General features: G+C 47.1%; 5 protein-coding genes across 12 annotated transcripts in view; 2 read left to right on the top strand and 3 right to left on the bottom strand.

The window, feature by feature from the left end:
* The window catches only part of LOC110015002 (SH3 domain-containing protein C23A1.17-like), a 15,177-nt gene extending 6,023 nt beyond the window's left edge, over positions 1-9,154 (bottom strand). The window contains exons 1-2 of the mRNA XM_020702787.2: positions 6,172-9,154; positions 1,714-2,764 (exon numbers count right to left, since the gene is read on the bottom strand). Of these exons, the coding sequence (XP_020558446.1) occupies positions 1,856-2,764; positions 6,172-7,404 (2,142 nt within the window). The 5' untranslated portion in view covers positions 7,405-9,154 and the 3' untranslated portion in view covers positions 1,714-1,855. The remainder of the gene's footprint in view (positions 1-1,713; positions 2,765-6,171) is intronic.
* Positions 9,155-25,573: 16,419 nt separating this feature from the next.
* Positions 25,574-43,677, bottom strand: LOC101164796 (tumor necrosis factor alpha-induced protein 8-like protein 1). Of its 4 annotated transcripts, none has more exons than XM_023954623.1 (5): positions 43,381-43,677; positions 43,251-43,312; positions 42,499-42,553; positions 32,852-33,133; positions 25,574-27,270 (listed from the first exon to the last, which is right to left on the bottom strand). In XM_023954623.1, the coding sequence occupies exons 4-5, from the start codon at positions 33,121-33,123 to the stop codon at positions 26,982-26,984; spliced, it is 561 nt and encodes a 186-aa protein (XP_023810391.1). In that variant the 5' UTR covers positions 33,124-33,133; positions 42,499-42,553; positions 43,251-43,312; positions 43,381-43,677; the 3' UTR covers positions 25,574-26,981. The 4 variants fall into 4 exon arrangements, with proteins under 4 accessions (XP_023810391.1, XP_023810390.1, XP_023810389.1 ...); XM_023954622.1 differs by having other exon boundaries at positions 42,499-42,643; XM_023954621.1 differs by lacking the exon at positions 42,499-42,553 and having other exon boundaries at positions 43,381-43,676.
* A 5,150-nt stretch (positions 43,678-48,827) lies between these two features.
* cope (coatomer protein complex subunit epsilon) lies at positions 48,828-61,947 on the top strand. 2 transcript variants are annotated; one of them, XM_023954625.1, is made up of 10 exons: positions 48,828-48,969; positions 49,157-49,219; positions 49,343-49,443; positions 54,919-55,071; positions 55,288-55,341; positions 55,448-55,529; positions 56,815-56,970; positions 58,080-58,148; positions 59,005-59,079; positions 61,682-61,947. In XM_023954625.1, the coding sequence occupies exons 1-10, from the start codon at positions 48,868-48,870 to the stop codon at positions 61,733-61,735; spliced, it is 909 nt and encodes a 302-aa protein (XP_023810393.1). In that variant the 5' UTR covers positions 48,828-48,867; the 3' UTR covers positions 61,736-61,947. The 2 variants fall into 2 exon arrangements, with proteins under 2 accessions (XP_023810393.1, XP_023810394.1); XM_023954626.1 differs by having other exon boundaries at positions 48,868-49,076.
* Positions 61,948-62,111: 164 nt separating this feature from the next.
* Positions 62,112-92,642, top strand: cers1 (ceramide synthase 1). Its single transcript, XM_004068382.3, has 7 exons — positions 62,112-63,086; positions 82,646-82,805; positions 84,479-84,659; positions 85,646-85,807; positions 85,960-86,107; positions 86,189-86,340; positions 88,819-92,642. Exons 1-7 carry the CDS (start codon positions 62,844-62,846, stop codon positions 88,859-88,861), a joined length of 1,089 nt encoding a protein of 362 aa, XP_004068430.2. The 5' UTR covers positions 62,112-62,843; the 3' UTR covers positions 88,862-92,642.
* Positions 92,278-102,678, bottom strand: ncln (nicalin). 4 transcript variants are annotated; one of them, XM_004068383.4, is made up of 15 exons: positions 102,401-102,677; positions 101,073-101,263; positions 100,634-100,778; positions 100,454-100,548; positions 98,517-98,597; positions 97,953-98,056; positions 97,542-97,630; positions 95,681-95,820; positions 95,187-95,365; positions 94,682-94,769; positions 94,562-94,600; positions 94,042-94,205; positions 93,820-93,873; positions 93,154-93,232; positions 92,278-93,006 (listed from the first exon to the last, which is right to left on the bottom strand). In XM_004068383.4, exons 1-15 carry the CDS (start codon positions 102,573-102,575, stop codon positions 92,944-92,946), a joined length of 1,686 nt encoding a protein of 561 aa, XP_004068431.1. In that variant the 5' UTR covers positions 102,576-102,677; the 3' UTR covers positions 92,278-92,943. The 4 variants fall into 4 exon arrangements, with proteins under 4 accessions (XP_004068431.1, XP_011472891.1, XP_020558450.1 ...); XM_011474589.3 differs by having other exon boundaries at positions 95,142-95,365; XM_020702791.2 differs by having other exon boundaries at positions 92,280-93,006; positions 94,562-94,603; positions 102,401-102,678.
* Positions 102,679-115,433: the final 12,755 nt, after the last annotated feature.

Raw genomic sequence — 115,433 nt, forward strand, 5'->3', positions numbered from 1 at the left:
TTGACTGTAAATGAGAACTGGACCGAGTGACTCCTCCCCCGTGGCGCTCCAAACAGGAAATACCTGAATTACCCAGACTTGTATAGAGAAATCAACAGGTATCAGTCATCTTACTCTGAAACCTTTAAGAGTTTTCTTTTCCCATTTGTGCGAAAATATTGGCTCAATTTGCACGTTTTCATTTTTTTCTTTAGTGGAAGTTATTTAAGTTATAAATAGACCAATAGGATGCCTCAATAAAACGTTCAAGTGGTAGGGGTGTGGCCTTCCAATGAGCTCACTCCTGATTGGCAGGAGTGGATGACTTAGACCGATTTGGACCAATCAGTCCAGTCCTGCTTCTCACCATTATGAACCCATTTCTAAGACAGAAAACATTTGCCCATTTCATAAAACAAATGTTTCTTCTCATTTTTTTGCAATAAAACTGTATCTGCAGATAATTACAAATGTTTTTCGGCACAGGACGACCCATCTCCCTTCAGCACCTGCTGAGCCCCTCTTGTATGGAGAGACATTCCAAACACTGTTTGGAGCCTAAAACTTTCAGCTCGTTGACGGGATCAGGTTTGTGCGTGATTGGCCGAAATTCTTACCAATCATCATCAAGCTCTGTGTTCATGGCTTTGTTTGGCTGGACATCTGTAACGCGGTACCCTGCTCTATTTCAGACACACAAGAGAGAATTTCTCTGTGGGACACTGTGGGGACAGTGGGGAGGACAGTGTGGAGAAGCCCCACATGCATGTTCTCCCCGAGGACATGCATGTGGGGCTTGAACCTGCGGAGGATCTACTTTTGCTCGTTCAGCCTCTGTGGTTGACTCTTCAATATTCTGTCTGTGCTGCCGATAGCATCAGAGTCATTATGGGATTGAAATCCAGCGTGACAAGAACATCACTTCCTGGTGTTTCAGTGACACATCTTCAGACTAAGAATTGAGCGTTTTCTTTCAAATAAGACTGAAATGAAGCCTTAGATGAACAGCTTAACGCAGGAACCCTTTTTCTTTCAGTCTTTTAACGGTCTGAGAAGGGAAAGCCAATGAGGGCAGCATCCATCACACAGACTAAAGCGGGAGTTCGCCTCACAACCCTGACAGTCCTGCAGCTTCCTTATTTATTCAAGCCCAGCTGGCGTCCCGGTCTCCCTGCAAACATACCAGCCCTCTAAATCTCTGCCTTTAGAGGTGAACAGATGGAGATTGTGGACGGGTCAGTCATGAAGGAAAGGAGGGGGTATTTTTAGAGACAAACAGGCTTCTTCACGGCCGACCCCTCCTCTGCGTGTAACTAAACGCTGAGCCTTTCAGGTCAAACTCAATCAGGATATTCAGTTCTTTGCTAACTTCCACATCTGTCACAGATCTCTCCCCTTCCCTTCAGAGGATTTTGAGTCTTCTGAATCACTGAGCTGTCATCCAGCCGTCGTCCTCTCAGCAGTTTCTGCATCGACAGCACCGCCATCGGTGCAGGTGAGTGCACACATCCGGATGCTGAGGTGCAGTCCCTCCTTTAACATGTTTACAGCCTCCTCCAGATTGGGGTCTTTCCGTTTGTGTCCCAGCTCTCTGATTACCCCGGGCCGCTCCACTAAAGAGCTCAGGGAGCATCTGCACACAGACTCTTGTTACCTCTGATACCCCAGACAGATGCCACTGTGCCCTGTAAGATGACAGAGAAACAGCAACAACAGAAAGTGGCTGTCACTCACCATGAGTTGCATTTGCATCCTGTCACCGTGGAAACGTGTTCTCAGCTCGACGTGGTGAGCCTTAAATCTCCTCCTGCAGACATGCGGCTGGTGCTGTCAACACGGCTCTTTCCGGTCAGCCTCCTCCCTCGGCTCCTTTGTCTCACACCGTGGTCGAGAGCAGCCTTCGTTTCTCAGGGTAAGGGGGGGCGCTGCGGGGCTCCTTCCCTTTCTTTGTGAGCCTGTTGTGGGGGTACGGCGGAGGCTTACGACCTCCACGACCTTGTGCCGTGGGTGGTTTCCCTGCGGCCGGGCACAGATGAGAAGGGCCCGCCGAGGACGCTCGTTGCTCATCGAGCGGCACAGGTTGGATGTCGGAGTCTGTGGGTGGGCAGCTGGCGGACTGAGGGTGGGTCGGTGATGGAGTGAGGGCAGCGGCAGATGGGAGGCCGCTTTGTGAGGTCTGATAAGGCCCCCCTTTGGTCTCTATGATGACAGAAGGACTGAGGGCAGGGGGCGGACAGGGCTGTGGAGACAGCCGAGAGGGAGGGGATGCGCGGCTGGTCCTGATGGAGGAGGACGCCCCAGGCGAATGAGGCTGGGAGGCAGGGCTGGGGGGACGATGGAGGCTGACTGTTATAGGAGAAAGACCGGGAGTCGGAGGCCGACCGGGAAGGCTCCTCTGGGGAGACAGAGTATGATCGCTGGAGTTCAGGTTTGGAAGCTGGTTTGAAGAACCTAATGTGGAGAAGTTCTTCAATCCAGCTTTTTTGGGAGAAAACAGCGGACCGGAGGCCAAGTGAAGAGTCCGGCTGCTCTCCGACAGAAACCCAGCGGCCGTCCGGCCCGTCTGCAGGTTCTTTGGAGACTGGCTCCTGCTGGGATGTTCTCTCCTGACGGCGCCACTCCAGCCTGCCGCTCCTCGCTGCTTTCCAGCATCAGCAGACCTCGGATGGGTGGAGCTGGAACCGGAGCTGCTGTCGCTGGGAGGCTTTTGGTCTCCTCCACAATCCTGCTGCTCCTCTTCATTCAGATCAATGGAGGAGGTCAGAGAGTCGATCTGTTGCACCACCTACAGAACACACGTGGATGAAAAAGTCAGGAAAAGGAGCTGCAAACATGCAGTTCCCATACATGCATGTTCCATATGTCCACAGCACGCTAACAACTCCTCCCCTTGATCAAAACAACTGTGATGATGTCTGTATGAAAAACAAAGTAAACCAAACGTTTTACAAATGCAAATATCAACACATCAAACTACTGAAGATGGACAAAAGAAAAACCCCAAAAATCATCAGAACCAAAGCAAATGTGCCCCACTGATCACTGCTAAAACAGAATCTGAAGAAGTTTTATAATCTTATAATATAGTCTTCTAATCCTATCAATAAAGTTTTCAATAGCAAAACAAGCTAGGTTTCAAAGGAGGGGTCTCAGTACTTCTTTCTTATAAGAATTCTTGGTAATCCATCCTTTCTAACCTCATTGGCAGAGATTTTTAACATTTTTAGAAGTTTTGATGTTGCATTTAAATGATTCTGAATTTCACATGTTTGGAATGATGATTGGATTTTAGGAATTTTACAAACTGAAAAGGATTTGTCTTTGCATCAAGTAATTTCTACTTATCAAGAAATCTTATAGTAAGTTATCAAAAGCATTCAACGAGGGAAAAATGTCCTTCAAAAATCAAGTTAAACAACACAGATTATGGATTATGCTTTGGTCTTTGTTAGGTGTCTTCTAATAATTAGTGACGCCTGCCCTTTCAAGCCTTAAATAAGTTTTAAAACACTTATATTTAGGTTTTCTGCTCTGATACTTGGAAATAAAATATCTGAAAATAAACGTGTATTGCTCGAAAACATAATATATCCTATTGTAGCTGCTACAACAGTCCAACTATCCTTATTTCTAGACTATAATATATCTACCACCAAATTGACACATTTTAAATAAATGTGTCTGAGAATTCTAGGTCCTTAGCAGACAAATTTCCCTAAATCAAACAAGTCTGCTTCATAAAACTGGAACACTCATTCAAAGATAAAATTTCTTAAAAATATGTCAAGTTTAAAAATACTTATTTTATTTTATGCATTGAAATGATTAATCCTGAAAAGTTTGGGAGGGGGTGTAGAGCAGAGCAAAGTTGGAACAACTTAAAACCTGGCCAAATGTTTGGAAAGTCCAAAAACCAGATTCAGTGCCAGCATCAAGTAGTTTGCAGTGAGGAAGAGGAGAGGTCAAATTAGGATCTGAATCTGGACTCATCGCACTTCCACGGTCAGCAGCTTGAAATCCCACCAGCAGTCTGCTTTCAATTTGAATTGTGGCCAACAAAAGGCTTGATTTAGTGCAGACCTGATGGAAGAACTGCAGCGGCTCCGTGTTTCAAGGAGGACTGAAAATGTCACTCCCAAAAGTGTGTCACACTAGTTTAAAAAAAGGGGGTTGGGCTTAAAAAAGGGGGTTGGGCTTAAAAAAAGGGGTTTGGCTTAAAAAATGGGGGGCTGGCCTTAAAAAGGGGGTTGGCCTTAAAAAAGTCCCTGCAGCTGATTTTCTCTATTAACCTTAACCCTCCTGTTATGTGGCGGGTCAAATTGCCCCATTTTAAAATTTGAACATCTAGGAAAAATATTTGAAAGTATTTTTTCAGTATGATTCTTCTTCTGCTTGCCTTAATTAATATAATCAACATATAATATGAAAATGGTTCATCTCACCTATTTGCAACCACCCCCTGTGGGTCAATTTGACCCAGCAGTCAAACTGGAGGTACAAAGGTGTCAGAAATGTCGGGGTCTTTCTTTCTTTTGCAGCTACACATATTTCACCCCACACACACACACACACACACACACACACACACACACACAGATTTCTGGTTCACAGTGCATGTATGTAAAACAACATTTATGTTGTGTAAAACTGTTGTTTTTTGTGTGTTGGTCTTTCAAAAGTAACAAAGTGGTGAAACGAGGAACACCATTGTACTAAATATTGATAAAATAATTAATAATGGAGTTAGTAATGAAATATTCACACTGCTTGTTAGGATTTTTTTGGGTTCAGAAATCTTTTGGATAATTAAATATGCACCGGGTCAAATTGACCCAGGAACACCATTTCTGTTCCTCACAAATGAACATAACAGGAGGGTTAATGTAAGAAAAGATGCTGCAACGCATTGATTTAAGGATTTCCTGTGTTTAGACTCAGTGCACAATTGGTTGGCACACGTGCCCGCTCCACGTGCACGCTCGTGCATGCGGCTGTGTAATGATGGAGGATGGAGAGATTGGGGAAAATGTTTGACCTAGCTCCCCACCTGCTCCGTGTGCTCAGATAAATCCTGTCCACGCCGGATGAGTTTGGCTCTCCGTGTTCAACAACATGCCAGCGGATCTGAAAGGATGACCTGATTCTCTGTTTTCATGATGTGGATAGATTTTTATTTTGAAAGAGACATTTGGTGGTACTTTGAAGCACCAGCGTGTTTCACGGAGATGCGTGTTATTGTCAAGACTCAGAGGGATAAAAGAGTGGAGGGCTTCGCTTTTAATAACTGGGGGGGTTAAGCCCTTTTCTGAGCTGCAGACCGGACCTTAATTGCTAAGTCGGGTCATTCACCTTGGTTTGGTTTAGCTGAGTGTTTGATTCCCTGCAGCTGTGTCAGAGCGTCTCAGCAGAAGCTTGTTGTGCTTGAGCTGCTGTTTTCTGTCCCTTTGCTGAAGGAACTGATCCTGTTAGACCTGAGCTCATGTCAAATCATCGTTTTATTGATCAGCATTTCTCCTCACTGGGAGGTCCAGCTGTCATCTCTATTTTTCCTCCACTCTCATTCGTTTTTTCATAACTGCAAACTAAAAGCTCTCATCCACAGGGATGAAGTTGTTGGGTTTAGCGGCGACCTCACAGATTTCCATCCAAAGCCACCGGTTGAGCTTTGCGTGTGACTTTGACTGGATGAGCAGAATCCGAGGAGGAGATGCTCGGACGTAAATGGATTACAAAAAGCTTTGGATGCTCTCCAGCCGCGCCTGGAGCAGCAGCTGTCCACGAGGGGGGGGTTAGAGGCGGGAAGACGGGGAGAGGGGGAACGCCGTCACACAGCAGCATCCCAGCAGCTCATGAATGCATCAGCCAAATGGGTCAGAAGTATTACTTTATTCACTTCATGTACAAGTACGCATGAGTCTGGCAGGAGCTTCCTGACTGCTGGTGGAGGACAGGAGGAAGTGGGTTTGATTCCTGCATCCATGCTTCTGACGTTGTGATCAATGATCAACATTTATCTGATCTCTGATCTTATGTGGACCTGAAAGTGCACAAACCCTAAAGGTTGACAAGCTTTTAGAAGAAAAATGAATAAAAAGGGATGCCAGAACCCCATCCTTTTTCCTGTTTTTGATAGAAAAGGTTCTGAGGGATACTTTGGTCTGGTTGTCCCTTCAGAATAAAAGACCCAGTTACCTCTTTCATCTCGTCCTGAACGTCCCTCAGAGCCGTCAGAACCTTCTCCAGGTTGTCCACCACTCGTTGGATCTGGTTTCTCACCACCTTCCCTCTGCAGCCGGCTTCCCTCCTCTCCGACACCGCCTCAGTGTTGGGTCTGTGCCGTGCCCACGTCCGGTTCTGATCCGTGCTTGCTACTGCTTGTGGGTCCGCTCTGGCTTTCCGTGGGCCTCTTAGAGTCGCTGTGCATCCAGAGGTTCTGCTGGGAAACTCAGCGGGGAAGACGAGGCCGTTGGGGGGTTCCCTGAAACCTTCCACAGGTGGCTCTTTGAGGTCCAGACGGTCCTGGTTCCGGCTGTGTTTGTGGATGGAGCTGCAGGTGGAGCTGAAGTCCTGCTGCCGCTCTGTGTGTCCCTGAGTGTCTGAGTTCAGCCAGATGGATGAGAGCGGGTCTCTGTGACGGAATGTGGCGCGCCTGCTGCGGTCCAGCAGCTGTCCTGTCCGCTCATCCATGCACAGAGCAACAGGCATGCTGCAGATGGACTCCTCCGCAACAGGAGTAGGAGGAGGTCCCGTTAGAGGAGGTCCCACTAGAGGAGGTCCCACTAGAGGAGGTCCCACTAGAGGAGGTCCCACTAGAGGAGGTCCCGTTAGAGGAGGCCCCACTAGAGGAGGTCCCACTAGAGGAGGTCCCACTAGAGGAGGTCCCACTAGAGGAGGTCCCACTAGAGGAGGTCCCACTAGAGGAGGTCCCGTTAGAGGAGGCCCCACTAGAGGAGGTCCCACTAGAGGCCCATACTTCCAGGCGGAAGCGCCTTCACGCTGTTGCGGGCTCAGCTGGCTGCTGTGCTTCCTCACAGCCCGCCGTCTGTCCCGAGCGGCGTCCTGCAGGCCTGGCGGCCCACCACCTGGGCTCGGTGCAGCTTTGGGGTCCCGCTCTTTGGTCTGGCTCTGCTTCCTGGGGTTGTCCTCCGTCTGCTTGCCTGGGTGAACGTGGTGCCCCCGCAGCACCCCCATGCCGTTACACCGGAGCTCGCCCTTCTGTGGCCGACCTTTTCCCGGGATGGAGAAGAAGCTGATGCCTTTGGCTTTCTCTAGCGGCGTCACGTGGTTCCTGGCTTCTGAACCTGACCGGAACGGGCCGTTGAGCCCCAGGTCGCCGCTGCTGTGATGACCCTTCAGACTATTGCGCAACCATGGGATGAAGTGGGGGGACTTGAAGCCTTTCTGCTCCCCGCCGTCGGAGAACATGGTGATGGATGATGTCTCGCAGCCTCAGAGGATGAAGAAGAGGAGCAGAACTTGAGGTTAAGGTACCTTCCTCCTCCATGAAGCTCCTCCCACCGCTGCCATCACCTCCACTTTGACGTTCAGCCTCTTTTCATCTTCTCCTTCTCCCAAACTTTTTTCCGTTTTTTCTCCTCCTCGGCTCAGATCTGCTTGTTTCCGATGCCTGTCTCTGGATGGGTCGCCTCCCTGCTCCTCCCTCTCGTCCCCCCGTCGTGGTGCTCCTGAGCCCCTCATCCCATCACCGGAGAGCGTCTGGAGATGCCAGGGGCCCCCTCTGCCGCCGTCTTCCCTCGGTGCCTGCCTGCGTTGTCTGGTGTGCTAGCGGTGGGGGCTTCCCGCCTCTACATCCCTCTCTCCCCCCTCCCCACTGCATTGCGCTGCGCCTCCTATCCTCGCTCTCTCTTCCTCACACTCCCTCTCTCCGCTCCCATCTCTGCCTCTTCTCGGCTCTCTTCGTCTTTGCAAATCTGTCTTTTTGTCTTTTGGATCATTGAACAACCCCCCACCCCCCAACCCCACCTCCAATTTGCAAAGGAGAGCAGCTGAAGTTCAATCAAGATGCCAGATTATTAATCCCCTTCAGCAAACGTGCCCCCCTCCCACGTGACTCCTCCTGCCTCTGTTCTCATCTGATTACTCTGTTACCCGGCTTAGCCCCTCGCTCAGGACCCCAGAGGGGGTTTAAGGGTGTGGAGGCAACAGCCATGGATGAAGGGAAGGGGGCATTTTCAGCTCCAGCTGACAGGAACTATCAGCTGCCCGGCTGCAAACAGCAGCAGCCTATCAACTGTCAACAAGTAGCGTCCCGTCGGGTCCCTGAGGTCTTCCTCTTCACTTCTGACAGACATCCAACTTCCATTTGTTCCAATTAAACAGAGGCCGCTCCTGTTTTGGGACTTCTCATTTAAATTCAAATTTATGGCTGTCTGGATCAGATTCCTCACGTCTGACGAACTCAGAGGTGCCTCCTAGGTGCTTTGTGTCTCAGCTGCTGCTTCACTGGTGGGTTCCTCCCTCTGTGGCTGCATGGGGAAGGAAAAAGCCCCAGCAGAGCGCCACAAAAACCCCAACAGTGTGATGTCACTCATCATGGAGACGGTCAGGATCTGTCAGCAGAGCAGGTTCAGTTACAGTAGGACTTCATCCGCTGTCGTCCTGCACAGCAGATTGGATTGATGTCATCTCCGGATGAGAAGGCTGTTGAAAGATGCTGTCAGCCTGCAGTGACCATTAGTCTGGATTAAGAGCAAAAAGCAGGGAGAGGGAGCAGTAAAGCAGTCACTCTTAATCTTTTAAAGCCTCTTGTTGCACATAACATGCTGGAGTCCGACTCAATGAAGCAGAGTTTTAAAAGAATCCTGACGTAGATTTGTGGAAAGCAAATATCCCTGAGAAATAACCTTTGATAGTTTCTTTGTCAGCCAGCATGTGTTCCTGTTCAACACCAAGCCGTTTTCTCTGAGAAGAAGAAGATCTCATGTTTCCTAAAAGATGGAGGCTGGGAGCCTTTGATAAGTGGCTTTTTAAGATTCAACACTAGAAATAAATTAAAAATTGCTACAATTTGACCACATTTCTTTAAAGAAATCTGCCAAGAGTTCTTGTTTTTAAAGAAACTTCTGGCTTCTAAGACATGTTTTCTTAAACTAAGTTATTTGCTGATGAAAAACTTTCCTAATAAGTTTATTTATCATGCAAGACAGAAAGTAAGAAATTTTTTCTGAAAACAAGGCTCTGTTTACTTTCTTAAATACAATCTGACAAAAACAAAAAAGTCTTTTTGTAATTTCTTTTTTTGAGGCGATAAATCTTTTCTGGTGAAAATCCTGTTTTTGGCGTTTTCAACACGTTCTGGTGATGGAGGACATTCATAAAGAAAATTAAGCTTAAATTGCATTTCTGACTATTTTTAATTCACTGGGAACAAAATGTCATTTGAAAAAGATTACATTTGTGATGTAAAAATTACATTGGGCGGGGCACCAGCTCCTTGCCCCGCCCCTTTCTGATGCAGACCAACAGATCCATGAACGTCTCTGTTTTCCTGGTCTGACCTGGAATCTGGATCAGAACCGGATGGTTCTACGATGTGGCTGCCATTTTTGTTGCACCCCTAATATTAGGTTGGGGGTGTGGGGGGCTGTGAGCTAGCAGGAGAGAGTGTAAAAAGAGAGCTCTCAGCAACAAGAAGGGCAACGTGGAGGGGGGCGGGGTTGCTCCTTCCGCAACTCAGAGGTGAATAACTCATTAGCCCCTGCCGCTCTACAGAAACTGTCCTAGAAAACAACAGATATTCTTTTTTTCATTTTGGCTAAAAACAACATATTCAAATTCACAGACCACTAAAAATAGATGATGAGGCAGTGGTACTTTTCTTCATATAACTGATACTTCACTGAAGTTTTCATGTGTTGCTTTATGCTCTTTAAATAGATTTAATGTTACCTTTTAGGATTTGAGGCGTCATCCAGATTTCATTGGATTCAGATCTTCAGGAATTAGACTGGTGCCTCACAGACTCCTGAAGTCTTCAGTGTAAATGAAGCCAAACTTTTGTAAGTTATGGAAATGTTCTTTAAAATAAGAAATGAAACTTTAAAATCCATCTCTAAAAGATGACTTTAAAGATGTCACTTTGAAGAACAGCTTTTTTTACTTTCAAAATGAAAGGAGAAGCTCGTAACTCCGTTTCCATCCTGAAACGGAGTTGAATGGATGCGAAAAGACCACAGAAACATTAGCTAAGAAGGGGACAGATGAGTTCTGACCCCCGGGGGTCCCAGCTTCAAGCTCTGACACTTTATTGTGCTTCAGGGTTTAAGAATTTCACCGTTTCTTTTAGCCACATACTATAAATTAAACCTCCTTCAAGCCAAAATGTGAGGGTTCAGCTGCGTCTTTGTGTGTTTATTGAAAAACACACAATCTGTGCTTATTGTAAAGACCACTCCCATGACATTTATGTGGTGTTTTTCACATCTTATAGTCATTTTTGTCATGATGGAGTGTCCTCCATATGAATTGCATTTCTGAGGATTTCTTCTTTTAAATCATTGTAAATCCCTTTTGGACTGGTGTTTATATCATTTTGTTTTGTTTTGTTTTATATAATATACTTGTCTTTTTCTTGTTTTGCAAGTTTAGTCTCGTTTTTGTCTTATTTTGTTATTTCACACTTGTTTCACTAGTCCAAAGTAAAAAGGAAAAATGAAAATGAAAAAAAAATCAGGAGCCGACAAAAAAATGCTGTTTGACAAAGCTTGTAGGCGTGATGTGGGACCTGCAACGGCGGGTCACAAGCTCCCTGCTCCACTCCATTCTGAAGAATCCACTGGTACACGACCAGATCCATCATCTGGGTCAGAACCGTACGGCTGGATCCTTCCAGTATGCTCACCTCGGGGTTGTGAGGGGATGGAAGCTAGCAAGAGAGTGTTAACAAAGGCATGATGGGAAATGGAAGCAGGCTTCCCTCCCACAACTCGAGGCCAATTTCTAATGAACTCCTGCTGCTCTGCAGTAACTATGTCCTACAAAACGACACAGGCGTTTGGATTTGGCTAAAAGCGCCACAAACAAGAACACTTTTCTGAAAGATCAAGAGATGATCAGAGTGGGAGTTGAAGGAGTTCCTAACACAGATGCTTGCTTTGGAGCATCTCCGTTTGTTATATTAATATTCCAAACATGTGTTTGAATAATTAGAGGGAAAGAACTGGAAGTGCCAGGTGACCTTTTTCCTGTCAGGTGTCCTACGAGTCCTGCTTTGGAGACAGGAGGCCTTCTGGTCGCCGCCGTGGAGCGGCGAGGAAACAGACGCAGCATATGGCCTCCTGGTAACCTCGTCCCCTGCCTCCTGCAGAGCTCCTTTGCTTGTTTTGAGTGCTGCAACAAGCCGGCTGTCCCCCACGGAGCAACCTGCTGAACTCCTGTGGCTGCAGGAGAGTTTCAGGATCTTTCAGGGGAACAAAGGGCATCGCTGGGGGAAAAGCTGGCAAGACTCAGTAGAGATGCAAAAACAGAGTTTGGAACCTTTCTGTGCCAAATGGCTTCTAGTCACAGTGAGGATGCTTCTGGGGAACTTTCTCCAGCTGCGTGGACGGGAGCCCGTGGAGGGATTCTGTGTGTGTTTGGATGCTTTAACCAAAATGGAAATGAGACGTTTCCTGAGAGCTCCCAGTTCTCTTTGTGACATTAAAAATGGAAGTGATGCAGACGCCGTCTTCCCTGAGGTGTCCAGCATCACGCTAACTGTAATGCTGAGAGCTTCAGGCGTGGAGCTGTGCGTTTGTGGAGCGTACAGTGCAGCCGTTCCCTCCCCGTCCTCTCATGTATGTGTCGGAGCGGTTTGGATTCCCCGCCGTCTGGCTCTTCATCCACCAACGACACGTCAGTCAGGTGCTCTCTGAGGAGAAAAGGAAGAGGGAGACGCTGGGACCCCGACAAAAACACAAAGTGAGGGAAGGAAGACAAAGTTGTGAAAGACTTCCAACTTCCAAGCTAACTATTGTAGCTGTGCTTGCCAGAGGGGAGAGTGCCTTTAAGAATGCTGGATGAGTAACGATGTGGAGGGACTACAAAGCAAAGTAATACATAATAAGCAGCACCGATGCTGCTGAGCTCTGCCAACTAACAGACATGAGGCTAGTCTGAAGAAAAAACATTATTTCTGGGTACTGAGGAGATTCAGCTGTTAGAGAAAGGCTTCAGAGAAAGTTATTGTCAGAGAAATGATTGACAAAAAGGGATTATGGCTTCACACAAAGCTGCAGGGAGAGCAGATAAATCCATAGGTCTGCTGTTTGTTCAGAAACACCACAGAACCAACATCACAGCAGCAGGCGGCTGAATCATTCAGCCCTTTCTTATTTAGTGCCACTCGTCCTTTTGACTGCACTCCCAGTTCTTTTACACGCTCATTAAGCCCAAAAGGATTTTTCTTTTTTTCTTTTTTCCTGGCTGTGATGTTAAAGAAAAATCTATGAGTGAGCCTGAGCGTCAGAGCGATGGCAAACCCAGCACTGCTGTGTGAACACAACGTCCTGCATGGTTTGTTTAGTCACACAGCCAGACGTTGGTGTCCGCCGCCGCCATGACCCACAGCCAGACGTTGGTGTCCGCCGCCGCCATGACCCACAGCCAGACGTTGGTGTCCGCCGCCGCCATGACCCACAGCCAGACGTTGGTGTCCGCCGCCGCCATGACCCACAGCCAGACGTTGGTGTCCGCCGCCGCCATGACCCACAGCCAGACGTTCGCCATCGCCATGACCCACAGCCAGACGTTGGTGTCCGCCGCCGCCATGACCCACAGCCAGACGTTCGCCATCGCCATGACCCACAGCCAGACGTTGGTGTCCGCCGCCGCCATGACCCACAGCCAGACGTTGGTGTCCGCCGCCGCCATGACCCACAGCCAGACGTTCGCCATCGCCATGACCCACAGCCAGACGTTCGCCATCGCCATGACCCACAGCCAGACGTTGGTGTCCGCCGCCGCCATGACCCACAGCCAGACGTTCGCCATCGCCATGACCCACAGCCAGACGTTGGTGTCCGCCGCCGCCATGACCCACAGCCAGACGTTCGCCATCGCCATGACCCACAGCCAGACGTTGGTGTCCGCCGCCGCCATGACCCACAGCCAGACGTTCGCCATCGCCATGACCCACAGCCAGACGTTGGTGTCCGCCGCCGCCATGACCCACAGCCAGACGTTGGTGTCCGCCGCCGCCATGACCCACAGCCAGACGTTGGTGTCCGCCGCCGCCATGACCCACAGCCAGACGTTCGCCATCGCCATGACCCACAGCCAGACGTTGGTGTCCGCCGCCGCCATGACCCACAGCCAGACGTTCGCCATCGCCATGACCCACAGCCAGACGTTGGTGTCCGCCGCCGCCATGACCCACAGCCAGACGTTGGTGTCCGCCGCCGCCATGACCCACAGCCAGACGTTCGCCATCGCCATGACCCACAGCCAGACGTTCGCCATCGCCATGACCCACAGCCAGACGTTGGTGTCCGCCGCCGCCATGACCCACAGCCAGACGTTCGCCATCGCCATGACCCACAGCCAGACGTTGGTGTCCGCCGCCGCCATGACCCACAGCCAGACGTTCGCCATCGCCATGACCCACAGCCAGACGTTGGTGTCCGCCGCCGCCATGACCCACAGCCAGACGTTCGCCATCGCCATGACCCACAGCCAGACGTTGGTGTCCGCCGCCGCCATGACCCACAGCCAGACGTTCGCCATCGCCATGACCCACAGCCAGACGTTGGTGTCCACCGCCGCCATGACCCACTGCCAGACGTTGGTGTCCACCGCCGCCATGACCCACAGCCAGACGTTGGTGTCCGCCGCCGCCATGACCCACAGCCAGACGTTGGTGTCCACCGCCGCCATGACCCACAGCCAGACGTTGGTGTCCGCCGCCGCCATGACCCACAGCCAGACGTTCGCCATCGCCATGACCCACAGCCAGACGTTAGTGTCCACCGCCGCCATGACCCACAGCCAGACGTTGGTGTCCACCGCCGCCATGACCCACAGCCAGATGTTGGTGTCCACCGCCGCCATGACCCACAGCCAGACGTTGGTGTCCGCCGCCGCCATGACCCACAGCCAGACGTTGGTGTCCACCGCCGCCATGACCCAGAGCCAGACGTTGGTGTCCGCCGCCGCCATGACCCACAGCCAGACGTTGGTGTCCGCCGCCGCCATGACCCACAGCCAGACGTTCGCCATCGCCATGACCCACAGCCAGACGTTGGTGTCCACCGCCGCCATGACCCACAGCCAGACGTTGGTGTCCACCGCCGCCATGACCCACAGCCAGATGTTGGTGTCCGCTGCCGCCATGACCCACAGCCAGACGTTGGTGTCCGCCGCCGCCATGACCCACAGCCAGACGTTCGCCATCGCCATGACCCACAGCCAGACGTTGGTGTCCACCACCGCCATGACCCACAGCCAGACGTTGGTGTCCGCCGCCGCCATGACCCACAGCCAGACGTTGGTGTCCACCGCCGCCATGACCCACAGCCAGATGTTGGTGTCCACCGCCGCCATGACCCACAGCCAGACGTTGGTGTCCGCCGCCGCCATGACCCACAGCCAGACGTTCGCCATCGCCATGACCCACAGCCAGACGTTGGTGTCCACCACCGCCATGAACCACAGCCAGACGTTGGTGTCCGCCGCCGCCATGACCCACAGCCAGACGTTCGCCATCGCCATGACCCACAGCCAGACGTTGGTGTCCACCGCCGCCATGACCCACAGCCAGACGTTGGTGTCCACCGCCGCCATGACCCACAGCCAGACGTTGGTGTCCGCCGCCGCCATGACCCACAGCCAGACGTTGGTGTCCGCCGCCGCCATGACCCACAGCCAGACGTTGGTGTCCACCGCCGCCATGACCCACAGCCAGATGTTGGTGTCCACCGCCGCCATGACCCACAGCCAGACGTTGGTGTCCGCCGCCGCCATGACCCACAGCCAGACGTTCGCCATCGCCATGACCCACAGCCAGACGTTGGTGTCCACCACCGCCATGAACCACAGCCAGACGTTGGTGTCCGCCGCCGCCATGACCCACAGCCAGACGTTCGCCATTGCCATGACCCACAGCCAGACGTTGGTGTCCACCGCCGCCATGACCCACAGCCAGACGTTGGTGTCCGCCGCCGCCATGACCCACAGCCAGATGTTGGTGTCCACCGCCGCCATGACCCACAGCCAGACGTTGGTGTCCGCCGCCGCCATGACCCACAGCCAGACGTTGGTGTCCACCGCCGCCATGACCCACAGCCAGACGTTGGTGTCCGCCGCCGCCATGACCCACAGCCAGACGTTCGCCATCGCCATGACCCACAGCCAGACGTTCGCCATCGCCATGACCCACAGCCAGACGTTGGTGTCCGCCGCCGCCATGACCCACAGCCAGACGTTCGCCATCGCCATGACCCACAGCCAGACGTTGGTGTCCGCCGCCGCCATGACCCACAGCCAGACGTTGATGTGCACCGCCGCCATGACCCACAGCCAGACGTTGGTATCCGCCGCCGCCATGACCCACAGCCAGACGTTCGCCATCGCCATGACCCACAGCCAGACGTTCGCCATCGCCATGACCCACAGCCAGACGTTGGTGTCCACCGCCGCCATGACCCACAGCCAGACGTTGGTGTCCACCGCCGCCATGACCCACAGCCAGACGTTGGTGTCCACCGCCGCCATGACCCACAGCCAGATGTTGGTGTCCGCTGCCGCCATGACCCACAGCCAGACGTTGGTGTCCGCCGCCGCCATGACCCACAGCCAGACGTTCGCCATCGCCATGACCCACAGCCAGACGTTGGTGTCCACCACCGCCATGACCCACAGCCAGACGTTGGTGTCCGCCGCCGCCATGACCCACAGCCAGACGTTGGTGTCCACCGCCGCCATGACCCACAGCCAGACGTTGGTGTCCACCGCCGCCATGACCCACAGCCAGACGTTGGTGTCCGCCGCCGCCATGACCCACAGCCAGACGTTCGCCATCGCCATGACCCACAGCCAGACGTTGGTGTCCACCACCGCCATGAACCACAGCCAGACGTTGGTGTCCGCCGCCGCCATGACCCACAGCCAGACGTTCGCCATCGCCATGACCCACAGCCAGACGTTGGTGTCCACCGCCGCCATGACCCACAGCCAGACGTTGGTGTCCACCGCCGCCATGACCCACAGCCAGACGTTGGTGTCCGCCGCCGCCATGACCCACAGCCAGACGTTGGTGTCCGCCGCCGCCATGACCCACAGCCAGACGTTGGTGTCCACCGCCGCCATGACCCACAGCCAGATGTTGGTGTCCACCGCCGCCATGACCCACAGCCAGACGTTGGTGTCCGCCGCCGCCATGACCCACAGCCAGACGTTCGCCATCGCCATGACCCACAGCCAGACGTTGGTGTCCACCACCGCCATGAACCACAGCCAGACGTTGGTGTCCGCCGCCGCCATGACCCACAGCCAGACGTTCGCCATCGCCATGACCCACAGCCAGACGTTGGTGTCCACCGCCGCCATGACCCACAGCCAGACGTTGGTGTCCACCGCCGCCATGACCCACAGCCAGACGTTGGTGTCCGCCGCCGCCATGACCCACAGCCAGACGTTGGTGTCCGCCGCCGCCATGACCCACAGCCAGACGTTCGCCATCGCCATGACCCACAGCCAGACGTTGGTGTCCACCGCCGCCATGACCCACAGCCAGACGTTGGTGTCCACCGCCGCCATGACCCACAGCCAGACGTTGGTGTCCACCGCCGCCATGACCCACAGCCAGACGTTGGTGTCCGCCGCCGCCATGACCCACAGCCAGACGTTCGCCATCGCCATGACCCACAGCCAGACGTTGGTGTCCACCACCGCCATGAACCACAGCCAGACGTTGGTGTCCGCCGCCGCCATGACCCACAGCCAGACGTTCGCCATCGCCATGACCCACAGCCAGACGTTGGTGTCCACCGCCGCCATGACCCACAGCCAGACGTTGGTGTCCACCGCCGCCATGACCCACAGCCAGACGTTGGTGTCCGCCGCCGCCATGACCCACAGCCAGACGTTGGTGTCCGCCGCCGCCATGACCCACAGCCAGACGTTGGTGTCCACCGCCGCCATGACCCACAGCCAGACGTTGGTGTCCACCGCCGCCATGACCCACAGCCAGACGTTGGTGTCCACCACCGCCATGAACCACAGCCAGACGTTGGTGTCCGCCGCCGCCATGACCCACAGCCAGACGTTCGCCATCGCCATGACCCACAGCCAGACGTTGGTGTCCGCCGCCGCCATGACCCACAGCCAGACGTTGGTGTCCACCGCCGCCATGACCCACAGCCAGACGTTGGTGTGCACCGCCGCCATGACCCACAGCCAGACGTTGGTGTCCACCGCCGCCATGACCCACAGCCAGACGTTGGTGTCCGCCGCCGCCATGACCCACAGCCAGACGTTGGTGTCCGCCGCCGCCATGACCCACAGCCAGACGTTGGTGTCCACCGCCGCCATGACCCACAGCCAGATGTTGGTGTCCACCGCCGCCATGACCCACAGCCAGACGTTGGTGTCCGCCGCCGCCATGACCCACAGCCAGACGTTCGCCATCGCCATGACCCACAGCCAGACGTTGGTGTCCACCACCGCCATGAACCACAGCCAGACGTTGGTGTCCGCCGCCGCCATGACCCACAGCCAGACGTTCGCCATCGCCATGACCCACAGCCAGACGTTGGTGTCCACCGCCGCCATGACCCACAGCCAGACGTTGGTGTCCACCGCCGCCATGACCCACAGCCAGACGTTGGTGTCCGCCGCCGCCATGACCCACAGCCAGACGTTGGTGTCCGCCGCCGCCATGACCCACAGCCAGACGTTCGCCATCGCCATGACCCACAGCCAGACGTTGGTGTCCACCGCCGCCATGACCCACAGCGAGACGTTGGTGTCCGCCGCCGCCATGACCCACAGCCAGACGTTCGCCATCGCCATGACCCACAGCCAGACGTTGGTGTCCGCCGCCGCCATGACCCACAGCCAGACGTTCGCCATCGCCATGACCCACAGCCAGACGTTGGTGTCCACCACCGCCATGAACCACAGCCAGACGTTGGTGTCCGCCGCCGCCATGACCCACAGCCAGACGTTCGCCATCGCCATGACCCACAGCCAGACGTTGGTGTCCGCCGCCGCCATGACCCACAGCCAGACGTTGGTGTCCACCGCCGCCATGACCCACAGCCAGACGTTCGCCATCGCCATGACCCACAGCCAGACGTTGGTGTCCGCCGCCGCCATGACCCACAGCCAGACGTTCGCCATCGCCATGACCCACAGCCAGACGTTGGTGTCCACCACCGCCATGAACCACAGCCAGACGTTGGTGTCCGCCGCCGCCATGACCCACAGCCAGACGTTCGCCATCGCCATGACCCACAGCCAGACGTTGGTGTCCACCACCGCCATGAACCACAGCCAGACGTTGGTGTCCGCCGCCGCCATGACCCACAGCCAGACGTTCGCCATCGCCATGACCCACAGCCAGACGTTGGTGTCCACCACCGCCATGAACCACAGCCAGACGTTGGTGTCCGCCGCCGCCATGACCCACAGCCAGACGTTCGCCATCGCCATGACCCACAGCCAGACGTTGGTGTCCACCGCCGCCATGACCCACAGCCAGACGTTGGTGTCCACCGCCGCCATGACCCACAGCCAGACGTTGGTGTCCGCCGCCGCCATGACCCACAGCCAGACGTTCGCCATCGCCATGACCCACAGCCAGACGTTGGTGTCCACCGCCGCCATGACCCACAGCCAGACGTTCGCCATCGCCATGACCCACAGCCAGACGTTGGTGTCCACCGCCGCCATGACCCACAGCCAGACGTTGGTGTCCACCGCCGCCATGACCCACAGCCAGACGTTGGTGTCCGCCGCCGCCATGACCCACAGCCAGACGTTGGTGTCCGCCGCCGCCATGACCCACAGCCAGACGTTCGCCATCGCCATGACCCACAGCCAGACGTTGGTGTCCACCGCCGCCATGACCCACAGCCAGACGTTGGTGTCCACCGCCGCCATGACCCACAGCCAGACGTTGGTGTCCACCGCCGCCATGACCCACAGCCAGATGTTGGTGTCCACCGCCGCCATGACCCACAGCCAGACGTTGGTGTCCGCCGCCGCCATGACCCACAGCCAGACGTTGGTGTCCACCGCCGCCATGACCCACAGCCAGACGTTGGTGTCCGCCGCCGCCATGACCCACAGCCAGACGTTGGTGTCCGCCGCCGCCATGACCCACAGCCAGACGTTCGCCATCGCCATGACCCACAGCCAGACGTTGGTGTCCACCGCCGCCATGACCCACAGCCAGACGTTGGTGTCCACCGCCGCCATGACCCACAGCCAGATGTTGGTGTCCGCTGCCGCCATGACCCACAGCCAGACGTTGATGTGCACCGCCGCCATGACCCACAGCCAGACGTTGGTGTCCGCCGCCGCCATGACCCACAGCCAGACGTTCGCCATCGCCATGACCCACAGCCAGACGTTGGTGTCCACCACCGCCATGACCCACAGCCAGACGTTGGTGTCCGCCGCCGCCATGACCCACAGCCAGACGTTCGCCATCGCCATGACCCACAGCCAGACGTTGGTGTCCGCCGCCGCCATGACCCACAGCCAGACGTTCGCCATCGCCATGACCCACAGCCAGACGTTGGTGTCCACCACCGCCATGAACCACAGCCAGACGTTGGTGTCCGCCGCCGCCATGACCCACAGCCAGACGTTCGCCATCGCCATGACCCACAGCCAGACGTTGGTGTCCACCGCCGCCATGACCCACAGCCAGACGTTGGTGTCCACCGCCGCCATGACCCACAGCCAGACGTTGGTGTCCGCCGCCGCCATGACCCACAGCCAGACGTTGGTGTCCGCCGCCGCCATGACCCACAGCCAGACGTTCGCCATCGCCATGACCCACAGCCAGACGTTGGTGTCCACCGCCGCCATGACCCACAGCCAGACGTTGGTGTCCACCGCCGCCCATGACCCACAGCCAGATGTTGGTGTCCGCTGCCGCCATGACCCACAGCCAGACGTTGGTGTCCACCGCCGCCATGACCCACAGCCAGACGTTGGTGTCCGCCGCCGCCATGACCCACAGCCAGACGTTGGTGTCCGCCGCCGCCATGACCCACAGCCAGACGTTGGTGTCCACCGCCGCCATGACCCACAGCCAGACGTTGGTGTCCACCGCCGCCATGACCCACAGCCAGACGTTGGTGTCCGCCGCCGCCATGACCCACAGCCAGACGTTCGCCATCGCCATGACCCACAGCCAGACGTTCGCCATCGCCATGACCCACAGCCAGACGTTGGTGTCCACCGCCGCCATGACCCACAGCCAGACGTTGGTGTCCACCGCCGCCATGACCCACAGCCAGACGTTGGTGTCCACCGCCGCCATGACCCACAGCCAGACGTTCGCCATCGCCATGACCCACAGCCAGACGTTGGTGTCCACCGCCGCCATGACCCACAGCCAGACGTTGGTGTCCACCGCCGCCATGACCCACAGCCAGACGTTGGTGTCCACCGCCGCCATGACCCACAGCCAGACGTTGGTGTCCACCGCCGCCATGACCCACAGCCAGACGTTCGCCATCGCCATGACCCACAGCCAGACGTTGGTGTCCACCGCCGCCATGACCCACAGTCAGACGTTGGTGTCCACCGCCGCCATGACCTACAGCCAGACGTTGGTGTCCGCCGCCGCCATGACCCACAGCCAGACGTTCGCCTTGCCATGACCCACAGCCAGACGTTGGTGTCCACCGCCGCCATGACCCACAGCCAGACGTTGGTGTCCACCGCCGCCATGACCCACAGCCAGATGTTGGTGTCCGCTGCCGCCATGACCCACAGCCAGACGTTGGTGTCCACCGCCGCCATGACCCACAGCCAGACGTTGGTGTCCACCGCCGCCATGACCCACAGCCAGACGTTGGTGTCCACCGCCGCCATGACCCACAGCCAGACGTTGGTGTCCACCGCCGCCATGACCCACAGCCAGACGTTGGTGTCCGACGCCGTCATGACCCACAGCCAGACGTTGGTGTCCACCGCCGCCATGACCCACAGCCAGACGTTGGTGTCCGCCGCCGCCATGACCCACAGCCAGACGTTGGTGTCCGCCGCCGCCATGACCCACAGCCAGACGTTGGTGTCCGACGCCGTCATGACCCACAGCCAGACGTTGGTGTCCACCGCCGCCATGACCCACAGCCAGACGTTGGTGTCCGCCGCCGCCATGACCCACAGCCAGACGTTGGTGTCCGCCGCCGCCATGACCCACAGCCAGACGTTGGTGTCCGCCGCCGCCATGACCCACAGCCAGACGTTCGCCATCGCCATGACTTACAGCCAGACGTTGGTGTCCACCATCGCCATGACCCACAGCCAGACGTTGGTGTCCACCGCCGCCATGACCCACAGCCAGACGTTGGTGTCCACCGCCGCCATGACCCACAGCCAGACGTTGGTGTCCACCGCCGCCATGACCCACAGCCAGACGTTCGCCATCGCCATGACCCACAGCCAGACGTTGGTGTCCACCGCCGCCATGACCCACAGCCAGACGTTGGTGTCCACCGCCGCCATGACCCACAGCCAGACGTTGGTGTCCACCGCCGCCATGACCCACAGCCAGACGTTGGTGTCCACCGCCGCCATGACCCACAGCCAGACGTTCGCCATCGCCATGACCCACAGCCAGACGTTGGTGTCCACCGCCGCCATGACCCACAGCCAGACGTTGGTGTCCACCGCCGCCATGACCTACAGCCAGACGTTGGTGTCCGCCGCCGCCATGACCCACAGCCAGACGTTCGCCTTGCCATGACCCACAGCCAGACGTTGGTGTCCACCGCCGCCATGACCCACAGCCAGACGTTGGTGTCCACCGCCGCCATGACCCACAGCCAGATGTTGGTGTCCGCTGCCGCCATGACCCACAGCCAGACGTTGGTGTCCACCGCCGCCATGACCCACAGCCAGACGTTGGTGTCCACCGCCGCCATGACCCACAGCCAGACGTTGGTGTCCACCGCCGCCATGACCCACAGCCAGACGTTGGTGTCCGCCGCCGCCATGACCCACAGCCAGACGTTGGTGTCCGCCGCCGCCATGACCCACAGCCAGACGTTGGTGTCCACCGCCGCCATGACCCACAGCCAGACGTTGGTGTCCGACGCCGTCATGACCCACAGCCAGACGTTGGTGTCCACCGCCGCCATGACCCACAGCCAGACGTTGGTGTCCGCCGCCGCCATGACCCACAGCCAGACGTTGGTGTCCGCCGCCGCCATGACCCACAGCCAGACGTTGGTGTCCGCCGCCGCCATGACCCACAGCCAGACGTTCGCCATCGCCATGACTTACAGCCAGACGTTGGTGTCCACCGCCGCCATGACCCACAGCCAGACGTTGGTGTCCACCGCCGCCATGACCCACAGCCAGACGTTCGCCATCGCCATGACCCACAGCCAGACGTTGGTGTCCGCCGCCGCCATGACCCACAGCCAGACGTTCGCCATCGCCATGACCCACAGCCAGACATTGGTGTCCACCGCCGCCATGACCCACAGCCAGACGTTGGTGTCCACCGCCGCCATGACCTACAGCCAGACGTTGGTGTCCGCCGCCGCCATTACCCACAGCCAGACGTTCGCCTTGCCATGACCCACAGCCAGACGTTGGTGTCCACCGCCGCCATGACCCACAACCAGACGTTGGTGTCCGCCGCCGCCATGACCCACAGCCAGATGTTGGTGTCCGCTGCCGCCATGACCCACAGCCAGACGTTGGTGTCCACCGCCGCCATGACCCACAGCCAGACGTTCGCCATCGCCATGACCCACAGCCAGACGTTGGTGTCCACCGCCGCCATGACCCACAGCCAGACGTTGGTGTCCACCGCCGCCATGACCCACAGCCAGACGTTGGTGTCCGCCGCCGCCATGACCCACAGCCAGACGTTGGTGTCCGCCGCCGCCATGACCCACAGCCAGATGTTGGTGTCCGCTGCCGCCATGACCCACAGCCAGACGTTGGTGTCCACCGCCGCCATGACCCACAGCCAGACGTTGGTGTCCACCGCCGCCATGACCCACAGCCAGACGTTGGTGTCCACCGCCGCCATGACCCACAGCCAGACGTTGGTGTCCGCCGCCGCCATGACCCACAGCCAGACGTTGGTGTCCGCCGCCGCCATGACCCACAGCCAGACGTTGGTGTCTGCCGCCGCCATGACCCACAGCCAGACGTTGGTGTCCGCCGCCGCCATGACCCACAGCCAGACGTTGGTGTCCGCCGCCGCCATGACCCACAGCCCGACGTTCGCCATCGCCATGACCCACAGCCAGACGTCGGTGTCCACCGCCGCCATGACCCACAGCCAGACGTTGGTGTCCGCCGCCGCCATGACCCACAGCCAGACGTTGGTGTCCGCTGCCGCAATGACCCACAGCCAGACGTTGGTGTCCGCCGCCGCCATGACCCACAGCCAGACGTTGGTGTCGGCCGCCGCCATGACCCACAGCCAGACGTTCGCCATCGCCATGACCCACAGCCAGACGTTGGTGTCCACCGCCGCCATGACCCACAGCCAGACGTTGGTGTCCGCCGCCGTCATGACCCACAGCTAGACGTTGGTGTCCACCGCCGCCATGACCCACAGCCAGATGTTGGTGTCCGCCGCCGCCATGACCCACAGCCAGACGTTGGTGTCCGCCGCCGCCATGACCCACAGCCAGACGTTGGTGTCCACTGCCGCCATGACCCACAGCCAGACGTTTGTGTCTGCCACCGCCATGACCCACAGCCAGATGTTGGTGTCCGCTGCCGCCATGACCCACAGCCAGACGTTCACCATCGCCATGACCCACAGCCAGACGTTGGTGTCCACCGCCGCCATGACGCTGCTGGGCCAAAACCAGCTGCCCTTGCCCCTCCAGAGAGGGGCAGTCCCATCCTCTCACATCCATGCCACCTTTTGTTCTGTTTCCCAAACAAACATTGTCCAGCATACGTCTGGGTCAGCCGTGGCGTGTTCAGTCACAGGTGGGAGTTTGGGATCACAGCGCCATAATCGGTTCTTGAACTCCAGTAGGAGTGATGCCTCCTCTTGCACGCTTGGTCCAAGCAGCTCCTTAATGTTTTTTTAAGGATGAAGGCCGGCTTCTTTTCTAGACACTTCATTATGTAGAAATGATAATCATGCCCCAGTGGAAGCTGGCTCCACAAAAATGCAATAGAGCCTCATCCACTCATCATCAAATGGCGGTTGTCATGCAGAAATGTAAATCTACGGAAGTCGGTTTGAGGGAGTCGCACAGACACAAAGATTCAGTTTCTCTTTGCTGTGGAGACACTGATGGAGGAAATTCATTTCCTTTAGCTCCAATAACAGTTTAGTCACCTTAAAACTCTTTGGAAACTGCAATTTTATTCCCACGTTAAGGTTAAACCAATCCTGTTAAAGACTCACTCTGAGGAAATCCCTCTTCTTGCTGCTTTTATCATGTTCTGATGGCATTTTTCTGAAGACACAGATAAAGAAAATTCTGCTTAAAAGGAGATTTTCTGTGTTTTTTTAATTCAAATCGTTGTGAATCAAGAGCAGAAGAAAAAAATGCATTTTGAGAAGGATCTTATTTGTGACTAGAGAACACGCTGGGCGGCACCGGCTCCATGCTCCGCCCCTTCCTGATGCTCCACCAGCAGACAAATAGATCCACCTATGTCTATGTTTTTACCAAAGCAGAGAGCTCTCAGTTATGGGTGACAGGAGGGGGCGGTGGGGTTGCTCTGAATCAGCAGCCCAGCCCACAACTTCAGATTTTGGCCAAAAACAACATAATTAAAATGAAAAGACCTCTGAGAATGCTTTAAAAATAACTGAAAGATGATCAGGGTGGGACTTTAAGGGGGGAGGAAAACAAATGTCACTCAGGGGCGGAGCTAAAGCATTTTATATGGGTGGGGGGTGGAAGGCCATTTAACATATTTCTAACAGTTTTATTATAGTTTTAGTTTCATTGAAAATATTGTTTTTATTCTTGCAGTGCTTAAAGACGCTTATATTAATGAATTCTTCATCTTTGTCAACAATATGAATTTTGACTCAAAAACAGGGGGGGGGGGGGCAGCCCCCTGTAGCTCCACCCCTGATGCCACTACTGTGTGCACTTCCACACAGAAATGCATGCTGGGTAGCTGTACATATTCTCATGTGAAAGTCAAAGTTCAAACAATGAGAGATTAGCTTCAAAACCCCAAACTGCAGTCAGACGAGCGTTTCACGCTTCCAAAAACAGACACGGATTTCTCTGTATGACTCATTTCCTGTTTACCTTTGACCACGGCTTGAGGTTTCACAGGAAGTGGAAGAAAAAAAAAAGACCCGAGCTGACTGTCAGTCTGGGTTTTCTTGCACCAATTCCTAACAATGCTGGAAGAACGGGGAAAGGTTCTGACAGGACATCCGGGATGGACAAAAGGAAAAAAAGTGTCACCTTTTTAAAAAAAAAGTTGGTTTATTTGTTGTATTTGGATACAAAGCTGAGACACAAACACATTTACAGGAAAGAATAACAGTTTAAATGCAAACAGGAAGTAACTGAGCTCCTTTCAGTGGTCGGTAGTGACGTCAGAGAGATGGGGGGGGGGTTGTTTTACCCCCCCCAGGTCCAGGACAAAAATGGAATTTATGTAACATCAGCTTTTTATGGATTGTAAAAAAGGCCTTTCAGTCAAAAATGAGTAACAGGAGAGCCCACACAAACACAAAGAAAGCAGATTTACGTGACAGCAGTCACCTCTGCTGACGGTCTGACGTATTCCTGTGTGGAGACGGACGGCGTTTTGGAGAACATCAGTCCCATTTTTCTTTGGCTGAGGAAGACGCTTGTGCGAGCGATCCTATCTGGGAAAGCACAGCACTTATTACATTTTCAGGGCTCTCTCAGGTCGGCACACAAACACTCAGGAATAGCAGCCAGACGGCGCCGTGCAACAGCAACACGGCCTGAGAGAGTCACATCAATGCAGGCTAGAGGTGGGCTGTAGAAAGTCTTCAAATGCTCCCTGAAAGGAAAGAAACATCTTTGGGTCTGTGAAAAGAGCGCCGGCGTCCTCCTCCAGGTTACATGTGCGCTGAAATGGAGCGGCGTCTTGACAGAGTCTGGAGCGCCGCTCCGATCAGCGGCTGCGTTTGTCACAGCCAGCTCACGGAGGCGTAGCTTTAATCTGACAGCACTAATGTGGATCCCAGCTGACAGACGCCCCGCTTTATTCTAATAAGGAGTCAACAGCTTTTGCACCTGGGGCGACGCCCCGCCAAGGCTCTTCCTGACCGGACGCAGCAGCCAAACATTCAACACAATCAACAATACAACGCAAACACATCCCTTTGACGTTTATGGGCTTTTTCCACGACCCCAATCCTTCATCTGTGGTAAGAAACGACCCCGTGGGACAACCAAACGCAGGACTCCCTCCACAGAACAAAGAATACAGTACAGCGCTTATGGAGGACGGAGTGCAAAACTACCAGAAACAAACATGAAGACAACAGAAACACACGGTCTTTGAAAATGACCTTCTTCCCTAAAGGCGGCTCACAGAGCTGCAGAGCTCTCTGTGGAATAAAGAACAGTGCATTAAGAAGGCACAGATGTCAAGGCTCCTATCCCTGCATACACTGATAAGAGCGTAAGGATTTACATTCAGCCCGAGTAAATACAAAAAAAGATCAATATCACTGTCAGCAAGGAAGAACCTTAAAAAACCGCCGAGGGAAAAACCATCTTTGGAGAGCGAGTCAGTGTTAGCAGGACTCCTGAAAGGCACAAACAGTTCCTGATCGTCATCAACACGTCGAGCTGACAGGTAAACGGGCCTGACGGGGGGCGGCGGGGTCAGAGGTTGCCGTCGTCCAGCATCTTGTTCAGGCCGTTACAGATCTTCTGTAGGTGGGCGCGGTAAACCTCAGAGGGCCCGTACAGCGCCGCCAGGAAGTCGCAGTCGGCGAAGTGGTTGAAGACGTGGCTGACGCGCGAGTGGCTCTTGGCCGTGAGGTGGCGCCTGATGGCCTGATGCAGCAGCTCCCGGCACTCGTTCAAAATGCCGCTCATCACGCGGCGGTCGAAGGTGAAGTCGATCTGATAGAAACTGACGGCCGTCATGGCCAGAGTGTGGACCTTCTTCCTGTGGAGAGAGGAACAAAGCTTCAGAGAACAGCCCCTCCTCAGGTACAGACCAGGCCCCACAACCCCCCTCCCTCTGGCATGTCAGCGCCACATTTCCCTCAGAAACGAGTTTTTACCGTTTTAGCAAAAAACGCTTCATGAAACTGCTGAGATCAGCACGCCAAAAATCACGCCAACAGCAGCTTTTCCACCCACAACACCCTTGTTGCTGCACGCAGTTCGTCATCACGACACGGCGGGACTTCAAATTAATCAGCGACACTTCAGTCAAGCAGCGGCAAATTTAGGGCGGCGGCGTGAAGCCGAGCCGTGATGAGGAAGCTGGAAGAACCTCAGGAATCCTCCGTTCATCTGGATGTTTAGTCCTCATGCATCCAATGACATCATACGACTGCATGGTTAGAGTTCAGTCTGCCAAGACTGGAAATATTCACACTGCAGCTTTGATGCCACATTATTTAGTGTCCATGTGCCGAATATAAAGCTATTACATGGAATTAAATAACAGCTTTGCCTAGAGAGGACAGTAGAGATCAGTTTATTCCTTTCTGGACAAAACTCAATACAATCTTTTTCAAACTGCATTTTTTCATACTCAGAAATGCAGTTCTAAGCGTAATTTTCTTTATGTATATCAGAGAAATGCTTCAAGAACACGTTACAAACACCAAAAACACCATTTTCACAGGAGAGGCTCTCCAAGGAAGGACAGTTTCACTTTAGAAAACAAACTTTGCTGCAAATTCAACAAATAATCGCTGCAAATCAAGAAGGGAAGTGGATTATCAGCGATGGATTTTGCCCGTGAACCACTCTGAGAAAAACCAGGAGTACGAATTGGAAAACGAAGCATAAAGTGAAGAGGTTAGGGTTCAACATCACTCTGTGTAGATTTTAATGTGTCATTTTGGTTTGAAAGGAAATGGGAGGATGCCGGTTCATTCTTGGCTTATGCTAACATAGAGAAACCACCCCAGGTATCACCACGCCGTCTGGCTCCAGAGCAGCGTTTGCCCCAGGTATCACCACGCCGCCTGGCTCCAGAGCAGCGTTTGCCCCAGGTACCACCACGCCGCCTGGCTCCAGAGCAGCATTTGCCCCAGGTACCACCACGCCGCCTGGCTCCAGAGCAGCGTTTGGCCCAGGTACCACCACGCCGTCAGGCTCCAGAGCAGCGTTTGCCCCAGGTACCACCACGCCGCCTGGCTCCAGAGCAGCGTTTGGCCCAGGTACCACCACGCCGTCAGGCTCCAGATCAGCGTTTGCCCCAGGTACCACCACGCCGCCTGGCTCCAGAGCAGCGTTTGCCCCAGGTACCACCACGCCGTCTGGCTCCAGAGCAGCGTTTGCCCCAGGTACCACCACGCCGTCTGGCTCCAGAGCAGCGCTTGCCCCAGGTACCACCACGCCGCCTGGCTCCAGGGCAGCGTTTGCCCCAGGTACCACCACGCCCCCTGGCTCCAGAGCAGCGTTTGGCCCAGGTACCACCACGCCGCCTGGCTCCAGAGCAGCGTTTGCCCCAGGTACCACCACGCCCCCTGGCTCCAGAGCAGCGTTTGCCCCAGGTACCACCACGCCGCCTGGCTCCAGAGCAGCGTTTGCCCCAGGTACCACCACGCCGTCTGGCTCCAGAGCAGCGTTTGCCCCAGGTACCACCACACCCCCTGGCTCCAGATCAGCGCTTGCCCCAGGTACCACCACGCCGCCTGGCTCCAGAGCAGCATTTGCCCCAGGTACCACCACGCCGCCTGGCTCCAGAGCAGCATTTGCCCCAGGTACCACCACGCCGTCTGGCTCCAGAGCAGCATTTGCCCCAGGTACCACCACGCCGCCTGGCTCCAGAGCAGCGTTTGCCCCAGGGACCACCACGCCGCCTGGCTCCAGAGCAGCGTTTGCCCCAGGTACCACCACGCCGTCTGGCTCCAGAGCAGCGTTTGCCCCAGGTACCACCACACCCCCTGGCTCCAGATCAGCGCTTGCCCCAGGTACCACCACGCCGCCTGGCTCCAGAGCAGCATTTGCCCCAGGTACCACCACGCCACCTGGCTCCAGAGCAGCAATTGCCCCAGGTACCACCACGCCCCCTGGCTCCAGAGCAGCATTTGCCCCAGGTACCACCACGCCCCCTGGCTCCAGAGCAGCGTTTGCCCCAGGTACCACCACGCCCCCTGGCTCCAGAGTAGCGTTTGCCCCAGGTACCACCACGCCGCCTGGCTCCAGAGCAGCATTTGCCCCAGGTACCACCACGCCCCCTGGCTCCAGAGCAGCGTTTGCCCAGGTACCACCACACCGCCTGGCTCCAGAGTAGCATTTACCCCAGGTACCACCACGCCCCCTGGCTCCAGAGCAGCGTTTGCCCCAGGTACCACCACACCGCCTGGCTCCAGAGTAGCATTTGCCCCAAGTACCACCACGCCCCCTGGCTCAAGAGCAGCGTTTGCCCCAGGTACCACCACGCCGCCTGGCTCCAGAGCAGCATTTGCCCCAGGTACCACCACGCCGCCTGGCTCCAGAGCAGCGTTTGCCCCAGGTACCACCACGCCGCCTGGCTCCAGAGCAGCGTTTGCCCCAGGTACCACCACGCCGTCTGGCTCCAGAGCAGCGTTTGCCCCAGGTACCACCACGCCGTCAGGCTCAAGAGCAGCGTTTGCCCCAGGTACCACCACGCCGTCAGGCTCCAGAGCAGCGTTTGCCCCAGGTACCACCACGCCGTCTGGCTCCAGAGCAGCGTTTGCCCCAGGTACCACCACGCCGTCTGGCTCCAGAGCAGCGTTTGCCCCAGGTACCACCACGCCGTCAGGCTCCAGAGCAGCGTTTGCCCCAGGTACCACCACGCCGTCTGGCTCCAGAGCAGCGTTTGCCCCAGGTACCACCACGCCCCCTGGCTCCAGAGCAGCGCTTGCCCCAGGTACCACCACGCCCCCTGGCTCCAGAGCAGCATTTGCCCCAGGTACCACCACGCCCCCTGGCTCCAGAGCAGCGTTTGCCCCAGGTACCACCACGCCGCCTGGCTCCAGAGCAGCGTTTGCCCCAGGTACCACCACGCCGCCTGGCTCCAGAGCAGCGTTTGCCCCAGGTACCACCACGCAGCCTGGCTCCAGAGCAGCGTTTTCCCCAGGTACCACCACGCCGTCTGGCTCCAGAGCAGCGTTTGCCCCAGGTACCACCACGCCACCTGGCTCCAGAGCAGCGCTTGCCCCAGGTACCACCACGCCGCCTGGCTCCAGAGCAGCATTTGCCCCAGGTACCACCACGCGCCTTGGCTCCAGAGCAGCGTTTGCCCCAGGTACCACCACGCCGCCTGGCTCCAGAGCAGCATTTGCCCCAGGTACCACCACGGCCCTTTGCTCCAGAGCAGCGTTTGCCCCAGGTACCACCACGCCGCCTGGCTCCAGAGCAGCGTTTGCCCCAGGTACCACCACGCCGCCTGGCTCCAGAGCAGCGTTTGCCCCAGGTACCACCACGCCGCCTGGCTCCAGAGCAGCGTTTGCCCCAGGTACCACCACGCCGTCTGGCTCCAGAGCAGCGTTTGCCCCAGGTACCACCACACCCCCTGGCTCCAGATCAGCGCTTGCCCCAGGTACCACCACGCCGCATGGCTCCAGAGCAGCATTTGCCCCAGGTACCACCATGCCGCCTGGCTCCAGAGCAGCGTTTGCCCCAGGTACCACCACGCCGTCTGGCTCCAGAGCAGCGTTTGCCCCAGGTACCACCACGCCGTCTGGCTCCAGAGCAGCGTTTGCCCCAGGTACCACCACGCCGCCTGGCTCCAGAGCAGCATTTGCCCCAGGTACCACCACGCCCCTTGGCTCCAGAGCAGCGTTTGCCCCAGGTACCACCACGCCGCCTGGCTCCAGAGCAGCATTTGCCCCAGGTACCACCACGCCCCTTTGCTCCAGAGCAGCGTTTGCCCCAGGTACCACCACGCCGTCTGGCTCCAGAGCAGCGTTTGCCCAGGTACCACCACGCCCCTGCTCCAGACAGCTTCCCCGTACCACCACGCCGCCTGGCTCCAGAGCAGCGTTTGCCCCAGGTACCACCACGCCGTCTGGCTCCAGAGCAGCTTTTGCCCCCCAGGTACCACCACGCCCCCTGGCTCCAGAGCAGCGTTTGCCCCAGGTACCACCACGCGCCTTGGCTCCAGAGCAGCGTTTGCCCCAGGTACCACCACGCCGCCTGGCTCCAGAGCAGCATTTGCCCCAGGTACCACCACGGCCCTTTGCTCCAGAGCAGCGTTTGCCCCAGGTACCACCACGCCGCCTGGCTCCAGAGCAGCGTTTGCCCCAGGTACCACCACGCCCCCTGGCTCCAGAGCAGCGTTTGCCCCAGGTACCACCACGCCCCCTGGCTCCAGAGCAGCGTTTGCCCCAGGTACCACCACGCCGCCTGGCTCCAGAGCAGCGTTTGCCCCAGGTACCACCACGCCGTCTGGCTCCAGAGCAGCATTTTCCCCAGAGCAGCGTTTGCCCCAGGTACCACCACGCCCCCTGGCTCCAGAGCAGCGTTTGCCCCAGGTACCACCACGCGCCTTGGCTCCAGAGCAGCGTTTGCCCCAGGTACCACCACGCCGCCTGGCTCCAGAGCAGCATTTGCCCCAGGTACCACCACGGCCCTTTGCTCCAGAGCAGCGTTTGCCCCAGGTACCACCACGCCGCCTGGCTCCAGAGCAGCGTTTGCCCCAGGTACCACCACGCCCCCTGGCTCCAGAGCAGCGTTTGCCCCAGGTACCACCACGCCCCCCTGGCTCCAGAGCAGCGTTTGCCCCAGGTACCACCACGCCGCCTGGCTCCAGAGCAGCGTTTGCCCCAGGTACCACCACGCCGCCTGGCTCCAGAGCAGCGTTTGCCCCAGGTACCACCACGCCGTCTGGCTCCAGAGCAGCGTTTGCCCCAGGTACCACCACGCCGCCTGGCTCCAGAGCAGCGTTTGCCCCAGGTACCACCACGCCGTCTGGCTCCAGAGCAGCGTTTGCCCCAGGTACCACCACGCCGTCAGGCTCCAGAGCAGCGTTTGCCCCAGGTACCACCACGCCGTCTGGCTCCAGAGCAGCGTTTGCCCCAGGTACCACCACGCCGTCTGGCTCCAGAGCAGCGTTTGCCCCAGGTACCACCACGCCCCCTGGCTCCAGAGCAGCGTTTGCCCCAGACAAACAACCAACGTCCGGTACTGAGAGCCTGGAACGCATCAACATCCCGGTGGAAACAACAAACAGCAGCTCACTACTGTGGTGGTTTTTCTCGTTAATAATCATGCTAACAACGATCTAAGGTAACAAGAGTTACTGGGATGAAAGTGAAGTTTTGTTTGCAGTTTGGTTTTTTGTTTGCACAGTTGTCTGGTCTGATGCTCAGACCTAAAATGTTTTTTTAACATAAACATCCAATTCTTTTCTCTTTTTGACTGCAGAAAACAAACCCCCAAGAAATAAGTCAAACACTTGTCAAATTTAAAAAACTCTTTGATTTGGCAAAAAAACTGGTCTTTCCAAGAATTCTTCTGAATAAAAGATTCTAGTGACTAAACAGAAAATACGAGGCGTTTCTTCAAACGTTGGGGTCTTTTTACTTCCTTCTCCATACCTGAAGTTCTCCACCAGGACCAGCTCCTCGCTGTTGAACTGGTTGTTCCTGTAGAGCACGCCCAGCTTCACCACCACCTTGATCAGGTTCTTGATGATCTTCTGAGACTCCTTGCGGTTGCGGGTGTACTCCTTGGTGACGCGGTACAGCTCGTCCAGCACCTCGCTGCTGGTGTCGTCGATGAAGAGGTTGGCCATACTCTTGGTGGCCATCTTGCTCATCAGCTTCTTCTGGGCCTGAAGCGCTAAACTCTTGGTGCTGAAGGAGTCCATGGTTCAGGGGCTGAACCGCCGGCGGACAGGGGGAAAAAGACGACAGCGTGGTTAGAAGCATCTATGCTCATCGACTTGAACATTTAGTAAATTTACAAACCAAAAAAGGGCTTTTTAAGATGTCTGCATCAAGTGTACAACAGGGGCATCCAGAGACGTGTGAGGTTACTGCAAATAACCTCTGCATAGATAGTGTTTTAACTGCAGGGCCAAGAACTCTCTCTTATCAGATAATGAGCTGTGGCAGCTGTCAAATTAGTCCCAGCAGCCCTCTGGCCTGCAGCCTGCAAGGTAGTTGTAGAAGAATGTGTTGTTAGGGGTGAAGGAGTCGGTGTCGGCGCGTCACACAATGTAATCAGTGCGTCTCATCAGAGCCATGCATCCAGGCGACCAGTTAAGTACATGCAAGTTCCAGCGAACCCCGACACGCAGCTCCATCAGCCGCTGAACGCCACGGTTTGATTCCTGAGCCATCTGTGTGTTTGCATGCCACATAGGGCGACTCGGTGACAGGTTGACACCAGCTCAGACATGGTGGGAGGTTATGCCTGTTTTTGCAGCTTTGTACCCTCCTTTTTCTAAATCATGACAAAAACAGCAGCTTTTTATTACGTTTGCAAATCACACAGACATAAATGAGCAACAAAAGCCGTTTTTCCAGGAGTTTCTCCTCCAGAACCAGAGCTGGAGACGGACATGTGATGAGGAGAGAGCAGCTGCTCCAATGCTCTCCAACGTATAGATCTGTGCCACAAGGACATGTTTGGAACAAAAAGGCCTCATTAGCATCATTAAATGGTGGATGACTGAAGAACACGGTTATTTTCAGCCATGGCAGGTTTTTTCTGGTTTGGTTTGGGTCCAGCTGGGTCCTTCAGTGCAGCTGCAGAAACAATGAAAACCAGCTTTGGACCTCATTGTTCTAATGATGGAACACATATATAAAAGGATAATTGGGGTTAAACTTGTATTTCACAGTCATGTTAGCTTGGGGTGTGAGAGGCTGTAAGCTAGCGGAATAGCATGTAAGCAGAGAGCTCTCAGCAACAGGGAAAGGAAGAGGGGCGGGGTTGCTCTGAGCTTGCTACAATCATTTTTTTTAAATCAATACAAAAACAACAAACTAAAAACCAAATTTCAGAAAGGTTTTTTTTTTAATACTTTTGACAAATATTCCACTTTCTCCCATTTAAAAAAAACAACAATCTGACCTCATCAAACCAAATGTTACTTTAACGAGGTTGAAGTTTCAGCAGCTCCCATTTTAAAATAATATCTGAATGAATATTTAATTATGCCCAAAGACTGAATGAATATGTGGGAAGTGATGAAATCCACAAACAGGCATTTCTGGGCCTCATGGGAAAACAAACCAAAGCTATCAACAGTCTATCTGAATGATTCAGCAGAGAATGGCTCATCTGCCTCAAACAGGTAGATTTAAGATAAGTTCATCTTCATCTGATCTCCACAGCACAGGCTGAACATCTTCTAGAAGGACAGTAGTTACAGTCTAACGGGGGACATGCTGTTAATGCGTCCAACACTAAAGGCTGACATTTTCCCGCTTTTCTGTTCCTGTCGTCTGAACTAGGATGCCACGATTCTGACTTTCATTCCTCTGCACTTCCTTCCTTCTCCTCTGCCGACATGTCAATAAGACTCCTCAGAGTGTCAGCAGGACGCCGCCCAGAGAGGAGCTCAGCCTGAAGCTGCCAACAGAGGCTCTGTTAAATATTTATCCTGAAACATCAAGGAAGCTGTTGAATCCTGGGTCATTTCTAAAGTGACTCCCAGCCAGTGGAGAGTTTGCCTTCTCTTGGTCAGGTGCAGAACATTTAATCGGCTCAGACACTTTGCAGATCAAGGATCTACAGCGGATCCCCGTCTTCTGGATGGAACCAAGCAGGAACTTCAGTCCTTTAATCTTCAAATCTCTCAATCCTCTTGTGATGCAATGCGTGTGAAATGTAAAACAAGAAGGCCACTAATGAGTGGAGAGAAAAGTCGCCTGAAATCTTTATTTCTGTGTGAGCTATAGCAGCTCAGCCCTTTAGGTCCGTCCAGAAGGCAGCATCCTCCTCTTCCTCACTCTGATGGCTCTGCATCAGTCTTAAAAACTTAAATTTCTGTCTCCTCGGGGACCAAAGACATCGTCTCTGTCAACTGTGAGCCCAGAAAGGAGCCAATGAGGAGTGTTTCTCTGTTTTTCCCACCACAGGCGTTTCTACAAACAGCACTGAGACGGATGAACCAAGACACGCCGCGGATGGAAACGCCTCTTTGACAACATACTTAATTGAAATACAGCCTCAATGATGTTCCTCACACCTACCAGACAATGACATCTAGATCCAGATCTTGGAAAGGTTTGCTCTGTGGATGAGTGTCACCAGCATCAACACCTCCATTAGTCTGAATCTGGCTGCTCCCAACAGTGATCAAGTGTTCAAGCCGGATAGTAAATGTCAGATTTAAAACCAGTTTGGAGTAGCAACAATAGTAATCTTAAAGCAAGTAGCTTCAGGGGCCAGTAGTAGAGATAACTGATCCCTCTCTTGTGATATTTGATGCTACTTGTTATCAAGAGATATTATGACTGTAACTCTGCTCTTGCTACAGGCTGCAGTGACGTCCCTGCTTGAACAGGGACAGAACAGCATATCTCCCCAAAACAAAGACTGAGAGGCTCACACGCCTACAGAAACCCAATTTGGAGAAGCTTCAAGCTCATAGTCCTACCAAGAAACCAAAAAACTCACAAAAGACATGTTCCAACCAGGAGAGATCCCTTGTGGAAATGAAACCAGGCCTCTCGCTGAGTGACAGCAGAGGAGCCTGGGTAATGGGACCAGGGACCCTCCTGCAGGCAAACAGCCATGTTAAGACTGTGTCACCATCCAGCTGAGGAACAAGATGGACAAAAGACAGAGGATGAAGACATGACCAGTCTGTCTGCCACTTTTGGATCTGGAATGAATGAAAATGGGTATATAGGGTGTAACCTCTATCTAATAATTTGACCGGGAAAGTGTTCATTTAGAAACTACTGATGTTGAGATCTAACATAGAAAGACACATTTGACAAAAATCATCAATTGAGAAGCTAGAATACATTTTAAAAAGTGTGTTTTTCTTTCTTTAAACTAAACTATAATATATGTAGAGTGTAATAAAACCTTTGAGGCTGTAGAGAGAGCAGTTTAAGATGTGGTTCATGTGGAAAGGTTTGGCCCTCAATGGCCGTTTGAGGAGCTGTGGTTTTTAAGCGTTAACAGTTTCTCAGCCACTTGGAAACTGAAAATCATACCTGGACATCAACATTTCTAACCCTTGAACCTCAAATTACACAGCAGCTGCCACCTACTGCAGTGGCAGCAAAGTTCACAGCTTGTGGCGGCATCAGCTGCTAAATAAAAGACACCAAAAACCTTCATCCGTAGCACATAACACTTTAGAGACTGTCTGCAAGCTACCAACCAGCTTAGATCTGCAAACACAAAGCTATAGCACACAAACTCAGTTAAAATATATATTAAATAATAGCATATGGTACAAAAAAAAACTGTCCACTAAAGAGATGGTCTGTCTGTAAGTTCCCTCACCAAACAAGTAAACCCGTTCTGTGCCACCCGCCGAGAGATGAGGTGATCTTTACTTCAACCTACTGTGCAAAGCATGTTTCTGAAGTGTATTTATTATTATTTCCATTGTTATGTACATTTCAGAAATAATCACTAAATTGTCTCAATATCTTTCAGGAGATCCTATGGATGCCACAATTCTCAGTTTAAAAGTGATCGGTAGGTTAAACCATTAGACCGATCGTAAGGAAAGCGAGTCGTAGCTTCCCTAACATGGTCATCTCCAACTCTTTCTGTTGCTTAAAACTTAAGAACATTTGTGAAATATCTTTTTTTTTTTAACTTGTCCTGGCCAACAGCTGAGCAAACAGATCAGAGCTGAAAACCTCGTGTGTTGGACAGATTTTACTTTTACAACACGAGTTATGACTCTTCTGACACACCAGAGGTATATTTGAATAAACCCCTTTTGTAATTTAGACTAAACTTTATTCATCTTAATTACATTTGTAACAGTTTTCTGTCGGACCGGACGGGAAAAAAAAGGAGGGAAGAAAAGAGAGACCCGCCCCCACACTCCAGGCAGCCACCTTCCCAGCCCACAGTTGGTCCAGGAGAATTTGGGAGAGGGCCAGCGCTCAAGGGCAAGGACCAGAACCCACACCACAGGGACACGGACACCCCCAGGCTTAGACGTGATGTGATCCCCGGCTCTTGGTCTTGCCAGAGAACTCGGGGATCCCTCTCCCCGCGTGGAGAGAGGGCCGCTGGGCCCAGGGGCCAGCACCCAAGGGACACGGCCCACAATGCAGAGGGCCTGGTCCCCCCCCACAAGGGATGGGGTAGGGGACAGATGGTCCAAGGTCCCACCTTCCTTGTGTGATGTGTGTGTGTTTGTGAGGGTATGTGTGTGTTGGAGTGTATATTTTGAGGGCTGAAGGGTGTGTGTAGTAGAGGGTGTGGTTAAAATTGGCGGGCAGGGCACTGAGAGGACATCTCCTGATTACTCACAGTGATGTCCAAACCCCCTCCCCACGAAGGCTCCTACATGTCTGAGGTGCAGTTGTAGGTGCAACAGTTTACCCGTAGCTTCCACAAAACAGTGAAATAATTTACACAAAGTGTGGTGAAGCAAAGAACAAATTCTCTGCTCAACTTGTAATCAAACTCTGTTCTTTTAAGAGTTCTGCTCACATTTCTGTGCATCATTTATTCAAGTGTTCAAGCGATTCATTTTTTATGTCTCCTTTTCTTCTTTTTCTTGCTTTCATCAAGTTTACCAGCAGATTCACATTAAATATTACACTTACAGGTGTGTTTTTGTGCTTTGACATAATGATTATCGACTTCCTTCTTGACTCAAACATGTGTGGCGGTGAACATACTATTGGGATTGGTTCATCTAAAGGGGCCGTCCATCAGTGTGACAAGTGAGAAGCAGCTGAGTTTTTGATAGCTGTGTTCACACACTCACTAAAAATGTTTAAATCCCAGAAAACCACATAGACACAGACTTTTCTTCAGTGCTTGGCCACACAAACGGCTAGAATCACTCTGGGTGGGATTGTGAAACTTCCCATGACATTTCATCTTCCAAGTCACTGGCTGATGGCAGCAGAAAATGTCACGACTTTCATTCTCTTTGGGGATTTGTAGTCACGTGGCCTGGAGCGCTGTAGCCCCAAGTGATGACTCTATCAGCAGAGAAAATCTGCACTGCTTTAGGATGGAGATCACTGAACGCTCAAATCCAGACAGAATCCTCCCATAGAGCACAAATAAACCAACGTGTCCTAATACGTGTATTCTTTTCCCCTGAGTATTTCTCCACGGGCCCATCTCATAGTAGAAAAAGAGGGCACTATTTTGAATTTTAAATTAAAATACTTTTGTTTTTTCCCAACTTTTATGTCCAAGATTAAAATTTGTTTGTTTTTTTAAAGTTTAGTGTCACTAAACTAGTTAGTGGCAGGAAAGTAAACTTAAAATGACAGTTTATGACATTCGACTATCTTTTATGTTGAGCTAAAAGATGAACTATTTTCAGATTAGACAGTCCGATGCAGATGTTGTGAGAGCATAATACATGTGTGGCATAATCTGCATATGCATGTTGGGAAACATGGTAAATGGACGTTTCTGTTACACGTCTCCATTTCCCCTCATCTCTTTTCCTAATGCCAAAGAAAGATTCCACATCAACAGACTTGTACAAAAATATCTTCTCCCATTTCCTATCCCATCCTCAAACTGGCATGGACATTATTTCTTTCTTAGGAAATGTTCAGAATTTCATCAATTTGGTAGGATTACGCTCGACTCTCAAGTTGTTGTTTTTTACCAACTATTGTTCTCCTTAAAAACAAGACCCTGATTACAGGAAATACCACGACTCAGTAGCCGTATTCATCGAGTGTTGGTCAGGAAGTCTCTGTTTGTTGGCCGGTGTTCAGACAATCGCTACTGTTTATACAATGATAGGTTTAGGCTGCCAACATGGCGGGTATGACACTCCTCTGTCAACTGAAGCAGGAAGCGCTCATGGCACGAATCCCTGTGCAAACAGATATCCAGTACCTACTAGGTGTGTAGGATATTATGTTGCATCATTAGGAGACCTGTTCCAGTTCTTTTCCATGTGTACACTTTATCCAGCCAACCAAATACTGTGCTTTTCTCTTCATTTAATTGTATCAATCTGATGAATAACTTGGTTTTGTGTCCCAAATTTGAATGTTTTTTATATCTTACTTTCAAATAAATTTTTTTAATTAGAAATTGACAGCATTACCTGGAAACATGTAAAACAAAAACTCTATCATTTGATTTTATCACATGAAAAAACTGAAAGAAATCCAGAATTGCACTAGTCATTAATTAAATCAAACTAAAATAAATAATATTAAAACATATTATTATTATATATATAAATAATAATACTAAAGCCAGTCACATTAAAATGGCCAACATTAGAGAATACACATAGATACGCTCGCATAGTAACATCCAACTGTGGTCTGTCCCTTTCTGATGACACTCGAGTTCTAACCTCTAGGTTCTAACATAAGGAAGCAATATCTTGGGGATCTGTCCACACCAGGGACCGTCCAATCCGAGACAACAGAGAGCGTCATCACAAGACCCACTCAGATCAGGGCGGGCCGGGGCCCACACCCAATGCATCGGGTTGGGGCCCCTAACCGCCAAGATAAGGAAGGTCTGCATGGCAACAACCACGTCCGTCGAGCAGGAATAGTCCCTGGTGTGGAGAACCCCCCATGAGGAAAACCCTCATTAGTATTACATTAGTGCAAACAAACAAGAACACACACTACTTTCAAAGTGGCACATAAACATACAACTTAGTGATCATGCTTCCACGATTTCCAAAAGGAAATTAAACATGGTGGGAACTGAAATACTTGTAAGACGAGGTCTGGACAATGTGGTTGAACAGTCAATGGGAACGACCAACAGAGAACGTGTGAAAACACTGATTTACTTTCTCTGTGTTGTAAACTGGCAAGTACAACAAGAACAAGATGCTGAAACGCAAGCTGAACAAAAACAAAAACCTAACCAGACCAAGGGGGTTAAGACTTAGCACTAGAATGTTTTCAGGTATGTAGGAATCTTCTTTGTCCTGATTGTTAAAGCAGCAGCTTCAATCCAACGGACAATCCTGCTGTTCCATAAGGTCCATCAGGGCTTTGTGCTCTGGTAAAGCGAGCAACCACTCAAATGAGCCGCACTTCTGAATCACTTCACCGTTGGGGAATCAACAGCATGATTTCAGGACAAGCACATGCTTCAGTCCCATCTTTCATCAGGTTTTGTCTCGTTCCTCTCTCGGGGTGTTGCGTAACAGAGAAGGCGCTGACTGCTAATGGGACACTCAAAGCTGGAAACCTTTTTCCTGCGACTCACGGACTTGAGCAGACTCTAATGATCTGGTTACACACTCATCTGTTTCAATGTCTCTGGCTTGACGGCCAGAATAGTATGCAGAGTGGATGCAAAAGTCAGACGGGATCTTCATGTGCCGCCTCCACGTCATGTTCCTGCACAGTAATGGTCCAGACACCAGCCTTTCTCTCAGCTGTGCCCCTTACCTTCCCTATTTTCTTAAACTGTTTTCTCAGATCTGCCTTACCCTGCTGAACAATTAATTATTAACACATCGGCACATAATGGATCAGCTTTTAATAATTCAGCTTGCCAATTTGGACTAAAATAGACTGGAGGCTAAGAGCAGACTGTGATGGTGCAACAGGTTGGTGAAGAGATGTGAGGGGAGGACAAAAGCCGGACTCAGCACATCTACAGTAAGAGACGGTGGCTGGGAGCTACTGGCGTTCATTTGGGAACATCAGTCAGTGTTAGGCGTGTGTAATAATATAGTGGCTGCTGCGCTATTGCCTGAGGGTCAGCACTGTGCTTCAAGATAACATTTGTTCTTGCATTAAAAAGTATAAGTGGATGGTTGTCTAGCAGCTACAACCCAGCTCATTTGAAATGCAGAGTGGCAGCATACTTTCATGCAACTAAGTGCTGATCTAGTTCTTGGTGTTTTCAATGCAACTGCAACCACAAAGAAATTCAGACATCTGGTGACTAAATGCAGAAGCGACATCTGGAGCTTTGACGTTTTAGGGCCAACAGATGAGCAGATTACATTATGAAGAACTGTTCTCACCGTGAGCCCAGACCCCATAATCTGTTAGCTCACCTTCTAAAAGTGCAAAATAGAAATGTGCTACTATGCTAGAACAGATTAGACGGGGATCTATGAAAAAGAGGGGCGGACGGATACGTGCAAATCAAGTCAAGTCTTCGAGGGATCTTATGCGGGTCAATTAATTTAAAATACAGCATTGGCTGGTCCTGAACTTTTGTGGTGTGGCTCCAGAGAGCTTTGGGTTTTTACATTGTTCGGTTGAACTTTGTAGTCTAGTAAAACACTGACAACCTGCTCTCCTGTCTTGTTAAACAGTTACCATGGATTGTCCACAGGAACAGCCCCTGGATTACTGCAGCCGTCCAGAGCTCTGCCCTTAATAAGGCAGCATGGGTAATGTTGTGCAACGTGACTGCACTGGCCTGCTTTAACAGACACTCAGATGGCGTCTGCACGAATACAGCCGCCCTGGACTCTACCAGCATGAAGCTTAGCCCACTGTTTAATCCCACCGTGCAAGTAAACGCAAATCTTACAGGGCTGAAACAAATCACAACGCTGAACCCAAAGCTGCGGTTAATTAGCAAAGGCAAACACCCGGGAAAACCTGTCCAATAAACGGACTTTGACTGTGGAGCTTTGATTGGTCTGGACCTTTCAGCTGCTGCCCACGGCAAATAGAACATGATTGAATATTGGAAAATGATTTGCATTATTGACAAAACAATCACCACAGTAAAATGACTCAGGTTGGTGCCTTCTGCTGGCTGAACACACACAGCTTAAAAAAAAAAACTCCTGTGTGATTTATGCTCATTATGAACAACAACATTACCTCCACAGCTAAACACAAACTCTGGAAGTGGAGCCTCCACTCAGGTTCTTTCAGCTCATCTTTCTAACAACACAAAAAGCCTAATTCATGAACACACCTTTGGCTAGAAAGCAGTTCAACTCCCAATCCCAGCCCAGTATTATTAGGCAGATCCGTGTGCGTTTCTCACCCGGCAGAGCCGTGTCTGTGTGCACAGTGGGTCATTCATTCCCACACATGCCTTGTTATAGTCAAACGCTTGTAAACGTAACCACAGCAGCGTGTTAGAAAACACATACCTGTTTGGAAAAGATGTCTTGAAACCAACCCCCCTGGGCTGAAGGTGGATTAGAGCTGGCACAGAAACAAGGACCGTTTGTCTAAACCAGCACAGATTCAATCTGCTGTTCCTGAAAGTGTCCAGGCGTGTTGTTCAACTTTTGTCTGGAAAGTTAAGAAACGCCGCTCATATGGTCATTTTACAAAGTATTAGGGAAAAGTGCTTAATAAATATATTTACTTTTTATTTAATTCAATCTAGCTAAAACTGACTAAGCAGCCTCTTTTAATTCTGTATATAATCTTTTTATTTTGGCACTCAGATGAATTTTTGTTGATTTTGGTGCAGACATTGTGTAGTCAAAATATAAACATAAAGCTGAGATTTCACATTTTATTTAATGTAAGATTTGGAAATAAAACTTTGCCTATCATCAATTGCAAATCTACTTAAGTAGTTTCTGTTTGAGAAACAGCAGGACTATTATAAGTGATGGATTCCCACAGGATGTAGAGGATTCAGCTGTTTGTTCTCAGGCGCAATTTACTGTAAAAGTGTCGATTCATTTTAAAATGTTCCACAAACTTCAACAAAACTTGTTTTAATTGTTGCTGAAGTTTCCAAATAAAAGTTAACCATCGTTTGGCAACACGTAATTAGAATAAACGGATCGACTTCCGCCAGGTTAAACATGGCGCCTGTCAAATTAAGGACAAGTGAAGCGAGACGAGCGGCTCATTAAGGCACCTCTCCCCGTTAAAACTGGCTTACCTCCGGGGCACTAGCCGGTCGGGATGCGGTGTGGCCCTGCGGTCGACGGCGGTCCTTGCAGCCTGAAGAGAGGCTTCATTAAAACCCCGCGGACCGTTAAGTTCAGCGGCCAGCGGCGGCGGAGACTCACCTTCCTTCCTCCGCCTCGGTGGGACTCGGGGTGTCAGCGCGGAGCAGGGCCGCGCATCGCCGCAGAGCCACTTCCCAGCATGCTCCCGCCGAACGCGCCTGGCTTCTCCCTGTCGCTCCGGAACGCGGTCTCTGTCGCTACAACGTAAATTATTCAAACGAAGATGGGTTACAAGTTTGCTGTTGCTGTAACCGGATTCCTCCTCCTCCTCCTAGTAGAAAAAAGTTGTTCAAAACTTGGGAGAAAGACCTGGAATCCGTCATTGATGTGGGCCTAAACCAATAAGCGAGCCGAAAGGGGGGTGGCGGACCAGTCCAATCAGTTCCTGCTGTGCAGAAAAAGCCATTGACACCCAGAACATGCTTTAATGAATGTTTATACCCTCTAAACCTTGGAACATAAATGTACAGCCTTTACACGCTATAGCAAAAGTATGCAAGAGTAATAAAAACAAAAAGGGAAAAACTGGGGGAGTGAGGGGGGGGGGGGGCATATTGAGTTTAAAGTTTATAGTAAGGGGTTTTCCACTAGGTTAACCTTTTCACCATTACAAAAAGCAGTTTTTTCTGATACAATTTTAAAAAGTGCTCTGTTGTTTCAAAAGGAGCAGTTTTTGTTCTCAAACCCAAACTGTTTACAGAAGACGTCATCTGAGGAATTTATACTGTTTAGAACCTTGAAGTGAATCTCTTTTGCCTTGGATGCAAGTGGAGATTTAAAGCTTGTAGTATTTTCAACTTCTACTTTGCAGAAAAAAAAGAAAAACCGCATTCAGTAAAGATGCAAACGGATATAATTCTTTGACGTCCAGAACATCCACTACTCCCTGTTAGGGTTTCCAGTAATTATCCATGTCCACATCCCAGGGCTTGGATTTTCCCAAAGGAAGTGGAGTAAAGGAAACAATGAACGGGAACTGTGGGAAGCAGCTTCCCTATCATGGCAACAACAAAAGATTTTGGGCACTAAACTGTACGATTTGGCCTGGCACTTTAAAACATTTCAGCATTTATACGTTTATTTTTTAAATAAGTTTTAAGAAATCTGTGGCTGGCTGAGGAAAACTTCAAGAGCGGATGTTTTCAGGGCAGGGAGGTTATCCCTCATCAGCTTAATGAAGGCGCGGAAATCCCGAAGGTCATTTCCGTCTTTCAGTCTTATATTAATAGCTTATTTAGTGGATGTGCATTCCAGTTAAATAATATTTTTCCAGACTTTTCTGTCAGAAAGGGCTGGAATTGCAAGTTTAAATTGTCCTCACAAACAACAACTGCAGAGAGACGATCGTTTCATAAACTTTTAGCTACAAATAAAGTCATGTTAGCTGTTTTTTAGGTTCTCATTAAGTAGCTTGTCTTTTGTGTTAAAGACCCTCGGCAAAAAGTAGTGCAGTACACTTGAAATGTATTTTCTCAAGTATACTAGAGTACAAGTATAACAAGTCTACCATAGACCATGTGCATGTAGTGCAGGGATCATTTGAACACTTCTTCAGACTAAATTAGAATACATAGATAGGAGGCTTATACAAACAGTAAACTTCAAGTATGCTGCCTCCATGGAGTATATTTCAAATTTAAATAGACTACTTATTGTAAAAGGGAGTTAAGCCAAAACCCTGGACTACTTTTTTTGTTTTTGTTATGATTCAAAAATGAAAACTTTGATTGTCTTTAATGGGATACAAAAGAACAAGAGACACCTATGGACAAAATGTAGATCTGGAGCATCCTCTGGTGGCTTGAGATGGTAAAACATTTACCATTGTGTCTAAGAAAAAATCTAGCCACAGGGGTTGCAAGCCAGTTACTTCTGTGCCGGTCCCAAGCCCGGATAAATAGAGAGGGTTGCGTCAGGAAGGGCATCCGGCGTAAAAATTGCCAAAATAACCATGCGAATCATCCACAACACTTTAGACATACCGGATCGGTCGAGGCCCGGGTTAACAACGACCGCCACCGATGCTGTTAACCTACAGGGTGTCGGTGGAAATTTGACTACTGTTGGTGGAAGAAAGAGGGGAGGCAGAAGGGTCCGTGGCCAGAGAGAGAAGGGAAAAGGCAGGAACATAGGTTTGAGAATAGGGACTCTTAACGTTGGCACAATGACAGGGAAAGGCAGAGAGCTGGCAGACATGATGGAGAGAAGGAAGGTAGATGTACTGTGTGTGCAGGAGACAAGATGGAAGGGCAGCAAGGCACGTAGTATTGGAGGAGGATACAAACTGTTCTATCATGGTGTTGATAGGAAGAGAAACGGGGTAGGAGTGATTCTGAAGGGGGAGTTTGTAAACAGTGTTCTAGAGGTGAAAAGAGTCTCAGACAGGATGATGAGCCTAAAGTTAGAAATTGAAGGGGTGATGGTGAATGTAGTCAGTGGGTATGCGCCACAGGTTGGCTGTGAGTTAGAAGTGAAGGAGAGATTCTGGAGTGAGTTGGATGAGGTCATAGAGAGTTTCCCCAGAGGAGAGAGAGTTGTTATTGGAGCAGACTTTAATGGACATGTTGGTGAGGGCAATAGAGGTGATGAGGAGGTGATGGGCAGGTTTGGTGTGAAGGAAAGGAATCTGGAGGGACAGATGGTGGTGGACTTTGCGAAGAGGATGGAAATGGCGGTAGTCAACACTTACTTCCAGAAGAGAGAGGAACATAGAGTGACATACAGAAGTGGAGGTAGGAGTACTCAGGTGGACTACATCCTATGCAGACGAGGTCATTTGAGAGAGGTTAATGACTGCAAAGTGGTGGTAGGAGAGAGTGTAGCCAGACAGCACCGCATGGTGGTGTGTAAGATGACTCTGGAGGTCAGGAAGAAGAAGAGAGGGAAAACAGAAAAGAAGACCAAGTGGTGGAAGCTACAGAATGAAGAAACTTGTGAGGAATTTAGGCAGAAGTTGAGGCAGGTCCTGGGTGGTCAGGATGAGCTTCCAGATGACTGGGAAACTACAGCAGAAATTATCAGGGAAACAGGTAGGAAGGTGCTAGGTGTGTCATCTGGAAAGAGGAAAGACGGTAAAGACACTTGGTGGTGGAATGAGGAAGTACAGGAATTCGTCCAGAGGAAGAGGTTGGCTAAAAAGAAGTGGGATGTAGAAAGGACTGAGGAAGGTAGACAGGAGTACAAGGAAGCGCAGCATAGAGTGAAGAGAGAGGTGGCAAAGGCCAAACAGAAGGCTTATGATGAGCTATATGACAGGTTAGACACAAAGGAAGGAGAGAAGGACTTGTACAGGCTAGCCAGACAGAGAGACAGAGATGGGAAGGACGTGCAACAGATAAGGGTGATTAAGGACAGAGATGGAAAGGTGCTAACAACCCAGGAGAGTGTACAGAAAAGATGGAAGGAGTATTTTGAGGAGCTGATGAACGTGGAAAATGACAGGGAAAGAAGGGAGGAAGATGTGGTTGTTGTGGAGCAGGAAGTAGCAGAGATTGGAAAGGATGAGGTTAGGAAGGCTCTGAAAAGGATGAAGAGCGGAAAGGCCGTTGGTCCTGATGACGTACCTGTGGAGGTATGGAAGTGCTTAGGAGAGACAGCAGTGGAATTTCTAACGAGGTTGTTCAATAGGATTTTAGAGAGTGAGAAGATGCCTGAGGAATGGAGGAGAAGCGTTCTGGTTCCGATCTTTAAGAACAAGGGTGACACGCAGAACTGCAGCAACTATAGAGGAATAAAGTTGATGAGCCACACAATGAAGCTGTGGGAAAGAGTAGTGGAAGCCAGGCTTAGGAAGAAGGTGGAGATCTGTGAGCAGCAGTATGGTTTCATGCCCCGTAAGAGCACCACTGATGCCATTTTTGCTTTGAGAATGTTGATGGAAAAGTACAGAGAAGGTCAGAAGGAGCTGCATTGTGTGTTCGTAGATTTAGAGAAGGCGTATGACAGGGTGCCGAGGGAGGAGCTGTGGTACTGTATGAGGTTGTCTGGAGTGGCAGAGAAGTATGTCAGAGTAGTTCAGGACATGTATGAGAGAAGTATGACGGTGGTGAGATGTGCTGTAGGTCAGACAGAGGAGTTCAAGGTGGAGGTGGGACTACACCAAGGATCAGCTTTGAGTCCTTTTTTGTTTGCTATGCTGATGGACAGGCTGACAGACGAGGTAAGACAGGAATCTCCCTGGACAATGATGTTTGCGGATGACATTGTAATTTGCAGTGAGAGTAGAGAGCAGGTGGAGGAACAGCTAGAGAGGTGGAGGTTTGCTCTGGAAAGAAGAGGCATGAAAGTCAGTCGTAGTAAGACAGAATACATGTGTCTGAACGAGAGGGATCAAGGTAGAAGCATTAGGTTACAGGGGGCTGAGGTGAAGAAGGTGCAGGAGTTTAAGTACTTGGGGTCAACAGTTCAGTGTGATGGGGAGTGTGGAAAAGAGGTGAAGAGGCGAGTGCAGGCAGGTTGGAGCGGTTGGAGGAAAGTGTCAGGAGTGTTGTGTGACAGAAGAGTGTCAGCAAGACTCAAAGGAAAGGTGTACAAGACAGTGGTGAGACCAGCTCTGCTCTATGGGCTAGAGACGGTAGCAGTGAGACAGAGACAAGAGGCTGAGATGGAGGTAGCGGAGATGAAGATGTTGAGGTTCTCCTTAGGAGTGACCAGGTTAGACAGGATAAGTAACGAGTACATCAGAGGGACGGTTCATGTTGCCTGTGTTAGCGACAAAGTCAGAGAAGCCAGACTGAGATGGTTTGGACATGTTCAGAGGAGGGATAGTGGATATATTGGTAGAAGGATGTTGGAGATGGAGCTGCCTGGCCGGAGGGCAAGAGGACGGCCAAAGAGGAGATATATGGATGTCTTAACAGAGGACATGAAGTTGGCTAACGTTAGGGTAGAAGATGTTCATGATAGAGTGAGGTGGAAAACGATGATTCGCTGTGGCGACCCCTGATGGGAAAAGCCGAAAGAGAAAGAAGATTTATTAGCAATAGTAATGACAGGAAAATTATTGCTAATAAATATTTAATGATTTATTCACTTTTCATGACACTTATGGTAATCTAACAATCTGTATTTGAAAGAAAGACAAAATGAGTTACTATGTCAATACAAGATGCTAAGATTGATTTTCATGTAAAGTGTTTAAGGTCAAACATTAGTTTTAAGTCTGGTTTGAGACCATTTTATAATTTTATTTATTACAAATTGGACATTTATATCATTCTTTGAGTCTGGATACAGTTTAATAAGGTTTAGACTAATAGTTTTAGTCCAGATTAAACTTTAATCTGGACTCTTAGCCATATTTGCAAACCCTTTACTGATTACCATGAATGACTAATATTTCCCCAAATTAATAAATAAAAACATAACAGAAAAAAACTAAACTTTTCCTAAATGTTGACGTGTTAAACTTCACTTTTTACGTTTTTCCCACCCATAATACTGCCATTTTAATCACGCTGCTGGCTAAACTACGTTTCCCACAATGCCCCACGCAATGTACTGGAGTGACGTATATTCTCCTACGTGTCCGGAAGTCAGCGGAGAATCATGGCGTCTCAACAGAGCGATGTTGATGAACTGTTTGACGTGAAAAATGCTTATTATATCGGCAGTTTTCAGCAATGTATCAACGAGGCTCAAAAAGTGAAGGTATGACGCATATTCTAATGATTTAAACGTGTTTAATTCTAATTTATTTTCCCATAATTTGGCTTTATCCGGTACCCAATTGCTAACATTTGTTAGCGGCCATGCTAGTAAGTGTCAAAAGGACTTTATTTGTTAAACTTGCTGAACCGAATCTCACTTAGTCTGTTTATTATTTATTTGTTCGTAGCCTTCATCCCCCGAGAAGGAAGTTGAAAGAGACACATTTTTGTATAGGGCTTACATCGCTCAGGTAAGTCCTGAAGTTATAATGGAGAAGCCTACTACTGTGTCAGTGTATTTTCTATATTGCTCACTGTCACTAATATTTTCACAAAGTCTCCAATAAAGATCGTAATGTTGTTCTGCGTTGCAGAGGAAGTATGCTGTTGTCCTGGATGACATCAGAGCCAATTCCCCAGCAGAGCTTCAGGCCGTGAAGATGTTTGCAGAGTATTTATCCAGTGAAAACAAAAGGTAAAAACTCAGTATTTCACGTTTCCCTTTACATCCAAATACAGCTGGGGGGTATTCCAGAAAGCAGGTTCTGCTAGCTCCCACGGTAAGTTTGAGGCTAAGGAAGTGGATAACCTCAGCTTTTGGTTCCAGAAATGGAGGTATGTTTCAGGGTAGGTCAAGTTGCCATAGCAACTCATGCTCTGAACATAACCTGGTCTGGAGTAGGTTTAGTTGAAGGTTAGTTTGTTTTCAGAGAGGTGAAGCAGCATGGCGTGTCCATTTGAAGATGATTTAGTGGATGAAGAAGCTCAGATAATACTTTTTCCACCGTGAGAGGGTGATAAGACCACATATGGATGTTGGAAAGAGAAACTTTTTACTTTGATCTAACTTATTTGCTTCAGTTAAGATGAATCTTTTTTATTTTTTGTCAAGTCGGTTTAAAAATAACACGTAGTTTTCAGACATTTATTTTTACTTTCATTCAAATTAATTCAATTAAGTAGGTGTAACTTTGGTGCTGCTGTTAGATCGGCACTGCAAGGAATTGTGGGATACCATTCCCTTTGCCTGTCTGGATTTGGGCTTAAATGTGGGTTTTTGACCAAATGTGTTCAGTTGTTTAGCTGTTTTACTGTGTTTTGCCGAGTTATTTTGTCCTACTATGCTAAAGCCTCTGCACCATGAGTGAGAGGGAGGGAGAGGATGATGAGTGTATATAGCACCTTTACTGACAATTGATGTAATAACAATTTTGGAAAATTCCTAGATCAATTTATGTACTCTGTACTTATAGTTTCATTCATTTTATTGTTATACAAATGCTTATATCTGCCAGCGCAAACTTAAACATATGAGAGTTCAAGAATTATAATTAATTAAGATGGAAAAAATATTAATCTAATTGGAGTAATATGAGATTTAGTTAGATACATATGTAGATTTTAGTTGTATAAGCAATTATTGAGTCTTATAGACGTCGAAAATTTGGTTAAATAAATTTAATTTGATTACTTGTTACCAACAGAAGTAATTAATTGAAGTTGGCAATATTGGATAAGTTATATATATAAACTTGCCCCTATCACCCTTTCGTGGGTGGTTTCTCACTCAAGCTCGGGTCCTCTACCAGAGGCCTGGGAGCTTGAGGGTTCTGCGCAGTATCTTAGCTGTTCCTAGCACTGCGCTTTTCTGGATTGAGATGTCTGAGATCTTTCCAGGTATCTGTTGTAGCCACTCCTCCAGCTTGGGGGTTACTGCCCCGAGTGCTCCAATTACCACAGGCACCACTGTCACCTTCACTTTCCAGGCTTTCTCCAGTTCTTCTCTGAGTCCCTGGTATTTCTCCAGTTTCTCATGTTCCTTCTTCCTGATGTTCCCATCGCTTGGCACTGCCACATCCACCACAACGGCTTTCCTCTGTTCTTTATCCACCACTACAATGTCTGGTTGGTTCGCCATTACCATCCTATCAGTCTGAATCTGGAAGTCCCACAGGATTTTGGCCCTTTCATTCTCTACCACCTTCGGGGGTGTTTCCCATTTTGACCTTGGGGTTTCCAGTCCATACTTTGCACACACATTCCTGTATATTATTCCAGCCACTTGATTGTGGCGCTCCATGTATGCTTTACCTGCCAGCATCTTACACCCTGCAGTTATGTGCTGGATTGTTTCAGGCGCCTCTTTGCACAGCCTACACCTTGGGTCTTGTCTGGTGTGGTAGATCTGAGCCTCTATTGCTCTGGTGCTCAGGGCTTGTTCCTGAGCTGCAAGGATGAGTGCCTCAGTGCTGTCCTGTAGGCCAGCCCTTTCTAGCCATTGGTAGGATTTCTTGATATCAGCCACTTCCGTTATGGTCCGGTGGTACATCCCATGCAGGGGTTTGTCCTCCCATGAGGATCTGTCCTCCAGCACTGTATCCTCTGCTCTCCATTGCCTGAGACATTCACTGAGCACACTGTCATTTGGGGCCTTGAGCTTGATGTACTTATGCATCTTGGATGTTTCATCCTGGATAGTGGCTTCTACGCTCACTAGTCCTCGGCCTCCTTCCTTGCGGCTAGCATACAGTCTCAGGGTGCTGGATTTGGGATGGAACCCTCCATGCATGGTGAGGAGCTTTCGTGTCTTAACATCCGTGGTCTGTACCTCTTCCTTTGGCCATCTTATTATTCCTGCAGGGTATCTGATAACTGGCAGTGCGTAGCTGTTTATTGCCCGGGTCTTATTTTTGCCATTGAGCTGGCTTCTCAGGACTTGCCTTACCCGTTGGAGGTATTTAGCTGTTGCAGCTTTCCTTGTTGCCTGCTCCAGGTTGCCATTTGCTTGTGGAATTCCGAGGTACTTGTAACTGTCCTCAATGTCTGCTATTGTTCCTTCTGGGAGTGAGACCCCTTCTGTGTGGACTACCTTGCCTCTCTTTGTCACCATCCGACTGCATTTCTCGAGCCCGAATGACATCCCAATGTCAGTACTGTAGATCCTGGTGGTGTGGATCAGGGAGTCAATGTCACGCTCGCTCTTAGCATATAGCTTGATGTCATCCATGTAGAGGAGGTGACTGATGTTTGCCCCATTTCTGAGTCGGTATCCATAGCCAGTCTTGTTGATTATTTGGCTGAGGGGGTTCAGACCTATGCAGAACAGCAGTGGGGACAGAGCATCACCTTGGTATATCCCACATTTGATGGACACTTGTGCAAGTGGCTTATATATATATATATATATATATATATATATGCGCGTCACAAGGAAAATGGAGATAAGATCAGAAACTCGTGCGTTTACTTTGTCTGTTCTTTTTCTCCAAGCAGAAACTCTTTCTTTTGCCGATGATGCAGCCGTGTTACTTTTTTGATGGACGTATAATCTTCATACGCCGTCATTAAAATCTCAGACTCCGTCTCACTGAAGTATAGCGCTCTCTTTTTTTTCACCACGCGTTTCCATGGTGACTCTGGAAATCGGTGATCCATTGAGAATGTCTTTATGTACCTGCTGTGCACGTGCATTAACCCAGGGTTACCAAGTCGACCGTAATTACGCTAACTCATATCCGGTCTTTTGGAACCGACATACCCAGAGTAAGCAAGTTCAGGCGGATTTCAGCCAGAGTTCAGGATTAAAGTCAGGGGAGTTTAAACATGACTTCTGGAATACCCCCCCCCCCCCCCCCCCCCCTTGTTAGGTACATAACCATTCGGCCAACAACAACTTTTTTTTTCTTTTTTTTAAACTTTATTGTACAAAACGGGAGTACAGTACAAAACACAATTTTACAAAATAAACTTCAAATATGCCCGGGGAGCATACATATGATATGCATTTTACATAAAAAACATTCAAGTTTTTACAACTTTCTTACAAACATACAGCTTTCTGGTTAAGACTTTTAGAGATAGTACTGAGACACATTTCAAGTTGTTTGATTTAATCTGTGGGAAAAAAAATAGAAGTTGAAAAAAATGGAATTTATGAATATAAAATTTGCCAAATATAATAATAAGATTAATTATGAGGTTTTTTTTTACATGAGTTCAAGTTTTTACTATGAAAGCCAAAAATTATACATTTAAATTTCAGAGTGAGGTTGGGGTGAATCTGTTTTTTTGAGAAATTGTAAACACTTTTTCCAAGAAATTCCAATTTCAGTACAGTTCCAGAAAAGTACTTGTTCTTTGCAAAAAGTACAGTTAGGATCAATTGTTTTGATGTGTCTTAGCATGAATTGATCGGTGGGTAAATTTTGTTCATTATTTTAAAATAAACTTCTTTATTTATTATTTATCATAAATGTTTGGGTCCCACTTCAGCCTTTTCTCCAACTACTGTTGGGAACAAACCGTCTCCAGTAGTTTTTGGTACAGAAATGACCTCGCTTTGAGACAGGCTTTCAACAACCGTTTGGGGTCCTTCAGGTCCCGGGACTAGTGCTGACGTCACATGATGTGATTGGCTGTCCGTTTGTCCGATGACGTGTCAGATAGTGATTGATCTGGACAAATTACTATACTCCATAGAAGACGATATAATGAAGTCAGTTGTAAACAAACAGAGCTCCGACATGGAGGGAGATTATCTTCTAAACGTGCTTTTATTACTGTTATGGTTATTAATAAGTGCATTGCAGACTAATGGACTGTGGTCTGAACCCTCCTCCGGACCGAACACTATAACAAAGCACCTTCCCTGGCTGCAAACACGAGACTCCAGCGCTCAGAGTCACGGTTCTCTGGAGCAGCAGCTTCATTCTAACAGCCACAGATCTTTTCACAAAGTGGGTTGTGGCAAAATCTCTCCATAAACACTATAAAGAATAATGTCAGACATAACCTATGATGGAAAATAACTTTGGGTTACAAAAGGAAACGTGACATGAAAATATGTAGAGCCTGAGCAGATCTCCACGCTACGTAGTTTGTCCAAGTTGGCCCACCGTAGTGTGACGTCATCCTCAGTGGAAAGGACCACGAATGGTTTTTGCAGGCTGTATGGTTATGGTACCTACACCGTCATGGTTTTACAAAATTTTGTAAAAGCGTTGGAAATGTTGCCTTTTGTTGACCCCCATGTTTGGTTTTATAATCACACCATCATAATAAGCCATTGTCCTTCTTTAAAGCAATTATTAAAATCAAGGACACTGATAGAAATTGAGTTTTTGGTGTTTTAAACATGTTCTTGTAGTATTTTTCTCATGATGAAGGATGTATATAAAGGTATTAAAGAGTATAACAGCGTTTCTGAGTATTTCTTTATTGACATCATGACGGATCAGGAGCTGATGCTCCATCCTGATGCATCAGCTGGCAGATCTGAGTTCGTCTTTGTTTTCCTCGTCTGAGCCGTCGTCTGACTGTACGGCTGCATGGCGCCAATATTGCTCGCTGTTTTGGTTGCACTGCTAATGTTAGCTAGGGGCTGTAAGCCAGTGGGAGAGCGTATAGAGAAAGGGATTAGGGGATATCGGTGGAGGGTTACTTCCACGTCAACAGTCCCATCGACAACTCACTCAGAGAGGAATTTCTGACTATCACTGTGTAGAAAATGTCTTTTGGCTAAAAACTGTATAATCATATTTAAAGACCACTTGGATCAATTTTTCAATGGATACGAATATAGTTGGAGAGGGACTTAAATGGTTTAACAGCTTGTAGAGCAGTCAGCTAAAACTCTTAGTAAAGGTTTAGTGTTATTGCCTGATGTGAGTCATTTTAGACGTAGTCTCTTTTTTTGAATGGATGTTCTCAATGTCACGTCTTTGTATGCATAGAAAAAGCCCAAATAAACTGCAAGTTACTCTGAATAAACCATGACATCAATACTTTTGTTTGCTGTGCTTTTTATTAGTAGTGTTTTCTCACTCATCAGGACAATGTTTGAACAGAATGCGGTTTATGACCTTTTGGCATATTTTCGGTCTACGTTGATGCTTCTCAGCTTCAGTCATTACAGATTTTATTTGGAGTTTCTTCCTCTTTTCTTTGTTAGGGATGCTATTGTTGTGGATTTGGACAAGCAGATGGCAAAGAGTGTGGATGCTGCTAACACCACCTTCCTTCTGATGGCTGCTTCCATCTATTACCACGAGCAGAACACTGATGCTGCTCTCAGAACTCTGCACCAAGGAGAAAGTCTGGAGTGGTAACCATCCATGTTTGATGTGACACTTCACCAGTCCTGGTGACCTTACAGTTATAGTACTGACCTTATAGTTTCATTTCCCTGTATTTTATCCTGACGACTGCTAAATCAATAATTATGTATTTATGTACAACAACCTAAACCCCTCTTCCTTCTTCATTTATTTGAAATGCATTGTCATCATTGAAACCAATGTAAACCTTGTTTTTCCTGCAGCATGGCGATGAGCATTCAGGTGCTCCTGGGTCTGGATCGAGTAGACTTGGCGAGGTCTGGAGTTCTTTTCTGTTCGTAAACAGATGTAGTCCTGCTGTATAGCTCTGCTTTTAACATTGCAGATGATTGTGGCTCTGATATCTGTGACATTATTTGACAGGAAAGAGCTGAAGAAGATGCAGGAACAGGACGAGGATGCTACTTTAACCCAGCTAGCCACAGCCTGGGTCAACATTGCTGTGGTGAGGATAATGCCTGTTTAAAGGCTTTTCTCTGGGAATACCACTAAAATACAGCAGTGTTTCTGTGTAGCATTTTTGGACTTGTGTGGGCAGACATGCTTGTTTAACGTGTGCGGTTTTCATTTTAGTTCCCTGGAAACGCAAAACCAGGAGGGTAGGAATGAGCTAAAAGTTTGTCTTTTTTTTGACGGTTGTTGAACAGAACAGCCAGGAGTGGGACACAGCAGCAAGACTCACCCTATTAAAAATAGTTCTAAAAAACAATATTCATTATCAGAGGTTTGCTGAAAAACAAATGAACAAATTCACAATGAAAGATTTTTGATTCTATGATCACTGAGTTTGTCTTCAATAAACTGTAATGTGGGAGTTTTTTAATACTCTTTAGCTCAGTCAGATAAATATTTCTGGGTCCATCTCTGCACTTCTTCAAAAAGTTAAAAGTGTTAAAAGACAACTTTGTTAAAGCAAAATGTTAAAGGAATTAAAGAGTAAACTAATATGCTAATAAAACTACAAAGATAAGCAAAGTATTGAATCAGTATAATTGATTTAGGTTCACTTTGTGGAACATCTTATAAAAATAGGCCGTTTATTTCCTTTAAAGAAAAACAAGTTATTTTTCCTGCTTTGTTTACTAAGAAAAAAAGGTTGGAAGAAAGCAAAGCATGCATGGAATTTGTCTGAACCGGACGTTTTTTTGCATGTAACCATGGCGACCAACCTAAACCTGAGCTCGTAGCCGTCATTGCAGGTTTTTGGATGGATTTAGAACAGGCAGGATTTTACAGAGAAATACGCAGAAGTTGCTCCAATTCGATGCAAAAGTTTGGATGTTTGTTTTTGACACGCTGCCAAGGCTGGCTCTAGGATGACATCATGAAAGGGGCGGAGCGAAAGGCGGGGCCTCAGAAATGAGTCGTCTTACTCCGGGTTGGAAAAAAGCTCAGGAAAATAACAAATATTGAAAAAGAAAATGTGTTCTTTAGTGTGTCAAAGGTAATATATTATAGACATGGATATGGGTTACTCTAAAAGGCTTCAGAATAGTAAATGGACCCTTTAAACAAAGACTTGTATTACACGGGATGAAAGATATTTCATCTGTGCAAATTGTGGTTCTTACATTTTTTTAACAATCCTATTTTCCTTTTAGTTTCACTTGTTTTCTGTAGCTACGTGGAAACTTAAAATAGCATAAAGTGCACAAAGTGATGTAGTTTTTTGTCTCAACCCCATTCAGAAACATGCAGAGACGAAGCTGGACTTTTTATGGTTGTTTCAGGGCGGAGAGAAGCTGCAGGACGCCTACTACATTTTCCAGGAGATGTCTGACAAATACTCTGCAACGCTGCTGCTCCTGAATGGACAGGCGGCCTGTTACATGGCTCAGAACAAGTGGGAGGAGGCGGAGGGCGTCCTGCAGGAGGCCCTGGATAAGGTTGGAGGCAACCTTTGAACTGGAAAATTAAGAGTGGGTGGTGTGCAGACATAGTCGGTGCATAAGTGTTTATTTGGTGCCTTTATAGCCAGCAAGTGTTGCCCATTTATGCATTTACATTTTTAATGCCTAATGTCTGCAGTACATAGACATTCTGCAGGACCAAAGATCAATTAGTGTAAAATAAACATTTTTGGGTTTGAATAGAAGAAACACTGTTCATGTTCCTCTGAAAGCACGTTTTTTTGCTAAATATTTCCAACCCTAAATGTGTCATTTTGGTTTGTTTATTTCAGCAGCTAATGTTTTAAATAGTTTTTTGATATACACTTAACTCAAATAGTTAAATCCAACTTAATTATTTCAAGAAGAATCCTTTAGTTGAATAAAACATAAGAATAAACCCTGGTTCAAGTCCCGGCTGGGGGAGAAGGCAGAAGATGAATAATTATCAGAGACTGTGTTTCTGTTTTAGGACCAGCAGGGGGCAGCGCCTGCTGTTCTAAATTTCCTGTTTTGGTTTTTATTGTTAAAAAACATGATTAACCCTTGTGCTATCTTAGATTACCCCCCCCCCTTCCATTGAGGTGTTCTCCCTACCATGACAAAGGTGGATAAAGGTGGAAGGATTTCATGTAATCCATGGACACCAGTAAAGATCACAAATCATTGAAGAAAAAAGGTTCAGAGCACTGTCTAGTGGGTCTAGATGACCCAGCGATAAAGTGCCTAGGATAGAACAAGGGTTAAAGGAGCTTTTGTGGAATAATTTTCCTTATTTTAGTTTGACTTTATATTCATATTAATCTGTCTGTCAAATAACCCGAATTACTTAATTTTCTCACTTTATAGCTTTATTCTAATATGTCCATGAATTTTTATAAGACAACTTAGTTGTCTTATAAACATCAAGTTTTAATATTGATGTACACTTTTCTGGCTAATTAAATCAAAGAGACAGTCTATTTGTTAATTATTTGTTTTCTTTGTAGATTGAAAGAGGATGTGAAATGAGATAAAGAGGTTTAGAATACGTCTTGCTGTTTAAATGCTTTAGGGAAAGGAAACCTCTCACGTTGAGTCTGCGTTGGTTCTGTTTTTCTCCACAGGACAGCAGCCATCCTGAGACGCTGATCAACCTCATTGTGCTGACTCAGCACTTGGGCAAAGCTCCCGAGGTGAGACTTTGAGCCCAGCGTTGTTCAACAGGTCAAACAGTCGTTACTTTACCAGTTTTTCTTAGATCAGCCGAAGAGGCCGTGCAGCCCAGTTCCTGAGCCCTTTAGGTCCTAGAAATGTATATTTAAACTGGGCCAATCCATTCCAGTCCAGACTGTGATCTAAAATGACCACAGAGACACGTCTGCTTGTTTAGTGTTCCACGTTATACAAACTGAGACGCAGAGGACAAGAGATAAAGACGGATTTATCTTAACTTGGGTCCAATGGACTTGATGATTTACTGACAGAATGTTGAACAGTTATCCAAAAACATCATTAAACTCTTGCAAATACTGATAACTGTGGATAATAGCGTCGCACACAAGATCTACTGGGGAAAAAACGTACACACGGTTAAGGGTCTCGTTAAAAAAAACATTAGCTAACTGGTTATTTATTATTTAAATCTGATTATTTCTTGTTTCTATTTTCTCATAAGATCCAAAACTTTTTTTTAACCAACAATACATCCAACAATGAAGCCTATTTGAAGGTTTATGGTTAGTTTGATTTCCAAAGTCTGAAAGGGTTTTTGAACAGATGCTTCTGGTTTACAGTCACTGATATCTTCAAACAAACCTTTGATTTCAGACTAAAACAAATTCTGTCATTTTTCATGTTCATCAACATTTACATTTTTATTCCCAAATCTCTGCAATCAGGTAGAAATGTCTTCTGAAAACCTGGTTTTCATGATATGACGAGCACTTTGTGTTGCATGTTTAGTTGAAAGGGCTTTATAAATAAAGTTTGATTGATTGACAGTTCTTCACTGTGTTCATGACTTTCAAGGATCCTGTTTTTTGTCTCCAGGTTACAAATCGGTATCTGTCGCAGCTGAAAGATGCTCACAAAGCTCATCCCTTCCTGAAAGATTATTTAGCCAAGGTAACTAGTCTGGGGGTAACACGTCTGTGGGTAACTAGTCTGTGTGTAACTAGTCTGTGAGTAACACGTCTGTAACACGTCTGTGGGTAACACGTCTTGTAACAAGTCCGTGGGTAACACGTCTGTAACTAGTCTGTGGGTAACACGTCTGTAACTAGTCTGTGGGTAACTAGTCTGTGGGTAACACATCTGTAACACGTCTGTGGGTAACACGTCTGTAACTAGTCTGTGGGTAACTAGTGTGTGGGTAACTAGTCTGTGGGTAACAAGTCTGTAACAAGTCTGTGGGTAACACGGTTGTAACTAGTCTGTGGGTAACTAGTCTGTGTGTAACTAGTCTGTGGGTAACACGTCTGTAACACGTCTGTAACACGTCTGTAACACGTCTGTGGGTAACACGTCTTGTAACAAGTCCGTGGGTAACACGTCTGTAACTAGTCTGTGGGTAACTAGTCTGTGGGTAACACATCTGTAACACGTCTGTGGGTAACACGTCTGTAACTAGTCTGTGGGTAACTAGTGTGTGGGTAACTAGTCTGTGGGTAACAAGTTTACAGGGCGACAGTGGCTCAGGTGGTTGAGCGGGTCGTCCAATGATCGAAGGGTTGGCGGTTCGATCCCCGCTCCCACCAGCCAAAATGTCGTTGTGTCCTTGGGCAAGACACTTCACCCTCCTTGCCTCCACTGTGGCTCCACTGGTGTGTGGATGTGTATGAATGATCCCGGTGATGGTCAGAGGGGACGTAGGCGCGAAATGGCAGCCACGCCTCTGTCAGTCTGCCCCAGGGCAGCTGTGGCTACAACAGTAGCTACCATCACCAAGAATGAATGAGGAGTGAAGGAATAATGGACACAATGTAAACGCTTTGGGTGTCTTGAAAAGCGCAGATAAATCCAATCCATTATTATTATTAAGTCTGTAACAAGTCTGTGGGTAACACGGCTGTAACTAGTCTGTGGGTAACTAGTCTGTGGGTAACACGCCTACGTGTAACTAGTCTTTGGGTAACTAGTCTGTGGGTAACTAGTGTGTGGGTAACTAGTGTGTGGGTAACTAGTTTGTGGATAACTAGTCTGTGGGTAACACGTCTGTGGGTAACTAAACTGTGTGTAACACGTCCGCATGTAACTAGCCTGTGTGTAACTAGTCTGTGTGTAACTAGTCTGTGGGTAACACGTCTGTGGGTAACACGTCTGTGGGTAACACGTCTGTGGGTAACACGTCTGTGGGTAACACGTCTGTAACTAGTCTGTGGGTAACTAGTCTGTGGGTAACAAGTCTGTAACAAGTCTGTGGGTAACACGCCTGTAACTAGTCTGTGGGTAACTAGTCTGTGGGTAACACGCCTACGTGTAACTAGTCTTTGGGTAACACGTCTGTGGGTAACACGTCTGTGGGTAACTAGTCTGTGGGTAACTAGTTTGTGGGTAACTAGTCTGTGTGTAACACGTCTGTGGGTAACACGTCTGTGGGTAACACGTCTGTAACTAGTCTGTGGGTAACACCTCTGTAACTAGTCTGTGGGTAACACGCATACGTGTAACTAGTCTGTGGGTAACACGTCTGTGGGTAACACGTCTGTGTGTAACTAGTCTGTGGGTAACACGTTTGTGTGTAACAAGTCTGTGGGTAACACGTCTGTGTGTAACCAGTCTGTGGGTAACACGTCTGTAACTAGTCTGTGGGTAACACGTCTGTAACTAGTCTGTGGGTAACACGTCTGTAACTAGTCTGTGGGTAACACGCATACGTGTAACTAGTCTGTGGGTAACACGTCTGTGGGTAACACGTCTGTAACTAGTCTGTGGGTAACACGTCTGTGGGTAACACGTCTGTGTGTAACTAGTCTGTGGGTAACACGCATACGTGTAACTAGTCTGTGGGTAACACGTCTGTGGGTAACACGTCTGTGGGTAACACGTCTGTGTGTAACTAGTCTGTGGGTAACACGCATACGTGTAACTAGTCTGTGGGTAACACGTCTGTGGGTAACACGTCTGTGTGTAACTAGTCTGTGGGTAACACGTTTGTGTGTAACTAGTCTGTGGGTAACTAGTCTGTGGGTAACTATTCTGTGAGTAACACGTCTGTAACTAGTCTGCGGGTAACTAGTCTGCGTGTAACTAGTCTGCGTGTAACACGTCTGCGGGTAACTAGTCTGCGTGTAACTAGTCTGCGTGTAACTAGTCTGTGGGTAACTAGTCTGCGTGTAACTAGTCTGCGTGTAACACGTCTGTGGGTAACTAGTCTGCGTGTAACTAGTTTGCGTGTAACACGTCTGTGGGTAGCTAGTCTGCGTGTAACACGTCTGTGGGTAACTAGTCTGCGTGTAACACGTCTGTGGGTAGCTAGTCTGCGTGTCGTTCAGAATGACTGCTTCATAAAACTCCCCATGAGGCTGTTGTGATGTCTGGCAGCAGGTCCTTGGATGAAAGCCCAGTCAAACTCTGTCCTCGGCTTTCATCACAAACAGCTGTATTTACACTAGAGTGGAGATGTACACAAACATGTAGAAGTGGCTGACCAGACTGTGACGACCTGCACAGCTGCTGCGGCTCTTCCCTGGAGTTGAACCCCTTCCTCTGTTCTGTGTCTCTGCAGGAGAACGAGTTCAGCCGACTGGCCATGCAGTACGCCCCCACCGCCTCAGCCTGAAGCTTCTGCTGAGGCAAACGGCGGTAAAACACCAGAAAAACGTCATTTTATGTCCTCCTGGATGATTTGTCATGGAAATCTGTGCAGTTTTGTTTAAAGCCACACATTATTTGTGAAAACACCTGAAACATGGTCCTTTGTCATACAAATGTCAGCATCTGTGTAATAAAACATTCCTGTAAAATGAGAATAAAGGTCTGTAACAGAAACCCCCCCCGGATTGTGTCCTTTTGTCGCTGGGAATGACTTTCAGGTGTCTAATGTGCGGCTCTGTCTCTTTAAATCATCCTTTTTCACTCCTGGCGCTTCACGCAGCTGATGCTTCCCAAAGACGACAGCGGGACTGAAAACGTCACGTCCCGCTTTTTTATTTTTTTTATGTCTCTTTGCCCCCTCCCTGCTCATAAACCGCAGCTGCCCGCGCTGTTCCTGCCTCGCCGGATCAGTCGATTCCCGCGGGCCCGGAGCGTCAGGACGCACGCGCGTGATGGCCGGAGGTTAATGACACAACGCGCCGTCTTCTGGATTACGAGTTTAAAAAAACGTGCGTGAGGCTGCGGGGACCTACTGTTCATTCACGCGGTGGCACAGAAACGTTATATAAGGCGAATAACGGGCCGGCATGCGGTCGTAGCGGCGCGGTGGTCCACCGGACTGGATGCTGGAGGGCGGACGGACACGCGCGTCACAGCTCACGCCGGAGGCTCCCGTGGAAAGTCTTCATTCAAATACGCGGCCAGCAGGCAGCCGGTCAAGTCACTGCTGCCTGCTGAGGCTAGGCGGCTAACCGGGGCGCGCTGTTGACGCAGAGGAGCGCGCGCACAGCGGGATGATCAGACGGACTCGAACCCAGAAATCCTCTGAAATACTTGGCCTTTGGTGGATATGATTCATGGTCAGACTCGGCCTCACAGCCGCTGCGCTTTAGCTAACCTGCTGGTCTGTTTCTACTGAGACGCACAGGCCCATGTCTTAATTAGGAAACAGAATTAGGCTAAAGAGTCATCTGGTTAAGGAGGCTTCTACGCGCCTACCTACGTTGACCGCGCGCGTTCGCTCGTCAGTCCGTTCCTCTGCCGGAGTGAACGCGCTTCTGGACCGCACTGCGATGGAGGCAGACGCCGGGGGCGCCGCGCCGGTGGAGCCCATGCCGGGATATCTGGAACTCCTCACCAAAGGCTTTGCCGCCATGCTGGGCGCGTGGAGAGACTGTGCCGACTGCGGGCTCCGGTTCTCCAAGCAGACTCTGCTGGATAACGCGCACATCACCTGGACCGAGATCGGCCTCTTTGTCTTTTGCGCCTTTTTGTGGACGATGGTCCGGTGGGGGCTGACTGAATGTCTGTTCAAGGTGGGTGACAGTCTCTGCTAACAGTAAGGCCCTTCAGTGTGGCTCTTCAGTCCTAGGAGGCGCTTCCTCTAATCCAGACGTGCGCAGCAGGACGCGCACGGAGAGGCAGTGCGTCTGTAAAATGAAAGAGATGGGACATCACCGCTAATTCTGTCATCCTGTCGAAATGTACATTTGAGGCATGATGGGAAACAGAGTTCGTGTTGTATGCCAGTTTTGACAGAAAGATGGAGCGCAGCTGCCGCGCGCACACAGGCACGCACGCACGCACTCTACCACAAGTTCTCTTTTAGTGAGTCGCTCAAAATGGAGGCAGGTTTGAAGGAGCGCACGTGCGTTTCCATCATTACTGCTGCTGCTGCTGCTCCGCTGCTGCTGCTGCTGCTGAAAATACAGACATGATTGAAGCAGGAGTCTGACCTCCACATGACCTGAGCTACATTTACACATTTGGGATATTTGGCAGCACACTCTAATGTAAGATTGATAAGAGGCTCATTAAGACGAAAATTAAAGACGTTTTAAGATAGATCAGCAATTGTCTCTAAAATAGGTCAAAGAGACAAAGAAGGAAGTTTAAAATATAATAATTTCATAATAAGAAGAAAAAAGAATAAAACATGCAGAACATTATGGGAAAGACAAAAACACGACAAAAGCCTGATTGCAAAGACATCCAACGACATAAAGAGGTTGAATTGACCTCCTGACCACAGAGAGAAGAGGCTAATAGCTGTTCCCGCCTCTTGATGCTCCACCATGAGTGCAAACATCCGGCAGTAAACTTCAAGTGTTTGATTTAATCTCTTGAACCTGTTTTTATTCCAAAAAGTTTTTTTTAAAATCCTAAATAGATGCTGCTGTGTAGCCTAGGCAACCTTCCTCCACATGAAGGCACAGAGGAGCAGCATGACAGCAGCTTAGATGTGTTTGTGTTCTGGACCATCTCTGCCACATTATTCTTGGAATTTGGGTTTAGATGCAGCGCCAATGCCAGACCGCTCTGGCCGGGTACAGAGGCCACCAAAGACAGATGTGTCCTTGTTGGACTCGTGTTAGCGTGTGTCTCTTTGCTTTTGGGTTCTTTTGCTGGCCTGCACCAGTGTCTCAAGAGTGCAGATGAGCTTTGCAGAGCTAAGTTCACATAAATGTTGCTGTTCTACTTCACAAAAGCTGACGTGGGTTATCCAATAAACTGATTTTAGGGTCATTCTGCAGCTCACATCTCGCTGACTGAATGGAAAGCGGACAGTGCCTTTTCCTTGTAGCAGACCACGGAGAATTGAATGATTTGTTAGAGAGCAGAGTGGTTTCTCAAGTTGGAGAATACATCTGCTGTGGTTTGTGTACTCAGTTACAGTGAGCAAAGCCAACTGCAGCAGAAGCACACGTGCAAACAGGCTTGATGAGGAGGAGAGGTGACGAGGCGACGAATCCTCAGACATCAGCAGACAAAGCATTTGTGGTCTTCCGGTTGTGACCTCTAAAAAAGAAAAATGTTAGCGACTGATGATGTGATGACATGCACATAATGAATATGTATATAGACCACTGACTGTATATGAGATCTGTAACCCCTCCCCCCTGGCGTTCCAATCAGGAAGTACCTGCTGGTTCCAAGGAGCCAAAACCCCACAGACTTCTATAGAGAAACAAACAGCTGTCAGTCATTCTCATGGTCAGAATAACTATTCTTGCTCTGCCCGTTTTTATCATGTTCTTGCTAATGATATTTTTCTGTAGTTCAAGTTATTCCAGTTATAAACTGGCCAATCAGATGCCTAGGTGGTCTCACATCAAACATTCGAAACGCTTGATTGACATATTTTGTATAGTGGTGGGGTGTGGACTTCCAACAAGCTCACTCCTGATTGGTGAGAGTGGTTTCCATAGAAATGTAGACTCAGACCCATTTGGACCAAACACTGTTTACTGAAGTCTGGCTCCAACATGGCGGTTGGTGCGGTTAACCGTGACTCCTGCTGCTTCATCACGCGGTGAACAAAAATCCCACACCGTCCGTAGTTATGCAGTCGCTGTATCGGTCTGTTATGGAGAAGAGAGAGCTGAGCCAGAAAGCAAAGCTCTCAATTTACCGGTTGATTTTCGTTCCAATTCTCACCTGTGGTCATGAGCTCTGGGTGATGACCCAAAGAACCAGGTCCAGAATACAAGCAGCTGAAATGAGCTTCCTCCATGGGGGGGCTGGAAAAAGGGGGAGGAGCCCCGTCACCCCCGCGGAGAGCTCGGAGTAGAACCACTGCTCCTCCACATCCAGAGGAACCTGGACGCCTCCCTAAGGAGGTGTTCGGGGCATGTCCCACTGGGCGGAGTCCCCAGGGAAGACCCAGGACACGCTGGAGAGACTATGTCTCTCAGCTGGCCTGGGAACGCCTCGTGGCCCCCCCAGAGGAGGCAGTGGCCGGGGAGAGGGAAGTCTGGGCATCTCTGCTTAGACTGCTTTGCTAATCCATCTATGGACGGACGGATGGATTCATTTCTTTCCAAACCTTTATAAACTGTCGCAGGAGCCTCTGTGACATTTTCTAGCTAATTTCTGAAACAGGAACTCTAAACAAAATGATTTGATTTTGTTCTAAAACCATATTGTTTTCTGAACAACATAACTGTTTGGGTTATTTTCTTGTTCACATGATTTCCATTTGGACGTTTATAGTCAGCATTTAATTATAAATATAATGCTACATTTCATGTGAACCCAAATTCAATGATGACAACGGTTTTTCTTCCAGACAGACATTTTCTAGATGTTCTGGTCTTCAAATATAAAATTCACAGTAATTTGGGTCAAATTCTGGCCCTCTCTGCAAAGAGTTTGGACACCGCTGGTATGGAGCAAACATGAGTTAAGTGACATTTAAACATCATCGCAGGGCTGGTTGTTACAGAAAAAGTGCACAGATCTGGTCTGCTGCCGTCTGTCTGATGTGTAAAAAATAATTAGTTTCTAGTTTTGTTACTTACAGCACTGACAGACACATTTAAAAATGAAAGACGACCCATTTAAAATGCAGACCACGTGCCCTGGTCTCTTTATTGTATGGAACCCATTCCAGATTTAAAGCAGACCAACAAACAGCTTGATTGTTGTCCTGGGTAGGACAGCCTGCTGCCCTCATTTCAAAGATAGCATCCAAACCTGCTTGAACTCATTCAGAGATAGAAAGATGAGCATTCAAACAGTAATGGACTTCTATGAAGACGTTCTTCATGCTGTCTGCAGGACAACACGGGCAAAAGCTGAAGATAACATGGGGAACATGCTGGTTCCTGAACGCCAGTGTTTTACGGCTCACGTGTTGCCAACATTTTACACGCCACTGAGCATGCTCTGTGATGATCAAAGTGGCGTGCCAGGAGTTGCTCCACTTTACAGCAGTTTGATTTATGAGTTTTTATGCATTTGGTCCTCAGTGACATAGAGAGTCACAGCGGTGCAGTTCTGATCCTGGTACCAAAGTAGATTCTTGGCTGGAGCACGCGGCCTCCATGTAAATGTCACACATGCGGCAGCAGATGTATACCATAAATATATATGTAGTAACTCTTCCTTGAAATCTCACTGCATCGGTGTTTGGCATCCCTGCCCTTAGACCCCCGCGAAGGGGGGTCTAAGGGCAGGGATGCCAGTATAGTTTAGTCAGTTTGTTAGTTCATTTTAGTATTTTTCTATTGAACTCTTTGTATTCGTGATCCTTTTGATTTCATGTTTTACTTCTAAGCCCATCGAGACGACTGTTGTGATTTTGGGCTATACAAATAAAACTGAATTGAATTGAAATTGAATAGAGATGTGTGCACGAGCTGTCTGGAACTTCTCCACAGCGTGTGCTGGGTTAATGATCACGCTCTGACATACGTGTGCACGTGTAGTTAACCAGAAGCCGTTTGTACGGCAGAGAGCTGGAGGATGGCTGTAAATGTGTGTGGAGAGGAGGAATGAATCAGTAGATAAAGGAAGGAAGGAACAGAGAGAGAGTGCCATTCTTGGGGGGGGGTTCCTGAATCAGCCAACCAGTAACTCAGAGTAGAAGGCACATCTACCTGGTGGTCAGGCGGTAAAACTTTTACCTTTATGCACAGCAGAACAGTGTCTATGCACTCAAACTTAATCAGCATTCAAAGCCTTTTTAGGAGAGGTCTACAGCAGCTCACCCCCCCCCCCCCCCCAGCCCCGCACACACTCCCACGGAGGGACTCTGGGCGGGAAGCAGCCGTGGTTCCGCCGGCTGGTTGCAGAGCTTTGACTTCCTGCTCGGGGAGCGCCTCGTCCTCTCGCCGTTTCCAGACATGTGATTTGACAAGCTTCCTAACCGCAGATCCCAGATCAGTTTCCACTAACTCTTCTTCATTGTTGCACATTAGAGCCGCAGAGAGAAACCCGACACAGGATTAGTGGTACAGGAGCAGTAATGTCCATTTAGCCAAAAGTGCCCACTCAGAGGAAGCTCACTTCTGCTTTGACACAGTGATTGGAGGCCATCATTTCTTTCGCTCCATCTTGGGACTCAGCTCCTTCATGTTTTTGCTTTGCCAGCATCCCAGAGGCACTTAGTCCATCTTCTGGCACGCAGAGCTTTTCTCCTGCGGCTTTGGGTTTTTCCAAAGCCATAAATGCATTCAGAATAAACAGTACTTCTGGCTTTTCTAATCTGTTTCCTCTTGTTAGCTGCTCTTAATGCAGTTTGCCATGATAATAAACCCTTCCAAACAATGTTAGACACTGATCTGCAGTAAAAGCTGCTGAGAGGGAAGTGATGATCATTGATTATCTGAAGATATTCTGACTGATGCTAGGAGACCATAGTTCTTTGACTACTGACCTAATAAAGAACACATCCATTCTAACTTTTACTTTTTCTTGACAACAAACTTTATATTATTTTCTGTAAAGAAATAATAGATCCGTAAACGCTGAGATTGACAGGCAGATCATAGCGGCGTCCGTAGTTATGCAGTCGCTGTATCGGTCTGTTATGGAGAAGAGAGAGCTGAGCCAGAAAGCAAAGCTCTCAATTTACCGGTTGATTTTCGTTCCAATTCTCACCTATGGTCATGAGCTCTGGGTCATGACCCAAAGAACCAGGTCCAGAATACATGCGGCTGAAATGAGCTTCCTCCATGGGGGGGCTGGGCGCTCCCTTAGAGATAGGGGGAGGAGCTTGGTAATCCGCAGAGAAGAAACGCTGCTGCAGCCTGTTAAAGTGGCTCAGACATCTGGATCCTCCCTGGGGAGGTGTTCCAGGACCTCGAGGGAGACCCAGGACCCACTGGAGAGACTACGACTCGTGGCTCGCCTGGGAACACCTCGGGGTCCCCCAAAGGAGGAAGTGGCTGGGGAGAGGGAAGTCTGGGCATCTGTTGCCCCGTGACGAAGTCATGGATGGATGGATGGATGAGTGGATGGGTGGATGGGTGGGTGGATGGATGGGTGGGTGGGTGGATCAGAATGGAGCGGAGCAGCCAGGCTTATTGTTCAATCTTTTTTAAACTGTATTTTTTCTGCTCCTGATTCTCCACAATTAAAAAAATCATGGTAAACGATAAAGCAACAACGGAAATGAACCAAAAATTGGGATTTTGGACAGTTGTAGCGTAGATGTTTTTGCTGTAGAGCTGCTTCCTCCCACACACCTCCTACCCAGCAGCCCACTCACTGCATGCCGTGTGAATAAACAGGAGCAGGGCCAACAAATAAACTGCAGCGGTTCTTAGAAGAGTTTCCCCTCTATATTGATCGGGTCGGGACATGACATTTGAAAATGTCGTGTTATGACACCATGACTGCAGTTTTGTCACTTCCTGCCACTACTGCTGACCTTCCAACAGGAAAAGGGTTTCTCTATGTGGCATAAGTAATCCTTTTTTGGTTTCTTACATGTAGACATGAACTTTGTTCAGAACAGCTGGTCATTGGAAAACATTTCAAGTGAAAGAACACAGAAGAAGCTAAGAATAGAAGAGCGAGTGCTTGTGGAGTCTTTCAGTGTGATTCACGGCTGAGCCAGACATTTATTAACACTTCCAGCTACTAAGCGGCTCATGAATCAGCTCTGTTTGCCGAGTGTGGCAGTCAGGCTCTGGTCGTTGCGCTGCAGAGCCTCTTCATCTTCTCCTCTTCCTCTTTTCTTCTGGTGTTTGTCTTCAGCTGCACAGAGGAACAGACGGATGCTGCAGACGCTGCGTTGATAAACGGCTCTTCCTCACCAGCAGCAGTCTTTGGAGTGACACCAGTAAAGTCGACATTCAGAGAAAAGCAGCGTCATGAGCCGCTGTAATTCACATTTCTGTCTGCCGTCTGCTCTGAACGTTGGGGTCTGACAGCATTAGGGTGTCATTGCATCAGTTTCCAGTCTGTTTCACATGGAATCTCTAAACTTTGTGGAAAACAGTTGCCCTCCTCTCTTTCCATAATTAAGCTCTATTACATCTTCAATCTTGCCTCTCTGGATCACTGTGGGATCTGGGGAGGGAAAAGCCCCCAGGCTGCTTCCAAACCCGCTGAAAAAGTTTTCTCTGCGAGGTTTCACTTAGGAACCAGCACTTGTGATAAATGCTGAACACAGACACACAAAAACTAAAGCGGGCAGCTTAAAGTGAACGAACACCAACACAAACCCCTTTTGTTTGAATTGGTCCAGTGATCTGTGATCTGCAGGGTTTGGAAGCAGAACATTGAAGTTTTGCTCTTCTGCTGAGAGGAGAAACAGTTGAAAGGTCACATTTATCTCACTGGGATGCATAAATATTGTTTACTGTATTGTAATAGAGCAGCTGTATGTTTTTAAATAAAGAGGTCAATATAGATTTAGAACTGTAGCAAATGATTGATTGGTTTATTTAAAGTTGTTTTCAGCAATAAAAACAATGTTAAAAAAGGCAAGAAAATAAAAATAACTAAATATATTAAAACTATGTAAGATATTAATTCATAAATGGATTAAAATTTAAAGGAAATGATGCTGTCTACTTGGCATTGTAATGCTTCTAGTCATAAATAGACATATTTGCACTTATACACACACAACACAAGACCCACTCAGAATAAAAATGGGGTTTTTGGTGTTTTTAACGTCTTCTTCTGACATTTTTCTGATGGTATATACAGAAAATTAAGCTTAAAATGCATTCCTGAGTACTTCTTTATTCAAATCTTTGGGAATCATAGGGCTTGTAGAAACTACTACGGCACAGGCCTCTAAGCTCCGCCCCTTTCTGATCATCCACCTGCAGACACACAGATCCATGAACGTCTTTGTTTTCCTGGTCTGAGCTGGAATCTGGATCAGAACTGGACGGACGGATGGATCTGATATTTCTGCCATGATAGTTTGGGGGTGTGAGGGGCTGTAAGCCAGCAGGAGAGAGTGAAAACAAAGGGATGATGGGAAGTGGGGACGGACCTACTCCAACGGTCCCCCCCCACAACTCAGAGGGGAATTTCTAATGAACTCCTTCCGCTCTGCAAAAACTATGTCCTAGAAAACGACATTTTTTTTAATTTAGGTTAAAAACGGCATAACGGGAAAACTTCTACAATAGATCAAAAATGATCAGAGTGGGACTCAAAGCTGAGAGTCACATGAAAACCTGTTATAATCATAATAATTGATCCTTTATTTATCCCACAATGGGGAAATTCTTCTCTGCATTTGACCCATTCCCTGGGGGAGCGGTGAGCTGCAGCTGAACTGGGCTCGGGGGGCAGCAGCGTTAAGGATCTTGCCCAAGGACCCCCCACTGGGTGATGTGATTGATATGGTATGGCACCATCGTTTATTCCCCTCCGGGAATCGAACCCTGGATTCCAACCAAGCTACCCAGCCGCATGGGTTATGTAAACTAACACAATTTCTGGGGGGGATTTTGATTTACAGTTCCTGAAGGCATCATAATGCAGGACTGTTATCACCACATAACTGGAGTTTCTAATGTCAGTCAGAAGAATCCAGTAAAGATCTGACTGTCTATTGCAGTCAAATTGACACCACTCAAACTTTAGCACAGCAAAGTCAATTGTGTTTGGTAGAAAATATGTTTCTAACTCTCATTGCCTTCTAAAACGACCTTTTGTTCCTATTTCTGTTGATTTAAATAGTTTATCCCTTGTGCTATCTTAGATGACCCCCCCCCCCTTCCATTGAGGTGTTCTCCCTACCATGACAAAGGTGGATAACGGTGGAAAGATTTCATGTAATCCATGGACACCAGTGAAGATCACAAATCATTGAAGAAAAAAGGTTCAGAGCACTGTCTAGTGGATCTAGATGACCCCACTGTCTAGTGGGTCTAGATGACCCCACTCCCAACGTTAGAGTGGCTAGGATAGAACAAGGGTCACTACCTAGGATGTCGTACAGCACAGGAGCTCGTCTTTGCAAAAGTCACTTTGAAGACGCAACTGTTCAGATGCTCACGTCTCTGTAAAGACCGACTCTCACGCACGCATGACCGATTTGACCCGACAGGGTGTTTGCTAAAGTATTGAGAGCAGGGGCGTGTGCAGCCGTTGATAAGAAAAAGAGGAAAAGTGTGTTAACTGACACCAGCAGTAGGTGAATGAACAGCAGTTAGTGTTTCAACTGCCTGGAACTTTCCTCATGGTGGAGGTCGGTCGGTCACTGCTCCTAAAATCTACAGTCAACTCTTCTGTCTTCATCTCAGAATCAGACCACAGTCACCGTCTTTTTGGTAAACATGCTGCAAAGAGAAGTTTAAACTTTGCTGCTGAGGTAACGGCCGTTTCCCACAGCCGCTACGTACGTTCTGCCCATGTTGCACGGATGAAAATGGTCGTACGTGAATCCACGTGGAAAAAGGGAGCAAAGTCATGGTCTCTATGTGAAATTTTCACAGACGTATCACGAATAAACTGTGTTAAAACCACGGAAGACGTATAAATAAATTACACAAGGAACACGTAAATCAACGAACATGCTTGAGTATTGCGCAATTTATTAGTGATTTGTGTATCAATGACATCATTTGAACGTGATCTGTGCGCCGTATACATGATATAAAAGTCATACATCGGTGGTCCATGCGTGAGAGGTCCGTCAGAGGAATGTGGAACGGTCACAGAAAGCCACAAATGCGCAAAAATCCTCCACAATTGCGTACGTAAAACATGCGTAATTTTCAACCGGCCAAATATTTTAAGCAGAATTCTCGGCTGAAATCTTTATAGGACGTCTGCGCACATCCACGAACGCACCAAGACTTAAGAACTACGTACATCACGCATGTGTCACGAAAGACCGACATTGTAGTGTGAGGGTTTCTGTGACTCCAGGAGTCACACGACCTCAGGGTTGGTTCTGCCGTGGACTGTCCTGTCAGGATCCGTCTCTTGTGCCGTGTTTAAACCCACATCCAGACATCAGAGTCTCTGCAGGTTTGCTGCAGTCATAAACTCTGATCATCCCAGCTCCTGCAGCCACATGCTGGTTTGCAAAGTATCTCATTGAACATATGTGTTTTTAATCAAATCCAATTCAAATTTTCAGCGTCCTTCTGCTTGACAGCAGCCCTGCAGCTGTGTTGGTGGTTTCTGAGTAATGTGAATTTTCAAATATTACCTAGAAGTTTCCCATCACTGTTAATGAAAAAGGAGGAGGGTTCCTCGTGGTTTCTGCTCTGTTTTTGATGTGCATGGTTCTGGTTCTGGTTCACTTCAGCTCATCCGTGGACATGATGGACCAAAAACTTTGGACTTTATTTAGCTCACCTCCCTCTGCACGCGTCCTGCCCGCAGGCTGTGAGTGCGCCTGAAACCCCGGCGGGGTTGGAACGTGGCGGTGGCGTGCTCAGTGTCTGCATCCCTGTGAGGCTGATGAATGGCTGAGAGAGCTGTTGTTTCTGCACCAAGTCATTCACATTTCTTTGTGCGTCACTGTGAGCCGATTCATCACAGCCCCTCCCCTTCATTTAGTTTGATTTGAATTCAATCAAATGATAGCTCCACACTTCCCAGCATGCCGCTCTCCGTGAGGTTTCCAGTGAACGGGCATCGTGTGGAAGTGTGCAGGTCATAGTTTCCTCTGTTTAGCAGGAGAGCTGCATGTCATGACGGGAAGGGGAAGAGGGGGCGGGCTAAACTCTGCATTACTGCTGCTCTGTCCCACAGTTTCACTCCCATTTCTGAGCAGAACTTTGATAGTTTTTGTCTTTTTGCTGATCAGAAGCATTCCTTTTCCTTCAGAGTCTCATCTCGGCGAGGAGCTGATGACGATGCAGCTGAACGCCAACTGAGGCTTTTAAGTTTCAACAAAGATCGCTGAAAATCCTCTGAATAACGTTTTTCACAGAAACACTTCAGGAACCACAACAGAGATCCAGCACCGTTTCACAAAAACACCACAATGTTTGGTTTCAAAAGTGGAACTGAAAAACATACAGACTGGCGACCTAACCTGTCCAGGAATAGTTTTCTTCGGACTTAATTGAACACATTTAGTTTTTGTTAGTTCATTTTGGGAAGCAGCAGCCAACAAACTAAAAATGAAAACCTAAAAATATAAAACCGAACAGGATCTTGGTTACTGGATTCTTACGTCTATGTGATGAACGGAAATAAAGTCAGGGCTCAGAAATAATCAGGAACTTCTGCATTCCAGCACCAGAAGGTTCCAGAAAACTCTGGGGTTGTTGCAGTGAGCCATATTTACCCCCCATGTATAGAGTCTAAAACTCTGCCATCCGTTGGATTAGCCTTTAAATCCTATTTGCCCTGAGCCTGGAAAAGCCACCAGGGCATCTGTGACAGAATGGGGTTTAAAGGTGACTCTGAGAAGCAGCTTCCAGAACACGACCAGAACAGAACACGACCAGAACAGAACACGACCAGAACAGAACACGACCAGAACACGACCAGAACAGCAACGGCACATGACCAGAACAGAACACGACCAGAACACGACCAGAACAGAACACGACCAGAACAGAACACGACCAGAACAGCAACGGCACATGACCAGAACAGAACACGACCAGAACACGACCAGAACAGAACACGACCAGAACACGACCAGAACAGAACACGACCAGAACACGACCAGAACAGAACACGACCAGAACACGACCAGAACAGCAACAGCACATGACCAGAACAGAACACGACCATAACACGACCAGAACAAGACCAGAACACGACCAGAACAGAACACGACCAGAACACAACGAGAACAGCAACAGCACATGACCAGAACACGACCAGAACAGAACACGACCAGAACAGAACACAACCAGAACAGAACACGACCAGAACACGACCAGAACACGACCAGAACAAGACCAGAACACGACCAGAACAGAACACGACCAGAACAGAACACGACCAGAACACGACCAGAACACGACCAGAACACGACCAGAACACGACCAGAACAGAACACGACCAGAACACGACCAGAACACGACCAGAACACGACCAGAACAGAACACGACCAGAACAGAACACGACCAGAACACGACCAGAACAAGACCAGAACACGACCAGAACAGAACACGACCAGAACACAACCAGAACAGCAACAGCACATGACCAGAACACGACCAGAACAGAACACGACCAGAACAGAACACGACCAGAACAGAACACGACCAGAACACGACCAGAACACGACCAGAACAAGACCAGAACACGACCAGAACAAGACCAGAACAGGAACAGAACAAGACCAGAACAAGTCCAGAACACGACCAGAACAGCAACAGCACATGACCAGAACAAGACCAGAACAGGAACAGAACACGACCAGAACAAGACCAGAACACGACCAGAACACGTCCAGAACAGGAACAGGACACGACCAGAACAGGACCAGAACAAGACAAGAACAAAACAGCACCCGAACAAGACCAGAACGACCAGAACTGGACCAGAACAGGAAGTTTCAGGTCTTCAGGAGTTACATTCCTGTTAGAGGATGCAGCAATTCAGTCAAGCTTGCAAACATTTTCATTCTCTGCACCATAAAAGGAAGTTTGTGGAAGTTTGAGTGGTTAAGTGGTTAATTGGTTAATTTGAATAGAATAGACTTCTTTTTGTCATTGTGAGACATGCACAAGAAATTCCCGAAATTGTCATTCAGTCGCTTAGTCAGAAAGTACAGACCACAAAAATATTCTAATCAATTAAAGGCAAGTTTAACACGGCACCAAAAGACCACTCACCCCTCATGCTAGTCCACTTAATGCACATTTTAGCCCAGGGGGGGCAAACATTTGGACTAGTGGGCCACAAAGGGTTCTAAATTTTGACAGAAGGAAACAGATGCGGGGCACGTTTTGGTATTTCACCTCATAAGAGAAAGAAACAACATGGAATGGAGACAAAAACTAACTTTCATTTCTTTAAATTGATCATATGTATTCTAAAACAGAACATTTGTGAGTTTTTATTTCAAATCTGTGGCTTTTGTTCTCATTTCAGTGCCAATTGCACCAATGGGTCGATGTTCCTCAGGGGAAAATTAGAGAAATGCTGCATTCATGTGATGCTGGGACGATCGTAAAAACGATTGTCTGACTGGGAAAACGCACAGGAACGTCAGGAAAACAGCACATTTTCTGACACCCCATGAGCGCAGAAAAGGTTCCTGCACTTTAAAAAAGATCGATGTATTTGCAGAGCACTATCCATGGGGAGACACCAGAAACACAGAGAAAATCAATCATTAATGAGAATTATCAATCCAATTTATTCCAGTTTGGCCATTTTTGCTTTGAGAATGTTGATGGAAAAGTACAGAGAAGGTCAGAAGGAGCTGCATTGTGTGTTGGTAGATTTAGAGAAGGCGTATGACAGGGTGCCGAGGGAGGAGCTGTGGTACTGTATGAGGTCGTCTGGAGTGGCAGAGAAGTATGTCAGAGTAGTTCAGGACATGTATGAGAGAAGTATGACGGTGGTGAGATGTGCTGTAGGTCAGACAGAGGAGTTCAAGGTGGAGGTGGGACTACACCAAGGATCAGCTTTGAGTCCTTTTTTGTTTGCTATGCTGATGGACAGGCTGACAGACGAGGTAAGACAGGAATCTCCCTGGACAATGATGTTTGCGGATGACATCGTAATTTGCAGTGAGAGTAGAGAGCAGGTGGAGGAACAGCTAGAGAGGTGGAGGTTTGCTCTGGAAAGAAGAGGCATGAAAGTCAGTCGTAGTAAGACAGAATACATGTGTCTGAACGAGAGGGATCAAGGTAGAAGCGTTAGGTTACAGGGGACTGAGGTGAAGAAGGTGCAGGAGTTTAAGTACTTGGGGTCAACAGTTCAGTGTGATGGGGAGTGTGGAAAAGAGGTGAAGAGGCGAGTGCAGGCAGGTTGGAGCGGGTGGAGGAAAGTGTCAGGAGTGTTGTGTGACAGAAGAGTGTCAGCAAGACTCAAAGGAAAGGTGTACAAGACAGTGGTGAGACCAGCTCTGCTCTATGGGTTAGAGACGGTAGCAGTGAGACAGAGACAAGAGGCTGAGATGGAGGTAGCGGAGATGAAGATGTTGAGGTTCTCCTTGGGAGTGACCAGGTTAGACAGGATAAGGAACGAGTACGTCAGAGGGACGGCTCATGTTGCCTGTGTTAGCGACAAAGTCAGAGAAGCCAGACTGAGATGGTTTGGACATGTTCAGAGGAGGGATAGTGGATATATTGGTAGAAGGATGTTGGAGATGGAGCTGCCTGGCAGGAGGGCAAGAGGACGGCCAAAGAGGAGATATATGGATGTCTTAACAGAGGACATGAAGTTGGCTAACGTTAGGGTAGAAGATGTTCATGATAGAGTGAGGTGGAAAACGATGATTCGCTGTGGCGACCCCTGATGGGAAAAGCCGAAAGAGAAAGAAGATCAATCCAATTTATTCCAGTTTGGCGAGCCAAACAGCTGAATGTGCCGCATGTGGCGGCATCCCTGCTTTACGGGTGTTTCTGCCTTTAGCCCTGCGCCGTCAGTCTCAAATGCTGGATTAAAGATGGCGTCATTGATGGTTTAGCCGGCCCTCTTTTCAGGACATAAACTAACCGGACAGAGCGTAACAGCCTCAGACGGTTTGAGATGGGAATCGCTTCAGGTGGAAGAAGTCAGACGGTCAGAAAATGAAAGGCAGGCCGTTCAGCAGGGACGCTGCTGGAATCCAGAACAGATCTCTGGGAAACCAAAGATGGAAAAGGTGCATCACAAGAAGAGGGGGGAATGGGATTAGGCCTGATTGAACACATCCACTCATGAGTGGGCATTTGAACTCACTGACCCACTTTGTCTTCTTATGCAAGAGTCCATTTACTCTCAGTGGCCTCTTGTTTTTTAGTAAACTGCTTAAAGCTAAAAACTCTCAGCAGTGAGAAACTCAGACGACGCTGGGGGTGAGCAAGATGGAGGGGGGCTTTTCTCCTTCTTCTTGGTACGTTGGGGTTTGGCAGAAACCCTGCTGGTCGCTGAGGGAACCTTTCATTGGTCGACAGGCCTGCAGCGCCATTTTTCAAAGAACAGTATCTCCTGTTTCCTCTTCCACATTTCAGCTGAAGCCTTTCTGCAGGAACGTGTTTGAGTCCAGAAATGTTGGTCAATGTGATGCTAAAGCTTTGGTGTTTGCTACATGACAGCAACGTGAAGGCTAAAGGGAAGAGCATTTCCCTGACACAAGATGAGATGATTGTCTTAACCGCATTGACCTGCTTTTGCCCTGTTGGGCGGGGGGGGGGGGGGGGGGGAATTGAGTTTATTGACAGACTAACAAAGTCACATCTGAACCTGAAGCTAATTTACTTTTATTTTACGTGTTTAAAAGCTTGGAGCACAAAAACGGACTCACTGCCCTGCATTCCGTTCTATGGGGTTTCTTTAAAACCTTTTAGGACAGTTACTGGAAAATCCCACCAAGTTTGATTCAAAAGGAGATACAGACATTTTCAGGAACAGTTCACTCCCTGGAAGAACTCTCCAGAACTCTCCAGAACTCTCCAGAACCATCTTCCTGATGTAAAGTCTCAAAAACTCGCTAAGAAAGCAAATGAGCAGTTCGCCCTAGAAAGATCAAAAACAGGAAAAAAGGGTTTGTTTTGGAAAAAAAGACACGTTTTAATGCACGGTGGTGCAGTGGTTAGCGCTCTTGCCTCACAGCAAGAAGGCCCCTGGTTCAAGTCCCGGCTGGGGGACCTGAACCAGAACATCAATGGGGGGCCTTTCTGTGTGGAGTTAGCATGTTCTCCCCGTGCATGCGTGGGTTTTCTCCGGGGTCTCCGGCTTCCTCCCACCGTCCAAAAACATGCTTCATAGGTTAATTTGTCAACCTAAATGGTCCCTAGGTGTGAGAGTGAGAGTGCGTGGGTGTTTGTTGCCCTGCGACAGACTGGCGACCTGTCCAGGGTGTCCCCTGCCTTCGCCCAGAAGTGGCTGGGATAGGCTCCAGCAGCCCTGTGACCCTGAAACGAACAAACGGAAGAAGATGAATGAAGGAATGCAAGTTAAAAGCATTTCCATGATATCAGCGGTGGAACCAGAGGATTTGATTGGGGGGCCAGAAGGTTTTAGAAGGATTCCAAATGAGAGCAGCAGGGGGGAAGGCACCAAATATGTATTTCAAACTGTTGTATTATTATTGGTATTCATATTAAAACAGTAGTTATTTTAGCTGAGGTGCTATTCCTAAAGTACAGCACTGATCAAATATTTTAAAATGTGTAGAAATTCCTGAGAGCCCACAGGGGGCCAATGGACACAATGCAATTCAAAAAATGTTGCTTTTGTTAATTTTGCAATGCTTAAAGGTGTTTGTGTTGGTGGTGTATTAATCTTTATTATTAATGGTATTTGTTCAAAAATGGGACCAACGCTTTTTTGCTGGGGGGATAGCTACCCCCCCGTGGCTCTGAAAAACTCAGACCAACAACCGTGGTTCAAAGTCACTTCAGTCCCCTTTCTCCCTCGTTCTGATGCTGTTTGAACAGCAGCAGACCGTCGTGACAGACGCGTCTACATGCATTGACCTGCTGTCATGTGATTGGATGATTGGCGTTAACGAGCAGATGGACAGGTGTTTCTAATAAAGGGGCCGTGATGTTCATGTTGACAGAGACAATGTCTGATTCTGCAGAAACAACAGAATGACTGGGATGTTTCCTTCTGAAGCCAGGATCCTCACTCATGGTGGTGAAGAACTCAAGGGTTTCAGCCTCTGGTGTGGTGGTTTTGGCCGCCTCACCCTGTGTGAATATGTGTGTGTCAAAGAATGGGGGGGGGGTTTGGCCGTGGTGACAGCTGGCTTCTATAAATAAATGAGAAAGACGGGGGGGGCTGAGAAGGGAGCTAAAGAAGGCCAAGAAAGAAAGAAAAATGAGGAAGAAGTAGGAAATCGGCTGATGAAGAGAGGGCAGATGGGGGGGGGGGGGGGGGCGTTGTTCTGAGAGATTGAAAGGAATGTGGAGAGCGTCCTGCACTCTGTTCCCTTATCGGGACATGTAGACCCCGTCACGTACCACCTCGCCCAATCAGCTGTCCCAACGAGGCCCCTGCCTGGTGGGTGCCTCTCCACATGTGTCAACGCCACCAAATATTTTGCATTTTATCTCTCGTCCTGTGAGCTTCCCTCCCCATCTTTGTTTGGACTAAAGAGTCAAAAAAATGTACAGTTTCAAAATAAAGTGAGCTAAAGACGGCGGCGGCCTTTGTGTGCGTCTAACACGGCTGTAACATGCTGATTGGATTGCTGCTTTCAAGAGGCAGCAGCAGTGGCTGCATTAAATTTTCATGTTGATGGTTAGTGAATCTGATGGCATCCGGACGCGTGGAACAGCAGCTTGAGAACAACTGATTGAGATGGGCGGTATCACTGACACGGGCAACTTTCACCGTCTTGCCTCCAGTTACAGTGTGTGTGCATGTGTGTGCATGTGTGTGCACGTGGGCATGACGTGGGTTTGGTTTCCTGTCATGACAGTTATGAAACACTGAACACCTGCCTGTATCAATAGCCACCAAGCTGATGAAGCTTTTATTTGGTCTCTAGTTTACATTTGAATTGCGGGGGTCAGTGGAAAACACCTTCAATGCTCATATTTTTAGACTTACCGTCAGTTTCTTTAAAAGTGGAGTGGGTGGAGCCTCATTATCAGAGCGCATCAGTGCATCTGAAGCCTTGTCCTCAACTTCCTGTATTTCCGCTTGCATCTCAAACCATCAGCAGACTCTTCAACAATGCAGCAATCGCATGCTAACGGTGTTCTGCAGCCTTGTGGCTTAGTGCATGCGTGTAAATAAGTCATGCGTCGCATAAGACAATGCATCTTGTAATATCTTTACAGCTGGCGGTGGTTTCAAGAGTGCTCTGACTTTTGCACTGTAGGAGACATGCAGCTGTGATCCAGTTTACAGCAGTTTGATCATTTTAACCTTTAAAGAGCCACTCCCATAAAAATGGTGTTTTATAACAAGTGCTTTGCCTGACGACGGAGGACGAGTATGATGAAAATTAAGCTTAACGTTGCATTTCTGAGCATTCAGCAGCAGGCAAAACAATGAGAAAGGTGACATTTGTGACGTAGAAAATACGCTGGGCAGACCGGCAGCCCCCTGCTGCGCTCCAGTCTGATGCATCTGTCGACAAATGGATCCAATTTCTGTTGAAAGCCTGCACCGTTTAGGTGGTCATAATCAAAATACCACTAGGAAACTTAGAAATGGCTAAAAAGAGGACTTCATATTGACCAATCCAATGGTTCCAGTCTTTCAGTGGCTCCAAAGGTCATGCTTACATCTCAATACTAAAAAGACTGTATGTATGTTTTTTTCACGTCAGCCAACGAGGGAAGAACAACCATCTGTAGTGGTCAATGGGGAGCGATTGGAATTTGTAGAACAATTCAAGTATCTTGGCGTAATCTTTGACTCACACTTAACTTTTAAAGATCTTTTTTTTTTTTTATTTACCAAGGCTGTGTCCCACCAAGGTGGGGTAGCCTAGACAAGGCACACAATTTTAGCTCCTTCTGTCTCTTCCCCAAACCCTCCTCCTTCAGTGTGTGAGTGCGTGTGTGCGTATGTGCGTGCGACTGGTCTGAGGTCTAAAAGCAATGTAAAGAAAATATCCAATATTGTTAAATTTAATCTGTCAAATTTTATACAAATAAGGTCTTCTCTAACTACTGAGGCTGCAAAGGTTTATATTCATTCATTGATCTTTAGTCATATAACTTATTGTCTTACTACATGAAAGCACTTTGAAACCCCTCAAGTCTCTGTTCAAGAAAACCCTGAAAGTTTTAGACAAAAAGCCTCTGCGTTATCATTACTGTGACATTCTAACCAAGTATGGCATAATGGATCTTGAAAGTTATAAAATGTACATGGATGCCTGTCTCATTTTTAAAGTTTTGAATGGGCTGGCCCCTCCACCCTTGTTAGATTTTATAAGTTAAAAAAAAAAATGTTGGAATAGGCACCAGGGCTTTAACTCGAGGGGACTGTAATGTTCAAAGGCGCAGGACTAAATTCAGCCAAACAGTGGTGTCAATTAGAGGCACACAGTTATGGAATACGCTGCCACAGCACATTAGGAACTGGGAAAACTACCCTACCTTCCAAACAGCTCTTAAACAATGGCTGAAAACAAACCAGTCCTGCAGACATTATTAGTTATTGTTGTTTTTCTTTGACTTTCTTGGACTTTTTAGACTTGCCTTTTATTGTAATAACCTTTGTAAATATTTTTACCTCTAATATTTTGCTATTTTATTGTGTTGTAAATGTAATTGTTGATATTTTTATCCTGCCCTAGGACAACGGATGAAATTTAGCTCCTGTGCTAATTCTGGCATATTTCTGTTAAAGCAGCTGCTGAAACATTGTTTAATATGCATTGTCCTAATTCAAATAAATACATAAAAAAAAATAAAAAAGTGTCCCACAAACTGATCCAAATAAAAAAGCATAGAAACTGCAGATTTAGGATTGAATGTGGTTTATTGTGCTTCTGGTGGCACATTTGAAGCCAGATATTGAGCGATAAGCAGACAAACAGCTGAATGTGGGAATTTTATTGATGTCAAGTTTGAAAAAAGTCCTGAAATATGATTCCAAATTAATATGGAATTCAAATCGTTGATGTCCACTTTGAAGAAAGTGAAGTTCCACCAAAACTTGTTTTCAGTTCCAGGTCACGGATCTCATGTTTTGTCTTTCTGTCCACTTCCTGTGGATTTCTGTTTCTGCTTCCTGTTGCTTTCAGGGGACCATATTTAAAATCCCAAACACACATGACTAGATTATTACAAACTAAAACAACAATTAATCATAGACATTTGAAAAACTGAGAGTTTTCAACAACATGTCAAATCGGGATTCTTGATGCTATTGTGTGTTTAATTTTCAAATAATTTGTTTAATTTTTGCTTTTGGATTTCTTCAGACTTGTTGACACAAAGTATTAAACAGCCAAAACGTTTGTTTCTTTGAATGACTTTCAACGGTTGAGGCTGCATGAAGACTTTGTAGAGATGAGCTGTTGAGCAGGCCTGACTGGTTGTCTCCGTCTCCGTCTCCGTCTCCGTCTCCACAGCCTCTCGCTCAGCGCTGCAGGCTGCTTCCCAAAGATGCTGCCAAGATGCCGGAGAGCTCGTGGAAGCTGGTCTTCTACACCATGTCCTGGTCCTACAGCTCCTACCTGCTCTTCTTCACCTCCTACCCTTTTTTCCACGACCCGCCCTCTGTTTTCTACAGTAAGACTGCAATTCTTTCATTTATTCAGTCTTGTTTTGTCCACAAGTGAATGTTTAGATCATAAAAAAGATCAGGGAAAGGCTCACGGAAGAAAATGAATTATTGATCCGTTGTAACCAACCCAGACTAATGTTGACCTGAGTGATAAGGAGCTGAGGTCATTTGAATTTAATGAAAACGACAGACTGCAACTGCAGACTCTGTGGGGGCAAAGAGGCACTTTGAGTATTAAACGGGGCAGATATTGTGACGGCCCACACAGGAACCAGCTATGAAGTTTGAACCTTTATTAGGCAATCTACATGTTTTCTTTTTTTAATTCATTTGTTTTAAACACGTTAATGATTATAATACAATCTATATGATACAAACCTAAAGATAACAATAGTAATGCACAGAGGCTCGGCGCCGCCGTGGAGTTGTTGACTTCTTTTTAGGTTAAACCTGATCCCTCCTTCTTCCTAATGCCAACCTCACGCAGTAAGACGTCTTATCTGGTATCCAGTCTGGTAGTTACCACACATATGGTTGATGCTATGAAGCCTTCAACCGTTGTTTTCCTGTTTCTCTTTCTTTATTCTGATATCTTCATTCATTTTTTCCCTGCTTATCTCCTATTTTTCAGCTATTTCAACCATTCAACTATTCAAATGTTCAGCTCTTTCAGCTTTTTCCAGCTGTGACTTTTGGTCCTTCAAATCCTTGAACTTTTCCAGATATTCCAGGATTTCCAGGATTTTTCCCTCCATTTAAATACATGGGGAATCCTTGGTGCAGAAGCTCGTTGGTTTGATACCCGGCACTGTCATTTTTCACAAAAATATCTTGTTTGTTATTGTGCTGTTTTCACTTTATTTATACTCAACTTTGATCATTTCTGCTTTCATTTCTTTAATTATTCTTGTTTCTTTTGGCCAATTCTTACCCTTTAAGTTTCCCTTTCATTCAGTTATACAGCGTTCAAACCTGCGTTTTCTTCTGGAAATGCAGCTCCTTTAGTTTATTATTTGTTTCCATCAACAACAAAAAGTCAGCAATCAAAAAGCCTGCACCATAAGCAGAAATACATTTTTATTTATTGCTGGAATTCATTAATTAGAAAAGTTGTGATTTGAATCATGGATAATATTTGAAAGAGCAGTCAGAAAGATGAGTGCCAGTGCTGCCACCTACAGGCGAACACTGCAGAACTGCAGCTTCACAGCAGCATAAAAGATTCTGACTGATATGGAGGAGAAATTTCAGTTGTTAACCCTTGTGCTATCCTATGACCCCCCCACCCCACCCCCGCCCCCTTCCATTGAGGTGTTCTCCCTACCATGACAAAGGTGGATAAAGGTGGAAAGATTTCATGTAATCCATGGACACCAGTGAAGATCACAAATCATTGAAGTAAAAAGGTTCAGAGCACTGTCTAGTGGGTCTAGATGACCCCACTGTCTAGTGGGTCTAGATGACCCAACTCCCAATGTTAAAGTGCCTAGGATAGCACAAGGGTTACAGCTTTGTTTTTGTCTAGAGCTTTATAGTTTACAGGCAGAATAGAAATAAATAAGACTTTTTATCCCAAACCCTTTGTCATTAAAGTGTTTTTACACATTCATTCTTTGACATTTGACCTGATGCAAATGGGGAAGTCCAGGTTAACAAATGTTGTTCTGTGCTCGTCCAGACTGGAAGAGCGGAATGACGGTGCCCACGGACATCGCCATCGCCTACCTGATCCAGGGCAGCTTCTACGGTCACTCCATCTACGCCACAGTCAACATGGACGAGTGGAGGAAGGACTCTGCCGTCATGGTCGTGCACCACATCATCACGCTGGCTCTCATCAGCTTCTCCTACGCGTTCAGGTCAAACTTTTCAGCCGTACACTTTCTTCATGATTTGATTCAAATATCAATTTTTGCTCACGGTTTTGTTTTGGTGAGATTTGTGTTTAACAAAACAACAAAAATCTAAAAATGTAGAAAAATCAATTTAGCTAACAAGCTTTACGTCTTATTCCAAGCCCAGTGTGAACCGATAAAGTGGAGATTTGAGTACGAACATTCAAGAGCTTCACAAATTGGTTTTAATTGTGGCTTGTCCACTTATAGCTGCCCTAAACTAAAAGATAGAGGAAATCTTTTAATGTTGTTTTAATTGTATGTTGTATTTTATCTATTTGCATCGTTTATAAGTGATTTTATTGGATTTCTGCTTTTTCACATCATGGTCAGGAACCACAGATGAAAACCAGCCTTTGGCTATTTTTAGCTGTCTTAGCCATGTAAAGCCCTGTGGTTTCATTCTAATGTACCTTTTTAAATCCACTATTACTATTACTAAATAATAAATCTGAAGCTTTAAAATGCTCTGCAGTTCAATGCTGTAATATATGGTTCAGTTTTACCCTGGAGACCCACAGGCTCAAATTTGGCCAGTGTTTTTTTCCTTCGTCAATTCATTCATTTATTTACGTTGTAAACTCTAACTTTAATGTTTTTATTTTCATTTGTTTGGTGGCTTTTAAGTTCTGTCCTTCAAAATGGACAAAGAAACAGTTCATTCCTGGGTTCTCCAGTCAAACTAAGAGTTTCTATCGTCCTTTAATGCAGAACCTCGATAGAACAAATGTAGACGTAGAAAACCTTCGATTTATTTTGGGAACCCTCCACTGAAAGCAGCAGAACTGAAACCTCCTTGTCTTCACGTTTGAGTTTTTAAGGAATGAAGAGTATTTTTGCTTTTATAGTTAAGCAGAGTGAAAAGCACACGAATAAAACAGACCTGTAAGACCTAAATCGGATTCAAAAGGTTTGCATTTGTAGTGAAGGCAGCTTCCTGCCTCTTCCAGGTACCACAACGTTGGCATTCTGGTGTTATTCCTGCACGACATCAACGACATCCAGCTGGAGTTCACCAAGGTCAACATCTACCTGAAGTCCAGAGGAGGCGGCTACCACCTGCTCAACGACGTCCTGTCCAACCTGGGCTCGGTCAGCTTCAGTGTCTCCTGGTAGGATTCAGACTGGCTTATGACTCATCCTCTGTGTCTCGTTCCCCGCTTTACTCGCCAGCGCCGTTTGCCGCTGCGTCACTGTTTTTGTCTGTTTCTTTTTCACTGGGATGTGACCCGCTTCAGTCTGTGTTCTGGTCTCCATCTTTCAGGTTCTGGTTCCGTCTCTACTGGTTTCCTCTCAAAGTGCTGTACGCCACCTGCGTGTCCAGCATCCAGTCCGTCCCCAACATCCCCTTCTACTTCTTCTTCAACGCTCTTCTCTTCGCCCTGCTGCTCATGAACATCTACTGGTTCTTGGTGAGAACTTCTCCCAAACATTTCTGTCGCCGGGACGTTTCCAGGATAATCCTTTTGATCTTCTTTGTGTTCCTCCTTCAGTTCATCGTGGTGTTTGTAGTAAAAGTGTTAAAGGTGAAAGAGTTGAATGACGTCAGAGAGTACGAGGATGAGGATGGTAGCAAGTCAGCAGAGGAGCTGCTCGGCGACTCCAAGGCTGATGAGGATGCTGGACATCCCAAATCTGCTCAGGGGTAGGTGGAAACTTACCACTTTGAGGTTGGTAGAAAAGTGACCATCAGGGAACTGCACTAGCTAACATGGATCACGATTGGCCAAAAAACATCTGAGCGCTGATCTCCATCCGATGGAACCATCTGAAGAAGGAAGCCTTCAAACATGAGATGACTGGATCAGTCTGATCCAGAATAAATGACTTGCTGTCCAGCACAGAAGCCTCATTACCGGTTATTGTGTCGTTTAATTGCAGTTCTCGTCTCAAATGGTTGTGTAACAGAATATTTACACTGACAGGGAGTCTAAAATAGGAAACAAACTCTAATCATAAGAAGAAAATCACTAGAAAGTAAGAAAATTATTTGATAGTCATTAATATCTCAAACCTAGAAAGAAGTTCAAAACAAGCTTCCAAAAAGGGAAAAACAGAGCTAAAATACAAACTGTTAGAATTAAACTTAAAATTATTTCCTTCATCGTTCTATGCAAATGTTTTTTAGTTGATTTAGTCCACAAATCTAAATCAATAACCGGCATGAGAGCATCAGAGAAGAAGCAGGAGTAGTCAGGATCCAGACAAGAGTCGGGGCAGGCAAACAATCAGAACCAGGATCAGAACACAGATCAGGTACAGATAAAATGCTCATTAACCCTTGTTCTATCCTAGGCAGTTTAACATTGGGAGTTGAACCCTAATAACACCCCCCCTAATAACACCCCCCCTCCCTCCCTACACACACAAAATCCTCCGGCGGGCGGCCGTGTCGCGCGCCCTTAAGAACGCACGCAGCTTGAAACGGAAATGAATACAATGTAAATTAACAATTAGAACGCAGTAAATTTGTCATATTTCCTCGCGAGACGAAAACTTTTGTTGTAGAATGAGTTTGTTTGCTTCTGAAAACGCGCTCCTGTGTGTAAAGGAGCAGCGTGGCACGTGCAGCGCGGAGGCACTGAGAGCGCGCGCCTATGAGAGAGAGCGGTGGGAGAGAAGGAGAAAACAGTCTGAAAAAAAGAAGGAAAGTCTGAACACAGGACTAGTGGAAAAAGTCAATTATCAGGAAAGATGAATGTGTTTAATGTGTTTATTATAGCTCCATTCACGCGCCACATGCAAAACTTAACAAAAAAAAAACGTGCGGTGATGCGGTGATGGGATCATCACCGCGGTGATGATCCCATCACCGCGGTGATGATCCCATCACCGCGGTGATGGGATCATCACCGCGGTGATGCGGTGATGATCCCATCACCGCGGTGATGCGGTTATCGTCACAGCCCTAGTCAGGTGTGCAGCATCCAGGACCTGTGAGCTGGGGTTGCTGGGAGATGAAGTGCATTCAGTGCTCTGGAGACAGTTCTGACTTCTGACACAAAGAGAAGTTGAAGCGATTTAAAATCTGGTAAAATACCTTGAATTTCCCAAAACAAAGTTTTAAATAGAATGAAATTGTTTCAGTTAAATGTTTAATCATTTCAGTTTGTTTTTCAACATTTGGCGTTTTCTAAAGTTGGGGTAAGAAGAGCAACAAAAGCAGAAACAGCATTTGATTGACATTTCCAGTCCAAACCAGCACCAGAATCTGACATAATCACTCAACAAGAATCACTAAACAGATGTAGTAGATGGAGTTTAAGCCAAAAATGGCGTCAGTCCCTGATAGAGTTGACTGTCACTCGTGTTGCAGACGGTTTGTGCCGCAGCACTGAGCTGAGTCAGCTTCTAAAGATTTGGACTCAGTAAGTCAATAAACATGCTTTCCCTCCATGCAGACGAAGAGCACCATCAGGTTTCTGAACAACAGTCATTTCATCATTGAGCTTCCAAATATTGACAGTGAACGCTGATCAAACAGGGTTTATTGCAGCTTTGCTGTGAATGAACGGACCTGTCTGCACATTTGATCTGCCCGGCTCTGGTTTCACTCTGAGTGAGGGAAGAAAATCCCTGAACCGCTTCCCAAGAAGGACTCTCATTAAAGGGAATACTTTAGAATTCTAAACCACCATTTCCTGAAATCTCATCTCAGATGAGACGTTTGGATGGGAAGATCTGTCTGTATTTTCTTATTCTGACTCAGGTCTGTAGGTTCTGGCTTTCGTGATCATTTCTGGGTTCTCTGTGGTGTTGATTCCTCTTATGCAGCGTTGGTTTTAGGAAAGGAGCGTCAATCAAAGTGCATTTGCTTTTATCTCCAGAAGCACCTTTGATCAGAGATAACTCGCAGCCTTTGTCCTGCTCGTCGAAATCCTCCGAATCGTCCAGCGTCAGTCAGGAACTCGCAGACGGAGTCTTTCAAACAGCTTTTCTGAGTGCGTGCCAACTTTCCTAGAGGAGTAGTTGATTTTTAACGGCGTGTGGCAGCACGCCGCGTGGAGATGATGTGGCAGCTTCTATCAGCTCGGCCTTGAACACCTCTGATATCGTCTGGACCCGCGCTGTCACCCGCACACTTTGTCTTACGTCTGCCCTGTTTGTGGCCTTATCTTCACAGGAAACACGTGCAGAACGGCGTCGCCAAGGAGAAGCATCTATAGTCCAGCCTGCTGTCCCCAAGCTGGAGACCCCCCCTCTGTGGACAGCTCCCACTGACAGGCGGCTGCAGGAAACCGAGTCAGGAGAAGGTTCAGGGTGCAATGAGTGTTTCTGTTCTTTTATTTTGACGTTTAATTTACCGGCTGTGATTTTCTGTTTTTAGAGCACTGTGAATGTTTTTTCAGCTGACTTTTTGTCTCACTGTTGTTAACTTAACATTTGATGTAAACACAAGAAACAAACTGGTTTGAGTGACAGCAGGTCTGGGGCTGTCAGGGCGTCGTGTCTGATGAACCAGGAAATGGTTGGATGCGTGGAGATCAATCTGAGAAATCTGGTGAACAAACAACAACTTAACCTCATGACCCGTGGACACAATAGTCAACCCGTTTAATTGGCATTAAAAGCAGACGGGCTTCCTTTCCACGCCTGTAAACCAGAGGAAAACATTTTGGAACATGGAAGCACCCGTGTGAGATCTGGGAACCCGGTTGTTGCCCCTACCCGCTCCTGCAGGAGCCCTGAACTGCCCCCCGGCCACAGATTGCCCCCAACGTCCTGGCTCTGATCTAAAAACTGCTAATTCTCTATTTTCTGTCACATTTTTTATGCTACTTTTGGGGCTGAACGCTGGCGTAGAGGTCAGCGCTCTCACCCCACAGCGAGAAGGTTCAAATCCTGGTGGGGTCCTGTCTGTGCTGGTTTTGTCCCGGCACTCCGGCCTCCTCCAACGGTCCAAACCAGGCTTTTCAGGTCAATGAGTGTGCCCCTTGGTGTGCACGTGAGTGTGTGACCCTACAACAGGGACCTGTTCAGGGTGAACCCCACCTATGCCCAAGAGCAGTGGGTTAGGCTCCAGCAACCCCAAAAGACGATGTTCATCTGATTGTTGACATTCCCTCTGAAATAAGTGCAGTCTGTGTCCGGTGGGCCTTTTGAGGCAGAGCTCCTGTCCTCATCAATGCTCCCTGATTCCCAGATGTCATCCAGAACCGTGTTGGGAGGCGTTAACCGTGTTTCTGACGGCGGAGGACGCCGACGGTCTTCTGTCTCTGAACACAGAATTTAATCAGTCAGGCGATAAAAAACAAATAGTCGTTTCTTTTTAAATTAAGATGCAAAATTAGACATTGAACAGTTGTCTTACTCATTTTTTTGTTGTTTCATTATAAAGTCAAAAATATTTTTTTTTTTTTTTTAGCTTTTAGAAAAGCGTAAAAATCCACCAGTTAAAAGGTCCACAGGTCTTAAAGCAAGAAAACTATTTTATGTCTAGGATCAAAAACTTCATAACCTTAGGTTGTTCTTTGCATTCCTGAAAGGTAAAACGTCCTGCTATATTTGATTATTTTGTTGTTATTTTGTGGTGTCTGGTGCAAAGCATCTGTTGCTGCACTGCACATGAAGGCATGCAAGCTCATTGCTGATTTAATGACGGCAAACGGCAAGAATTGATTGACCGGGCATCAGTATTATCCTTATATTTTAATATATTGAAAGAGGAGAGATTTGCATCGTTATTGTTGCTAGGTAACGGGAGGTGGGGACAGAAAAGTGGACTAACACTGACGTGAAGATAAAAATCATAAAAACATGTAGGTTATGCGCACATGGTATCCAGGAATGCATGAATTTGGAATGATTTTGGAAATCAGAAAATCTCTTTTCTTCATGTCTAAAACTGACTTTTGATGCTGTTGAACAGAAAAACCGCAAAAATACTTGACTCACATGCAGGAACAAAAAGGGGCTTCTTTTGTTTTAGTGATCTAAGTTTTCTGCATTAGAGGGAAAAAGCTGCTGCTCCGGAGTGAGATAAAGGGATTTTCTATTCTTAGCACCTTCTCGATCAAATTCAAGCTCTTGTTCTGATGAACAGCATGTTTGTGCTGCCTGAGCAGGCCACAGATGTTGGCCCTTCCAGGACACCGTCCATTTGTTCTGTCTGTCTTCCAGCAACCATGTCAACTACCTTTTACCACCTGTGTTACTAGTGTCGTTTTTGAATTGCTGATAGTTCTGGTTTTCTGTGAGAGGATAGTTTGTATTTCAAAGGTTTTTCTGCCGACACAGAGTCAGTGATAATCTGTTCAGGTTTCTGTTCATGCTGGTTTTCTCGTAGTCCCTGTAACACAGGAAACAATCCACTCAATCTGTTCTTTTTCTGTGCAACGACGACAACAAATCTATCAAAGTTGGCCGAAATCTTTCTCATGGGTAAGGAGTTTTAGTTTCCTTTCCTCTAAAGTCTGCAGATTTATTCGCCTGTTGCTGCAAAACTATTGTGTTTTGGTTAAAAAAAAACTGCAAATATTCACTAGAAAATATGATTACCACTATAGACCCTCAAACAGTTTTTACATTTTTCACCTCAGGGTACAAACAGCTCCTGTGAAAAGTAGGTTTACCTCCGTAATCTGCTTAAATCTGTTCTAAAATCCGTCATCTCTTTGTAGTTTTATCCCTTATTTAAATGAAATGCTTCATTTCCTGACTGGCATGCATCTATTCAGTCCGTTCATGGCTGGTGACTGTCCTAATGATGGCTTTTCTAGTATAACTTTATCTGCGTTTTAAGTGTGAATTGGTTTCCCTGTTGAAGTCAACGTGAAAAACGCGAAGGGACAATCAGTTTACAGGTTTGGACATTCCTTATGCTGATTTTTGGATGAATTATGGGAAAAGTCATCAGCTTTAGATGATTGTGAATAAATCAGGTTTGGTTTTGACACTGAAAAGAGAGAAAAAGGAGCGACTGATGATAAAAGTTTGACTGAACAAAAAGCAGTTTCATACCAGCACCTTATGAAGACAAATGCTGCGTTTCAGTTTCTCCTCACCGAGTTTACCGGATCAAATCGGATAAAATATAGTTTGGCTTTTGTATTTATGCTAATGGAGACCTCACTGCAGGGCAGCTGCTGCCGCAGACGGGCAGCTGCTGCCGCAGACGGGCTGCAGAGCATTATTTCCCCACCCCCCCCATGTTTAGATCGGTGTTATTTTGAGCGCGCATGAATTTATCTCTGTGCTTAGAGCGTCTCCATTCATGCTTCACTTGTGCCAAAGTGTGTTGCAAGGGTTTGTGGGAATTGGAGCACTGGCAGAGGTAGACAGACAGGCAGAAAAGGCCCCCCCCATCTTGGATGCTGCACTATAATTTATTTGTAATATTTGTAAATTGTTTGAAAAAGAGGATTTTAATGATAATAGAAGGATCATGAACACTTTAGAAAACAGATTTTTTCTGGACCATAACTGTAAACTGCACAAATTATCCAGTTTTTCAAATGAAAAGACTTCTGAAATGTGCAACTCCTAAACATAGCAGGCCTGTATTTACACTTCTGTAATACAGTTTAATGCCCTTCATCCATGTTCTGTTTTTGCCCCGTGAATAAAAAACTTCGGTCACAGAAACGTTTCTCATGGTGGTTTTTTATTGTTGGTTGTTTGTTTTAAATGACAGACAAAATTAATTTCATTGCAGAGTCACAGAAGAGGCGAGGCAGGCTCCAGAGGACACAAACTCCTCCAATAAATAAGGATTTAGGTGTACCATAAAAAAAGTACTGTCACCACGGCCGACGTGGTCCAGGGGTCACGCATGTCCTAGAAAAGGTCAAGGCGACGCCGTTTCACGACCGTTTTTAAATTCTCACTGCAAAAAGAACTTAAGACAGGCAGGAAAGGAGGCTTTGCACACCAACCTGGACACTCGGATAAGAAAAAGGATCTTCTGGAGCCTGAATCAGAGGATCAGACCAGTGTAGCAGGAAAAAGGACAAACAGCAGACGATGATTCCCCAAAAGAAGACCAGAGATTTCCCACCAGCATGTGGGAGAATCCGCCCGGCACGTCTTCACAGTTCCCCCTGCAGGTCGCTTTCTGTAAACGCTTGTTTGTGTTTGAAAAACTTCTATAAAAAATGACCCCCCCCCCTGCTGCCGCATCAACAGAAACACAGGAAGTGAGAGCGGATGGTTCTGGTTCATGAAGTCCACACGGCGGGACGGGCCGCCGTAGAATCAGCAGCCCGGTCCAGCCTCAGCTTTTCGTGATGGTAGACAGTGTTCTGGTTCCTTAGTGGGCCTTTGCTTTGGGCTGGGTGAGTCTGCGGACGATCCCATACAGGACCCCGAAGTTCTGCCGGAAGACCAGGAAAGGGGAGTTTGAATGGTTATTAAACGTTTAAACTTCATGCACCAACAAATAACCAATTTATCAAATTAAAGACATTCAAGTCAAATCTTCCTCCGGGTGAATTACGCTGGTAGACTAACAGCCACTTACCTGGATAGCCAGGTACATCAGCCCCAAATAGGCGGCGATGCAGACCGCCAGCAGCAGGTCAAAGATAGCCGGCTTCACTCTGGGAACCACAGAGGAGCAGAAAACAGAACCAGATCAGTGCTCTGAAGAAAATATTACATGGCAGACTCCTACATCCATCCAAGTGCACAGCAAAAACGCTGACCTGTGCAGTTTTACACCTAAAGTCACCTTTCAGCTTTTCCCAGGAGATCAACGGATTTTCTCTCCACCATAAATCTGACTTTTGACAAACACAGTAAGAAAATCCTTCAGTCTTTACTGACTGTTGGGAACATGTAGGCAGTAGAAAATGCAATCCATAAACTTAAATATAGCAGACCAATGATTAGCTGAACGAAACCATAGAATATAGGATAGGAAGAGATTAACAAAAAACTCAGCTGCCAAAGAAATCCTCTAAAAATGACCTGGACCTGTTGGTCACGCCCAGCCCATCAAGAGATAAAACGGTTGCTATGGAGATAAAACCAACAGAAAAGCTGCCGTTTTGGAAAAAGTGTTTTTTTATAATGCGTTCAGCTTTGACCAGGGGGGAGAGTGAGGGCAGGTATCCTATAGCCATACTATTCCTCTGGCAACTTTAATTAAAGCGACATAAATGCTCAGAAATCAACTCAACTGTACCTGTAAGCATTCATGGTCTGTTTCAGCTGGTCGTAAAACACGAACTCTGGATCTCTGAAGAAAAGAAAAGTTCAGCTCATGACGTCAGTCTACTCAGGTCTGTCGATAAAACATTCCAAGTATTCAGATCGATTTGAAGCCCACAGCGGACAGATTCATGTGAATTATTCAAGAATAAAGAAGTTATTCTGTCTAAAAGTGAACCAGACGGCAGCCGTTTACCTTTTGTCGGCTTTGACATAATGTCTCTTCACATCCTTGAGATGGCGTCCCAGATGATACTCCAAGGTGGAGACCACGCTGCTGTCTTTGTCCACCAGCTGAGCGGCGCGGGGCTGCGCCGTCAGCCACTCCACCACCGCCGCCAGCTGCTCCTCCTGCACCTGCTGACACCAGGTTTGAGAGCCGTGAGGACGGACGGACGCCACGGAGAGCTAACCCTAACCTCACACCTCAACGCCATGCTGCCTGAACTCTATTTCCAGGAATGGAAGAAAAAATCATTTGTGAGTTGGCCATCAGGCAGATGCCACGGTACTCTGGAGCTGAAGTGGTTCATGCATCTACAGGCGTTTCAAAGTTCAATAACGAGGCAAACGCCCCCCTGAAAGCTGAGCTTTTTTCATTTGTATCAGTCCGTCTTTACAAAGAGGAAGTCCTGCTCTTCTTCAGAAATACATCCTGATTTTGGGTGAGGTGAGCCTGTTTGGTCTTTCTGAGCAGACACTGAATAGACATTTACCATTTGTTCAGTGAAAATCTGCAGATCTCCAGGAGCCCCCTGCTTCAGAAGAACAACCACATCAATATATGACTTTAGAAGAACTCATCAACATGTGTGGGGCTCAGAGAGCGTTGGGACCTTCTCTGTGAGGTTGTAGATGACTCGAGCCAAAGCTTCTGCCACCACCTTGGTGTTCCTGCAGAGTCTCTTCACGTCCACATGAGGCCTGCAGAAAAACACGTTTGCAGAAGTGAAAGCATAAAACAGCGTCTGCTCTGACACAGGAATAGCAACTAAAAGAAGAAATAAGACGCAACGCTGCATGAAAAACGGTTCTCAGCAGAGACGTGTTGATGCTTCAATGTGCTGAAGCTTACGGTAATAACTATTCTCCTAAAATGTTGTTTCTGCATCCCTCTCAGCCGTTCTTTGCTATCAGTCAGCTGCTTCTGTGTGGTTAGAGACTTCTGAACATGAAAACAGAGAGCCGGACTTTCCTGAACTACTCTGAACGGTGACACTTAGAAAATGCTTCTCAAAGAGAGTAAAACAGGAGACAAGGCCGCGTGATTGGATGGATCTGCAGTGATAAACCCACCCAGAAGGGGGCTCTCCCGCTCCGTGGCGAGAGAAGGACACTGACCGCACGTCCATGATGCTGGAGCGCTGCACCGAGCGGTGCGAGGGGAGATGAGACAGGGTGAAGGCGGGAAGCCGGCGGATCCCGAAGCGCTCGTGCTCCCAGGCCAGCATGTCATCAGCTAGGTTGATTTTCTTGTGGACCATGGAAAACTTGACCTCTGGGTACTGACTACTTATGACCTGGAAGCATGAAAAGACGAGAAGATGTAAGCTTCTGGGCCGGACACCTGCTTCATACACCTGATGTTCACCCAAGCTTTAGCAGCTAGAACCTGAAGGCATCTGCTCTTCATCTGAGCTAGTAAACAACTTCTAGGGAAAAAAACTAAAAAACAATCAAGTTAGCACCTAACTATGCAAGGAAAGACACAAATGTTGTTTAAAACTTACATAAATCCTAAATAGTCAAGTTATAACTGCAATGAAACAAACACAGTTGTTTATGTGGACACGTCGGCGCAGCGCTCCAACACCCCAACACCCCCATCTTCTCACCATCTCCAGCTCTTTCAGCAGAGAAGACTGAGGAGTTCCCTCCTTTGGAGGCTTGGAGACATGAAGGTGCAGAGAGTCCCCGTTTCCCACGGTGTCCAAACACATCACGAAGGCTACGTTGTCCTGCAAAAGACTGGAATCTGTCCAGGAAACAAAAGGGCAAAATGATAAACATGAACACAAAATACACAATAAATGTAAACACAACTTGAGCTCAGTTTTTATTTCTCGTTTATGATTTAGTCTCTGCTAGTTCAAAGTCATTTGGTTTTATTACAAACTGCTTATTTTATTGCATTTCAGATGTAAAGACAATAACCTAGATCAGTGTTTTTCAACCTTTTCTGAGCCACGGCACACTTTAACCTTGATAAAAATCCCGCGGCACACCAACATCCAAAAATTAACAAAAAAGGAGAAACTCTATAGTCTGTATTGATCTACAGTCCCTCCATGATCTCACATGCATTTTAGTGATAATTGTGGCAGAAAAAGCTGGAAGCTGCAGCTGTTTTTTCTAAAAGATGTAATAAAAGTTAAGTTAGAAGATTTCAAAACTATTTGATGTGTGTTTGATGTTGTTTTAAGACGTCAAAGGAAGACTCATTGTGCGCTGAGACACTGTGACTTTAACCCAATGCATCATGGGAGATGTAGTGATGGCAGACAGACTCTCTTCTCTGAGCTTCAGTGTTTTGTTCTCTTGTTCCACGGTCTGACACCGGATTCTGTGGAAAGCTACACCGCTAAAGACGAGCTTTAGCTGGTATTTCTGTTGGAACTGAGAGACTTTATGAGCAGAATCAGAACAAAGAAGTGAAGACTTTAACCACTTCTGATTGGTCAGACTGATGACATGTGATTAAACCTCCAAGAATGATTGGTGGAGATAGTTAAAGGGGCGGGACTTTTCAGAAAACAGAGCTGAAGCTGCGGCTAAATCGCAGTACCGTCATTCTTATCAAAGTGTCTTTAATAGAATCAAATAAACACAAAGAAAAAAGTATTTTATGATCTTTCATATTCCTAACTACTCAGTGTTTTATCAGGGCCTGTTTGGATGAACACAGAGCTGAAATCCTGGAGATGGAAATGTTTTTAGATCAGTGAATGAGGGTAATTTCCCACGGCACACTGGTGGAAAAACACTGCTCTAGATCACATTTTAATAGTCCCTCCCCAAAATCTAGTTAACAAAGTTTATACCATGGTCTGGTTGAATACTTGATTCTGATTGGCTGCTGGGTATGCATTAAAACCTGATAACCGCACGGTGAAAAAAGAAGTTCCGGTCAGCTAGCTTAAATGTTTCGTATCACTGCGCCGGCTTCTTTAAAACAGCCTTTTGCTTCATCATCTGGACAAAATCAAGCGGTAAGAGGAGAACTTTCTCTCTGAACTGATGCTTTAATCAACCCATCGGAGAGATCAGCATATATCTATCTATCTATCTATATCGCCGAGTCTTGACTGCAGCGATAGTGCGGCGTGATGCGCGATTTTTGTGAGAAAAGCGATCCAAATTGGAAAAAAAAACAAGAATTAAGTACTAAAAAAACAGGTTACTATTTATTGCTTTTAGAAGTGACCCTGGTATAAGCGGGTTAATGGCCTTTGAAGAGTGCATTATCAGAACTAACGCACTTCGCGTGAAGCCAGTTCCGGCTTCACGCGAAGTGCGTCATTTCTCTCTGGCGGCGCATGAGGAGAAACTTTACCCTCAAACGTTAAGGGAAACTGGAAGCTAAGCAAAAATGGGAGACCGACTTCAGCTTCTTTGGGCCGGTCCATGAGAATATTCTCAAACATGAAAGTGGTCCATGGTCTGAAAAAAGGCACCGCCTCAGGTTAGTGGACGTACCTGTGTGGTCCAGATTGTCTTCCAGCCAACGTTTGGTGCCTTGGTAGTTAAACTTTCCACCACCAGACACAAAGAACAGCAAGTTGTATCTGAAAAACAGACATGTCTGCACTTTAACACTTTCATCCAAAAAATAAAAAGAACACATCTTGGAAAGTACATGAAGCTAAGGAACCCACACTTTATGTCCATCACATTTTTAGGAATCAAACTCCAGTCTCTCTTATTAATAATGATCAATCGGCTATATCGATTTCTAATCTTATGATCCAATTAGAACAGAGCAGTGCTAGGAAACACTGAGATGCTGCAGGACCTTTGAGCTCCCAGGCCTCCGGTAGAGGACCTGAGCGTTCAAGTTTCACACTTCTCTTTTTTCTCCAGTCATCATACTAAAGAGCCTGGACTCACGCAGCATGCGTCCTCTTGTAGGTGTAGAGTTTAGAGAAGAGCCGAGCCAGTTCCAGCAGCATGGACACTCCGCTGCCGTTCGAGTCGGCGCCGTACGACAGCCACTAGAAACGACACAAGTCACCTGAAAGGGCTTCTGCCTTCAACACGCAGAAACACAACTCGGGTTTCCTGAACTAAGCCGACTTCCACTTTATAGACCCACTCTGATTCAAAGGAGCTTTGGGTGATTTGAAATGTTTCTGATGATGGAGGACATTTATGGTAAAATACATATATATATAATAAATATATCAAGAAAATTAAACTGGAAATTGCTCTTCAGAGTATTTCTTTATTCAAGTCGTTGTGAGACAGAAGCAGACAAATAAATGTCCTTTAACAAAGATCGTTTCTGTGACGTAGAAAATACGCTGGGGGGCCACGAGCTCCCTGCTCCAACAGAGAGGGGAAGGGGGGGCCGCTCACAACTCAGAGGTCAGTTTCTGATGATCATCATAACTAAAAGACCACTGGGAAGACTTGGAGTGGATCTTTGAATAAAGTCTCTTCATGTAAACTTACTGGAGCGACACCAAAGGAGTCATAATGAGCCACTAGAACGATAGTCGGGAGGTCCTCTCCTCCAACTCCAGTGAGGCGACCCTGCAGAGACATCCGGAGAAATCAGTCAGATCATTCTGCAAAGACCAACACTTCAGTCTGCCAGAGCCTCCGTCTGAGCTGCTGAGACAGACATTCCTTTGAATTTTAAGGACGTGAAAAGAATATATGCATTCCACAGGTAGGATTTCCCTCAGAATGATGCTGCATTGAACAGCAGTTCATGAGTCCACATCTCAACTACTATAAATCAGTGGTCCCCAACCACCGGGCAGCGGACATCAAACATCACGTGATACACACCTTGCGTTGCACCTCAGCCCCCCACCCCCACCGGTCCGCGGTAAACATGCCTTGCGTTGTACCGGTCCGCGGTGACAAAAAGGTTGGGGACCACTGCTAAAAATGACTTATAGAAGGCAGAAACTCAATAGCTTATTTTCTCTTTATACAAACTACATACAAAGGCTGAAAGTTTCATGATAAAAAATATATCAATTATATATATCAAATTGTTTATTGATAATATCCAACATAATGGCAGCAGTATCAGATCCATCCATCAGTCCAGTTCTGATCCAGATCCCAGGAAAACAGACGTTCATGGATCTGTTGGTCTGACAGATGATGATGTTTGTGGCCCCCCCAGCGTATTGTCTACATCCAAATACAATCTTTTTTAAACTGCTACTGATTTACAACAATTTGAATAAAGAAATACTCAGAAATTCAATTTTAAGCTGAATTTTCTTAATATATGTCCACCATCATCAGAAAAACGCCACAAGATCACATAAAAAACACCATTTTCATTGGAGTTCCGGGATTGCCGGGTTACAGAGCGCACCTGATTACAAGCCGCACCCTCCCAACTTAATGAGGATTAACCACGTTTTACATACACAAACCCCACTTGTATACAATGTTGTTGCAACACAAGTGGCTCGTCACTGAGACCACAGTGGTCTCAGAGTAAGCAGTAGTTTAGCCTATTTATTTCATCACACCCACATCTGCCAACAGCATGGACCGCACTTCAGCTCACAGCTCCCTCAGTTATGGTGTGGAAATCCACACTCACTTCCCATGAGTCTTAGGGGTTTAAGGCGGGGCTAACCCCCGGTTCGCCACTGTGTTGTAGTATACGTGTACGTTGTATACGTGCTGAAACCGCGTGCGTGTTTAAGAAGGAGCAGGGAGCTGCAGCAGAACGCGAGAGCAGCTCTCCCCTCCTTCTGCCTGTAACACGGCAGCAATGTGGAAATAACAGGGATGGATGAAAAGACATACCAGTAAAAGAGCGCAGCAGTGGCTCATAAGCACACGCGGCATGCGCCTATGCGCGTTCTATGCGGCTCTACGCGCAGCGTGTGCGCCAGAAGTTTCCTTCCACAACAGTGAAGGAAACTTCTGCCACGCAGCAGACCGGCTTTTCCAAAGCCGTTGGTGATGGTGGATTTTTTCACACTGCTTTTAACGATTGCTTTTAACTTGAAAGCTGCGTCTTATTGTAGTGGCGGTCACGTGTACGTTGGGTCTAACGGCACCAAAGGATTGTGGGATGCGGCTGGGCATGGGTGTTTCCTTTTGTTGAACCATGACATAAGTGTCTGAAGTCAGGTCCATGCTGTTTGGCTGCTTGAGTGTGTCAAAGCAATCACGCTTGCTGCTGGACATAGAATCATGCAGGCTGGTCCCCTCTGAGGCTGCCGGGGCGCTCCTGGCGGCCGATAAATAAAGCATAAATTAGCCGCATCATTGAACAAGCCGCAGAGTCGGAAGTTGGCGACAAAAGTAGCGGCTTAAAGTCTGGAAAATACGGTAGGTCTTTAATGAAAAGACAAAATCCTTCCAATTGACTTGTTTGATTCATTTGAGGATCCAGCTCAGTGTCTCACCTCCAGGCTGGTGATGGCCCAGTCACTTATGGCTTTGCTCTGGGCTCCACTGGTCACCATTTGAAAACCATTAGCCGTGGCTGTATGCAGCAGCACTGTCAAAGTAAAACACTGACGTTACAATCCTGCGGCACGGCTCCTTCTGTGGTAAATGCAGGACAGCTGTGGAAGGACGGGAACCTTCTGCTGCAGACAGGGAGCCCTGAGAGGACGAGGAGGTGAGGGTTTGTGTGTAGATGGACAGCAGCTCGTCATCCTCTATAGCAAAGTACACAGGGACGATGGTCTCAGTGGTCAACATGTCTGGCTCCAGCTCCATGAACTGCTGCAGAACGGTGAAGAACAGCTGCTATTTAAACACATTCATAATATGCACTGTACACTACTACTCGCTCCAGAAAACACTCTTTTGAGTCATACTTGGAAAGTAGACCAGATCAACAGTGCAGAACTCTGTTCTCACCAGTTATTAAGGGAACAGAGAAGCTTTCATTGGAAAACATGCACATTATTTTGGTGAAAAACGGGCGTATTTACCAGTAGAACCAAGTGAAAGCCATTTCTCAGAAAAACACAGTGAGAAGACATTCTGCAGTCCTACGCTGCGCTGCATCTTTACCTGCAGCACATCCTGCGGCATGGCAGACATGTTCTTGGGTAGCATGATGACCACGGCCCCCGCTGACTGCCGTAGAGCTTTCTGATACTTGTCAAAGGAGAAGTCTGCCAACCGCATAAGAACACAGCGGCGACTTAGGACGTCTGCCTCCATGGTGCGAGCCTCCGTGTTCAGGATGGAGTTCCTGGTACCTGATGATAACAATAAAACCATCTATTGAAGTGAGCTTGTCTTTCTGATTAGAGCCTGCATTTAAAGAGAGAATTGAGGGTTAAAATAGGCACTTTGCCCACAGGAAAATTGAGGATGTCAGCATTGAAAATTGTAATATTTAATTGAGAACTACAGATGCTTTTTTTTGCTTCTCTGTGCAGATAAACAGATAGAACACCTACAAAGACAGACAAGAAAAGCTCTGTCCACAAGGAAATGCATCAGTGGTTGGCACATTAAGCTTTGACTTCCTGTCACATGATTATGTCAGAGTAAGTCATCTCTGCTAGTGGTCTACTACTCTGTTAGCTGTAAATGACAAACTGTTTAAAGTCCCACCAATCATACACTGAAGAATAACAGCTAGTTACAGATTACAGATTACAGCTACGCTGGTAGCAAACATAAGTGTTAAAACCATCAATGCAGAGCAGTGTTATGATGCAAAAACATAAATATTAGTTTTATGAATATAACTCTGTTGAGGTTTGTGGTACTCAGTAGAGCTACATAGAATATATAGATACATCAATAGAATATTATTAATAGTGATGCAAAACATTACCTTACTTAGGTAAAAGGGAGGTTATTAAATTATTATTGAACTTTTTTTATCTTCCTTTTAAAAACTTCTACACGTTTTCTTATGTACTACAGTAAAAACAATGTTTTTGGTTCATTTTGTAGTAGCAGAACCAAAAGCTGCTTGTGTAGCACTTTAAGTAACAATAGTGGGAACAGTGCTTTATAAATAAAGTTTTGATTTGAATGGAGGCTCTTAAATGTGACAGATCTTGGTCATGTTTAGTTTCAATATTACACGTAACAAGTCAACAGACATCAGTTAAATTAAAAGACGAAGTGCTCGAAAGACAGACTTTAATGCCGCGCCCAGATTTAGTAGTTAAGGAGTAACTGCACGATGCATCACTGCCCAAGCTAGGCTATGTTAGCTTACAAGCTAGCGAAGCCGTTACCCTTAACGACATTTACAATACAGGAACTTTGAATTAACAGAATATTGTACATAAAGTTTAGTATAATTATTCAGAATCTCAACAAAGCAACGTTTTCCCTCCGCGTCTAACGTTTCATAGGGAAAACCGACAGCTTACCGTACGGCTGTCCCTGGAGGTCGTACTGCTGCATTCGGTACACCGTGAACTCATGCGCCGCCTCGGCGGGCAGCGGGGACACCAAAATCAACACCGCCGGGATAAACACGATAAACGTCAGGGGGAAGGAAGATTTGAACATATTATCGAACACCTCACTTGCTTCCTCGAACATTGTGGCGATTGAAATGGACACTTCAGCAAGGGGCTAAATGTGCTCAACTGTCACTTCGCTCAGCACCTGACAGCCAAGGAGAGGAGGCAATTGTGATCAGGCAAGTATCCGGACAACCCTATCTGGAAAACTGGAAAGACATTTATTTAAAAATGCTTAAAACGAGTTTTTCTTGGTTAAAATGTCAAATATAATGTAGGTAGTCAGTAAGTAGTAGTCACAATTTATCAATTTAACAAATATTTCATTGCATGATATTTTTGTTTTGTGCAGGAAATTTCTAAGCCAGCTTTAACTAAAGTGTAGCAGGTTACACCGCGTAACGCTAGATGGCGCCCTTTACTGCACAACTGTGAACTGTCATAGAATTAAGAATGTCTTTAGCAGCTGTACAGCAGGAAAATTGCTCGTTTATTCAAAGTTTCAAAAATATTTTTTAAAGTTGTTTTTGCATTAAAAATATAAGTGTAGCAAAATTATTATTCTCGTTGCTATATTGCTGAATACATTATTTAGCTTGTATGAATGATGAACAAGTAACAATCAGTAACAATCAGATTGTTACTCTCAAGCCAAATTGTAATAACTTCCTTCTTCTCTTATAAATAAACAACATAAATATCTATATATTTTAACTGTTATAAAAAAACATTCATTATTCAAACTAACTTAAATGTGTTTGCTACATGCTTGAAAATCACTTGCTTTGGTTTCCTACATAATCATTTTGTCCAATATGTGCATTCTTAAAAAATACATATTTTTTTAAAATGCACATTTTGGGTGCAAATTATTTACACATTATTGCACAAGCATTTGAAAAGATCTCATTTTGAACGTATTTTGTTTCTTCACAAGTTTAAAAAATGGAAGCAACGATTTAACTAAAATTTAGCATAAAAGTCCAAAAAATGTAATTAATAATTAGAAACCAAGTAAATAATGAGAGTCTTTCTTATCTCTCCTTCCATTTTCTTCCCCCTCCCGGGGCTGCTCTGCTAAGTGGGAGATTAATGCTGATATGATGTCCTGCCATCCAACTTAATGGACCTTGGCGTCATTATTTCCTGTAGTATGAGTAATCCCTCCCCATGCTGGAGAGAGGACTGAAGGCACAAAACAAAGCACAAAGCAATTTAGCATGGATGTTGACTCTCAATATAATGATCTCTCACAACAGAAACATGATCTTCTGGAGATCTGCTGGCATGACCCACCGTCTAGTTGAAGGAAAACAAGCTGCAGAAGACAAAAGCAGAAAGGAGCCGTTTGTTCATTGGGGGAAATAATGTTCTTGTGTGGTCGGTGTGTGAGAGGCACGTCTGGCAGCGTCCGCATCACATGAGTGTAATTCCACAAAACTCAGAACATCCCGCTGTCACATGATCATCCGACACAAAGCCCGGGCAGAAATGGTCATATTCTTCCCTTAATGCGCTCTTATTCAAACCCTTTCACCCCCCCCCCCCCAAAATGCTTTGCATTGAAGACTGGAAGATGCATCCAACTTTCTGCAAGAGCTGCTCGGTGTTCTCCTTTCCTTCCAGTCTTGCTGGGAGTGTCTGGTAGAGACCTGCCTCTGCTTGTGACCCTGCAGCGCTGAGAAGCCCTTTCTCTGTTCAGACGCACAAAGACTGCAGTCAGTGTGTTGGTTAAATGCTGTGGATTAACCGGAGATTATGACTCTTTCCATTCTCTGAGGATGTTGTCATTTTCTCACTACAGCTCAAATCCGAAACACGCTCAGGGCAGAACGCCAGAATGCCTCAGCTGCACTGGAAGAGGGCGCGCTCCGTCCCAAGTTTCCATGTTGCTGTCAAATTCAACAGTGGGATTATTTGAACAAAAACTGGAGAGCGGAGACTTTGAGTGGCAAATTTTAATCAACAAGAACCTAAAACACTGTTAACATGCAAAACGTGTGTTGAGACAACTAAAATCTGATGTTCGAAGCAATGAAGAACTTCCATTAAACTCAAGTTATTAAAGATTTTGCTCTCAATTTTCAAAAAAAAAGAGGAAAAAATGAAAAATCCTAAACAAGAAATTAAACAAGTGAAATAAAAACTGTGCAAAGATAACACTTCAACATTTGAAAGTAAGATACTTTGGATCTTCTTGGGATGAGAAAGTTAGGACAAAAACATTTGTATTTCTTTTTTGCCCCGTCACCTCTGATGCGTCAGGATATGGCATGTGGTCCTCCTTTCCCCTCTTCATATCTTCGTTTGCATCCTTTGTAGCTCCGAGCCTTGTCAAAGCAGCATCCCGCTGGCCTTCTGTGTACCAGACAATTGATTTAGCAGCCATTTTCATTAGGGCTGGGGGAAAGAAGACCAAGGAAATTGAGAACATAGTTTGTAACAGCTGAGTTGCAGCCGCTGAGACTCGGAGCCGCTTGTGTTGTGCAGAGCAACAGTAAGATAATGGATGACAAGGCCGTTTGGAGCCAGCCGTTCCATTAGCTTTTGTTAATGCAGTCAGGGAGGTTGGTGTGGCTCATCCGCCTTCACTTCCACTTTCCTGGACACTCTCTCACTCCAGCCAGTGTGCTTGGTCTTTCTCTTTGCTGTCTGGAGTCGTGCGTTTTCCCCCTTTGTTGCTTTTATTGTCGTTTTAGCTTTTAATCTGCGTTTACTCCTCCAGCATTTTACTGGTAATACCAGAAAAACCTAAATCAACCCATTTGGGAGGGCAGTGATTTTCTAAGATCATCACAGCAATCGCACAGAACTAAAGTGCACGCCGTCTCTGATTTACCGTGGAGAAGAACACGCAGTAGACTGACCGTGATGCAATCTGCAGTTCCTAGAAACATGGTTTTTAACCCATTTGTTACCGACATGACTGTACTGTGAGTGAGGGATGTGTGGCAAACTGGGAACTTCCGGCTTGTGAAAGAGGCTGACTTTAAGGACTCTGTGAACTGGACATTTTTGGGGTGTAACAGAAATATCATGAATGAAGACATGAGGAAGGATGGTGTACATGAACAGAATGTAGCAATCAAGGTGAGCATTACAAATGATGGGAAAGGATCATTTCATGTGTGAGAAGCCAAGCTGTCACCGTGGACATCACTGCCAAATAATAATAACAGTAATTCCATTTCAGTTCACAATTGAATTCCACTTAACCCTTAGTAGTTTCTGTTGTCGACTGTTATCCGGGTTCACGTTCATTGAGGAGTCTAGTGAAAAATGTCCAATAGAAAAGAAGCTGGGGTGGTGCTGACTATTTGGAAATCAAGCATTGCTACAAAAGAGTTCCAAAGATAAATTATTTGAGAATATTTTTAAGTAAAGCTCAAAAAGGCTGCCTACCACTTTGGATTGAATTTCAATTCAAAGTCAGTTTTATTTTTAAACTTCTAACCGTTTTTTGTCTTTGGACTATGGCAACAATTCTCACAAACAAAACTGGTGATCCAAAATGAAACTTTAATTAATAAAACGAACTAATCAAATGTTGTTTTTGTTTCAACAACTAACTCATTTTTAAGAAAAGCTGGTAAATGCTCATTTTCAATGAATTGAATTTACATCTTTTTTTAAAGTGGAACTTGTTTTATGTCGATTAATGAATTTTCAAATCCCATCCTAAATGTGTCATCAAACTAGAAAAAATGTGTTTTAGAAATGCTGGAAATTTGTATTGATCTCATTGACCTGGAGCTGAAATGGTAATTATTAACTTTACAGACAAATGTCACGTTTGCCAGTTTTTTTATATTTCTATATATATTCTATATATTTCTATATATGCATATATAATGCATATATATTAACAGCTGGACAATACAGAGATGATGATTACCAATTTATGTATGAGTTCTTAACATACATTTGCTTTTTCCCACTCCCTTTAAAGCAATAAATCAAACTATTTGACCATCAATATTATTTATTGGATTCAGTACTGTATGTTTTAAGTGCATATATGTCTGTTCATGATAAGGAGTAATTTGTAAAGTCAAGAGGATAACATCATCTTTTTTAGAATAATTGGTCTAATGAATTAATCAATAAATGTCTGAAATAGATTTGATATCCATTTATTATTATTTTTTGTCGTGTTTCCCTTTTATCTATCTATCTATCTATCTATCTATCTGTCTGTCTGTCTGTCCGTCCGTCCGTCCGTCCGTCCGTCCGTCCGTCCGTCCGTCCGTCCGTCCGTCCGTCCGTCCGTCCGTCCGTCCGTCCCTGTTTGTCTGTTTGTTCGTTTGTTTGCTAAAATTGCTTGAAATAAACCAGTCTAAAGAAATGTTTAATAATCACGTATCAAAGTGAAAAAAAGTGTTAATTAAAAGGAAGAGACTAGTTAATTATTTGTAATTATACAAACACAAACACTTTTTTTAAGGTGATAAATGATTTGTCCTGAATTAAAGGGTATGTTGCAAATTAGTGGGGTTCCATTTGACGTATTGAATTTTATATGCATATTTTCTGAAGGCAATATTTCAGATGCTTTAGTTAAACCAAGTCATGTAGCTTTAGGGCGGTTTAGCCTTCATTAATCACGCAGGTCTAATAATCTAATTATCTGGTCTTCAGTAGTCTTTTTATCCTGGTGATGATTCCTTCTCAAAGTTTCCTTCATCTCCCCAAAATGTGATCAATATTCGAGTTTTCACCGCCGCCTTTGACCTTCTGCCTCCAGCGTTTTGCATCCCAACCAGACTGGCCCTGGTTTTGCCGGCGCTGTGGCGGCCTTGCATTGAGCGTCTGTAAATCCTTGTCATGTTCTCATCTGGCCCGACCGGCGCTTTCATTACAATGGATGCTTGTGCACGCCAGACTCTCTGTGACCTTCTCTCCCGTCCAGCTGGGGGGGAAACGCCTCCCTGCCACACTAATAAACACAAAACAAATGGCAGCAGGTTGAAAATATGCAGCGTGGGCCTTTCGTGTAATGAAGCAGGCTTCTATGAAATACAAGGCAACTCAACTCCCATGGTGCCGCCCCCAGGTCCAGACAGGCAGGGGGGCTGGAAAGAGCCAGCCAGGGAGACGGGGGGGTCCTGGAAGGGAGAATAGAGACATTTAGGGAGTAGGAAGTGTGCGAGCAGTAATGGAGGACAAAGCAGTCACGAGGCCACCTCATCAGGGGTCACCTGTGGGGGCTCTGCACCACCATTATCCACCACGTCTGCTGTTTGTGTGACGCCCTGATTGGTGGTTAACTGCCAGCCATGAGACTGGACAAACAGAAACGAGGATGTTCATGAGTCTGGAATCAGCAGCCCATCCAGGAAGTGCTATTGGTCTGAGGGGACTCGCTTCTCTCAGGCCCCAAAACTCAGCGACTGCTTTCACCTTCATCACTGCAGATAGAAAAGTAGGTCACACCAAATGTTGTAATGAAGACCCACTCCAATGAAAATGGTGGTTTTGGTGGTTTTAACATGTTCTTGGAGAATTTTTCTGACGATGGAGGACATAAAGAAAATTAAGATTAAAGTTGCATTTCTTTATTCAAATAGTTGTGAATCAGCAGCAGATGTTAAAAAAGAGCTTATTTGTGACATAGAAAATACGCTTGGTGGGCCAAACGCTCCCTGCTCTGAGCTCTCAGCAACGGGGAGGGGAAGGGGGACCGGGGTTGCTCTGCACCAAAGGTTTCGCCCACAACTCAGAGGTGAGTTTCTTCAGAAACTGTGTCAGTGACGGGGTTCTTCTCAGCAGTGAATAAATAAATCCCTCTAAAATGAGATGACCAAACCAGCAGACTCCAAATATCAAACGTTGGGATTTTATTCATCCCAAAACAATAATCAAAGAAAGAAGTCAACTGATTCTGGGGGACCCTGTTGCCACCACTGCAACCAAGACTGCTCTCCCTCAGATGGGAAAAGTTCACGCCTCATAAAGGCTTAGCCCCTCCCACTGGCCAATCAACCAAACTTGTTTCAAACAAATTCTTGCCTTGTAACCTGGAGGATTCATAACCATAAGTCCAAAATTACAGATATTTAGCAAAAAAGAGATAGCACCAAATGAAATACAGAAAGAGGTTTGAAACAAAATCAATTAAACAGAAAGGGAAACAAAGCAAAAAAATAACCCAAACAGTTCTGACATGTGATGTCACTTCCTGTTTCCTGTGGAAATGTATGCTGATGTGGACAACGCTCTGGTTTGGCTGTTTGTGGAGGGAAACTCGGATGATGAGTACGATTCTGTTTAAAACCAAGTGTGCACCCTTAGAATGAAACAAAATCTGAAATGTGAAGGATTTGTTAGCATGTGTTGGTGAAACTAAACTGCTACTGTGGGCTGGTTGAAAGAGACCGAACAAACAGTGGAGGCTGGTGTTCATCACAGTGTCCTAGAAACCAACACAGGTGTTTGATTATGGCTGAAAGCGGCATCGTGATAATTAAAAGACCAACGCTTTGACATTACATTTGTGTGAGACAAACTTGCAAATTCTGGTCATGCACACGTTAAAACAGCAAAGAACCAAACCGTTTGTCGGTGTTTCTCTGTTTCCTTCAAGTCATCCAGTAAAGAATTCGCCAACAACATGCACAAAGACAGCAAAGATTTTTCTTTCATGGATTCTTGTTTGACAACAGGAAAGCTCGGCCGCACAGTCACTAATCATTCAAACTGTTTATAGCTTTGAAGACGCCTGCTGCTGAACGGCACACACTGTCTGGCCCTCAAATTTTGATATTTTTATCTTTAAACTTGTTGCAGAGAGAGTTGAGAGTCAACTCCACTCGCACACGTCAGCTGCAGGTGGAGGTTCAGAAGGCCGTGACCTGACATGCTTCCTCTGTTTGCTGATCCTGTGCATCACTTTCACATCCCTCTTTAGCAAACATCCAGAGCTGCTGCTGCATGTATATCCTGGGAGAAAAGCATGACACGACACTTGTGTGTCCTGGATTTGCAAAAATCCCCCCCACTGAAAGGCTGAACAGGAGGCTTAGCGTGTTTTAAACACACGATGTGAAGCCCCCTTTGCAGCCCACAGACAGTCTTAGCTGAACTCCAATGAAGCAGTTGGATGAATGCTGGCTTGATCCCCAGGATTTGACTAAATCAGGTTTGTAAGTGAGCATGTTGTTGTGAGGATGCAGCTTGAGCCAAGCCAACAGTTGGGGGCTTTGTCCTCCACACAGCCACCAGTGGAAGTTTAAAAGGCAGGTCTGATTTTTATCTGCAGCCCACCATGGTCTTCATCAGCCCAGTGCTTCTCTGTGTCGTTCTCTTCCTACATCTGTTGTTTGCTGTAAACACATGCAATGCTGACGGGTGGAGGAGGCCTGTTTGCAATTGTAGGCAACCTTCAGGAAATAATCTGGACCAGACCAGCCAACGGTTTCCGTTTGCTTCTGTTTGCACTCTCGGGGTGAGATTTACGTCCAGTGAACTTTTTTCAACCTCTGCTTCACGCGCTCCATGCGGATTATCAGTTTTAGATGCTTACGTGATGTAAGGAAGGAGCCGTAATACGACCTCCCAGGAAAAACACAAGACATCTGTGCTGCTGACCCTCACAAAGCCCACGGACCGCCGCAGTGAGAAACAGCATTCAGGATAAGAGATAGGCCCTTTAGTTTGAAAAAGCTCAAGACCTGCTGGCCTCGGAGCTACCAGGAAACCGGGATCTGCCTCAGAACAGATAACACCCAGGCATTAAGCACAAGTCATTTCCATCCACTCTCTGCACACAGGAAATGAACGAAACGTGATGAAACGGAGGGAGGAGCAGAGAAGCACAAACACCAGAGCCAGAGCTGATCCAGTCGGTCAAGACTTTTCACTATCGTTTTGACTTCCTGTGTCCATATTCTCTCCATGTTGGTGACCCCAGGATGGATCCGTCGGGTGGGTGAGGGGACAGAAACCCCCTCATTCGGTCCAAGGTTAGAATGAAGACAAAAGCAGACCTAAAAATGTTCTTTTATGTGAGAATTCAGCATCCCTTTGATGATAAGAAAAGTTTCTGAGTGAAGTTCAGAAGATGGATGGACGGAGAGTAACGAAGAGGCATAAACCTGTGAAAAGGTTTTCTTCTTCTGGACATCCCACCTTGAGCTATGTTTGTTCTCCATTTGCTGTGGCAAAGAGGCTCCCGTCTCCAAACAGTAATCCCAGATGAGGGCGTGTTGAGGATCTGCAGGATATAATCCAGCAGCAGGTACAGGCTGGGATGAGTCCCACACCTTAAACCAGGATTCTGTTATCTGAATTCACTTCAGTGACGTTAAACCTATTTGGTGTTTGGGTGATGTGTTGGGGGAAACAGAAATAGAAGAAAGAGCCCAGAGAGACATGCCAAACTAAAAATTAAGAGTTTAGGAGGCCCAAAGTTAGATTTGTCCTTAGGAAATGTGAACATTTATTTACTGCCTCAATATTCAAGATTGATTTATTTGTCACTAAAACAATGACATTGCGTTTGGAGCAGTGGCAATCACCCTTTTTATTTTCAAAGATGAAAAAAACAAAGGAAACCAACAAAGTAAAATGTGTTTCCAAATGGGGAAAAATAATCTTTTATTAACCGTTTGAAACAGTTGAAAGCAGTCAAAGTTCCCTTCATGGACAGAAGCTCGGCGTCTGCGTCTGCCACCGGTGAGACGTCCATGGCTCTGCGCTTCGATGCAGAACGCTGGCGTGTCCTCCAGATGTGGCAGCAGAAAGTAGCAGTTCACTCAGTCCCGGTGGATTTTCTCGCTGAGCCCCTCACACCGGCGGGGGTGAGGGGCGACATATGTGCGCATCCTCACCCTCCTCACCCTTCTTCCCTCTGTTTTCCCTTCTGTTTTGGTTCTTTTTAAACTTTTACAGATCTTCTTGCTTTCTTCTTTTTAATGCCTACAGTCGCATTTACAAAAATGTAGTTTGTTACAGTTTTTCTCCATTGCTTTGGCTCATTTCTTGAAATAGAAATTACATTCTGAAAATTCTAAGAGCATTTGGCAAAACAGTCTTAATGTTCAGCTCAGCACTAAAGCTCACTTGCAAAATCTAATATATCCCCCAAAACTGTTCACTCATGCTACAAAACTAAATTCCTTTCCCATGTAAAGAGTCATATATATTAAGGGATTATGTTAGACTTGACTTTAGAACCAGGGCACTGTATAGTTTTTGGGTTGGGGAGGGAATTTGGACAGAGCTCCAGACCAAAACAGAAGAAGACAGCATAGCTGAAACCAAAGCATGAAAACCCAGCATTAGAGTTTAATCTTGACACTTGAGGTGACTTTGTTCTCGTACTCTGAGAAATGAAGCTCTGGTCTGGAAACAGGATGTGGGCAGGAGAACAAGCATCATTTGCATAGGTTAGAGTGTGTTGACGGGGGTCCACTGAAATCCTTGTGTGGATTTCTGTAACCAGTCTGTACATGTGCGCCTCATGACTGTGTGTTTCGTGACTGGGTGTCTGTTCCCTCCACCGCTTCGAGCTTTGCCTCTTTTTCCTGGCAGGCCCTGTGCCTGACATCCCTGCTGGCACCGACTGCGGCCCACCCTGGTGAACGTCTCACTGTGTCAGTCGTCGCTCTCACCTCCGGATCTTTCCGGCCTGGAAGCACGAAGCTGAACTCGCAGAGCACGATGACAGAGGAGGGCCCGACAGCAGGCGGCAAATCCCTTCATCGTGTCTTTGGACGGTACATTTCCATCAGAAATGATGAGCATCTGCAGTAAGTGAGCAAAGAGTGAAAGCAGCAACAACTGAGGTTTCAAAAGGGTTTACCTTCATCAGAAAATTACCCCTTAAGAAGTGTAAATATTTATATATTTTTGTAAATACTCATCTGTGAAACAAAAAAAAAGAAATCAAATCATGACAGAACGTGTCTGACTTATTCTGATCCTCCACCTGCAGACCAACAGATCCATGATCGTCTTTGTTTTCCTGGTCTGAGCTGGAATCTGGATCAGAACTGGACGGATCTGATACTGATCGCCGTTTTAGTTTGCCTGGTAGAGTTAGTCTGAGGGTGAGAGGGACTGTAAGCTAGTGGAAGTAAGCAGATGGCTGAGTTCCACCCACATCTCAGAGGGGAATTTCTAATGAACCCTTGGCGCCCTGCAGAAACTACGTCCTAGAAAACAACACAGGGTTGTTGTTTTTGAATTTTGACTAAAAACCAGCAAAAATCATAATTAAAGAACCTCTTGAAAAGCTTTGAAAATAGAATATCAGGCTTTAAAGGGCGTGTGTCCTGCTTTTCTTAGGCCTTTCAGAATGAACTCTATCCATTATATATTCAAGATTCAAAGGGTTTATTGTCATATGAACAGTAAGAAACGGGTTTCCAATGTGCACGATGTAATTCTAACTTTGCTCTCTGCTCTGAATGCCAGGGTTAAGTTAAATAAAATAATAAAAGATAAAAGTAGTATATGAGAATATATTTCCTTTGGCACACTAAAGAACTATCTTTTTAATGAAATATGAGTTATTTTAACAGCTCATTTTCCTACCCAGAAGTAAGGCGACTTGATCACTGAAGCCCCGCCTTTCAAAATACCACTTTAGTGAGGAATGAACGTTAAAATACACCTCAAAGCTCAAAACAGTTTTCATGTAAAAGGCCCTTACAGACTTCTGCACTACAGATAAAATGCTGTTGCATCTGCCATACTTGTTTACGAACTGCATTGGTGTTGGCGTCGTTTTGCTAAGTTACCCAGAGCCTCTTGTAGTCTCACTAAACTAATAAAAAATATGATTCAACTCGTGTTATATATGTGATTGTGATACTGATAATGTTATAGCTCTGAGTCTGACTCCCAAAATGTAAACATTTTCCATCTTAGAGGACCAATGCCAGACTGAGTTAAGTTATGGGTCCAGAACCAAAGTCTCCTTTGACAGTTTAAATCGTTCTTCACAAAAAATCAACCCAAAATAAACTCGGGACTGAAGATGGAATATGAAGCTTGACTTTGAACTTGTTTTTTCCCTTTGAAACTGAACCCATACCCTACAAACAGAGAGTGACTGTGTATTTGCTGAAACATGTTTGGCTGAGGGAAATTTCTTTGCATGCTAGAGTCCGCTCTGCTCAGTGAAAGTTTGCTTTTAGTGACTGAAAATGATGCTCAGGGCCGGTTTGGTCTCCCAGCATCTTTGCTTTATTCTAATTCTATCTGCTGAAAGTTCTGCAGCTTTAAAAAGAAAGAAAATGTGCGATTTTTAGAGAAACGCTAATCTCTGGGAATGAGGTCGATGAGGTTCTCATTTAAAGCCACAAAGAGTAATAATTATATCTCCTTTGTAAAAGCTGCAGTTTCTTTTCTAGGTGAACTTATATTTCACGTGTTCAGTGTTTTCAGTTTCTAAAACGTCTTCGTTTGAGCGCAGGTCAGTGGAACTTTTTTTCATTTTCTGGTCTTTTAAGAGTTTGAATTTTTTTTTCCTTTTATACGTTCTTTCTGAATCTTGAACCGTTTCTTTCCAATTAGTTTTATTTAGGAAGCCTTTTCATCATCTGAATGAGATGAAAAGAAACCAATGTCACCAAAATATGGATGTTTGCTGAGACCCAAACAATCTCAAGCTGCGTTACACGTGTTTATTTTTACTCCAACAATTCACTTATGGAGTATTGCTTCAGTGGACAGGTATTTCAAACCAAAAAAAACGCTCTTCTCTTTTCTATTTAAGTCATTTTCTTAAATAACTCCCACTTTTGGGGCCGAAAGGTTTTGATTAAAGTGCACTAATTTGTAAAGATATGCTCATTTTTTCTGTGTGCAGGACATGCAAAGCAGCAAAACTGCAAGTTTGGTTTATGGCAAAAGTTTTTTACCGTGGAATTTTCAAGTTTTATCCAGACAGCAGTAATTTACCATCAAACTGATGTGGTGCTTGGCCTGGATTACGTTGTTGGGACATAAAACAATCATTAAGGTTTGGGGAAAACCAAATTATCTTCTCTTCTTTTCTCCCTTTTTCAGGTAAATCAACACTATTTAACTACAAATGGGAAATTAAATTCAAGACGTTTACTCTTCCCTCCCTCCACTGAAGTAAACCATAGAAATAGTTGTGCAGAATCTAGTGGAACATATTTTAATTAATTTTTTGGAAACCAAGATTACATCAAAAAGAGTCGGAATGACTTTAAAAAAAAATTGTAATTCTTTCGCTGCTTTCCAACTTTTTTTGTTGGTTTTGACTTCCATCAAAGTTTTTGAGAGCAGCTTCCTTGACTGCACACAGAAACTGTAGTCACTTACGTTCCACAAATACCTTTGACACATCTGTAAACCAGAGAAAAAACGAATCCAGAGTCATCGAGTTGCTTTAATGCCATTAGAAAAAAGTAAAGAAAATGAGTTTTATGTAGAATCTGGTATGCATTTCACATCAAAGTCTTGATCATTTTGTTTACCTCATTTACTCAAATGTGGAGAAATCAGAACCAGAAGGCAGATGGGAGTTTGATGCTGCAGTGAAAGACAGATTCCTGATTTGAGTTATTGGAAGGAGCCACAGAGAAGACCAACTGTTCTTCCAAACTGCTTGTGTGAGATATCATCTTTCTGGAGAATGCTGGAGTTTAATTAATGAACACAATGTCTGGACACACAATACTCTTTGAAATACAATCGAATCTTTTCTATTGCTCTCTAATCTGCTCAGATTTACAGCAGGGAGCAGTTGGAGCCACTGGAGTCATTTCTTTCTGACTCATGGAGCCATTATGAGTCCGGACTTTCATGTCTGTAATCTCCTTTGATGCTTTATATCTACAAACATGAACTTTTAAACAAAGTAAAGTCTTAATATTTTAAGCCCTTGTCTGTATAGGTAGTACTGATGTTTACTGCCTTTTACAGATACTTTGGTTGGGTTTGCTGGATTAACAATCCAAAC

Source organism: Oryzias latipes, chromosome 4, assembly GCF_002234675.1.
Source record: "Oryzias latipes chromosome 4, ASM223467v1".
Lineage (NCBI taxonomy): Eukaryota > Metazoa > Chordata > Actinopteri > Beloniformes > Adrianichthyidae > Oryzias > Oryzias latipes.

What these genes read in the sequence shown, in the direction of transcription:
- LOC101164796 (XM_023954624.1), bottom strand. Translation starts at nt 33,123, where the DNA reads ATGGACTCCTTCAGCACCAAGAGTTTAGCGCTTCAGGCCCAGAAGAAG. An exon ending in GTCCTGGTGGAGAACTTCAG is followed by an intron (nt 27,271 to 32,851) that starts GTATGGAGAAGG and finishes CTCTCTCCACAG; the next exon opens with GAAGAAGGTCCACACTCTGG.
- cope (XM_023954625.1), top strand. Translation starts at nt 48,868, where the DNA reads ATGGCGTCTCAACAGAGCGATGTTGATGAACTGTTTGACGTGAAAAAT. An exon ending in ACGAGGCTCAAAAAGTGAAG is followed by an intron (nt 48,970 to 49,156) that starts GTATGACGCATA and finishes ATTTGTTCGTAG; the next exon opens with CCTTCATCCCCCGAGAAGGA. An exon ending in GATCGAGTAGACTTGGCGAG is followed by an intron (nt 55,342 to 55,447) that starts GTCTGGAGTTCT and finishes ATTATTTGACAG; the next exon opens with GAAAGAGCTGAAGAAGATGC.
- cers1 (XM_004068382.3), top strand. Translation starts at nt 62,844, where the DNA reads ATGGAGGCAGACGCCGGGGGCGCCGCGCCGGTGGAGCCCATGCCGGGA. An exon ending in TGACTGAATGTCTGTTCAAG is followed by an intron (nt 63,087 to 82,645) that starts GTGGGTGACAGT and finishes CCGTCTCCACAG; the next exon opens with CCTCTCGCTCAGCGCTGCAG. An exon ending in GTCAGCTTCAGTGTCTCCTG is followed by an intron (nt 85,808 to 85,959) that starts GTAGGATTCAGA and finishes TCCATCTTTCAG; the next exon opens with GTTCTGGTTCCGTCTCTACT.
- ncln (XM_020702789.2), bottom strand. Translation starts at nt 102,575, where the DNA reads ATGTTCGAGGAAGCAAGTGAGGTGTTCGATAATATGTTCAAATCTTCC. An exon ending in TGCCGCAGGATGTGCTGCAG is followed by an intron (nt 100,779 to 101,072) that starts GTAAAGATGCAG and finishes ACCGTTCTGCAG; the next exon opens with CAGTTCATGGAGCTGGAGCC. An exon ending in TCTACAACCTCACAGAGAAG is followed by an intron (nt 94,604 to 94,681) that starts GTCCCAACGCTC and finishes GTTCTTCTGAAG; the next exon opens with CAGGGGGCTCCTGGAGATCT.